Source organism: Eschrichtius robustus, chromosome 12 (genome assembly GCF_028021215.1).
Source record: "Eschrichtius robustus isolate mEscRob2 chromosome 12, mEscRob2.pri, whole genome shotgun sequence".
Classification (NCBI taxonomy): Eukaryota; Metazoa; Chordata; class Mammalia; order Artiodactyla; family Eschrichtiidae; genus Eschrichtius; species Eschrichtius robustus.
In genome coordinates, this window is record NC_090835.1 from 67620458 (window position 1) to 67760720 (window position 140263).

Sequence of the window (140263 nt, forward strand, 5' to 3'; positions counted from 1 at the left end):
TGATGGGCAAGAAATAGTGTGTCATTGTTATTTTAATTTACTTTTAAAAGTTAGGAGTGAAATTAAGTGTATTTCTATTTCAATCAAGTGGTTGAAAAGCCATTTGAATTTCCTTTCCTATAAATAATCTACGTCTTTGCTCATTTTCTATTGGTTGTCAATATTTTTCATATTGACTTGAAAGAGATTTTTATATGTTGGGGAGTGCTGCCTGTTATTTAGAAATAACTTTGGGAAAGTAAAGGCTGGATGTAAAATATACACATACTTTATTTTAAACCCATGCTTTTCAAACTGGTTTACACACGTCCCAGGAAATACTTGTCAGTGTGGCAGGGAACAGAGTAGATGGTGTTTAATAGCATCAGCTCTGGAGCCAGACTGCCGGGTTCATGTTCCAGTTCTGCCTCATGCTAACTAAGTAACTTTGGGCAAATCTTTTAAATTTCATTGACTCAATTAACTATACATAAAGTAGATAATAATCTCTACTTCACAAAGTTGGAGTTAAAGAGCCTATGCCAAGAAAAGATAGTTAGCTTGGAAAACCAAAATAAACAATAATTCTGGTCCTGTTATTTGGCTTTTTAAAAAGAATCATAAGGACACACAAAAAATTAAAGCAAAGGGATAAGAGTATGCCATGCAAATTTTGAACAAGAATCCAGCTGGCACAGATAACTTCTTTTTTTTTTAGAGTTGAAGGAAGAAGCCTCTACTCATTTTTCTTTTTTTAATTAATTAATTAATTAATTTTTATTTTTGGCTGTGTTGGGTCTTCGTTTCTGTGCGAGGGCTTTCTCTAGTTGCGGCAAGCGGGGGCCACTCTTCATCACGGTGCGCGGGCCTGTCACTATCGCGGCCTCTCTTGTTGTGGAGCACAGGCTCCAGACGCACAGGCTCAGTTGTTGTGGCTCACGGGCCTAGTTGCTCTGCGGCATGTGGGATCTTCCCAGACCAGGGCTCGAACCCGTGTCCCCTGCATCGGCAGGCAGATTCTCAACCACTACGCCACCAGGGAAGCCCTGGCACAGATAACTTCTTAACAGACTGTATCAGTTAGCTAATTGCTGTTTTTATTTATTTATTTATTTATTTTTGGTTTTTATTTATTTATTTATGGCTGCGTTGGGTCTTCGTTGCTGTGGGCTTTCTCTAGTTGTGGCGAGCGGGGGCTACTCTTCGTTGGGGTGTAGGCTTCTCATTGCGGTGACTTCTCTTGTTGCAGAGCACGGGATCTAGGCACATGGCCTTCGGTAGTTGTGGCACGTGGATTCAGGAGTTGTGGCACACGGGCTTAGTTGCTCCGTGGCATGTGGGATCTTCCTGGACCAGGGCTTTAACCCGTGTCCCCTACATTGGCAGGCGGATTCTTAACCACTGCACCACAAGGGAAGTCCTAATTGCTGTTTTTAAAACGGAACAACAGGCCCCAAATGGAGTCACTTATGCTAAGCCCCACTAAGACTTAGTACCTAACTTAATTGTAGTTTCAACTTCTCCCAGGAGTGGAATTTTAAACCAATTAGTCTGAAAGTACCTGATCAACCCTAGTGAAGCAATCAGCTTGATAAGACCCCCTGCCTTCCCCTAACGCAAGGGGATCTTCCCTGGAAGATTCACTTAACTTCCTTGTCTCATCCTCCTTCTGCTTATAAAATCTTTCCATCTTGAACATCTCCTCAGAGCACAGTTCTCTTTGTTTTTTGGTGAGTTTTTTTGTTTGCTTGTTTGTTTGTTTTTAAATAAGTTTATTTATTTTATTTATTTATTTTTGGCTGAGTTGGGTCTTCGTTGCTGTGTGCGGGCTTTCTCTAGTTGCGGCGAGCAGGGGCTACTCTTCATTGCGGTGCATGGGCTTCTCATTGCGGTGGCTACTCTTGCTGCAGAGCACGGGCTCTAGAGCGCAGGCTCAGTAGTTGTGGCGCACGGGCTTAGTTGCTCTGCGGCATGTGGGATCTTCCAGGACCAGGGATCGAACCCGTGTCCCCTGCATTGGCAGGCAGGTTCCTAACCAGTGCACCATCAGGGAAGACCCAGTTTCTTGGTGGTTTTTTTTTGGCCCTGCTGCGTGGCTTGTGGGATCCTAGTTCCCTGACCAGGGATCATACCTGGGCCCACATCAGTGAAAGTGCTGAGTCTTAACCACTGGACCACCAGGGAATTCCCTGAGCACACTCCTCTTTGTTAGATAGGATGCTGCCCAATTCATGAATCATTGAATAAAGCCAGTTAGATCTTCAAATTTTCTCTGTTCAGTTTGTTTTTTAACACTGTGTATCTCACTATCCCAATATTTTGTGTCTTAACCATTTAATTAACTCACCCTTCTGTGGGTTGGCAGCATGGGCTGGGCTTCTGTATGGAATTCTTGTAATCTCAGCAAAGCTCACTCATATGTTTGTGATCAGCAGCTGCTCAGTTGGACAGCTCTGCTTCTGAAGGTTGCCTGGGTGTTGCTGTGGTGATAAGAGGTGCCTGGGCCACAGGTCTTGTCATCCAGAGGACTAGCCTGAGGGTGTTGGCTGGCAGGGTTTTGGGATTGAGAGCAGAAGTGTACAGGGCTTTCTGAGGCCTTGGCTGGCACAAGGTTGCTTTCACCTGGTTTTATTGACCAAAGCCAGTCACAAGGCCAATCCAGATTCCAGGAGTGTGGCAACAAGCTCCACCTTTTGATGGAGTAGCTGCCGAGAGCACATTGCAAAGAGCTCAGATAACAGGAAGTGGGGAGAATTGCAGCCAATTCCACACCTAGATAAATTTGAAGTTTGGGATACAGAGTGCAGGTGAGAGATAGCCAGCAATCATGGGGCTATACAAACCCACAAACATCCCACAGAGCAAAAGTCAATCTGAACATCTATCACAGCCAGAGGAAACCAAAACCACTTCCAGTCTGTGCTGGTTAAGTAAAGCATTTCCTCCCCTGCATCTGGCACTGATGGGTATGGTGGGATGCTGCGGGAGTCTGGAAAGAAATTCACAAAGAAGAATCCGGCCACACTGTCTTTGTTCCCCAGCACAACTTTCCAAGTCAAGCCAGTGATAGCTGGCCGAGGGAAGAAACTTAATTTAAAATGAAGTGTGGAGGACTTTTTATAGAGAGATTGAGCAGATTCGCTCTGTGACCTTCCTGAGTATTGTTCAAAGGCAGAGAAAGAACTAGCTCCACAGGGCAGGTTACCAGTGACAATGGGGGAAAAGGATAAAGCTATTATCTGATTACAACCTACAAGCCCACAGACTCAATGTACTGCTACAAAGATAAAAAAATTATAGATTGTAGTAAGTGATATAAAGGAAATAAACAGCGTGAGAGAGAATTAGAGCTATAGAGAGAGGGGAGGCATTGGGTTTCTTGATAGAGTGGCCTGGAAATGACTCCCTGGGGCGACTTGAAGTCGGAGAATGAACTGTCCCAGTCTTTCAGGCAGAGCGACTGGCTAGTGTCAAGTCGCAAGACAGGGAAGACCTTGGCACGTTCTCGGGCAATGACTTGCTTTTTCTTTTTTAACTACAATTTATGGGATAAAAAACATTTTATTACTGCAATCCAGAACACATGCATTCAAAACAAAAATTTCATGAAATTCTCCTACATAAAGTGCTAAAATGCACTCTTGTATTTTCTTTTACTTCAGGTTCATTGAGACATAATTTACATACAGTAAAATCCACCCTTGTTAGGTGTACAGTTCCATGCGTTTTGACAAATGTATGCAGTCGCAGACCTCACCACAATCAAGATATAGAACATTTCCATCCACCTCAAAATTCCCTCAGGCTCCTTTGTAGTCAATCGCCTCCCCCATCATGAAGCCACTAGCAAGCACTGATCTGATTTCTGCTCCTACAGATTTTTAAAAATAGTTTTTCTTAGTGTCTGTCTATAGGTTTATTGATTTTAATGATCTTTTCAAATAACCTGCTTTTGGTATCATTGATTTTTCTCTATTTTTCTGTTCTCAATTTCATTGATTTCTGCTCTAATCTTCCTTATTTCTTACTTTTTCACTTTGAATTTAATTTGCTCTTTTTTTTCTGGCTTCTTAAGATGGAACATAGATTAATAATTTGAAACTTTTTTTGTTTTCTAGTTTAATGTTTAAATTTCCATTTAGGCACCACTTTGGCTGTGTCCCACAAATTTTGATATGTTTCCATTTTTATTCAATTCAAAATGTTTTCTAGTTTCCCTTGTGACTTCCTCTTTGACCCATGGGTAATTTAGAAGTGTGTTGTTTAACCTGCAAATATTTGGGAGATTTTCCAGATACCATTCTAATTTAATTCAGTTGTGGTCAGAGAACATACTTTTTATGATTTCAGTTATTTAAAATTTGTTGAGGCTTGTTTTATGGTCCAGACTGTTATCTATCTTGATGAACGCTCCATGTGCCCTTGGAAAGAATGTTGTTCTTCTGTCGTTGGGTGGAATGTTCTATAAGTGTCAAATAGGCCAAATCTGTTGATAGTGTGTTCAGATCTTTTTACCTTTGCTGATTTTCTGTCTACTTGTTTCATCAATTACTGAGACAGGAGTATTGAAGCCTCCAGCTATAACTGTGGTTTTATCTATTTTGACTTTCAGTTCTATAAGTTTTGCTATATGTATTTTGGAGCTGTGTTCAATGCATGAACATTTAGGACTATTATGTCTTCCTCATGACTTTTTGTTTGTTTTTGAGATTTTTTTAAACTTTTTTTTTATTGGAGTATAATTGCTTTACAATGTTGTGTTAGTTTCTGCTATACAATGAAGTGAATCAGCTATATGTATACATATATCCCTTCCCGCTTGGACTTGCCTCCCATCCCCCCCATCCTGCCCATCTAGGTTATCACAGAGCACCAAGCTGAGCTCCCTGTGCTATTCCACAGGTTCCCACTAGCTATCTATTTTACACATGGTAGTGTATTTGTGTCAAACCTAATTTCCCAATTCATCCCACCCTCCACTTCTGCCCCTGTGTCCATACGTCTGTTCTCTACATCTGCGTCTCTATTCTTGCCCTGGAAATAGGTTCATCTGTACTATTTTTCTAGATTCCACATATATGCATTAATATATGGTATTTGTTTTTCTCTTTCTGACTTACTCCACTCTGTATGACAGACTCTAGGTCCATCCACATCTCTACAAATTACCCAATTTTGTTACTTTTTATGGCTGCATAATATTCCATTATGTATATGTACATCTTCTTTATCCATTCATCTGTTGATAGACATTTAAGTTGTTTCCATGACCTGGCTATTGTAAGTAGTGCTGCAATGAACACTGGGGTACATGTGTCTTTTTGAATTATGGTTTTCTCAGGGTATATGCCCAGTAGTGGGATTGCTGGGTCATATGGTAGTTCTATTTTTAGTTTTTTAAGGAACCTCCATACTGTTATCCACAGTGGCTGTATCAATTTTACATTCCCACCAACAGTGTAAGAGGGTTTTCTTTACTCCAGGATGCTTGGTACAATTTCAATTTTCTTAAATTTTCCGAGGTTTGATTTGTGACCCTAGATGTGATCTATCTTGGAGAATGCTCTGTGTGCACTTGAGAAGAAAGTGTATTCCACTGCTTTCGGGTGGAATGTCCTATAAATATCAATTAAATCTATCTGGTCTATTGTGTCATTTAAAGCTTGTGTTTCCTTATTTATTTTCTGCCTGGATGATCTGTCCATTGGTGTAAATGGGGTGTTAAAGTCCCCCACTGTTACTGTGTTACTGTCTATTTCCCCTTTTATGGATGTTACCATTTGCCTTATGTACTGAGGTGCTCCTATGTTGGGTGCATAAGTCTTTATAATTATGATACCTTCTTCTTGGGTTGATCCCTTGGTCATTATGTAGTGTCCTTCCTTATCTCTTGTAACAGTCTTTATTTTAAAGTCTACTTTATCTGATATGAGTATTGCTACTCCAGCTTTCTTTTGATTTCCATTTGCATGGAATATCTTTTACCATCCCCTCACTTTCAGTCTGTATGTGTCCCTAGGTCTGAAGTGGGTCTCTTGTAGACAGCATATGTACGGGTCTTGTTTTTGTATCCATTCAGCCAGCTTGTGTCTTTTGTTTGGAGCATTTAATCCATTTACATTCAAGGTAATTATTGATATGTATATTCCTATTACCATTTTCTTAACTGTTTTGAGTTTGTTTTTGTGGGTCTTTTTCTTCTCTTGTGTTTCCCACCTAGAGAAGTTCCTCTAGCATTTATTGTAAGGCTGGTTTGGTGGTGCTGAATTCTCCTAGCTTTTGCTTGTCTGTAAAGTTTTTTATTTCTCCAGTGAATCTGAATGAGATCCTTGCTGGGTAGAGTAATCTTGGTTGTAAGTTTTTCCCTTTCATCACTTTAAATATGTCCTGCCACTCCACTCTGCCTGCAGAGTTTCTGCTGAAAAATCAGCTGATAACCTTACGCGGATTCCCTTGCATGTTATTTGCTGCTTTTCCCTTGCTGCTTTTGATATTTTTTTCTTTGAATTTAATTTTTGTTAATTTGATTAATATGTGTCTTGGTGTGTTTCTCCTAGGGTTTATCCTATATGGGACTCTCACTTCCTAGACTTGGGTGGCTATTTCCTTTCCCACGTTAGGGGAGTTTTCTACTATAATCTCTTCAGATATTTTTTCAGACCCTTTCTCTTTCTCTTTCTCTTCTTCTGGGACCTCTATAATTCGAATGTTTGTGCATTTTATATTGTCCCAGAGGTCTCTGAGACTGTCCTCAATTCTTTTCATTCTTTTTTGTTTATTCTGCTCTTCAGCAGTTATTTCCACCATTCTATCTTTGAGGTCACTTATTTGTTCTTCTGCCTCAGTTATTCTGCTATTGATTCCTTCTAGAGTATTTTTCATTTCAGTTATTGTGTTGTTCATCACTGTGTGTTCTTTAGTTCTTCTAGGTCTTTGTTAAACATTTCTTGTATTTTCTCGATCCATGCCTCCATTCTATTTCTGAGATTTTGGATCATCTTTACTATCATTACTCAGCATTCTTTTTCAGGTAGGTTGCCTATTTCCTCTTCATTTATTTGGTCTTGTAAGTTTTTACCTTGCTCCTTCATCTGTAACATATTTTTTAGTCGTCTCATTTTTTTTTGATGGGTGGGGCTGTATTCCTGTCTTACTGGTTGTTTGGCCTGAGGCGTCCAGGACTGGAGTTTGCAGGCAGTTAGGTAGAACCGGGTCTTGGTGCCAAGATGAGGACCTCCGGAAGACCTCACTCCAGTTAATATTCCCTGGGGTCTGAGGTTCTCTGTTAGTCCAGCAGTTTGGACTCGGTGCTCCCACCACAGGAGCTCAAGCCTGACCTCCCAGCCTGGGAGCCAAGATCCTGCAAGCCGTGAGGCACAGCAGGAAAAAAAAAAAAAAAAAAAAAAAGGCAGAACAATAACAAAGAATAAAAAATTTTTTTAAATTAGAAAAATAGGGACTTCCCTGGTGGTGCAGTGGTTAAGAATCCACCTGCCAATGCAGGGGACACGGGTTCGATCCCGGGCAGCTAAGCCCGTGCACCACAACTACTGAGCCTGCGCTCTAGAGCCTGCGAGCCACACTACTGAGCCCGCGTGCCACAATACTGAAGCCCACGTGCTGCAACTACTGAAGCCTGCGTGCCTATAGCCCGTGCTCCACAACAAGAGAAGCCACTGCAAGGAGAAGCCCGCGCACTGCAATGAAGAGTAGCCCCCGATCGCTGCAATTAGAGAAAGCCCACATGCAGCAACGAAGACCCAACGCAGCCAATAAATAAATAAATAAATAAATAAAATTTTTAAAAAGGCTTTAAAAGAAAAGTAAACTGCTGATCTCTACTTTTACCTCCTCTCCTGTTTAGAAGTCCCAACCTTATTTCACTTAGCTATTTATTTTGCTATTAATTTCATACTTTTATTATTTTTTAATCAAAGTTATTCATGCATATAGTCTAAAGATTCACATAGTTGGGAAACAACATCCCTCCTCCCACCCATCTGCCCATTTCTCCAGTCCAACATAGCCCATTTTTTAAACTATTTATTTATTTATTTATTGAATTATAATTGACATGTAATATTATATCAGTTTCAGGCATACAACATAGTGATTTGATATTTTTATACACTATGAAATGATCACCATGATAAGTCTAGTTATCATCTGTCACTATACAGAGTTAGTGCATTATAGCTCATTTTGCTTAGATGGATATTCATCATTAACCTATTATGACTGCACAAACATTACTCACTGGATAAACTCTCATTTTCCCTTGACCTAATAATTGCCCTTTTGTGTATTGTTTCTATGTTCTTACCATTAATTCAACCCCCAAATATCTTCCAGTATGTATTTCTTCTCAATTTGTTCAAACACATCAAGTAGTCTATCACATCTTCTAAATGAAATTCCCTCTCGAAGCCTCTGATCAGCTCCAATGGGAAGTGGCTGCCCTCCAGTCCTGCTGAACAGCTCTGGTGTTTGGCGTCTCCCTTCACTGTCCTCCTAGGAATTTTCCTCCTCCCTTGTGTTTGACCTCCTGTTTAATGCATATCAAGCCTTCTTCTTTTTTGTTTATCTCCTAGTTGTGGTGGAGCACATCCTGTAAAAGTTTCCAGAGCAAAGGTGCACGAGAAGTAAATGCTTTGAGACTTTGTATGTCTGGAAATGTATTTATCCTATTCATACACTGATTAATAGTTTGGTTTGGTATTGAATCTTAGATTGGAAAAAAATTTCCTAAGAAATTTGAAGGCATTGCTCCACTGTGTTCTTGCTTCCAATGGATGGCATTCTTGCTCTTGATCCTCTGTATAGAACCTTTTTTAGGGGACTTCCCTGGTGGTCCAGTGGTTGAGACTCCGCGCTTCCACTGCAGGGGGCGCAGGGTTGATCCCTGTTCGGGGAACTAGGATCCCTCATGCCATGTGGTGCGGCCAAACAAAACAAAACCAAACCTGTTTTATCTTCCTTTAGGAGTTGTTAGGATCGTCTCTTTTTCCTCACTGGTGAAATTTCAAAATGATATAACTCTGGAAAGGGCATATTTTTGTTGAATGTGCTGGGCTTAATTTCATTCTAGAAACTCATCTGCCAGTCCTGGGAAATTTCTTAAATTATTTCTTTGGTTATATCCTTCCAGCTGTTTTCCTTCTTTATATAACTCCCAGAATCAGATACTGGACCTCTTGGACTGATTCTCTAAATTTTTTAATCCTTTTTCCCCCTCAGTTTTCATATTGTTTTCCTTTTGCTCTACTTTCTGGGCGATTTCACCAACATTATCTTTCAAATCTCTATGTTTTTCACTTCTATCATATATTTTTTCATTTTCAAGAGTTCTGTTACATTCTCTGAATACTATTTTTTATAGTATTCTGTTATTGTTTCATGAATGTAATTTCTTTTCTTAACTCTCTTGAAGAAATTAATAATAGATATTTTGGCAAGTTTTCTTCCTCCTTTTTAGTCTCTGTTTCCTATGAGGTATTTTCTTATTTTGATCTTTATATTTCCAGTTAGGGATTTTTCTTAAACTTCTGATGATCCTTGGCTGTCTGCCTATATTTAAGAGTGGTGGGACTTCCCTGGTGGCACAGTGGTTAAGAATCTGCCTGCCAATGCAGGGGACACGGGTTCGATCCCTGGTCTGGGAAGATCCCACATGCTGTGGAGCAACTAAGCCTGGGTGCCACAACTACTGAGCCTGTGCACCTAGAGCCCATGTTCTGCAACAAGAGAAGCCACCACCTGCAGCAACTAGAGAAAGCCCATGCGCAGCAATGAAGACACAATGCAGCCAAAAATAAATAAATTTAAAAAAAAAATGGTGCACTAAAAAGCTCATTAGAAGATCTGTTCACTTTGCATGGGGCTTTTCAACTTTAACATGATAATCTTAGTTTGGATTCTCCCAAAAGAGACCCTAAAGCCATGTATTTGAGTGGAAGTACTTGGTGGAAACATAAGTAGGGGAGTAGGAAAGTGAGACAGGGAAGAGAAAACAGCTGTAAAGCTAACTGTGATTGAGGCTTAATGCTATGGAGTAACTTTGGGAAAATGGCGTAAAACACACACCTCAGAATTATTGCATACAAGGGCAAGAGAGCTGGAGTATTTATACAACAAATTCCGACAGTCATTGGTTGAGAGCTTCTCCTGCGGAGGAAGGTATTAATTCCTTAGAACCTCTGGCCTCTGCCTTGTACCTGGGCAAGGTCGCCTTACCTGGCTTTGGAGAGAGACTCCAGGCAAAGAGGCTCAGATTTTGGCAGCTGGAAGTCAGCAGGAGTACACTGAAGTGGGATTGCCCAGAGGATACGAGTGGGGGCAGTGATGTCTGCTGTAGTGACCTAGCTGGGCTGTTACTTGGGAACTTGCATCTGTATTTTTAGGTCTTTTCTTTTGTCCTTGTCATATTTTCTGGACAATCTCTTGTCTGCAGGGTTACAGTCTGGTTGCCAGGGTCTGTGAGCTAAGTGGGGGGGAAAGATGGGGAATCTCAACTTTCATTGGGAAACTCTAAATTTTCACTTAATCCTCCTATTTCAGGATGACACCCTTGCTCTCTGATGTCCTCCAGTCTAGAGACTCTCTAATTAGTACTGTTGACCTAAAGTAAGTAGACTGCCAGATATTTCTCCAGCAAAGATAGGCTTATTAGGGGTCAGCAGAGAGTTGCAGTTCGGGATCTGCAGTCTGGTGAGGCACGTGCAAGCCCCTACACGACAAGGGAAGGAGAATTCTTTTACAGAGAGGAAAAGGAAGTTGGGAGGGCTATAGCAAACAAAGAATCCATGGCTTTTCACTGGCCGAGTCCTTGCCAGGAAAGAGGAGGAGTCTTTCTTCTTCCTATTGGTCTCTGCTGTTGTCGCAGGGTGTGAGAGCTCCCCCTGCTGGTCTCCTGACTGTATTTAATTGAGGTTTCTATTTATTGATATTACTTTTTTTACATTTCTCCCTTTTGATCAAGATCATTCTCTGAAAGCATTGCAGATCCAGAGACAGGTTTTCTAGTTTCAACGGCTTTTTGTCCCTCTGTATCAGGAAGGATCTTTCTTGGGTTGTAGTGTCTTATGTCAGAGAGAAAATGCACAGATTGAAAACCTATCAAGGTCACATTTGAGCAACAAGGAGGGGCAGGAGGGAGAACTCTCATGTACCTTTTATCTAAAGTCCATATGTTATCAAGATCATAGACACTGGATACCATCTGAAGTTTTTTTTTTTTATATAAATTTTATTTATTTATTTATTTATGGCTACGTTGGGTCTTTGTTGCTGCACACGGGCTTTCTCTAGTTGCGGCGAGCAGGGGCTACTCTTCGTTGAGGTGCGCAGGCTCCTCATTGCGGTGGCTTCTCTTGTTGCAGAGCACAGGCTCCAGGCACGCAGGCTTCAGTAGTTGTGTCACATGGGCTCAGTAGTTGTGGCTTGCGGGCTCTAGAGCACAGGCTCAGCAGCTGTGGAGCACGGGCCTAGTTGCTCCAGGGCATGTGGGATCTTCCCGGACCAGGGCTCGAACCCGTGTCCCCTGCATTGGCAGGCGGATTCTTTTTTTTTTTTTTTTTTTTTAATTTTATTTATTTATTTATGGCTGTGCTGGGTCTTCGTTTCTGTGCGAGGGCTTTCTCTAGTTGCGGCAAGTGGGAGCCACTCTTCATCGCGGTGCGCGGGCCTCTCACTATCGCGGCCTCTCTTGTTGTGGAGCACAGGCTCCAGACGCGCGGGCTCAGTAATTGTGGCTCACGGGCCTAGTTGCTCTGCGGCATGTGGGATCTTCCCAGACCAGGGCTCGAACCCGTGTCCCCTGCATTGGCAGGCAGATTCTCAACCACTGCGCCACCAGGGAAGCCCAGCAGGCGGATTCTTAACCACCATGCCACCAGGGACGTCCTGAAATTTTTGTTTTTTTTTTTTTAATATTTACTTATTTATTTATTTGGCCATGCTGGGCCGTAGTTGCGGCACGTGGGATTTTTTAGGTGCAGCATGTGGGACCTTTAGATGCAGCATGTGAACTCTTAGTTGTGGCATGTTGAATCTAGTTCCCTGACCAGGGATCGAACCCAGGCCCTCTGCCTTGGGAGCGTGGAGTCTTAGCCACTGGACGACCAGGGAAGTCCCTCTCTGAAGTATTATATCATCAAAAAGGTTTGGGGAAAATTTTTCAACAGGCCTGGTCTGGATATCTTGGGAAAGCTGTCTCATCAGATGTCATCTGCTTCAATTCTGGGAATCTTTACTTTCAGGTCACCAAATGATGTGCAGATACACTCAGGGTTCAGTACTTTCTTTAGGTGTGTCAGGTAAATCCAAGAGTCTATTCCTTGGAGTTTGGCAGCACAAGAGTTGGTAGAAGTACCCGATAAGGACTTCCCTGGTGGCGCAGTGGTTAAGAATCCTCCTGCCAATGTAGGGGACACGGGTTCGAGCCCTGGTCCAGGAAGATCCCACATGCCGCGGAACAAGAAAGCCTGTGCGCCACAACTACTGAACCTGCACTCTAGACCCTGCGAGCCACAACTACTGAGCCCATGTACCACAACTACTGAAGCCCACGTGCTCTAGGGCCCGTGCTCCGCAACAAAGAGAAACCACTGCAATGAGAAGCCCGCGCACTGCAACAAAGCATAGCCCCTGCTCGCCACAACTAGAGAAAGACTGTGCGCAGCAGCAAAGACCCGACACATCTAAAAATAAGTAAATAAATAAATAAATTTATAAAAAAAAAAAAAAGAAGTACCCGATAAAAGCCTTTCCAGAGAGGCTGAAGAGAGTCCTTCCAGAGGTTTCTTTTCCAATAGATGATGTCTCCAGTTTGCAAGGTGTGATGCTTAAGGTCTTCCTCTCCTGAGTACGCACTGTGGAAAGATTGCTCTACCAAGGCACGGTTATTTTTAATAGAAGCAATTAGGCCTTTGCAATACTGGAGTGTCTCTCCCTTTATCAGTTGTGAGTCAAAAGAAGCAGAAGCCAAGTGCATTGGGCATCCTGTGACTATCTCAAAGGGTGTTTATGAGTTCCAAAAGGGGTGGATCTGAGACTTAGAAGGACCCATGGCAATGCTTTTGGAGGGTCTCTCCAAGGTAATTGAAGGACCTCTACAAATTTTGCCAGTTAAGTCTTAATGATGCAATTAGTGCATTCGACTAAACCAGAGGATTGAGAGTAGTAAGCACAGTGAAAGCATTGTAAAACTGGCCAAACAGTGCAGACTTGTTGAGGTATCTGGCCAATATAGTGGGTTCCTTGATCACTAATGAAGTTTGAGAGGAGTTTCCCCAGGTAGGGATAATCTTTTCCAAATGGATTTTAGCCACAATAGAGGCAGTAGCTCATCTGCAAGGGAAGGCTTTGGTCCAGAGTGAAAACATACAGACCATGACTAAAACATAAATCCATGAGATGGAGGAAGTTGTTTGAAATCCATTTGCCAGATCTTGAATGGTCCATTAGGCAGTTTAAATGTAGGAGAAGTATGAATAGTCTTCCCTGGGTTATACTTCTGACAAGTGGGACAAGTGAAGTGGGCACTTTTTGTGGCCTTGTTAATGCTTCCTCACCAATATTGATTCGTGAATGCTATCATTTTGTCAGTAGCCCAATGGGTTAATCCATGTACAGTGGTGAGGAGTGGGAACTTTAGAGTCAAAGCAACAACTGTTGAATTCCTAATCTTATTTTTCCTTTTCTGGTGGGCTTCTCTAGCCAGTTTTTCTAAGTTATCATTTGGGAGAAATATCCCTTTGGACTGTGACAGAAGTTTGGCTGCTGGTAGTCCCTTTAAGGGCAGCATTTCTTGTGGCAGTATCAGCAAGGTGATTTCCCTTAGCTTCCAGAGAGTCAAGTTCAGAATGCCCCAGAATCTTACCAATAGTTAAAGTGGCAGGTAAAAGTATCGCACCTAATAATTTCTGAACATAGGGGCCATTTTTAATTTTATTTCCACTGGAAGTAAGGAAGCCACAGTGCTTCCACAACATTCCAAAATCATGAACTACTCTGAAAATATATCTACTATCAGTATAAATACTGGCAGTTTTGTCCTTGGCTGAAGTACAAGCCCATGTAAAAGCATATTATTCAGCCTGTTGGCCATAGGTAAGGATGCTGCCTCAACATCAAAAGGAGTTGTAGTAGCATACCCAGCACAATATTTACTGTTGTCACCTTTTAAATAAGAACCATCAGTAAACCATAAGAAGTCAGAATTACCCAGAGGAATTTCCTCAAGATCATCAAGAGGAATCACAAGGTGGTCCATCAGCATTAAGCAGTTGTGAGGGATTTCACTGGTGAAAAGGGGAGAAGAGTAGCAGGGTTACGATTACTAGAACATAAATGAGTTACTTGAGACCATTTAACAAAAGGACTTCATAGGAGGGGAGGCATCTGGCTGAGAAATGTTCAGTGTAATGAGAATTCAGGGGCGCTTCTACTGCATGAGGTACAAATGGCTAAAGGGGATCCACAACAATTTTCTCAGTGGCTTCAACCTAAAGGGCAGTGACCATAATGGCTCTAAGGCAAGGGGCATAATGGGTCAATGGTGGTCCCTGTGTTTTTGGGTGAATACCCGAAGGACATTCCCTTAGTTTTCATATACAAAAAGGAAAAAGGGAATCTGATAATTGGGATGCCTAATGGCGTGTGGGTTCATCAGACTCTCCTTTAAAGCCTTAAATCTTAGTCCTCCGGTTCTTTCCATAAAATTGGGTTGGGGTTGTTATTGTTGAGTAAAACATACTGAGGTTTGGCCATAAGAGAGAAATTTGGAATCCAATTTTGGCAATAACCAATTATCCAGAGAAAACCTCACAGTTGGCACTTAGTTTTGGGTTTTGGGAAACTTAGGATACCATGAAGTCTAACTGGATCTAGGTGTAGCCCTTGTTCTGATAGCAGATGCCCAGATATCAAATCCGGGTTTGGGTAAACTGCATTTTCTCTTTGGCAACCTCATGTCCCTTTAAGGCTGAAAGCTTTAGCAAACTGGATACTGTCTCCCTGGGAGGAGCCTTGAGAAAGAGAGCAAAGAAGCAAACCATCTAGGTATTGCAACAAAGTAGAACCTCTAGGGAACTTTCTGTCATCCAGATAAGCCTTCAGGATTTGTGATAAATAAGAAGGACTCTCAGTGAAACCCTGAGGCATTACTGTCCCAAGGGAAGGCAAAAAGACATTGGCTAGTTCATCAAGAATGCATTGCATAAACCAATTACAGTAAAGAATTTATTTCCAGTGGGAATGGATGTTAGTGAGATATGAGGGTTAGAAAGCAAAACATCCTTGAGTGGTTTTGAGAACTGTGGGCATTGAAGCAGAATAGAAGAGGAAGAACATGGCAGATGCTTCAAGGTGGCCACAGCTGATGTTTATGAACACATGTAAGGCCTCTTGTGGGCTCATCTAGAAATACCAGGAGAGGGAATTGTTTGCAGGACTGGCCAATGCAGGTTGAGACCTGTGGTGGTCTGTGACATAGGTGATCCCCAGTGGATGCCTCCCAATATTCACAACCTCGTGTAGTCCCCTCTCCTTGAATCTATGCTGGCCCTGTGACCTGATTTAATAGAGCACAGTGGGCGTGACTATGTGCCAGTTCTGAGCCTAAGCCTTCAGAAACCTGATAGTTTCTATTTTTACTCTCTGGGAACTTTGAATCTCCAAGTAAGAAGTCTGTCTACCCTGTTGGAGTGACTGCACTGAGAGGCCACACGGAGAGGGAGAGACCCTGAGATTTCATGACAAAGCACTGAGAACTGAGGCCTCAGAAGTGTGACCACAGTTGAGCAGTTCTAGTCATGCCCTGGCCACTGGGAGCCCTCCGAGCTGAGGCTCTAGACACATGAGTGAAGACATCCTCATGGACCTTCCAGCCCCAGTGGACACTACAGGGCTCAGAGGTGAGCTGTGACCTGCCAGAATTCCTGACCCACTGAATTGTGAGGAACAATAAAATGGTTACTGTTTTAAGACACCATGCTTTGGGGCAGTTTGTTATATATCAACAGATAACCAAAACTGAACCAGAAGAGGAACTTTGAGTTCTCAATGTTTGAGGAACTTCCTCTACAGACCAAGGTCTGACAACATTTAGACTGTACTTGAAAAGAGCCAAACATACAAGGCAGCTAAAAGTATATGCTGGTCTGGAAGAAAACATACATTTTAGAATTTTTAAAAATCTTTAAGAAGAATGAACCATGGGTATTGTTTTCTTCACCCACGGTTATATGCTTCAAAAGCCTAAGTTTAAAGAGAAGAATAGGAAATCCTCCCAAAAGTACCTCCAGACTGGGTGACCTTTGGACTCATCCTAGTCTGAGCTCCTTCTAACACATGGCAAGGGAGCTGGGGCCGCCCTCTCCACTTGTGATTTTTTTTTTTTTTTGCAGTGGCTTAAGTCTGATCCCTTTAGTTTAAAACCAGATTAGGTATACTTACTTTTATGCTTGTTTTAAAAATAAATTTCTACAAAAAAGAAAATACTCACCTTTTAAAAAAATTTTATTTATTTATTTATTTATTTATTTGGTTGCACTGGGTGTTAGTTATGGCAGGCGGGCTCCTTAGTTGTGGCATGTGAACTCTTAGTTGTGGCATGCATATGGGATCTAGTTCCCTGACCAGGGATCGAACCTGGGCCCCCTGCATTGGGAGCGTGGAGTCTTATCCACTGCACCACCAGGGAAGTCCCGAAAATACTCATCTTTATGGAGTCGTCCCCATGTAGTGCCAGCACATTCTCTCAAGAGGCACCTTAATATAGGGAAAGGATGGTGAGGTTAGTAGTCACAGTGGATAAGGTTTGAATCCCACCTCTTTCATGTTTTAGCTGTGAGGCTTTGGAGAAGTTATTCAACCTCTTTCAGGCTCTGCTTCCTCACCATTAAAAAGTAAGAATGATAATACCTACTGAAACCAAGCAGGACCCTGCAGGACCTTCCTGGGGATAGACCTCCCCCCCACCTCCCACTGTGTCCCCTGCCTCTTGTTTGTAAAAAAAGCCTTAGCCTCCTAGGCCTTCCCCAAGTTTCAAAGAGCAAATTTCATCAGAGAAGTAGAAAGAATGCAGAAACAAAGGAAAACAGTCAAGCAAGACAAAGTAATAATACTTTAGCCATAAAACAAACTCAAGGACATTTAGTTCCTCCTCAGGGGCTATAGATCATATCTTGAGCCATATCCTTGAGTTGTTTTGCAGATACTAAAACCTCCACCAGGTGGAAGACGTTAACTGCATTCTGACCACCAGCAGAGACAGTTGGAAGATCCCACATGCCGAGGAGCAACTAAGCCCGTGCGCCACAACTACTGAGCCTGCGCTCTAGAGCCCGTGAGCCACAACTACTGAAGCCCGCATGCCTAGAGCCCGTGCTCCACAACAAGAGAAGCCACCGCAATGAGAAGACCATGTACCACAACGAAGAGTAGTCCCCGCTCACCGCAACTAGAGAAAGCCCGCGCACAGCAACAAAGACCCAATGCAGCCAAAAATAAATAAATAAAATAAATAAATTTATATAAAAAAAGAAACAGTTTTAGAAGAATAATTAAAGAGTTCATTTTTCTCAACACTGTCACACATTCGATACATTCACACACATACATACGCACATATTCACACATGTGTGCATGCACACAAACAGAGGACTAGATAAAAATTCACTAGACTTTGGAGAAGGGAAGTCAGGTAGAAACAGGGAGCTGGAATGAGTAATGTATGGAGAAACTATACATGTGCTTTTCTCTTTGCCCTTAGCAACTAAATGACCTCCTTCTTATTTGGTAGTGGCATCAATCTGCTTGTGAGAAGATTAGGATTGTTTCAGAAGGAATATAAAGAGAAGAAAAGAGCTAATATGCATCTATTGAAATTCAAAATAGGATTGTTCGGGCTTCCCTGGTGGCGAAGTGGTTGAGAATCTGCCTGCCAATGCAGGGGACACGGGTTCGAGCCCTGGTCTGGGAAGATCCCACATACCGCGGAGCAGCTAAGCCCGTGTGCCACAACTACTGAGCTTGCGCGTCTGGAGCCTGTGCTCCGCAACAAGAGAGGCCGTGACAGTGAGAGGCCCGCGCACTGCGATGAAGAGTGGCCCCCGCTCGCAGCAACTAGAGAAAGCCCTCGCACAGAAACGAAGACCCAACACAGCCAAAAATAAATAAATAAATAAATAAATTTATTTAAAAAAAAAATAAGATTGTTCAGCAAGACAATAGGCTTGAAATTGGACTCAGAGAGAAATCATTTTCTTTATTCATTTAGCTCCCATTTAACATAATCAAGATCCAGATCTAGATCCAAATTTCTACCAAAGGAAGAGTTAATTTAATCTCTCGTCTCTGATTGCCTCATCTGTCCATAATGACAATCATAACATTTACCTCAAAGGATTGCTTCCAAAAGGACATCCTGTCTTCTGAAGTGGCGACTAGAGCCAGGAAACCAAGGATATGGTATGAAAGGAATAAAAGAGAAGCCTGCCCCTTCTTGTCTTGGGGACTGAAGAAGAAAGCCGGGAGGTGAAAATGAGATAGACATCAAAGAGGCTTACCTTGGAATTGGGGAAATGGCTTCAAAAACAGCCAGAAAATAGAAGAAATCACTGAAGTTGGTACAAACTTGTGTCCAATATAGATACATGGGCAAACCAGGGTGAACAAGAGGGAGAGAGGGTCTAGTTTTCACTTTTAGTCCTTCCCTAGGTGGGTACTGAGTTGAGAGCCATGGGCGTGGTGTGGAAGGAAGGTGGTGAATGGGCAAAAGAGGTGTGCAGTTTGGACAGCTTGGGTCAGGGGCTATACTGGGGACATGGTAGATATTCAGGGGGTCCACTGGGCTCTCCAGAACCACAGGGAGTTTGAGTCAACCAGGGAGTACCAGTGAGATCAGACCCAGCCATGAGAGACCCTTGAGATACTCTAAGTGCTGACATTAGCCAAAGACCAACAGGGTGAACATGACCAAGTACATATTGACCCAAACACCAGAGGAGCCAAAGGACGCAGTGAGAGCACGAGGACCCTCATTCTCCTCCTACACCTGTCCCCCACAAGAGAATTTAAGCCTCTTCTCTCTCTTCATGCACTCCCAACAGCTACTTGGCAAGAAGCCTGGGAGGAGAGAAGACTTCTGAGATTCTGAGCGTTTTTACCTAGAGAGACTAAGAAGTATCTGAACAGCATGTTTATTCTATGGCATTGTACTGAAACAGCTCCAGCCTTTACTGCTACCCAGTAGATGAGGGTTGTAAGAAAGGCCACATTGCTTATAGATAAACTTCATTTCCTCACACCTCTGAGTTTTGGTGTAAGATAATTGATCCTGATAAAGAGCTTAGACATTGGTAGGGCCCCCAAAATGGCCTGCAATAGTTAGTTTTTGCTGCGTAAACAAACATCTCCAAGATCTCAATGGCTTACCATAACAACCATTTATTTTTATGTTCATAGTGCTGGAAGTTGGCTGTGGTTTGGCTGGTCCAAGTTGGGCTTGATCAGGATGGATAAGACTCCAGGCTTCTGGTTGTGTTTAGTTCTGGTCCAGGGTCTTTATTCTGGGGCCCAAGCTGAAGGGACAGTAGAGGTCTGGATTTTACTTTTCTCTTGTCACATCACAGGAGTGTAAGAGGCCAAGTCAAATTACAAAATTACATCTGCTTATGTCATTTCTTCTGACATTCTGTTGGCCCAAGCAAGTCATGCAGCAAAGGACAGGGATGTATACTTAAATGATAAGGGAACAAATAACTGGGAATAATAATCCGAATCACCACAAGGCCATTGTCCCCTGCCCACCCCCCAAGAAGTAATACTCCCAAACTGATCTGGGAAATACAGGGGCCAAGTTTCCCATGTGCCAAGAGAATCATGGAGTATCACAGGGGTCCCAAAAGCCAGCACACCAAGGGTGATGGAGCAGGATGAGGAGAGCCTAGGTCTTGTTGGATGATATACGTGAGGGGCTTTACCAGCTGCCTACCTCCAGATCTTTTTGTAAAATGAAACAATTTAATGTCTTCATTATTAGCTGAGTTTTCTGTTGCTTACAGCTGAATGCATCCTAACTGAGACAAGACTCTCATTAGCCCTATTTTTCCATGAGGTCCAGAGAAGTAAGTGCTGGAGGTTGAATTTGAACGCAGGATTTGTCTCCAGAGCACATGCTTTTACCTGCTATGATATCCTGCCTTCCAAATCTTGTGTGAGGCCTTCAAGTCTACTCTATAGATCAATATTTCTGAGTCACATGGAAATAGCTCTCTAGGTAGATACCAGAGACTGACCCAACCATGGTCTCCCATACAGGAGGTGTTCAGGCAGGGTTAATTGGATGAATGAACAAACGGTCTAGGAGCAGGGCCTAATGAGCCTCATGGCAAGTCTAAAGGTCCATTTGCCAGTGTACTCAGTTATCGAAGCTCAAGGAGCTAACGGATGCTAGTCAAAGTCACATGAGACAGATAAGCTAGGATACCCGGATATCATGTCTTTCCACTGACTGAATTTCTTGTACCTCTGTACAAGGCACTTACTGGTACTGAGGTGCAGGTGTAGAATAAACATAATAGTTACTGAGCATGAGTCAGTGGGGTCAGGACATGGTGAGGAAGGTTTCTCTAGGGGCCCGCAGAAGCCGTTGAGCCATCTCTGCCTTGAGTAGACTTGGGGATTTTTAAAAATTTTATTTTAGATTTTTTTAATAGAGGTAAGTTTCATGTGTACAACATTATATTTCTACTTCTGTTTACACTAAAACGTGTTCACCGCCATGGACTTGGGAATTTAAAAAATATAACCTAATTTCTGAGGTTTGGATATAATTTGGTCATACAGTACAAAAATATTAAAAAAAGAAACTTTTAAAAAAAGTATTTTTTATTGAAGTATAGTTGATTTACAATGTTGTGTTAGTTTCAGGTATACAGCAAAGTGATTCAGTTACATATTTTTCAGATTCTTTTCCCATATAGGTTATTACAAAATATTGAGTATAGTTCCCTGTGCTATATAATAGGACTTTGTTGTTTACCTATTTTATATATAGTAGTGTTATATGTTACTCCCAAATTCCTAATTTATCCCTTCCCCCCACCTTTCCCCTTTGGTAACCATAAGTTTGTTTTCTTTGTCTGTGAGTGTTTCTGTTTTGTAAACAAGTTCATTTGTATCATTTTTTTTTTAGATTCCACATATAAGTGATATCATATGATATTTGTCTTTGTCTGACTTACTTCACTTGGTATGATAATCTTGAGGTCCATCCACGTTGCTGCAAATGGCATTATTTCATCCTTTTTTATGGCTGAGTAGTATTCCACTGTGTATCACATAGAAGATGTATCACATCTTCTTTATCCATTCATCTGTTGATGGACATTTAGGTTGTTTCCACGTCTTGGCTATTGTAAATAGTGCCGCTATGAACACTGGGGTGCATGTATCTTTTCTAATTATGGTTTTCTCTGGATATATGCCCAGGAGTGGGATTGCAGGATCATTTTTAGTTTTTTAAGGAGCCTCCATACTGTTCTTCATAGTGGCTGTACCAATTTACATTCCCACCAACAGTGTAGGAGGGTTCTGTTTTCTCCACACACTCTTCAGCATTTATTATTTGTAGACTTTTTGATGATGGCCATTCTGACTGGTGTGAGGTGATACCTCATTGTAGTTTTGATTTGCATTTTTCTAATAATTAGCGATGTTGAGCATCTTTTCAAGTGCCTTTTGGTCATCTGTATGTCTTCTTTGGAGAAATGTCTCTTTAGATCATCTGCCCATTTTTTATTGGGTTAAAAAAAAACAAGAAACTTTAACTGATATTTTGGGGGACTCTGCCTGCAGTAATAAGAGAAATCTAACCCTGTCCAAGCGCCTCCCTCTATCTGTCAGAGAATCTCGAGGAATCTCTGCTGTCTTCCCCATGATCCTGCATAGCACTTGGCTCTCAGGTGGCACAATGATCCTCCCAGAATTTCTAAGTGTCCAGGGCCATCTTTGGTAGAACCCTGGGGTTCTAGCAGGCCTCCAGTAATGGTGGGGTCCCTGGTACTGCCATGTCTCTGCCCTCCATCACTGTCTTTTCATACTGAGCTTCTGCACAGAAGGACCTGGATGGTGCCTCCACCTCCTTCCATATTTCTCTGCTCCCACAGCTGGGGCTGCAGTCTTTCTTGGTTCTTATCTTCTCCCTTGTTCTAAAGCAGAAGGTCTTCACAGGCAGCTTAAAATTTCCCATATGCAGGGATAACTTGATTCATGTCCCATTTTGTGGCTGCTTCTTTCACTCATTCATTTAATCAAACAGTCAACATACATTTATTGATGGGTAATGTTGTGCCATCCATGTGCCAAACACTGGCGTAGTGGTGAACAAAAATGAGGTCGCAGGGAATTCCCTGGCAGTCCAGTTAGAACTCCGCACTGTCACCGCCAAGGGCTTGGGTTCAGTCCTTAGTCAGGGAACTAAGATCCCATAAGCCATGTGGTGCGGCCAAAAAAAAAAGAGGTTGCAGCTTCTGGTCCAGCTGAGAATACTAACATTCAGTGAGACATTGCAGTGAAATGTGAAGGGAGTTATGATAGAGGAAATAAAGTGTGCTATGAGAGGCATGGAACACAGACATCTAACCTAGTGTGGGAGGCAGCAAAGAGCTTTCTAAGGATGTGAAGTTCACGATGAGAACCGAAGGGTGAGTAGAAGTGAACCCAGTAAAAGAGTGGGAGGCTGAGGGGCTCACTGTTTTGTAAAAGTTGTTTCTGATGGTAGAAGAACGCTTCATCAGATTATCATTACCTGCATACAGAGTTACAACCAACATTAACAACAACAACAACAACATACACCTTTCCAGAGAAGAGATAAAAGAGTATATACTTTAAAACTATTGGGGGGGGCTTCCCTGGCTTCCCTGGTGGCGCAGTGGTTGAGAATCTGCCTGCCGATGCAGGGGACGCGGGTTCGAGCCCTGGTCTGGGAAGATCCCACATGCTGCGGAGCGGCTGGGCCCGTGAGCCACAATTACTGAGCTTGCGCTTCTAGAGCCTGTGCTCCACAGCAAGAGAGGCCGCGATAGTGAGAGGCCCGCGCACCGCGATGAAGAGTGGCTCCCACTTGCCACAACTAGAGAAAGCCCTCGCACAGAAACGAAGACCCAACGCAGCTATAAATAAATAAATAAATAAATAAAAGTAAAAAAAAAAAAAAAACTATTTGGGGGAATTCCCCTGCGGTCCAGTGGTTAGGACTCGGCGCTTTCACTGCAAAGGGCCTGGGTTCAATCCCTGGTTGGGGAACTGAGATCACACAAGCTGCGTGGCACAGCCAAAAAAACTATTTTATGAAACTCACTGACAAGCATAGTGGGAAAAATCCTAAACAAAAGTTTTGCAAATCAGACCAAGCAGTGTGTGTGTGTGTGTGTATACTATCAATACTAACTTGACAATTAAAAAAAAAACATAAATAATGATTAGTTGTTTATAAGGATTTGATTATCTACATAGAAAACCCAACACATGGACTTCCCTGGTGGCACAGTGGTTAAGAATCCGCCTGCCAGCGCAGGGGACACAGGTTCAAGCCCTGGTCTGGGAAGATCCCACATGCCTCGGAGCAACTAAGTCCCTACGCCACAACTACTGAGCCTGCGCTCTAGAGCCCACGAGCTACAACTACTGAAGCCCGCGCACCCTAGAGCCCATGCTCCGCAGCAAAAGAAGCCACCGCAATGAGAAGCCCGCGCACCGCAATGAAGAGCAGCCCCCGCTCGCAGCAACTAGAGAAAGCCCGTGCACAGCAATGAAGACCCAACGCAGCCAAAAATAAATAAATAAAAAAAATAAAACCCAACAAATAAATAAATAAAAGAAAACACAACGCATTATTAGAATTTATAGGGAAGCTTAGAAACATTACTGAATAGAGGTTAATAAGTAAAACAATTAGTTTCCTTTATAACAGTAGCAGATAGAAAGAAAACATAATTTAATAAAAGCCCTTTACAATACAATAAACATTTTAAGATAACTAGGAATAAATCAAAAAAATTTTCAAGAAATTTCTGAGAAAAATTACCGTATTTTATTGAAGACCTAAATAAACAGACATACGTGTTAATGGATAAAAAGACATAATATAACAATGATGTCAACTGTTCCCAAATTAATCGATAAATCTAAAGCAATTCTAATAAAAATTCTCAGTAATATTTTTTCTGGACTTCATGAGCTGATTCAAAAATTTATATGGATGAACAAAGGGCCAAGAATAACCAAGAAAACAAGTTTGAGGGTTTGCCTTACCATATATTCCCTTGACCCCAGCCTCTAATCTGATCTATATCTATGGATTTGCCTATTCTGTATATACTATATAAAAGTAATGATACAACATGTGACCTTTTGTGTCTGGCTTCTTACACTTACCATAATGTTTTTGAGGTTCATCGAAGTTGTAGAACATATCAGTATTACATTCCATTTTATGGCTGAATAATAGTCCATTCTACGTATAAATCACAATTTGTTTATCCACTTACCAGATGATGGACATTTGGGCTTTTTCCACCTTTTGGCTATCATTAAATGATGCTGCTGTAAACATTCTTGTACAAGTTTCTGTGTGGACATATGTTTTCATTTCTCTTGTGTATATGCCTAGGAATAGAATTGCTGGGTTATTCAAAGATAAAAAATGTTGGACACTAGTTAATATGGTAAGAACATATTGTAGTCAGTAGTATACTAATGCATTAGGGAAAAGAGTCCACCATGAACAGAGCTCAACTTGGATTTGTACAGAGGTAACTGGGCATTTTAAAAGGAGAATGAGGGAATAGAGAGGGGGGTGAGTGGGAGCTCAGTAGAGTCAAGGAAGTGAAAAATTACAAAAAGCAGGAAGTGGGGGTTTGGTCCATGTGAAATCCATTTGGGTTTGTTAACTGGTGCTTATCCAATTTAGACTCCTACCCTCCCACAGAGGGCAGGAGACAGGGGCCCTATCTTCAGGTGTTGACTGGAACAAACAAGATTATTTTGGCAGCTTTGTGTTTTCTCAGGCAGACACTTTAAGGGGGGCAAGAGTCATCCTGGGGATGTGGCCTTGAGCTGTTAGAAATTATGTTCGTGTTTGTTTAAGTCTTTTTTAAAAAAATATTTATTTATGTAGTTGTGCCGGGTCTTATTTGCAGCAGGCGGGCTCCTTAGTTGCACCTTCAGGGCTCCTTAGTTGTGGCATGCATGTAGGATCTAGTTCCCTGACCAGGGATCGAACCCAGGCCCCCTGCATTGGGAGCACAGAGTCTTATCCACTGCACCACCAGGGAAGTCCTCTGTTTAAGTCTTTGCAGGCCAAAGCAGAAAAAGAGCTTAGAGGAACCTGGCTAGAGTTTGGTCAGGGAGAGAATATTTTTCAGTCAACCCTAGTTATCTTTGTGTACCTTTTGGAATACATGCGAATTATTGCTATTCCAAAAATTAAACGAATAATAAAAAGAACATTATAGTAGACATCATATATAGGCATATAACCAAGAAAGAATTACCATCTAGAATTTATGGAGAACTTCCACAAATCATTATGAAAAAGACAATCAACCCAAGAGAAAAATGAAGACAGTATGAAAGACAATTCCTCAAAGAAGAAACAGAAAATGCAATTTAAAATAACAGTGAGGGACTTCCCTGGTGGCCCAGTGGGTAAGACTACGAGCTCCCAATGCAGGGGGAGCTAGATCCCGCATGCATGCTGCAACTGTGTTCACGTGCCGCAACTAAGAGTCTGCACGCCACAACTAAGAAGTCCGCATGCTGCAACTAAAAAAGATCCTGCATGCCACAACAAAGACCCAGAGCAGCCTAAATAAATAAATACTTAAAATAAAATAACAATGAGATAACATTTGACATCAATCATATTGGCAAAGATAAGTCTGGTAATATCAAGTGTTGCTGAGGTTATGGGGAGATAGGGACCCTCTTACATTGTGTAAGAGTGTAAACTGGAAAAACCACCGTGGAGACCATTTGGCAATATTTAGTAGAGTTGACAATATAATTCCACTCATAAACTTATATCCAAATTCTCCCATATTTGCATAAGAAGGCATAGAGAAGTATGTTCATTGAAGCATTTTCTTATATAGCAATAGTTTGGAAATATAATATCCATAAATAAAAGAATGGAAAAATTATTTGTGGTCTATTTATATAATTGCATGTTACAGAGCTGTGCTGTCCAATATGGTAGCCACCAGCCACATGTGCCTATTTAAACTTAAGTTTAAATTAATTAAAAGTAATTCTAGGGGAATTCCCTGGCAGTCCAGTGGTTAGGACTCGGTGCTTTCACTACCCCCCGGCTCGCGGCAACTAGAGAAAGCCTGCGCGCAGCAACGAAGACCCAACGCAGCCAAACATAAAGAAAGAAAGAAAAGAAAGCCCAACACATTATTAGAATTTATAGGGAAGCTTAGAAACATTACTGAATAGAGATTAATAAGTAAAACAATTCGTTTCCTTTATAGCAGTAGCAGACAGCAAGAAAACATAATTTAATTAAAACCCTTTACAATACAATAAACATTTTAAGATAACTAGGAATAAATCAAAAAAAATGTTCAAGATATTTCTGAGAAAAATTACCGTATTTTATTGAAAGATGCTAAAGAAGACCTAAATAAATAGACATACGTGTTAATGGATAAAAAGGCTTAATATAACAATGGCGTCTACTAAAAATATTTTTTAAAAAAAGATAAAATATCAATTTGTGATTATGGTGTTAAAAGACATCTCATTATATATTTTTATTTTATTTATTTTATTTATTTACTTTTGGCTGTGTTGAGTCTTCGTTGCTGCACGCAGCCTTTCTCTAGTTGCAGTGAGCGGGGGCTACTCTTCGTTGCAGTGCGCAGGCTTCTCATTGCGGTGGCTTCTCTTGTTGCAGAGCACGGGCTCTAGGTGTGTGGGCTTCAGTAGTTGCGGCACACGGGCTCAGTGGTTGTGTCATGGGCTCTAGAGCACAGGCTCAGTAGTTGTGGTGCACGGGCTTAGTTGCTCCGCGGCATGTGGGATCTTCCCGGACCAGGGATCGAACCCGAGTCCCCTGGAGTGGCAGGCGGATTCTCAACCACTGCGCCACCAGGGAAGTCCCCAGGAGTTTGCACTTTAGACTTCAGCAATGAGAGGCAATGCTTCTTAATCCAGGGAGTGATGTGATGGTATTTGCACTTTTGAAAGATCACCCTGACTTCAAAGTGGAGAAAGAGTCAGCGGGAATTAGGAGAGGATGGGAGAGGCAGTTGGATGCCGCTGTAGTAGTCCAGGTGAGAGGTGAGAGGTTGGAGATATGGAAGGATGCGCAGCAGGTAGAATCTGCAGGGCTCAGAGGTGGGTGAGTTAGGAGACTCACAGTGATGGTGGAGAGAGGGTAGTTGGAGGGAGAATGTTAGATTTCTGGCAAGACTGGTCAGAAAATGGGAGACAGGCACAAAATGAGGAGCAGTTGCTGCGAGAAGCTGTGTTTGGACATGTCGAGGCAGGGTCGCACCTACGGTGTGTGGGCAAAATCTATAAACAAATTGATTGTAAAATATAGTACAAAGTACATTTTAAAAAAATAAAATATACTACAAAATACATAGGCCCAAGTGAAGTATAGTGATATATTGGTGAAAATTTATATTAATGGGCAAAATAGGTACTTACATATTTCTTTAACTGTCTGATCTGTACATATGAAGATTTTTTGTGGTTTCCAGGCATCGTCTCTTCCCATTCAGGTCCAGGAACCATTGTTTCTTGTTCTTTATTGTTCAATGTACCGTTCCTGGATAATTTCATACCTCACGCCTTGAGGAAATACAATGTCATGGCTCTTTGGAATATGTTTGTATTGGAACAACATAGATCTCTCGCCTTTGAGGTTCCCTCATATTGTTTACTTAATACTGGTACATCATTACCTGGGATGCTGTGTCACGTATGAATCCTGGCTTCTGACAACTCTCTCAACGGTTGTTACATAGCTTCACTGATTATGACCGCAAACGCAAGACTTAGAGTACGCAGGAAAAAGTAAAGGATTTGTTTTCTGGTCATGTTAAACTGATCGCTTGGAATTTGATAATCCACACATACGTCAACCCATGTTTCAACCATATATTCTCTCCGCCTCTCTAGGACACAATCGCTGTCTTCCTGGAATGTGATGGTTTTCAGGATGTGGCACCCCTGCCTTTTACACACAGCCACCGGCAGGGGGCAGCAAGAAGAGCAGTCTCATTTATATGAGGTCCGTCCATCCCTTTGAGCTGCATGACTAGAGACTAACCTCGGACGCCGCCACATCAGCTGAAGAGAAGGGCCGGCCTGCTTGCGGAGCTGAGGTCTTCAAAGTCTGAGGAGGAGGTAGGCAGAGCCACGCCCAGGGGACAACCTGGAGTAAGGTGCAGACTGTAGAGCAGGTGGGTGACTTTCCTGGGGGCCAGTGGAGCTGGTGGAGCGATGCCAACAGCCAGGGACACACACGAGGTTAAGGACACCTTTGACCCCCTTGCACCTTTTCCAGCCTCATCTCCCCAGATTGTTCTGTGCTCCAGCCCTTTTCAGTTCTGCGCACTTGAAGAGTCTGGCTCTGGCCTTCCGTGCCCAGTGATGCAGTAACTCATAGTGTTGTACGTGCTGTGCTAAGTATGTCACGTTCATGATCTCTTAGTTTTTTGTCATTGCCTATCTGCTCATCTGTTTGTACTCCTCACTGGCAAGAACTTCAGAAAAATCAGGGACCATGTCTGTCCCATTCACTGCTGTATTCCTAGCACCCAGCACAGTGTGGCATGTTGGAGGAGCCCCAGGCTCCATGCTACAACTGGCCCAGGATCAAGCGATTTTTACACTGAATTTGAGTCTTGCAAAAAATGAAGCAAGATGTTAACACTGATTTTCTTTAATAACTCAGTTTTTCTGAGGAGCAGTGACCAAACAAAGGAAGATGATTCCCTAGACTTACTTTAAAGGGCGTATCTTGCCTGGACTTTTGACACTGCTTTTTGGAGTGGCTGTCTTCTGGGATGCCTGTCCACGCAGATGGAGGGTATGGCAGTGGTGAGTGATGCCTCCTTGGCAACTGTTTCTGGAGACTGGAGGTGGAGGTCTTCATATCTAAGGCAGGGGTCTCGAGGCAGGAGAGTGTGTGCAGAGACCCCCTGGTTTATTCAACACCTTCCATTTCCCATTAAAGACATGACAGTAGGATATAGAAAACCACATTTCTTTCTTCTAACTAAACTTCTAGCCCACTTAAATGACCACTTATTTCTAAGTCCAGATATGAACATTTCCAGCATAAAAAACTCTCCGGGACCTTCATTCATTACCGTTTGTCATAGTGGAATTTTGTGACACATGGTTAGAAATAAGATTCCCGTGTAGCTTGACATGAAGCACGGATGACACCTGCTTCTGAAGATGCCCTCAAGCCCAGTGCCACACAGCCGTTCTCAGCCACAGTCTTGCTTCCCCTCCTATTCTAGATCTGTGCCTTTCACTGGATTTGGGTAGTTTGGGAGAGCAGGGAGAGGAAGGAAGAGATGGCAAAAGCAACTCCAGCCATCTGTTTGGATTTAATGTCAGGAGCTCTCTTATCTTTCTGAAAACTGGAAAGCCACTGGGGAAATTACCACATGGACTAAATATCTCTATTAGTCTTTGGGTAGAAAAACGCGAACTGAAATTTTCCATCGTCCCCCGTCTGACTTTTGTGTCCTCAAAAACGTAAATTGATATCATTTGGGAGAGGTATCGTCAGTCTCAAGGGAAGCTTTTTTAAAGTAATTTTTTCGTATCTAGGTATGATAACCATGTTACATGACATATGTAAACATGGTGAAAAGTTTAGCATTTTTATTATTTTTCCCCACTCTTTTTCTTATGCATCCTTTTTTTTTTTCCTAAATATAATTTTGGATGTAGTGTATATACAAGATGGTGGTCTTTTTCACTTACATTACATTATAAATGCTTTCCTTTGTGGAAGATCAGATACAGTGATGTCTATAAAACTCTTAGAGGAAAACATAGGCAAAACACTCCATGACATAAATCACAGCAAGATCCTTTTTGACCCACCTCCTACAGAAATGGAAATAAAAACAAAAATAAACAAATGGGACCTAATGAAACTTAAAAGGTTTTGCACAGCAAAGGAAACTATAAACAGGATGAAAAGACAACCCTCAGAATGGGAGAAAATATTTGCAAATGAAGCAACTGACAATGGATTAATCTCCAAAATATACAAGCAGCTCAATATCAAAAAAACAAACAACCCAATCCAAAAATGGGCAAAAGACCTAAACAGACATTTCTCCAAAGAAGATATACAGATTGCCAGGAAACACATGAAAGGATGCTCAATATCACTAATCATTAGAGAAATGCAAATCAAAACTACAATGAGGTATCATCTCACACCAGTCAGAATGGCCATCATCAAAAAATCTAGAAACAGTAAATGCTGGAGAGGGTGTGGAGAAAAGGGAACCCTCTTGCACTGTTGATGGGAATGTAAATTGATACAGCCACTATGGAGAACAGTAAGGAGGTTACTCAAAAAACTAAAAATAGAACTACCATACGACCCAGCAATCCCACTACTGGGCATATACCCTGAGAAAACCATAATTCAAAAAGAGTCATGTACCACAATGTTCATTGCAGCTCTATGTACAACAGCCAGGACATGGAAGTAACCTAAGTGTCCATTGACAGACAAATGGATAAAGAAGATGTGGAACATATAAACAATGGAATACTACTCAGCCATAAAAAGAAACGAAATTGAGTTATTTGTAGCGAGGTGGATGGACCTAGAGACTGTCATACAGAATGAAGTAAGTCAGAACAAGAAAAACAAATACCATATGCTAACACATATATATGGAATTTAAAAAAAAATGGTTCTGAAGAACCTAGGGGCAGGACAGGAATAAAGACGCAGACATAGAGAATGGACTTGAGGACACAGGGAGGGGGAAGTGTAGCTGGGACGAAGTGAGAGACTGGCATGGACATATATACACTACCAAATGTAAAATAGCTAGCTAGTGGGAAGCAGCCGCATAGCACGGGGAGATCAGCTCGGTGCTTTGTGTTCATCTAGAGGGGTGGAATAGGGAGGGTGGGAGGGAGACGCAAGAGGGAGGAGATATGGGGATGTATGTATATGTATAGCTGATTCACTTTGTTATACAGCAGAAACTAACACACCATTGTAAAGCAAGTATACTCCAATAAAGATGTTTAAAAAAAAGATATAGTGATGTGTTTTTTGAAAGCAAATGTGTTATGATATCTTTTTTTTTTTTAACTTATACAACCCACAAGGAGAGAAACTCGAGATTTGGAATCTAACTTGGCAAGATAATACACAGATATGATTTTATTTTAAAATAAATTTATTTATTTTTGGCTGTGTTGGGTCTTCGTTTCTGTGCAAGGGCTTTCTCTAGTTGTGGCGAGCGGGGGCCACTCTTCATCGCGGTGCGCGGGCCTCTCACTGTCGCGGCCTCTCTTGTTGCGGAGCACAGGCTCCAGACGCGCAGGTTCAGTAGTTGTGGCTCACAGGCCTAGTTGCTCCGCGGCATGTGGGATCTTCCCAGACCAGGGCTCGAACCCGTGTCCCCTGCATTGGCAGGCAGATTCTCAACCACTGCGCCACCAGGGAAGCCCCACAGATATGATTAATTATAACAAAATCAGCAAGTTCCTGGCTGGGTTAACAATGGGATAAACAATGGGTTATCAATATAAGGTAGCTATACAAATGTAACTTCATATAACAAATATAACCTTATCTCGAAATGAACAAACATCATTTGCTATAACAAACATTCTGACAAATGCAATTTCCTGTAGCATATAATTAAAGCTTTCAATTTTAGGTTATAATTTCTGGAGTTAGAAGTAGCTTAGCACAGGGCTACCAGACTTTATCCCACTTTTTAAAATGGAATGGTAGTTACCTTTATTAGAGACAGAGCATAGGTAAAATCTTAAAAAACCTTCTTCCCCTTGCCAAATATTGGTTGATTGTGACCTGGAGTCTGCCAGGATACTACTTACACCTGTACCTGTACCAATCCTGCACTGAAAAACCTCATGTCAACAAGTTCTTTTCTTGCAATGTTTCCCATTAGATATCACCGTGACTTGTGTTACTGGTTTGAACCAAGATTGAATGAATTACAGTCTTTTTAAATTTGTAAAAATTTTTATGCCACACCTGTTACTGTCGAGTCTTCAAAATCACAATTTTCAGTGGCTACGTCATGTGCCACGTGTTCTCAAATGCCTTTCTTTCATTGTTCCATCTCGCTTTACAATCGTACACTGAATGATATGGCTCTGTGTTTCATGTCTGTCCTTTCATTTGACTATAAGTTCTCTAAGGGCAGGGCCGTGTCACTTTTTGGGTTTTTTATCTTTTATTGAAGTATGGTTGATTTACAATGTTGTGTTAGTTTCCAGTGTACAGCAAAGTGATTCAGTTTTATATATATATATTTCTTCTATATGGTTTATTACAGGATATTGAATATAGTCCCCTATGCTATACAGTAGGCCCTTGTTGTTTATCTATTTTATATATGGTAGTGTGTATCTGTTACTCCCAAACTCCTAATTTATCCCTCCCTACCCCCTTTCCCCTCCAGTAACCATAAGTTTGTTTTCTATGTCTATAAGTCTGTTTCTGTTTCATAAATAAGTTCATTTGTGTCATATTTTAGATTCCACATATGTGATATCACATGGTATTTGTCTTTCTCTTCTGACTTACTTCATTTAGTATGATAATCTCTAGATCCATCCTTGTTGCTGCACATGGCATTATTTCATTCTTTTTTATGGCTAAGTAGTATTCTATTGCATATATATATGCAATATATCTTCTTTATCCATTCATCTGTTGACAGGCATTTAGGTTGCTTCCATGTCTTGGCTGTTGTAAACAGTGCTGCAATGAACACTGGGGTGCCTGTATCTTTTCAAATTAGAGTTTTCTCCAGATATATGCCCAGGAGTATGAATGCTTGATCTCATAGGGCTGTGTCAGTTTTGGCTCTGGGTTGAATCAACCAACAGCAGCCCACACAGTAGATGTGTTGTCCCTAGTGTGCGTATAGATTGAATTTGTATTATGCAATATAGTTTTATCATCTTCTATTTAAAAATTGTCCATGGGGCTTCCCTGGTGGCGCAGTGGTTGAGAATCTGCCTGCCAATGCAGGGGACACGGGTTCGAGCCCTGGTCTGGGAAGATCCCACATGCCGCGGAGCAACTAGGCCTGTGAGCCACAACTACTGAGCCTACGCGACTGGAGCCTGTGCTCTGCAACAAGAGAGGCCGCGATAGTGAGAGGCCCGCGCACCGCGATGAAGAGTGGCCCCCACTTGCCGCAACTGGAGAAAGCCCTCGCACAGAAACGAAGACCCAACACAGCCATAACTAACTAACTAAATAAATAAAATTTTAAAAAAAAAGCATTAAATGGGGCACAAATTACTTTATTTAAAAAAAAAATTGTCCATTGGTGAAATTTTTGTTTGTTTTTAGTAATTTGCTTTCGTAAATTTTTTTTCTTGAAGTATAGTTGATTTACAATGTTGTGTTAGTTTTACGTGTACAACAAAGTGATTCAGGTATACATATATATATGCTTTCGTAAATTTTTGTGCATATTTCCGATTATTTCCTTAAACTAAACTCTTAAATTAGAATGCTACATTAAGAGGTTTTGGTACTATCAAGTTTCCTGAACTTGTCGGAAAGAAGTACCGATTTATACTCCCAGCAATAATGTATGGGATTATCGATTTGACAGGAAAACATATTTCATTATTCTCATTTTCTTTTCATTCTATTTATCTTATTGTGTAATATATTCACATGGTTCAAAATGCAAAAGTACTGCCCCCTGCCCCGGCACACTTTGAGTTGCCTTGTCATCATGTCATCTTGGTCTTCACTTCCTACTCAGCCTAGAAAATATGGGGGCTTTTTACTCACCCCAAACACTTCTTTCCTTGGGGGATGAAAGGCTGATGGTGCACCTCAGGCCTAATGGTAGTCATGTTCTTCTGCCATGAGCTACTCAAATCATGGTGCCTGGAGAGATCTCCATAACGGTCACTTGTGGATTTGGGGCAAATGATCTGGAGTAGAGCTCCTCCTCTGCTCACTGTGTTTCCAGAAGGTGAGTGTGTGAGGGTTCCTGGAGAGCCCCTCTGTGCCTTTTTCCCTAGAGCCTGCAGACAAGAACCAGGGGGTCACTGCAGCATTGGAATATTCCGGGATGAGCCGGAAGCCTTCCTCTCCAGAATAAATCACAAGGCCCACTCCTCCCTGGGACTGTCTGTGGAAGTGAGTGGGTCTCTCCCTCACAGGAGTGGTATCTACCTATGCCTTGGTTGTGTTATCAAATGGAATTCTGGGATACAGGGAGAACAACTTGGGAGAAATCAACCACCTCTGGCTGGGGACCTCAGCTCCTGGCCTGCACCCACATGTCTCCACCCCTGTGAAATGGAAGCTGCTTTTTCTCTTTACTTTTACTTATCTTGCTGCTCCCAGCTGAGATGAGAACTTCCTCTGGAAATATTTCTCCCACTCCTCACCTCTGAGCAAGGTGATCTGACTCTAGCACCTGTCTTCCTTCTACCATATGGTAACATTTTATTGTCTGTGTCCCCTTCACTCCCAAACTGGAAGCTCTGGGAGGAAAGAGATGTTTATCTCCTTCATCAGTGTAGCCCAAGAGCCTAGCACAATGCATGACAGAGTGGGCACTTAAGAAATGATGAATTGTACTTGAAAAGTGAGTGACATTTTTATAACAATTTTGAGAAATAAAATTCATTCTTTTAAAATGTACAATTCATTGGCTTTTCGTATATTCACAGAGTTGGTCAACCATCACCACTATCTAATTTTGGAACACTTTTCATCAATCCAAAAAGAAACCCGTACCCATTAGCCAATCACCATTCCTCCCTCTCCTGGTCCCTGGAACCACTAATTTACTTTCTGTCTCTATGGATTTGCCTATTCTGGACATTTCAGATAAATGGAATCACACAATATGTGGCCTTTTGTGTCTGGCTTCTTTCATTCAGCATAATGTTTTCAAGATTCATCCATGTTGTAGCATGTATGAGTACTTTCTTTTTATGGTTGAATAATAGTCCATTTTATGGATATACTAAATTCTGTTTATCTAAAGAGTCTTTCACATTTTTTGGTTTGTTTCTCTGTTTGGTTTTTATCTTTGGAATTTCAACTAGGCAACAACAGGTATGGAAAAAAGGTTGCAAGGCAGTACAACAATACAAACAGTGGTTTCCGTGGCTAGCAGAATGATGGATTTGTTTTCCTCTAAATATTTTCGTTTTTCTTTAAATTTTTTTTTTACTTAAGTATAGTTGATTTACAATGTGTTAATTACTGCTGTACAGCAAAGTGATTCAGTTATACATATGTATACATTTTTTAATATATTCTTTTCCATTATGGTTTATCATAAGATATTGAATATATAGTTGCCTATGCTATACAGTAGGACCTTGTTGTTTAGCTATTTTATATATAGTAGTGTGTATATGTTACTCCCAAATTCCTAACTTATCCTTCCCCCGCGACCTTTCCCCTTTGGTAATCATAAGGTAACTTTACTGCACACTTTGCCATCTGTGGAGAGGCCTACAAAGGGCTGGGCAGGGAGAAGGGAATCCGCCAGAGAAACAAGGAAAAGAAGCAGTGGAAGAGGGGACACGGGGTTCAGGAATGTGATTTCCAAGGTAAGAAATCCTCCTCTGCTTGCAGGAGGGGTCTCTGGCGAGGGGGAAAGGACCACCAAGGGCAGTCCCACTCAGCCTGCTTCTGAGATAGGCAGATGAGAGAGACTCTAGCAGGACCAGGCATCATGGACTCTATCATCCCCCTTAGCCCAACACCAAGGCCTTGGAGAGAACTGACATCTTTACAACATCAAGTCTTTCTCTGCAAGTACATAGTATATCTTTTCATTAATTTAGATTTTCTTGAACATCTTCCAGTAAGTTTTATCATTTTCTCCACAAAGGGTTTACATTCCAGTTGTTAAATTTATTCCTAAGTAATTTGTATTTTTATTGCTATTGCAAATGGTATTTTTTTATTAAAATTTTTATTGCAGTATAACATAAAGTGCAAAAATCAAGTGCATAGCTTGACTTTTATATATGTATATAGTTATGTAACCAAATGGTACATTTTAAAAGTTACACTTTCTGACTGATGGCTGCTGATAGAAATGCAATAGATTTTATATATTGATTTTTTTTCTGTATTGACTTCCCACCCAGCAACTTTACTAAACTCACTTATTAATTCCACCTGAATTTTCTTTTGGGGTTGCTACACATGCAAATACTGTATATTTCATCTGCAAATACTGAAATTCTTGTTTCTTTCCAACGTCTATATATTTGCTGTTGTTGTTTATTGGACTGGCTAAAACTTCCATTATTGTATTGACTAGGATTACTGAGAGCAGGTTTCCTTGCCTTGTCTCTCATCTTAAGAGGAAGGCTTTCAGGCTTCCCTGGTGGCGCAGTGGTTGAGAATCTGCCTGCCAATGCAGGGGACACAGGTTCGAGACCTGGTCCAGGAAGATCCCACATGCCATGGAGCAACTAAGCCCGTGTACCACAACTACTGAGCCTGCACTCTAGAGCCAGCGAGCCACAACTACTGAAGCCCGCGCACCTACAGCCCATGCTCCGTGACAAGAGAAGCCACCGCAATGAAAAGCCCGCCCACCGCAATAAATAAAAAGAGGAAGGCTTTCAACACTTCACCATTATTGTGATGTGTGCTGTTGGATTTTTGAAGATGTCCTTTAACAGGCTATGTTCTTTTTTTCTTCAATATCAATGGATGTTGAATATTTTGAGTAGTTTTTCTGCATCGATTAAGATGAATAAACTTTTTCCTCTTTAATGTCCGTATTTCTCCTAGTCTAACATTTCTTTTTTAACTTTGATAAATGTCTTTTGATATACATTTCTTCTCATGTTTCCCTTCTCAGTTCTCTTTACCCATCCAGTGTTGGTCTTTCCCAGTTTCCTCCATCACTACTCATTCTTCAAGCTCCTGCTCCGTGTACTTTCCTAGGATTTCAAAGGTTGGGGGATGATGGCAGGGTTTTTAGACACTGTGTCTCCCCACAGTCTGCTCCCCATCACAAGCACGTTTGAATTCAAGTCAAAGCACTGGATTAGAAGATATGTGGCTTGAGTTCCAATTCGGTCAATCTCCAATTATGCACCAAGACAAATCCCTTAAGTCCCCTGCCTTTCAGTCTCATAAATAAAATCCCTGCCCTGCCTACCCCCAGGATGGTTGGTAACTAAGAGTAGTAGAACAACTCTGCAAATTATTCACAGGTAAGGGGTTGTTGTTTTTATTACTAAGGTTATTAGAAGTAGTGTGAGATAACTGATATAGCTTGGTGGGGTTTTTTGTTTTGTTTTGTTTGGCCACGACTTGCAGCATGTGGGATCTTTGTTCCCCAACCAGGAATCGAACCCGTTCCCCCTGCAGTGGAAGCTCAGAGTCCTAACCACTGGGCCGCCAGGGAAGGCCCATAGCTTAGATTTCGAAGCTAGTGGAATCTAGATCCACTCCCAATCAGCAGTGTGACTTTGTACTTGTTACTTCACCTTTCTGAACCTGGCTCCTTCATCTAGCTTGCAAATAAGAAATGCAAAGCACTTGACACATAGTAAGAGCCCAGTGAATTGAGGGATCATTAAAAGGGATAATGCACGGGTACAGTTAGTCTGAAAAGCATAAAAAATATTCCATAAACGTAGGCAGTAAGGCCTCCATGGACTCTAGACTCGGAAAGACTCAAGCCAGTTCTCCAGCACCAGTAACAGCGCCCAGGTACGTAGGCGGTAAGGCGAGGAGGCTGACTGGAGAGAAAAATCCTCTCCTGGGCCTCGAATTCCACCGTCGGGCTTCCATGGAGCGCCAAGCTGTACTCAAGGTCCTTAAGTTTGGTGAGAAATGCCAAAGAGACCGGGGAATGGGCAGACTCAGCCACTCTGACACCCGCATAAGAGATCCAGCATCAACTTCCGCGATCAGTTCTAAGCATCTGGGAGACGTCGCGCACCATCCGCAATCACATCGATCCTGTCGGGACTAACGAGTGCGCTTCCTACCGCCGCCGCTAGGGGGCGCTGGTCCCGCTCCGCACCCCGCACGGGTTCTGTTTGCGCACGCGTGATTCCTTTCCTCCAGCGTCCCCGCCCCCACACGAGTTACGTTAGGGCGGCGTGTTCCCTGCAATTTGTGACGCAACGAGCGGCGGCCGGGAGCCGAGCGGAAGTTCCGCGCGACTCCAGCTAGAGGAGGGGTGGGGTGAGAAAAGAAACAGTGAGGCCGGAAGTGTGACTAACCCGCCTGCCTCCCTGTGCAGGGGAAGCAGGAACGGGAAGGCGGTGGCCGGGCGGGGTGTGGCCTCGGGAGGTGGAGGGCGTTGCGATTGGCCCTCGGCTGTGGCGGCGGCGACGATTGGCCCCTGAGTGCGGAGCGAGGTGAGCAGGGTAGCGGCCGTTGAAATTCAAAAGTGGCGGGTGTGGCGCCGGGCTGGCAGCGCCGGAGCCCGGAACGCGCGTGCTCTGTGTCGCGAGCGCGCGAGAGAACGCGGGTCCCAGGAGCCCCGGCGCCCTGTCCTCTTCCATTGCGCTTCCCTGGCGTGTGTGGCACGGAGCTGGACATGGAGCCGCAGGTGAGTAGGGGTCGGCGCTGGGACGACAGCTGGCCGCCCCACCCCCCAGTGCTGACGTGCCGGCGGCCTCAGTTCTGCCAGCCTGCAGGGCCAAGGTCGTGCGCCCCCGCACAGTGGAAAGGGATGAGCGGTGGAGAGTGGAGAAGGCAGGGAGCAGCCCCAGGAGTGGGGGGTGGGGGGAGTCTGCCTGCCTTCCCGCAGCTTCAGGGTGTCCCCCACGCCCTTGCTCACTTTCATGTTTCCAGGATTTCCCATTTCGAATTCTCAGGCTTGTCTGAACACGTTCCCACCTGTCCATTCCTACTCACTATTGCAGTGTGAGTTCTGAGATGACCACTAGCTCTAGGGAAGTGGTGTCTGAGGCCAAATCCCTGCTGATGTCCTTTCGTGTCCTCTCTCCTCTTTGCGGCCTCTTCGGGGTGTAGGAAGGGGAGAGAGGGAATGGAGTACTGTGAACTGAAGGACTCCTCATTATCTCTCCTTCCCCAGGTTTTGCAGAGATCTCTGCTCAGTGGGACTGGTTAACTTAATTTCTTCTCTCATCAGTGCCCTGCCGCACCTCACAACCACCTGCAGCCTCCCCTCTCCAGTGGAGAGAGGTGTGTTTGTGACAGTGAGAGTGGGTTGACTTCTGGTGCCAGAAAAGGCCTCCTGCCTGAATCCTCTGTTTACTAGTATTCACATTCAGATTTACCCAAAGTCAGGTTTCAACTTGAAGAGATACTCTTTGTATCCTGCCAGCCAGAGAGCAGAGCAGTGTGATGTGACAATGAAAAAGAATAGAAACCTTCTCATATTTATTCATCACATATTTACTGAGCACCTATTATGTCCTTGGGATGCGGCAGTGAGCAAGCAGAGATCCCAGTCATCATGGAGCTGCCATTTCCATGGGGAGACAGGCAATATGTGATAAGTAAATTATATAATGCTGTTAAGAAGGTGATAAGGGCTATGGAGAAAAGGAAAATTTTGAGCAGATTAAGAGAGGGAAGGGAGGCCAGCTGGCAAGATAGACTGTTAAATTGGGTTGTCTTAGTAAGCTCCATTAAGAAGGTGAGAGTTGAATAAAGACTTGAAAGAGGTGAGGGAAACAGGCAAGTAGTTATTAAGATCATTCCAGGCAGAGGGAATCCGATAGAGCAAAGCCACTAGAGTTGTGTAGCAAACCCGAAATGGAATGAGCAACGGGGAAGGTTGTGGGAAGGGATGTCAGGTAACAGAGAGGGGGGTGTTGAACGCATTGCTCCTCAAAGGGGCCGTTGTGAAGACTTTGATTTTTTTTCTCTGAGTGAGATGGGGAATCACTGGATGGTTTTAAGCAAAGAGAGACAAGATCTCTCTTACAATTTAAGATGACCACTCTGGCAGCTGCATTGAGATTAGACTGTAAGGGAGAAAGGATAGAAACAAGGAGAGCTTTTAGGAATGGGGCAGGTTTTCTCAACTTTCACATTATTGACTTCTTATGGGGGGCAGGGGGGATTGTCCTATAAGTTGTCTGTTGTTTAGCAGCATTCCTGGCTTCTCCCCACTAGATGACAGTAGCAACCCCCACCTAATCATGACAAAGTGTCTCCAGACATTGTCAAACGTCCCCTGGGGAGTAAAGTCATCCCTAGTTGAGAACCATCCCTAGTTGAGAACCAGTAGAGTGTGATAATCCAGGTGACAGATGATGGTAACTTGGATCATGGTAGTAGCAGGGGAGGTGGTAACAAGTGGTCCGATTCTGGATCTATTTGGAAGATAGAGTTGGCCACGTTTGCTGATGTTAGACTTTGTGGTATGTAAGAGAATGAGAGGACTTTGGGTGTATTTGCTTGAGCAGCTGAAAGATGGATTTATATCAACTGAGATGGAGGAAGCTGCAAGAGAGCAAGGTTGAAGGAGGGTTGGATGTCAGGAGGTTAAGATTTGGATGCCTTAAGTTTGATGTGTTTATTAGGCTTCCAAGTGGAGACATTGAGAAGGTTAGTTCCACATGACTTCAGGGTCAAAGTCTGGCTGGAGACAATAGTTTGGGAGTTGTCAGCATATGAATGGTGTTTAAAGCCATAGGAGTGGCCTAGAGTGTAGATAGAGAATAGAAAGACCACTGTTAAAATTTGGGGAGATGAAGAGGATCTACCAGGGAGGTAGGAAAACCAGGAGAGGATGGTCTCCCAGGAGCTAAATGAAGTGAGTGTATTAAGGAAGAGAGAGTGATCAGTTGTATCACACGCTGTTGATGGGTCAAGAAACAAAAAGATAAAGAATTGATTTACCAACACAAGCAGACTTGTGACCTTGAGGGCAGTTTTGGTGGAATGGTGGGAGTGAAAGCCTGACTGGGACAGGGTTAGGAGAGAAAAACTCTTTTTGGTTGGAAGTAATAATAGCATGTATTATATACTGATTGGAATGATCCAGGAGAGAGTGAAAATGATGGTGCAGAGGAGAGAAGGAAGGGTTGCTGGAGTGCTGTTCCTGTGTGGGTGAGGGTGGGAGCGGATGCGCACGTGCAGGAGATTCCTTAGTAGCAGGGCATCCATCTCTGATCCAGGGAAGTGGGTATAGGAGGGGTTCCATGAAAATCTGTTTTTATAGAAGGTTAAGTGCATATGCTTATTGTGGAAAGTTGGGAGTCATCCTGTCTAGCTTTATAGATGGGAGAAAAATAAATGCTGTACTCTTAGGAGTTGGCCTGTATAAACAAACCTTTGAACACATTTTCTGAACCCACACAAATTCCAGGGAGGTAGGTCTTTAGTTGATCCACTGTGGTAGTGTAGGGAGAATGAAGGGCACAGGTAATTTAAAAATTCAGTGTTTGACCTTGAAATACTTAAAAGAAAAATTTAGTTTTCATACTACATTTGATGAAAGTGAATTAAAATCAGCATTCTTTGTGCACATTTCTGCAGGTGGCAGGAAAAGAGAACACCACCTCCTTTTTTTTTCCTTTTTATTTGTATAGGAGCCAATGGTTTGGATGTATTGCAGTTTATTTGAGCATTTCCCTGCTGGTGGACATCTAATTTCATTCCTTGAAAAATGTATTGAGGGAATTCCCTGGCAGTCCGATGGTTAGGACTCCGTGCTTTCACTGCTGAGGGCGCAGGTTCGATCCCTGGTCGGGGAACTAAGATCCCACAAGCTGTTTGGCGCTGCCAAAAATTAAAAAAAAAAAAGTATTGAGTCCTACCATGTAGCAGACATTGTACTGGGCACTCTGGTTCTATAGTTGTGAACAAAACAGGCATGTTCTTGTGATGCTCACAGTCTAATGTAAGGAAAGACAATAAACCAATAAGCTAAAAATTTAAAACCCAGGATATCAAATTGTTTCAGAGTTTTCTCTTTAGTGATGTTCTGTGAACATCCTCAACCTCACTTTCCCAAAGTTGAACTTAGCATCTCTTAAAAATTAGCCCTTCAGGCGCTCTCAGTTCTCTCCATATTATTTCTTACAACTGCATGTGAATCTACAATGGTTTTAAAATGAGAAGTTTAATTAAAAAACAAACAAACCCAGATTTTCCTCCTGTGATCTTGGGAACCAGGGCAGGCTTCTTAGAGTCAGACTGGACTCCATCTCCTTCACTGCCTGACCTCTGGCTACTCCCCCTCCCCACCCACCCCCACGCCAGCTCTGCTTAGCCATCAAACTCTTAGAACATCCCCTCTCAACTGAGTTCCAAGAGAATTAAGATCTAATGCCCTAAGGCATCCTTTGTATCTAATGCATTAACTTCTCTCTGAGGCACCTAGGATGGTAAGAGCTGTTTTTTATATTCTTGGGAGAATTGAGAAAACAGATCATTTTCTGTAGAGCTTAATTCTCTTGTACCCCAGTTTGGAAAGGCTGCCCTAGAAAGTAAGCTCTGGGCAGGCAGGGACTTTACATTCATTACTTTCACCCCAGAGCCTAGAAGAGCAGTCATTCAACAAATCTAGTGCAACAAATCCTTGTTGAATGGATGAATGAAGGAATGACGCCGTCCCTCTGCTGTGATAACCCTCATCTTCTATTTCCGTTCATTCTTTGCATTGCACACAGTTCACTTTTTCAGTAAAGATCGAGTCATACTATTCTCATGTTTAAAAATCATCAGTGTCCCTCTTGTCTTCAGTAGACCCCGGATTCCTTATCACGGCATACCACTGCCACAGTCTTTCCCTTCAACCTCTCTTCTCCTCTCCCCACTTTCTATGCACATCCCTGTGTTCACTTGAACAGAATAATTTGTCATTCCTTACAAGTCCCTCTCCTTGCTTTCTGCTTGGAATGCTCCTCATTGGCCCAAGCCCATCAAGCCAACTCTTCCCCATCTTCAAGGCTTGGCCTAAAAATACTTTGTAGAATTGTGTCTGACACTCTCCCCATCTAAACTGGATGCCCACCCCCTCCTTTGGGATCCTTTTATGATAGCACTTGGTAAAGATTTAATCATCTCTTTAAATGCTTCGCTTGCCTACTGTCCTGTCACAATCTTGAGGGCAGGGACCACGTCTGTTACTCCAGAATCCAGATCATTTCCTGGCATGTAATAGGCACTTTGTAAATATTGAATGAATGAAGTAAACTGAAGGCCAGAGAGAGATTGGCCTTGGAATTAATAGTTACCTATAGTGAAAATCAGAAGTTGATCTATACATTGTGCTTTCCTGATGGTGGGATAGGAGTAGGGTGACCACTTGTCCTGGTTTGCATAGGAATGACCTGGTTTTAGCACTGAAATGCTGTGTCCCAAGAAACCTCTCAGTTCTTGGCAAACCAGAATAGTTGGTCATCCTATGTAGGAGTAACTATAGGGTGGGCATGATCCCCAGGCACTGAACTGGGCTGCTTAGAGGAGAGGATCTTTCTTTCCCACGCCCCTACTTCATACCTGTACTTCGGTGGTCTTCAGACTGGTCATGCCTCTGCTTCCTCGTCTTCCCCATGCAAGTCAGCCTACTTACACCTCATTATTATTAATTTATTTATTTATAAATTTATTTATTTTTTTATTTTTGGCTGCATTGGGTCTTCGTTGCAGCGCGTGGGCTTTCTGTAGTTGTAGTGACCAGGGGCTACTCTTTGTTGCTGTGTGCGGGCTTCTCATTGTGGTGGTTTCTCTTGTTGCAGAGCACAGTCTCTAGGTGCGCGGGCTTCAGTAGTTGTGGCTCGCGGGCTCTAGAGCACAGGCTCAGTAGTTGTGGCTCATGGACTTAGTTGTTCCGCTGCATGTGGGATCTTCCTGGACCAGGGCTCGAACGTGTGTCCCCTGCATTGGCAGGTGGATTCTTAACCAGTGTGCCAACAGGGAAGTCCCTATTATTATTTATAATAGGCTCTTTTGTATGTTTTTCACATGCCTGATCAGAAACTGTATCTGGCTCTCCATATATGCAGGGCTAAAGCCTAAACTCCTTAGCTTGGCATCAATGCCCTATGAGACAGTGTGGTCAAGTGGTTACAAACATGGCCTCCAGAACCAGACTGTCTAGATTCTAACCCTGGCTTTGCTTTTTATTCACTGATGACTTTAGACCAGCTAGTTTACCTCTCAGGCTTCCTTCCCTCATCTGCAAAATGAGGCTAATAATAGCTCCTCCTCAGTGGGCTGGGAGGTTTGAGTCAGTTGATACAGATAAAGCATTTGAAACAGTTCCTAATAAATGTTACCTGCTCCTCCTGCCCAGTTTTCAACCTTATTCTTCCAACTTGCTCCCTTGTTTATGATCTCAGCTTTACCTAAAAGGGCGTAGTGGTTTCCCAGCTGTACCATGTGCAAGCTTAAGGTTTTGCCTTCTGAAAGAAGTGTTCCTTTTCCCTGCTTTTTTAAGTACTGCCCTTAAACTTAGCTGAAATTCAGCATCTGTCCAGCTATTCCCTTAGGGATTGTGTTACGTCCCACCTCTCTCCATGGTTTTTAGACGGCACATCATCTGTGAGCCGCAGTTTGTGGCACAAGAGGTACTCATATAATGCTTGTTGGTGCTGATGAGAATTAGGCTGGGGGGCCATAAACGGGAGTTCTTGGGACATTTGGGCCACAGGGTATTGTCTGAAGGGTCTCTCTCTTCCCAGCAGAGGTCCCCCTTGTTGGAAGTGAAGGGGAACATAGAGCTGAAGAGAGCCCTGGCCAAGGCCCCTTCCCGGCTCCCTCTTCCGGGAAGCAGGCTGAAGAGGGGTCCTGACCAGATGGAGGAGGACTTGGAGCCTGAGAAGGTGAGCTGGGTTTGGAAATCCATGTAGTGTGTGTGTGTGTGTGTGTGTGTGTGTGTGTGTGTGTGTGTGTGTGTGTGTATAAAACCATCAGAGAGGGTAACTATGGACTCCGCCCCCCCATCCTTGTCTTTCCCCAGAAAAGGACACGAGGCCTGGGCACCAAAGTTGCCACGTCCCGCCCCAGAGCAACGGCCCTCACCACTGTGCCACAGACACAAGGCCAGACCGCAGGTGGGCTCCAGGGCACAAAGTCCAGTTCTCTTCAACTCACTTCTTTCTTTTTCTTTTCTTTCAATCTTAGCTTATTTTGAATAGGTAATATGTTTCACTTGTTTCAAAATTCCAAAGGCACAGAAGTTGTTATACAGTGAAAAATCTCCCTCCTGCCCATGTTCCCCAGGCACCCAGTACCCCGCCAGGGGCAACCGTGAGTCCTTCCAGGGATGTTCTGTGGGTTTGCAAGCAAATATGGGCGTGTTCCCCAACATGTTTTACACACATGCTAGCGTACTTTACACCTGGTTCTGCCCCCTTGCTCTTTTTGCTTGTCTTGGTTCAACTTGTTTCTTGGCTTGTTGGTCCTAGGAAGGATATCTCTAGGAGTTGGTCAGATTTAAGGAAAGAAGGAAGTTATCTTATTTCTTCTAATCCTCTGAAAAAGCAGCTCCTCTGCCTTCAGCCCAGCCAGAGTACATGCCACCCTGAGAATCATGACTCTGCTTTTCCTCTCCAATCTCCCGACAGTGCCGAAAGTTCCCAGGAAGACAGGACCCCGATGTTCCACAGCTGTCGCCACAGGTAACAATGCTTAAGAGCTGGGGCCGAGAAGGGATTGGGGGTAAAGGGAGAAGGATGGAGGTGGAGGGACCCTGATGCTATAATTCCTTATGTCACCTCCCCAATTCTCTAGTGCTGAAGAATCAGAAGCCAGGCCCTGCTGTTCCTGCCCAGAAGCCTGGCAGTAGGTGACAAATATAATCCTTGGGTGAGAGGCTGGGATAGGGAAGAGGAGGTGGTGAGTACCCAGAAAATTCCTTTTGGTCTCTTCCCTGTCTGAAGAAGAAGGAGATGGAGGGTCAGGTGTGAGGCCCTAAAGGCTAGGAGGGAGGAGAGAGCGAGACAGAGCCAAGAGTTCCCTGACCTTTGTCTTTTCTGTGCCCATCTTAGCAACAGCTGCTCCTCCTGTGGTGGGAAGGAAGAAACCCAGCAAACGTCCGGCCTGGGACTTAAAGGGTCAGTTATGTGACCTAAACGCAGAGCTGAAATGCTGCCGTGAGAGGACCCAGTTGTTGGACCAGGAGAACCAACAGCTGCGGAACCAGCTCAGGGAGGCCCAGCAACAGGCCACGGAACTGGGGGCAGAGCGCAGGACACTGGAAGAGGAGTTGGCCAGGATGCGTGCGCAGGCTGAGCAGGGCCAACGGGAGCTGGGGAACCTGAGCGCCCGGGTCCTGGAGCTGGAAGAGCGGCTGGGCACGCAGGAGGGCTTAGTGCAAGAGCTCCAGAAAGAACAGCTGGAATTGCAGGAGGAGCGGAGGGGACTGGCTGCCCGGCTGGAGGAGCAGGAGGTAAGGGCCAGCTTCGCGCCAAATGCTGACCCTTCTTTCTAGGTTGCCTGGAAGTCACTTTGGGCTTCGAATCCCTGACCGCCTCTCACTGGCAGTACACCTCCGTTCACTACCCTGCTCCCCCGTCGCCCCCACCCCCCGCCCACTCCTGACTCTGTCTTGCTTTCTGCCCCACTTCACCCTATCCTGACTCTGTTTCCGTATCTCCCCCGGGTCTGTGTCGCCTCTACTTCTCCACCCCCTTTCTTCTTTCTCTCTTTTCCTGATAAAAATTCCCACGCATTCTCTCTCCTTCTTCTCATCCATTTGACTCCTTGGCGAGCACCAACTAGATTGCATTACTTGTAGTCTCTCAAATGACTCGATTCTCAATTCAGGGCATTTTGCATATACACGTCCCTCTTTGTGGAGTATTCTTTCTGCACTCCATCCTTCCCTTGGTCCACTCCCATACTTTTGGGTGTCAGCCTAGATATCATCCTCCTTGTGCCCCTTCTGGATGCTCCCATGGCACTCCCTATTCTAGTACTATGATTCCTATTTCCGTATCTCTTTCTTTACCAGACTGTGAAGTCCTTGGGGGCAGGGCCCAGCCCACCTCCCACCCCCGCATCCCATCATGACTTGTTCTTATTCTTGGTTGCATCTCACCCTCTGTGTCTGCTCTGTTCTGGACAGGGGAGGCTACAGGCATCAGAAGCTGCTCTGTCGGGCAGCCAAGCGGAGGTGGCATCCCTGCGCCAGGAGGCTGCAGCCCAGGCGGCCTTACTGGCTAAGCGGGAAGAACGTCTCCATGGGCTCGAGATGGAGCGCCGGCGGCTACACAACCAGCTGCAGGAACTCAAAGGCAATGTCCGTGTCTTCTGCCGGGTCCGCCCCGTCCTTCCAGGGGAGTCCACCCCACCCTCTGGCTTCCTGCTATTTCCCTCCGGCCCCAGCGGGCCCTCCGACCCTCCAACCCGGCTCAGCCTCTCCCGGTCTGACGAGCGGCGTGGGACCCTGAGTGGGGCGCCAGCCGCCCCCACCCGCCATGACTTCTCCTTTGACCGGGTATTCCCACCAGGGAGTGGACAGGACGAAGTGTTTGAAGAGATTTCCATGCTTGTCCAGTCAGCCCTGGATGGCTACCCAGTATGCATCTTTGCCTACGGCCAGACAGGCAGCGGCAAGACCTTCACCATGGAGGGTGGGCCTGGGGGAGACCCCCAGGTGGAGGGGCTGATCCCTCGGGCCCTGCGGCACCTCTTCTCTGTGGCCCAGGAGCTAAGTGGCCAGGGCTGGACCTACAGCTTTGTGGCAAGTTACGTAGAGATCTACAATGAGACTGTCCGAGACCTGCTGGCCACTGGGACCCGGAAGGGCCATGGGGGTGAGTGTGAGATTCGCCGGGCAGGGCCGGGGAGCGAGGAGCTTACTGTCACCAACGCCCGATATGTTCCTGTCTCCTGTGAGAGAGAGGTAAGCGCTGAGGGGCACTAGGCCTGGACACTGGGGAGGCATGGGCAGGGTGACAAGGATGGAGGTGGACGAGCAGGGGCAGGAGAACGTTGAGGATGAGGAAGGGTGAGTGGTGAGGGTAGGTTGCACATTCAGTTTTGGCTGGTGGGCTATGAGGTGCATCCGCCTTTGTGGAACCAAGGAGTGGAGAGAAGTGATGGGCCTGCTGAAGCAGGTGCCACTGGGCCCTGCCCGTCAATCTCAGGTCTCACCTCTGCCCACTCTTCTTGCTCAGTTCATGACATCCATGCTGGCCTCCTGGCTGTTCCTCAGCCTGCTCGTCACACCCTCAGATCAGGGCCTTTGCACGTGCTGTCTCCTTTGCCAGAACATTCCTGCTCCTCTCCTGGAAGGGCTTGCTCCCTCACTTAAGATTTTAAGGCATTGAGGCCATCCCTGGCCATCCTTTTTTTTTTTCCCTAACTTTTGGCCGCACTGCACAGCTTGTGAGATCTTAGTTCCCCAACCAGGGATTGAACCCGGGCCCCGGCAGTGAAAGCACAGAGTCCTAACCACTAGACCACCAGGGAATTCCCGCTGGCCATCCTTTCTAAAATTGCAACCGTCACCCTCACACACTATTTTTCTGTTTTATTTTACTCCTTAGTACTCTCGGACACACTGTGTATTTTACTTATTCTTTTGCTGGCTAGAAAGAAAGCATCAGGAGGGCAGGTGCTGAGTCTTGCTCATCGCCTTACCTGACCTAGCTATGTACTGACTTCTGCCTGCCTTTGCCTCTTGCTGCTCTCCATCCCCAGGTGGAGGCCCTGCTCCATCTGGCCCGCCAGAACCGGGCTGTGGCCCGCACAGCCCAGAATGAGCGATCATCACGAAGTCACAGCGTGTTCCAGCTGCAGATCTCTGGGGAGCATGCTGGCCGAGGCCTGCAGTGCGCGGCCCCCCTCAGCCTTGTGGACCTGGCTGGGAGTGAGCGGCTAGACCCCGGCTTGGCCCTCGGCCCTGGGGAGCGGGAACGCCTTCGGGAAACGCAGGCCATTAACAGCAGCCTGTCCACGCTGGGGCTGGTCATCATGGCCTTGAGCAACAAGGTAGTAATGGGGGTGGGGCAGGCGGACCCCAGGGAGAGGTTGGGGCTGGCCATGCTGAACCCAGCCCTGTCCTAACCACCTGTCCCCCGCAACCCTCTAGGAGTCCCACGTGCCTTACCGGAACAGCAAGCTGACCTACCTGCTGCAGAACTCTCTGGGCGGCAGCGCTAAGATGTGAGGGGAAGGGGTGGGCTGGGAACCACAATGTTGGGGTCAGGGTGGGGGAGGCAACACCGTGAAGACCTGGTCCAGGCTCTGCCCAGCCCCTGATGCTGGGGCTTGGCCCCCTCTCTCTCCACAGGCTCATGTTTGTGAACATTTCTCCCCTGGAAGAGAACGTCTCCGAGTCCCTCAACTCCCTACGCTTTGCCTCCAAGGTGCGGTCACTACCAGTCCCATCCCTGTCAGGCCTCCTGGGGATTATATAGGCTTCTCCACCCCTACCCTGCTGTCCTTCAGACCAGGGGGCATGGTTCATCCAGAATGGATGTACATTTGCCAGGCATCTGGGGCACTACCTACCTGGATCCTTTTTTTTTTTTTTTTAACTATTGACTTTTGGGGGTTTTTAATTAAGTTTTTAAAAATAGGTAGTTGAAAGGTCAAAACTATATCAATAGAAAGCTATATACAACAAGTGAGATTTAACCACCGCCCCGTCCTCATTCTCCCCACTTGCCCTAGTAATCATTTTCATCATTTATCATTTTACTTATCCTTCCAATGTTTCTTTTTGCAAATACAAGCAACATGCATGGGTTTTACCTCCTTCTTATGTAAGACATCTCTTCTCCCCCTCTCATGTATTATGTTGTCCCATGCTTTTTTTTTTCTTTTTTTGATTAACAAGACAGCCCCAGGATTATTCCCCACCAGCACAGAGATGATCCCATTATTTTTACATCTGCCTAGGACTCCACTGTGTGGATGCACCAAAGTTTATCCACCAGTTCCCTCTACTGGACACTTGGATTGTTTCCACCCTTTTACTATTACAAACAAGGCCATGTTGGCTAACTTTGTACATTATCATTTTATATTTGTTTAGTTACATCTAACTATCTAGGGAGAGATTCCTTGAAATGGAATTCCTGGATCAAAGACGTACAGGTTTTTCAGACTATTCCAAATAGTGTGAATTCAGGCTCCAATCCCCACGAAGATCAGCTGTGTCCATGGCCATGAATTCTCTAGGAGACTTAAGCTCCCTCTACTAGAGTTAAGTCAGGATGTTTCTTTACTGTCTGCCTCCAGAGGGTAATTTTTTCTTCTGGTTACTTGTTTTCCTGAGGGTATATATAGCCCTACGATGTGTTCTGGCTTTATTCGGGGTCTCTGATCATGTGTGCCCTTCTGCACTCTTGCTGCCATGGTAGTAGTCAGCCACCTTAGCACCCTGCCCTGGTCTTCTACTTTAATCAGGATTTCCCTTGCAAGCTTGCAAGTTCAAGTAAAGTTCTTTTTTTTTTTTTTTTAAGTTTATTTATTTTTGGCTGCTTTGGGTCTTCATTGCTGCGCGTGGGCTTTCTCTGGTTGCGGCGAGCGGGGGCTGCGCAGGCTTCTTATTGCGGTGGCTTCTCGTCGTGGGAGCATGGGCTCTAGGCGCACGGGCTTCAGTAGTTGTGGCTCGTGGGCTCTAGGTGCACAGGCTTCAGTAGTTGTGGTGCAGGGGCTTAGTTGCTTTGCGGCAAGTGGGATCTGCCCGGACCAGGGCTCAAACCCGTGTCCCCTGCATTGGCAGGTGGATTTTTAACCTCTGCGCCACCAGGGAAGTCCCCAAGTAAAGTTCTATCAACATCATTAACACCCAACAACATGAACTCTTTAATATCCTCTAATACCCAGTTGATGTTGAATTTCCCGATTGTCTCAGAAATGCCTTTTATACATTAGGTTTGCTCTGTTCAGGATCAAAGCAAGGGCCGCCCATTTCATTTGGTTGAAATTGTCTCGAGTGTCTTTTTAAATTTTTATTTATTTATTTATGGCTGCATTGGGTCTTCGTTGCTGTGCGTGGGCTTTCTCTAGCTGTGGCGAGCCGGGGCTACTCTTCATTGCGGTGCGCGGGCTTCTCACTGTGGTGGCTTCTCTTGTTGCGGAGCACGGGATCTAGGTGCGCGGGCTTCAGTAGTTGTGGCACATGGGCTTAGTTGCTCCACAGCACGTGGGATCTTCCCGGACTAGGGCTTGAACCCGTGTGCCCTGCGTTGGCAGGCGGATTCTTAACCACTGCGCCACCAGGGAAGTCCGAGTTTCTTTTAATCTATAATAATCTCATCCCCTTTTATAGCATTTATTTGTTGAAGAAGTAGGGTCATTTTGTCCTATAGAATATACCATATTCTAGATTTTGGCTGGTTGCTTCCTCTTTCCTTCACAATTTTTGTAGATTTAGAGGCTTGATTTGAATCAGGTTTAAATTTCGTGGGAAAAAAACTTCGATGGTGTGATACACTTTCTATTGCATCATATCAGGAGGCACCTAGTATCTAGTTGTTCCACTTTTTTTCCCCCTCCCCCTAATTGTTCCACTTTTAATGATATAAAAATTGATCATTGGATTTGGGTATTGTCAGCCTGATCTATCCATTTAAACACTCCCTATCAACTTTTTCCCCTAGTGATTTTATCAGTGATGCTATCTAGATCTATTATTAGGGAGTTTTTAAATGGTGATTTTTTTAAAATGGTGATTTTCTAATTTTCTCAGTTGTTCTACATTTATTAATCACAATTCTTCTGTAAATAACTCCCCCTTGCCATCTATTTGGTTATTCTGAAATTCAGTCCATATAGGTAAGATAGGATAAATGCTAGATTCTTTTTTTTTTTTTTTTTTAATTTTTTAATGCTATTCTTGTCTGCTTACATTCTTTTTATTTATGTATGTATGGCTGTGTTGGGTCTTCGTTTCTGTGCGAGGGCTTTCTCTAGTTGTGGCAAGCGGGAGCCACTCTTCATAGCGGTGCGGGGGCCACTCTTCATCGCGGTGCGCGGGCCTCTCACCATCACGGCCTCTCGTTGCCAAGCACAGGCTCCAGACGCGCAGGCTCCAGATGCGCAGGCTCAGCAACCGTGGCTCACGGGCCGAGCTGCTCCGCGGCACGTGGGATCTTCCCAGACCAGGGCTCGAACCCGCGTCCCCTGCATTGGCAGGCAGACTCCCAACCACTGCGCCACCAGGGAAGCCCTAAATGCTAGATTCTTTATCAATTTTCAGTATTATAAGTTGGTATCCTGGCAACTTTCAAAGGTGAACAGTGAGTTTTTATCCAGGAGGTAACATCTTACAGATGCTTGTACTTTTGGTATATATCCTTTGCGGTCATTATTCTTTCTGATGCTCAAATTGCCCATCTTTGGCCAGTGGAAGCTCCACCTTGGCTCCTGTGTCCTTTAGATAGGTCCCCAGTAGTCTTTACTCCAGATCCATCTTGTACATTTCCTCCCCTAGGCTTGGAATCATTAATTTTCCAAATAGCCTTGGTTCCTAAATTTGTGTTGTTCTTGTTTTATCTAGCTTATTAAGCATTAGTGTTGGGAGGGCTTTGGGGGTGTCTAGTCCGAGGTACTGCTAGAAACAAAAGCTCCTCTCTCTGCTCCTGTGTGGGGCTTTTTTCCCTTCTCAGGCCTTTCCTCCTCTTCCAGACCTAGAATACCTCGTGGGCATGGGAGAACTGAGACCAGCCTGAACCTCCTTTCAGAGCCCTTATTTTAGGATTCTCTGAGGGCAGCCCTAATATTGGGGGTTGGGAGGTGATTTGGAGAAAACTGTTCTTTTGGTTACTCTGAAAACTTTATTTTGTTTGTCTAAACCCCCTGCCCGCAGGTGAACCAGTGTGTTATTGGTACTGCCCAGGCCAATAGGAAATGAAGATGGATCTAGATTTTGTGTGTGTGTGTGTGTGAGACACACGGGGAAGGGGGTGCGGTGGGGGGTGCTTTATTGGGAGGGGGGCACTGTGATACCTGGGCCTATGAAATAAAGAAGAGGGTTTTTTGTTTTTTGTTTTTTTTTTAATAAAGGTTTTATTAGCGGTTGCCCAATAAGGGAGATATTTTTCCTACCTGTAAAGATGGAAACTGTGGATCTTCCATTCTGCCAAGCATTTGTGTGTGTTGCGCGGGGTTAGGGCTTCGGCTTTTCTCCCTAACAGACAATCCCCGGAGTGGGGTGGCCTCCAGCTCCCATACCCTGCCCCCGTCGTCCACGCCTAGGAGTTGCCCACTAGGTATCCACAGTCACTAGTTCTGTTTCCCCTTTGCCAAAGGCCACCCCAGCCCGGGGCAGGAACTCCTCTGGCGAGTGTGGGAAGGTAGGAACCCGAGCCCAGGGGCGTGGCTGGCGCTCCCTCCCACAAACTGCTGGCTCTTTCCTCCCGCTCTTTCCCTGCCTTCCCGTTCGAACCGCCGGGGCTGGCCCCGCCCGCTGCCCATTGGCTGGCTCTCGGCGGCGTCACCGCCTCGGTACTAGCCCTCCCGGTCCGTGGGCCCGCCTTAGAAGCGCGGGGCGGGACGCAAGCACCGACTCCCTCGCGCCAACCGCCGAGGGCCACCGCCCCGTAAAGGAGGGGCTGGGTCCTCCCAGGTGCCGCGCGCGCGGGAGGGGTCACGCGTGCGCAGAAGCGCGGCGACGGTGGGCGGGGGGGCAGCTAGGCACAGCGGGGGCGGGGCCGGAGCAAAGGCGGGGGGAGGGCGGGGGCAATGAGAAGGGTGAGTGGAGGGCGGGGTCGTGAACTAGGGCTGGGGGGCTGGGACTTGGAATGACCCTGAAGGTTAAGGGGGCAGTTAACGGATATGGCATGGGGTGAGGGCTCGGCCGGAGGCCGGCGGCCGGGAGGGGGAATTTCCTCCTGCCCCGAGGGCAGGTCTCCCTTTGGAGGATGGGGCTGCGGGGATTCCCTCTCCCGCCGGGTCCGACAGTCCGCCCGCCCCATCCGCGGAGAAGGCGCTGCTTGCTCGGCACCCTCCAGGCCTGTTGGAGGTGAGGGAGGTGGGGTGAGGTGGGGCCCGCCCCCCTACCCCCCGGCTCCTCCTTCCCCCCAGTCCTCCCCTCCCACCACCCTCCCCTTTCCTCCCCTTCCCTTCCCTTCCCTCCCCTCCCCTCTCCTCCCCTCCCCTCCTTCCCCCCGCCGCCTCCTCCTCCTGCTGCTGCCGCTGCTTTGGCTGCTGCGTCATACGCCCCAGAGCCGCCGGGACGGAGGGGCTGGGCCTGGGGACCCCCCGGTCTCTGCCTGCACGCCCCCCGACGCCCAGACGTGCCCTCCCCGCGCGGGGGGTTCGCCTCGGTCTCCCACGTCTGCCTCTGCCCGGCTCCCGGCGGCCCCAGCTGTCACTGGTAAGGAGGCGGCGGGAGGCGCCCGTGGGGGGGGCAGGGAGCCGGGGGTCGGCGCGCAGGGCGCGGGCGGGAGAGCCGCGCCGCCTGGGCATCGGGTCGGGCCGACTCAAGTCCCCTCTCGGACTCGCCGTCATGGGGAGTAGAGACCGAGACTGGGACACGCCCCCCTCCCGGGGCACTCAGGGAAGTTATCTAACCCGGGGGTGGGAGCCCCGAATTTAAGGGTGACCTGACATAACCTGGCATCAAGATGATTGTTCTGAATGAGACACGCGGGCCCGGGAGGCAACCGTTTCCACTCTGGAAAACATCTCCAGAAAAAGCTCCTAAAACACATCTCTGGGAAACAGTACCCCAATTATGATCCTTCTAAACAGCAGTAGAAGGTGGTAGTAGAAATTGAGTGGTAACCTTTGCCTCTGCAACCATTGTTTCTGTTAAAATCTCAAGGCCAGGATATAACATCCCAGGGGAGCTCTGGAAGCTGGGAAACTAGAGAACTAGGTTGGTAGGGGGGGTAGGGAGAAGAGAGCCAGTGGTGACTGTGTTGGGAGAGTTGGAGTCAAGAAGCTCGGGAGGGGGGCCCAGTGGTTTCCTATCCAGGTGTCTCAGGGAAATGGAGACTGGGGGCACACCTGCTTGAGTCCTTGACAGAAAAATAGGCAAAGAAAATGGGGACCAGTTCCTCAGTATTCATAACTTTCTCCTCCCATCCCATTTCTAGCTAGGCCCCCCCAGGATGCAATGGCACAGCCCCCCCGGCTGAGCCGCTCTGGTGCCCCCCCACTTTGGGACCCAGCTTCCCCTGCTCCCACCTCAGGCCCCAGGCCTCGACTTTGGGAGGGTCAAGATGTGCTGGCCAGATGGACAGATGGGCTGCTATACTTGGGGACCATCAAAAAGGTAAGACCTTTGATCTCTGACTTGTCACCTTTTCTCATTTCCCTTATCTAGTTCTGACTTCCATTTGATCTTCTGTGCTCACCCATTCCAGGTGGACAGTGCTCGGGAGGTGTGTCTGGTCCAGTTTGAGGATGATTCCCAGTTTCTGGTTCTATGGAAAGACATCAGCCCTGGTGAGAGGCCTGAGGGTGTGCATCCCGTGGAAAAGAAACCTGGTATGGGGGGCAGAAAGGGCTTAAGGACAGGCCTTCTGACACACTGTTCTTCACAGCTGCCCTCCCTGGGGAGGAACTCCTCTGCTGTGTATGTCGCTCTGAGACTGTGGTCCCTGGGAACCGGCTGGTCAGCTGTGAGAAGTGTCGCCACGGTGAGAGAGCGGGACACCTGAATGGTCCAGCTTGCCCTGGGCCTTCCAGGCTGCCTCTCACTCTTCCCTCTAGCACTGGTCCTTATACCACCTGTCCTGGCCTGAGTCCCCAAGTCACTGCTCTGGCCCGTCTCCTCAATCCTGTAACCTCCCTTCCAGCACAGGGAGCGGCAAACATGGGATGGGACGTGTGAGCTCTGCAGGCAGAAAGTAGTTCAAATACACCCTTTTCTATCCATATGACCTTGGGCAAGTCCCTAAACTTTTAAGAGCCACAGCTGCCTCACCTGCTATTAAAATAAAGGTAACACGCCCACCCCAGCAGGACCACGGTCAAGAATGAAATGAGATGGGTAAGACTTCTCCTGTCCCAACACCTAGTGCAGACAGGTATGCAACGCAATGAGTGGTCTATCAATACTATCGTTATTCAGCTTATCACCAGGACTGCCACGTTCCAAGGGCCCCAGCCCCCGGAGAGGGAGAGGGCACATCCTGGGTCTGCCGCCAGTGCGTCTTTGCCATCGCTACCAAGGTAAAGGCACCTTCCTGTGGGAGCCTCCCACCCCCAGCCTCTCCCGAGTCCTTTCTTCCCCCACCCCTGAGGCCGCCTGCCTGTTCCACCTGCAGAGGGGAGGTGCGCTGAAGAAGGGCCCCTATGCCCGGGCCATGCTGGGCATGAAGCTCTCCCTGCCGTACGGACTAAAGGGGTTGGACTGGGACGCTGGGCATCTGAGCAACCGGCAGCAGAGCTACTGTTACTGTGGTGGCCCTGGGGAGTGAGTAGTGAGGGGCGGGGGTTAGGGAATGAGTTGTGGGGGCGGTGGTGGATGCAGGGAATGAAGGAGAAAGAACGGTGGCTGGCTGGAGTGTTGAAGGTGTGGGAGAAGGTGGTGAGCTGGGTTTGGGGCAGTTAAGGAGGGGTATTTGGGGGTCACTGGTCCCGTGTTTCCCCTCAGGTGGAACCTGAAGATGCTGCAGTGCAGGAGCTGCCTACAGTGGTTCCATGAGGCCTGCACCCAGTGTCTGAGCAAGCCCCTCCTCTACGGGGACAGGTGAGCCTGGCTGGGCTCTCCAAGAGCTCTGCTCCATCACCTCTGTCCCCCACCCTTCCATCCCAGACCTGGTCTCTTCCCAACCTCTGCATCTTTGCTTACCCGTTGGCCCCGTCCTTGCTTGGGAGTCCCCCCCCCCCCCAACAGCATGATGTAGTTTTCCTGTAAAAAGTATTTTTCTCCCTCTTGCCCATGTCCAGGTTCTATGAGTTTGAATGCTGTGTGTGTCAGGGGGGCCCTGAGAAGGTCCGGAGGCTACAGCTTCGCTGGTGAGCTGGATGGGGCATGACCTCAGTGTAACTCCTCCCTCAGCAACCCCAGTTTTTCACCTTACAGGCCCCAGCCCCTCGCCTTGGGACACCCCCTGGCTTTTGTAACCCTTCTACCACCTTGACAAGTTAATGTTTCTCCAGGGTGGACGTGGCTCATCTTGTCCTCTACCACCTCAGCGTTTGCTGTAAGAAAAAATACTTTGATTTTGACCGTGAGATCCTCCCCTTCACCTCTGAGAATTGGGACAGTTTGCTCCTTGGGGAGGTAAGGGGTAGTGCAGCTCTGGGGGTCAGGGTGGACTAGGGAGATGTGGAGAAGAGGGGAAGGGAGAGAATCACTGCTCCCCTGACCCCATTTTCCTTCCCCTCCCCCAGCTCTCAGACACCCCCAAGGGAGAACGTTCTTCCAGGCTCCTCTCTGCTCTCAATAGCCACAAGGACCGGTGAGTTGGAGGGAGGCTCAGAAAGAGATGGAGATATGGTATGGCAGCCTGGGAGGGGAGGGGAGGGGAGGGGCTGCAGCCCACCTGGAAGATCACCTCTGAAAAGGACTGAGTAATGGCACAGGAGGGTCCCTTTTCTACGGCACTGACCTTTTATTATTTCTCTCCTTACCCCAGTTTCATTTCAGGGAGGGAGATTAAGAAGAGGAAATGCTTGTTTGGTCTCCATGCTCGGATCCCTCCCCCTGTGGAGCCCCCTACTGGAGATGGAGCCCCCACCAGGTCACTGGTCCAGGGGGGATGGGGAAGTTCTCAGGGTGTATGTATGGAAACGGGGAGGTCTTGGGGTGTCCGGGAGGGGGCTGGGGGGATAAGGAGGCCTCTTACAGCTTCCCTTCAGGGCAGGGCCCTGGGGGAGGGGTCTCACGTCCCCTGGGGAAGCGCCGGAGGCCGGAGCCAGAGCCCCTGAGGAGGAGGCAGAAGGGGAAAATGGAGGAGCTGGGGCCACCCTCAGCAGTGCGCAACCAGCCCGAGCCCCAGGAGCAGAGGGAGCGGGCTCGTCTGCAGAGGGCACTGCAGGTACAAGGGCAGGGGCACCCTGTGGGGCAAATGGTGGTGTGGGAAGAAATCAAGGATTATCTCTCAGTCCTCTGCTCCTTCTAGGCCTCAGTGTCTCCACCACCCTCCAGCCCTAACCAGAGTTACCAGGGCAGCAGCGGCTACAACTTCCGGCCCACAGATGCCCGCTGCCTGCCCAGGTCAGTGCACCTCCTGCCTCCAGCCAGGTGTACTCCCTTGGAACCTCTCTTCCAGTCGTCTACATCTTCTGGACTTTCTCACCCAGAATTCTTTCCCCTCTCTCCCTTGGCTGCCCACTTCTTTTCCTAGAGAGACCTAGAGCCAATGTCTGCTTCCCAGTATTCTGGGGACAGGGGTTCCTTGAGGGTAGTGTTTGAGCTCTGCCCTCTCAGGGGAGAGGGTCCTGTTCCCCTGCTTCGGGTCCTGACTTTCCCCCTCCCCCAACCCTAGCAGTCCCATCCGGATGTTCGCTTCCTTCCACCCCTCTGCCAGCACCGCAGGGACCTCTGGGGATGGTGAACCCCCAGACAGGTGAGATTCTACTCCTTTACCTGTGATAACCTCTGTGCTCTTCGCCTCTGTGCTCTTAAGTTCCTTGGTCTCTAACCGTTTTTTTTGTTCCTCTAATCCACATACGGTCTCCATTTCTGGTCAGTCCTTAATCTCCGTCTGGACTGACAATTGCCTTCTCTCCCTAGGTCACCCCTGGAACTTCACATTGGTTTCCCCACAGACCTCCCTAAAAGTGCCCCCCACTCGATGACTGCCTCATCTTCCTCAGTCCCAGCCCCCTCCCCAGGTCTTCCCAGACGCTCAGCACCCCCTTCTCCCCTGTGCCGTAGTTTGTCTCCTGGAACTGGGGGAGGAGTCCGAGGTGGGGTCGGCTACCTGTCCCGAGGGGACCCCGTCCGGGTCCTTGCTCGGAGAGTACGGCCTGATGGCTCTGTGCAGTACCTGGTTGAGTGGGGAGGAGGGGGCATCTTCTGAACGGCCTGCCTCTGCCCACTTACTTCCCCATTCACATACACCGGCACTTTCATACCCTGACCTCTGACCTCACCTACAGCTGGGATGTACCTGGGGCGGTAGGGGGTACTTCGCCCTACTGCCCAGGCTGGAATCCAGGTGGGGGGTTGGGGAAGAGGCTCTCTCTTCTCTACTCCCTTCATGATTCCTGACCCTTCCCCCATTCCTCTTCCCATTTCCTTTGATGTTATTTTGTTACAGCTTTTTAAATATTTTTAAAAATTATTTAACCCCTGGGGACGGAGACTGAGGAGGGGAGGATGATAAAGGATCCTGGGCTCTGTATCATTGAAATAAAGATAAATGAACTTAGCAGCTCTGAGTCATTCTGAAAGATGAGAACAAAGGGACTAGAAGCACTTCTGATCTTCCCAACCAAATTCACTTTTTGACAAGGAAAAAGGAAAATGACAGAACTAAAGCTTTATTAAGGGTCCGGTCATCACCTGGAAGGCTGGGGGCACTGAAGTATATGAAGGGAACGTGGCAAAAACAAAGGCTCATCACGGTGGGGCTGTGCCGGACTCAGGAACTGACCCTGTAACCTGGCGCACCCAATGCAGGTACGGGGAGTTCCCCTGTTCCACAGGCAATGCAATCACCTCGGCCACTTCGTAAGGGTGCACAGAACTGGGAAAAAGATGGGGGATCACTCAAAGATTTACCCGAAGGAGCCCACCCCCTCAGACTGCCCAGCAAGTCTCACCCCACAGGACACACCCTCACCTCTACCCATAAAGTCCTCACCGAACAAAATCTGTCAAAGCTGGAACCAAGGAACTTCGGGTCTTAATCATCTAAGGGGGGGAAGACAGTTGAATCAAAGGGTGAAATTGATTTCAGGATCTCAGACGAGGGACGGGGATCAAAGTAAGTGGTCAGGGAATTAAGTTTTTGTTGGGTGAGGGAACGTTTCTCACCATCAGCACTTCACTGTCCTCCTCAATCTTTCCTTTCCACTCATAGCTGAAAAGGTCAGGAAGAGAGCGTTGTGGCAGCAAAGATTTCCCCAAAGGAAAAAAGACTGCCAGTCAGACCCGAAAGGTAGGTTAACCCCCCAACTTCTATGACTCACATGGATGTAATCTGAGGAATGAGGTTGACGCAAGCTGCCAGGTGCTTCTCCACCACAGCCCTGAAGGTGAAGAGACAGCCCCATTTAGAGACCCCGTGACCCGGATTTGTGCACTGGCAGCCCAGAGACAGGCAGGAAGCAGCGGGAGGACACTCTTCTCCCCCACCTCCAACTCTCCCTTCCTAAGCATCCTTCCTCGCTCCACACTGAGGTCCCCACCTGGCGATCTCCTTGGCGACCTTCTCGTTGGGGCAGGTGACAAAGGCTGCAGAGACCGAGCCGGCAACATAGGCGGAGCCCGAGGCCGGCGAGGGCTGGGACGGGGGGCTTCCTGAAGCCATGGACAGCAGGGCTCGGGGTAGCAACAGAAGGCGGTAGACTACAGGCAGCAGGGCCGGCATCCAAAGAAGCGAGAGGAGCAGAGCGGCCTGAGAGCAGGAGATGAATTCTGTGTCTCCCCATAAATACCCCAGGAAATTGCACCCCGGGAACCCTTTGCTTGGATAGACACTCAGGCTCTGCCTTCCCTCTTCTGCACCCCGAAGGAAAAGGTCCCTGAAGCTGAGAGAGAAACTTGGAAAATTAAGACAAAGACTCGGTTTTCACTACCTCCTCCGGGCCAACCTCTGGGATTTGGGGTGCGGGTGGTGGTCGAAGCTTCGAGGACCGGAAGAGGCGGGGCCGGTCACTCACCCCTCCGCCGAGCAGGAATGCGGGAGCCCGCCCCCCCCCTCATGCAGCCTATGCTGGTAGAGGAGAGTTGAATATCAAAGGCCACACGTTACGCCGAGAAAGGGCCCCAAAGCTAGGAAGAGCGGCCTCTTCTTACCTGGGCAGCAGCCACGTGATAAGAAAACAGCGCTGGCCACGTGACAGTAGAAGCCGGACCGCCCTAACCCCCAGAGCCAGCCAATCCTTGCCCTCACGTGGCCCAGTTTGTCCCGCCTCCTAGTGAGGGAGGGGCGAAGAGGGATCCAACCAATCAACAAACGGATCTGCAGACGTGCACGGAAATGGGACACCCGTTTCCGTGTAAACCGGAAACGGCTTATTGCAGGCTGAGGAGAGCTGCAGCGGCGTTCCACTGTCACGTGAGGGGGCTGGTCCCCTCAGGCGGCGGTACCTCAATGAGCTACGCGAAGAGACCAATCGCGGGACAGCCTCGCAGGCCACGTAATGAGAGACCTGGCGCAAGGAAAGGGGGTCTGGGGACCCCGCAGAGTCGATGCGTCAGGTTGTGGAGTGGGGAGTCATCCTTAAACCCCAGAATGTGCCTAGTAACAGCCCCTAAACTGTTCCCGAGGCCTTAAGGAGTGGGAGGGTCTTAGGAGATTGAACCTCAGGGGGTGGAGAGAACGCCCCCTGCCATTTTGGTTAGGAGTGACAGATGCCTGAATTGGGGAATGCACAAGTATAACCTGAGGAACCAGCTGTCCCTGGGTAGGGGGGAGTGATTAGGCAGACACGGCATGGCAAGACCATGCCTAGGTGAGGAAAGATGCATTTTAAAAAAAGGACAGAGTGAGACCCTGTAAATGGGATAGAAGATGATTAAAATGGGGCTGAGGGCGCTCAGCCCTCTTAACTGAAACCCCAAAGCTGGAGACAGACTGGTGAATCGGTATGGGGTGTGGAGGAAGGGCTGCAGGTTGGGGATATGGAGAGGACACCAGGAAGTAGTGATGGTTCTTTTGTCCCTTATCCCCTTGCTGTTTCACTCTCCGGGACAGGTCTACCTCTCAGTCTTGGGTCTCCTTCCCTTAACCCATCCCCCTAGGAGCCAGGACCTGTCCTACATAACCTCCCTGGGGCCCAAGCACATCCTGTGACCCAAAAATGGAGACAGGGGCCAATGAGAGGAGAAATAGGTGGGAGGAGGCAGGGAGAAAAACGCTCTGCGTCACCCCCTACCCAGTATTCCCCCTCCCTCCTAGGTCTGGGGTCTCTGGTCTGCTCTGTGGGTATGACTGGGCATTTCCCAGGCTGAGTTCTCTCATGCCTGCCTCTCTGGGGCTGGGGTCTCCCTGAGATCTCTGTCTTTGGGTTTGGAGTTTGTCTCTGAGATAGATCTCTGTGGGGTCTTTCACTATTTGCATTGGCATCTTTCTCAGGACTGAGTTTCCTTGGTTTTTGTTTAGGGGGTTTCTGGGTCCGCGATCACCCTCTCTCAGAGATCTTAGAAACTCTTCTTTATGAGTCTGGGGTCTCTGAGTTCTGCATCTCCGGGCTAGTTGAGTGTCTCTTCGGGCCCCGCCCGCACCGCCCCCAGGGTCTGGAGTTTCTGTGTCTCTCGAGTTGTCAGTCTCCGAGTCTGCAGTTTCTTTTCTCTGAGATCTAAGTCTGGGGTCTCATATCTCTCTCTGGGTCTGAGTTCTCAAAGACCTAATTCTAGGTCTGGGTTCTTTCTGAATCTGGGTCTCATCTATTTCTTTGAGTCTAGTTCTTAGGTCTCAGTCCCTGAGATCACCGTCTGAGTCTTGAGTCTAAGATTTCTGTGGCTATGGAGAACCTTTTAGAGACTGGATGCTCAGATTTTGACCTTTGACCCATCTCTCAGAGTGGGGGGCGGGGGGGTCTGAGGTCTTTTTTCTGAGACTGGGGTCTCTTTTTCTCTAGACTTTGGGTTTGTGCCTCAGATTATCCCCCGCCCTCCCACCACCCCAGGTGGCAAGGTATCTTTCTCTGTGGGTCTGGGGTCTCCCCATCTCAGGGTCTGGGGTCTGCATCTTTAGAACTGCTCTCTCTCTGGTGTGTTTTTGAGTCAGGGGTCTCTCCCTCTCTGGTTCTCACTGAGTAGGGGTGGGGGCTGCAGAGACTCTCTCCTCCTCCTCCTCCTCCTGCTCTTTCCTCTCTCGCTCGCTCCCCCGCCCCCCCCCTCCCTCTCCCTCTCCCTGCTGCCGCTGCTGCCGTTGGCTCCTATTCTCCTCCTCCTCCTCCTCTCTCCTCCTCTCTGCTCCTCTCTGCTCCTCTCCGCTCCTCTCTCCTCCTCCTCCTCCACCTCCTCCTCCTTCTCCCCCTCTCTCTCCCCCTCTTTCTCTCCTCTCTTTCTCCCCCGGCCCCCCCGCCCCCTCCCCCCCAGGCCTGATGAGCAGGTCTCGCGCCTCCATCCATCGGGGGAGCATCCCCGCGATGTCCTATGCCCCCTTCAGAGGTACGGTGGTGAGGGGAGGGGGAGGGCCAGTTGGGGGGGGAGAAGGGGGGAGGGGCGGGGGGGCTGGGCAGAGCTGGGGCCAGGGAGGGGAGCAGCTGAAATGGAAGGGGAGAGGAGGACCGGGAAGGTGGGGATGGGAGCAATGGGGAAGGAGGGATTGGAGGTCAGAGAATAGGGGTAGATAGGGGCCGGAGGGGCCAAGAAACAGGCCTTGAAGGGGGGCTGAGGGGAAAATGATGAAGGGGAAAGAGATCGCCAGAAAGGGTGGGAAGATAGAAGGACAGGGTTGGGGGAAGAGCTGCAGAAATAATTTGGAGGTGGGAGCTGAGAGATGAGGAAAATATCAAGGAAATAGAAGGACAGAGTTTTAGGAGAGGGGCTAGGAGGGGAAAATGAAGAAAATGAAAACATAGGGGTGAAAACAGAAGCCAAGAAGATGGGGGGTAGAATATGGTGGGGGGCTCAGAGTATGGTAGGGGGTAGAAAAAGACAGGAGACGGAGGGAGAGAAGAAGGGGCCAGATGGAGAGAGAAGGAGGCAGTGGGGGGAGGGGGGAAGAGGAATGGAGGGTCCAGATGGAGGGAAGAGAGGAGAGAGAGAATGGGGAATGGGTTGGGGGAGGAGAGACCAGGGCAGGGGGAGGGCCAAATTCAGTGTGTGTTTGTTGGGGGGGGGGAGGGGGCAATACAAGTAAGACTGAGTGATGGGAGTAGGGGGCGGGTTAGGACCCTGCCCCACACTCTGACCCTCATCAAGTCCCTTGACCGTTGAAATGTAATCCCTGGGGTCTTATCCACTTCCTTTACTTCACCACTTTTACCCCCCTCCCCCACCTCCAATCCTTATTTCCATTCCCCCTCCCTCCTCTGGTGTCCATCACCTATATCTTTCCCCCCATATGGTGTCCGTTCCTTATATGAGTCCCCCTTCTGTCCTTCCCCTATATCAGTCCCTTCTCTGGTGTCCATTCTCTTTCTCCCTCACTTCTATCTGGTAGCTCCCTTATATCTCTACCACCTCTTTGCCCCCTCCTTCTTGACCCCCTTGTCCTAGTACTCCTGTGAGGTCCACCTCATTTCCTCTGCCCCATGTCCATTTGGGCCCTTCTGGTATATTCCCTGTCCCTAAAGATTTACCATCATTCCTGTCTCCTTTTCTCTTAGATCCATCCTTGTTATTTCTTCTCCACCCCGTCCTCTCTTCCCCACCCCATTCCCCATCTTATCACCACTAGTCTGTGCCTACTCACTTTCCCCTAAGACCCCAGCTCTTATCACCCATTCCTCTTTTCTTGGCCCCTCTACTTCCTGGGGTGTTGGAGATTTGGGGAGCAAAGACACAGGTTTTGGTGGTTGGAACAGGACCTACAAGAGATCCCCATCTGAGCCCCGTGGAATTGCTCATCCTAGTAAATCTTTCCCCTTTCTCAACTGTGTTTCTGTCTCTTGCATCTGCTTCCCAGAATCATCCTTACTTAAGTCCAGACAATATTTGTGTGTGTGTATTTCCAGAGTTGCTCCTAAGCTAAGTTCCCCATGTCCTTCCCCGCTCCCGGAATGTGTCCCCTGAAGTCTAACCTGCTTCCCTGTGGCTGCAGCCTGAACCAGTCCCTCCCGTAATGATGATATGTATCAACAGATGTCTCCTCTGGGGGTCCTCAGGGTCTGATTGCAGTGGGCATGTTTCCTGCAGTGTCTGCAGTCCCAGAGCCTGGGTTTTGGTAATCTCTGTATCTAGAGGGTATTGGTTAGAATCTCTGAGGTGGCATTGAGATAGTGAGAGTTTCAAAGTATTGGGGTTTCTAGATACCTGTATTCTTGGGGTTCATCTCTGACTCTGACCTGCAGATTGGGTAAATTTGAAACACGTTTATAGACAGAAAGAGGCTAGATTTTTCAAAACTCCTATTCAGAGCTTTCAGTTGGAATGAAGTTCAAAGACCAGTTCTTTTCCTGCAATATACCCATGATTAATTATCCTGTAAAGGTAACAGGATTTTTCTTCCTCTGAACTCTGACTCTGATTCCTTAAGCCTATTTTCTATCACTTTGATGTCACCAATTTGATTTCTGTCTTCTATAGGGCCTGTCCCCTACGTCCCTGTGATGGTGTGTGGCATTGGGGTTTAAAGGGGAAGCAGTTTGCAGGGATGGCGGCATGGGAAGAAGAACAGCAAAGTTGGGGAAGGGGGACCCTGGGTGGGTGGGGGGGTCTCTGAGCAGGGGTGACCCTTAGTCTACTGTTCTTCTGTTTTAGAAGTTTTGTCCCCAACCCCAGCTTTAGTCTTGGGAGACCCGCTCTAAGTCACATGCCTGGATCTTCCATTCTTCCCTCCCCTCTTTCTTCCTCAAGCTCCTTACCGAGCCTTGGGGAGAGGTTCCTAACTTGTAGAGTTGGCTCCCATCCTGTCCGTGGAGACGCGGCCGGGGAGGGGGGCGGGGGGGAGGGGGTGGCATAGGGGGACAGTATTGAATCTTCGACCTCCGACCTCCGGGCATGGAGTAGGGGAAGACATCAATTCAGTATTCATTCAAACAGCATATTTCCTACCTCCTCACTCCCCATCCCCTCCACAGCCAGATGCCTACAAGACCCATACTCCCCACCACCACTAGCAGAACCAGATCTTTCCCCAAAGGATGAGCAGGGTTGGGCTAGGGGAGGAGGGAGTGGAGGAAAGAGGAGAGGCAGGAGGGGAGGCCCTCTCATGACTCTGACTCTGGGAACAGGTAAGTTCCCTCACTCCCTCTCTCTTCCAGATGTTTAGCTCTCAGAGTCTCATGACCCAAATGTCCCTACATCCCCATGCTTCTTTCCCACAGCTCTGTAGTCTTCCTCTTACTCCCTTGCAGATGGGTGGTGCCACGTCCAAATCCTTGTCTTCTGCAGCTATCTGGATGCCCTCCCTCTTCCCAGACACTTGCCACCAACCTCCCTGTGTTTTTCTTCTGCCAGTTTTGCTGCACCCTCCACCTTTTCATTTTTCTGAAGTGGTTGGAGAGCTCCTTCACCTTTCTCTGCCTCCAAACTTGTACCTTCTCTGTCATGATATAATTCCCGTCTCTGAACCACTCCTCTGTATTTCTTCTGCCAAGTCTCCAGAGCCCCCTGTGATGTGATTCCCCTCACCTCTTTTTCCCCAGATAGAGAAGCTTATCTTCTATTCCTGTAAAGTTACCGAGGGCCTCACCCCCATCTGTGATCTCCTCTAGGCGGGTGGGTTCCCCTTCTGCCCCTTTATGGACTCTCTTCTTGCCATTTTAGACACCTCTGTCTCCCAAATACATAGAGCCTCCCTTACCGTTTCTGTGTGTCTCTGCCCCCTAGATGTACGGGGACCCCCTATGCACCGAACCCAATACGTTCATTCCCCATATGATCGTCCTGGTTGGAACCCTCGGTTCTGCATCATCTCGGGGAACCAGCTTCTCATGCTGGATGAGGACGAGGTGAGCAGGGTGGGAAGGCTGGGAAAAGACCTCTGGGTAGTGTGGGAAAATGTGGAGAGAAGGATGGGGAGAATCCTCATTAGCGAAGGGACGCGAGACACAAAGAAGGCAAAGAGAGAAACACTGGCAAGTGGTGGGAGGAGGGTGGCCACTGAGATTGGGGTTGGGATGTCAGAAGGGGCAGGTGTTCTCTCCCCTTGGCCAGGGGGTCTTTGAGGGCCATGTACAGTGATGGGGAGGAGATATGGTTCTAAAGATTTGTGGGTGCCTCCTGTTTCACCCTGCTCATATTGTGGGATAGGTTAGGCTAGGAAAGGGAAACTAAGGGGCTTGGAGGAGGGGTAAAGACATGGGGATCACTTTGGAGGGATTGTCTCCAAAGCAATCCTCGGGACCCTCTCCTCTCCCCCCACTCAGTAAGCCCCATCACTGACCACTCCCCGTCCTTTCCCTGGCGTGGGGCAGAGTACAGGACTCAGAGAGTGGGGTCTCTGAGTGGGGAAACTGGGAAGGGGCTGCAGGGTACCAGGAGAGATGACAGAGGTCAGTAGGCCTGGGTGTGGTTGGCGGTGAAGATGGGGAAGGCTGAGATCAGGGTTTAGAGAGACACTGGGAGGGCTTTTGCCAGGGACATGGGGAAGGAATATAAGGGAAGAGATGCCTGGGGTGAGGGGAACTGGGAGTATGGGAAGTTGTCTAAAGGAGTAAGAGTGGGATAGGGGCAGGGACTAGCCAGAGTGAAAGATGTGAAATGAACAGAGCATCCTTGTGGGAGGTGGCGGCCATGCAGGGTGATTAGAGTGTGGGTTCTGATTTTGGAGCCGGGTCAGCAGTGGAGGGTCCATCAGAGGAAACAAGATGTGAATATGAAGGGTGGACGCCCAGAGGTGTGATTGGGAGTGGGGGTGATTTGGGGACCAGCTTTAGAGAGTGATAGGGCAGCCTGCAAGACCAGAGGGGTGGTGAGAGATGTGCCCCGAAAGCTGTCAGGGAGGGTGTAGCGAGGCAGGGTTAGAACTGGAGTTGAGGTTAACCAGGGTTTCAAGGGATCTGGGGGGCAAGTGAGTGTGGAGAGATGGCTGGGTAGAGAGCTTCCAAGGCACAGAGTCAAGTCCAAGTGTCCAGGGGAGGACACGGTGACTCAAGGGAGAGGTGGTTTGGGGAGTCAAGTTTTAGGCACTGGGGGGCATTTGAGTGATTCACTAGTGGTCACCGGTCTTGACCAAGGATTTGAGGTCTGTAGGATGAACTGGGGAAACTGGAGACTGTGTGAGGATGAAGAGGGAGGACAGTGGGTGGGGGGATGAAGGAATGACAGAGATGGGGACAGACAGGTCCAGGGGACCAGTGGCCAGAGACTGAAATAGGAAGGGTGCGGAGGGGGGGAGTGGGAAATGACAGAGTGTAGGGCCACAGGGAGCTGGAATTGGCTGAGTTGTGGAGCCTGGGCTGGGGACTAGTGGGGTGGGTGGTTCTTGGAGGGGTGGAGAGGGGGAGGTTAGGAAGGAGGTGGCAAGGGCGAGTTGGGGATGAGGCTTAGGGAGAGGTGATGGCTAAAGGGAAGTGAGAGAGGCTGAGTGGGGGGCGATGGAAGGAGATGAAGGGTGGGGGGAGGTGACCAAGCCCTCTGGGGGGTGGGGACGTTGGGTCCCATTCTGGCCGCAAGCCTGGCCGTGGGAGGGAGACAAGCTGTGGATTCTGATTATAAATGCAGCTTCTGCTACCCCCGTGACAGCCACGGAGGGAGGGAAGGGGGTGAGGGAGGTGGGAGGTTGGGAGGAAAACAGGGAGAATGGAGGAACTGAAGGTCAAGGGGAAAGTGGATTCAGGGAGCAGCGAAGGCCAGAGGGGTTGCGGGAATTCCCTGGAGGGTGTTTCAAAAGAAATGGTGGAAGAAAAGAGGAGGGTGGGACGGGAGGGAATGAGGGAGACAGACTCGGAGGGAGAAGGGAACGAGAAATCGAGAAATCCACTCATCCCGAGACACTTAAAGAGTATAGAGGGGCGGGGGCAGAAGGTGGTCAGGCCTGGTGGAAAGGCAGGCTCATCCTTCCTTGGTGGGGGAGGGAAAGAGGAGGGACGGCCTGGGCCAGGGAGGTCTGACACCCCATCCCCCCCGCATCCCCTAGATACACCCCCTTCTGATCCGGGACCGGAGGAGCGAGTCCAGTCGCAACAAACTGCTGAGACGCACAGTCTCCGTGCCGGTGGAGGGGCGGCCCCACGGCGAGCATGGTACGGCGGCCGAGCAGGCTCGAGCAGGCTCTCGTGCCCCGGACAGTCGCGGGGAGAGGGCTGAAGGTGGACAGGGTTGCAGGGGAGGGGGAGTCCGGGAACCGAGGGAGCTGTCAGGGGCCGGGAGGAGGCGGAGACAAAGTCTCGAATTCTGCGAGTGGGAACCTGGGCGGAGCAGGCGCCCTCCTCTGGGATCTGAGCGGGACGGAGGCTGTGGGTGAGAGGCCCCAGCGATCCTTGCTGTTTCGCTCCCTTTTTCCTCTCCAGCAGCGAAGTTTGACTCTTTCCCCGGTGCTTGCAAAAATAGTCTCCTTAGATCTTTAGCTTCCTGTCCGAGTGTCCCCTGCCCCTCCCAGCCCCAGGTCTGGGATCTTGGAAAGAATGACCTAGTTCCTGCCCGGCCCCCAGACCTCTGCCCCACCCCCACGCTCCTAATTCTTCTTCCAGACCTTCTGGCCTGTGGACCCTCCCTGTTTTCTTTCCCCTTTTCCCCTCTTCTCATCAGCTGTTTCTGTTTTCTGCAATTCTGTCACCTTCTTTCTCTTTCCTCCCCGATTTCTTTATTTTCTCTATCCCTCTTGATTCCTCTGCCTCTCCCCTCTGCTCCCGGTGGATCTCCATCAGACCCCCATCTCATCTCCTTTCTGCCTGTCTATGGAGCTATGTGCTCAGTCTGTCTCTCCAACTCTCCCTCTCTCCATCTGTCTCTTCCCCTCCCTCCCTCTTTCTGCCCCCCCTCCACCCCCCTCTTTAGTCATTTAAAAAAAGATTTTTGTCTTCCTGAGAAGTTCGCTTAAAAGGTTTCCATGGGAACAGTGAGGGGAGATGAAGGCAGAGAACAGAGATCTGCAGCCAAGGTGCAGAGAGACGCCCTCAGCCCCCGGAAGCCCCCTTGTCACTGCCCCCTACCACTCTGTTCCCCTTCCAGGACCAAGGGTCCAGGTCCTTCATCCCCTCAACCCCTTGTGACCCCCTTCTTCCACCAGCTACCCCTCCCCTCAGGGAACCAGGCTTCCAGTTTCTCTTCCTTGGAGAGAGCCAGTGGCCTGTCTCCATCCCTTGGCTCCCTTCAGCCCTCTTCTCATAGGCCCAGGCCTTACTGCCCTTGGGGGACAGCTCTGGGACCCTGGGTGGATGGGTGGCCAGGGGTGTGTGTCATTGTCATGGAAACTTCTGACCATGGGGGTGTGTGGGTAGCACATCTCTGTGAGGCAAAGCCAGGTGGTGGTGGTGGAGTGTGTACAGAGAATGTGTGTGATGTCTGTCACATCTGTGTGTGTGTGTGAGAGAGAGAGAGTCAGTCATGTCCATGTCTGGGAAAGGTTTGTGTACATGTGTGCATACCTGTGTGTCGAGGCCAGAATGGTCACATGCTTGTGGAGCATGTTTATCATATATCCGGTGGTTGGCGTCTCAGCCCACATATTCCCCTTCTTTCTCCTTACCCTCAGTCCTCAGGTCTGGGGTCTCTGGTGTGGGTCTCCTGTGTGTTTAGGGGGAGGGCACCCATGTGTGTTTGGAGTTGGAGGACGGTATGTGGAGGTGTTTGTGTTGGAGGTTCAATAGGGGTTGGGAGGGGGTCCAGGGGTATATATATTTAGGGGGAGGGTTTAGCGAAAGAGTTGATAGCTGGTGAACGTTTGGGGGTCTCAGGTGGACGTGGAATGTGTAAAGGGCATGGAGGATGTGCTGCAGGGAACATAGGAGTCTTTGGGGCCCTGGGGACCTGGGTCTGAGAAGGTCTGTGCAGAGGCTGTGGACTCTTGAGCCCAGGAGAGGTCGCCGGACCTTTGAGGGGCATCGGCATCCAGGGCTCCTCCTCTGCTGGGTGGAGCCGCCGCCCCTCGTTCCCTCCGAGGTTTTGATGGGGGGTCCTGCTCAGGAGGATGGTGGGAGGCCCGGTTGGTTTTGGGGGTCCCCTCGTCCCCCTCCCGCGTCTCTCTCGCGCTGTCTCCGGGCGACGGGGCTCGTGACAGAGGCGGCCACGGCAGCAGCGGTCGCCTAGCAACGGCGGCGGGGCCCGGGCAACGGCGGCAGCGGCGGGAGCGGCGGCGGAGGGAGCCGTTCCCGCGGCCGTCACCGCTCGGCCGTCCCGGCCGTCCCGGGCCCCGCCGCCACCCCCACCGCGCCGGGCGGCGCGAGCCGGGCCGCGCCGCCCCCTCTACCGCTGCACCCCGCCCCTCCCCCGCGCAGGGGCGGGGCCCCTCCCCCACCGGGGACACCCCCCCCACCCCGATCCCCCCGGGGGGCGGTGCGAGGTAAGGGCGGGGCCGGGCGGACGAGGAGCGCTCGCGTGGGGGGGCGCCGCGCTCTTGGGGGCGGGGGCGCGTGTGTGCGTGGGCGCCGGGAGGGGGGTGGGGAGGCCGCGGCGGCGGCGGCGGCGGCGGCGGCGGCGGCGGCAGCTGCTCCCTCCGCATGTTCTCGCTGCATCTTCCGAGTGGGGGGAGTTATGGTAACTGGAGGGGGACAGCGGAGGTCGGGGGGTCGGGGACAGGCCTCGTGGGGCCAGGGTCTCGAGCGCGCGGGGGCGGCCGGTGTGGGGTGGTCTTGGAGACCCTCGGTGGAGGTGGCAGCCCGGGTGTCCGCGTGTGTGTCGCTGTCCAGGCTCGTGTCCCCTGTGTGTTGGTGCCATGTGCACACGGGGGCCCAGTTCCTCGTGCACACATGTGCAGCCAGCGGTTTTCAAGTCTGTCCTGTCGTATCCTGCCTCTGCCGGCTTCTGTGCCCCTCTTGCCTAGGGGGCTGCTGGGCTGACCACTGGCTTGTGGGGCAGCTTTTGGCCATACTGGTACCTGTCACCTCTGACCCTGAGAATGCATGTTCCTTGCTGGGGCTCACCTCCTATCAGCCTCCTGTGTGTGGGGATGTGTGGCTGCATGAGAAGGATTTTCTGTGTCCCTGGTGGCAAGTGTGTGTCTTTGCATGTGTGTTCCATCATTGGCCTGGGTATCTGTGTCAATCCCAGCATGGGTGTCCAGGGCGTGTCTGGATGTGGGTGGTGTGCAAGTGGGGGGAGAGAGTAAGTGTGTGAGTGTGTTCCTTGGAATCCTACCATGTATGAAACACCTTTGGGCTAGCAGGTGTGAGCCCCTGCTCGGTTAGGTAGTGGGGGCAGAAAAGCTGAAAAGGGAAAGAGCGGGGTAAAGAGGAAAAGTGGGGAGTTGGGGAGAGGGGGAATGAGAGAGGCTTGGAGAGGAGAGAGAGCCTGGGAGAGAGCATAGCTGGAGAATAGCTGGGAAGGTGGGAGATAGTGGAGCCAGATTTAGAAGAGAGGAGAGAGGAGAAGAGGTTTTAAGATGGGGAACTGGTTGGAGACAGCAGAGAAGGGGCCTGGAAGCTGGGGAGACAGCTTGTGGGGCAGAGAGAGTCAGGCCTTCGGTAAAGTGATCTCAGAGGAGAAAGGGCAAGACGGGGTTGGGGTTTGTGTAGGCCATGTAGGATCAGGCTTGGTTGGATCAGGGGAGGCCATCATAGAGGCTGGCTCACAGTGAGGCCTGGCACGGCAGGAACTGCTGTTAGAGGTTCCTGTTCCCAGCACAGAGTTTGCCCCTCATTTCTCTGCTCTCTGTCCAACTCTGTTCCTCCACCTGCTTTGGCAGCCTCCCTTTGTGGCTCCCCTTGAGAGCTGCCAGCTGGGTGTGATAGGGAGGAAAGGCCAAAGGGAAGGTTAGGGATTTGGGGGATTGGAGGGCAGGGGGAGATTCTGTGGGTGATGGCAAAATTAGAGAGGTTGGAGAGGCGGGAGTCTAAGCCCTCGCTGTGTGTGTGTGTGTGTGTGAGTGCAATTGTATGTGTATACAGGGTGTGTACATGTGTGGGTGTGTGCACAATGCCTGTGTTACGGGTCTGTGTAGGTGGCTGTTATGCGTGTGCATGCGTGTATACATCGTGCAGGGATGGGACATGGAGACCCAGGATCGTGGTGTATGCTTATCAGGTTTGCTCTGTGTGTGGACATGGGCGTGTGCCTGTTTTCTGCACATGTCACTGCATGCAGCACTAATAACAGGATGTTCTGTGATTCTGTCAGTCCGCCCCTTTCCCCTCTGTGTTTCTGCTCTTCTTTTCACTGTGGCAGTGAGGGTCTTTGTAAGTGTATGTGTATGTGGCCTCCGTGTACCTCTGACTTATATGTGAGTTCATGGATCTTAGTGCTTGGTTGTATGTATAAGGTTATATTACTTCAAGAACCAAGCAAACCAATTAGCAAATCCGTTCTCCTTCTGTTAATTCTTTAGTTCCAAAATGGAATTTTAGTGGATTTGAAGTTAGACTTTCTGCCTTTATTACAGGAGCTTGCATATGAAAATAGTGGCTTGAGCTACATTGCATGGCATGAGACAGGCAGCTAGACCTGAGAAAGGCAAAGACTAGGAAGGAGATATTCTGAACCCTTAGATGCATTGTTGAGTGTGTAACAGAAGGGTAATTAACACGTTTGCTCCTTGGTCTGTCTGTATTCTGGTAGCAACCACGGATTCATGTGTTGGAGTCAGGGAAGGGCTGGGGGAGAAGAAGGGGTTGTCCTGAGACAGTGGTTGTGGTTGTACTTTTCATGTGAATGAAGGATATTTGTGCTTTGGGGATACGGGGATACCTTGATGTGGTCAGGATCATGGTATACTCAAACATGTGTTTTAGAGGTTAAAGTGGCTTCCCCTGTGTGGGGGCCCTGTGTGTGTCTCTGGGTTAAATGTCCCCTTCTGTAACGTGCTGCCCACATGACTGCCCAAGGGACTCGGGCCCCACATCCACACTAGCAGCTCTCATGTGAGTGTCTGGGTCCAAGTATGTACTCCCCTGTTGCAGTGCTCACATATGTCTAAGCATGTATCCTGTGGGGTATGTGGGCCCCAGGGTCTCAGAATGTGGACCCGTGGCACCCCCCATGCTCACAGTTGCCTGTATGTCTCATAAGCACCTAGATCCCTTTTTATTTTTTGTATCATGGGTCTTATGTGCACGTACCCCCCACAGCTCGGTGCATGTTTTTGTGCTTTACACATGTGTTCCTGAGGGACTGACAAGGGTTCCTGTGTCATGGGAGCCACATTTTTGTGTGCACATCTCCTAACACCCAGGCTTTAGAGGCCTAGGGAAGCTGGAGACTGATTCTAGGGCAATTTGTAGGATATTTGCAATTCAGGAAGCCGACAGTGAATGTGTAGCTGTGGCCCTCCCTTGTTTTGGAAACTAGAGGGTTAACAGGCAGCTCTTCCGGTCCAGCCCCCCCAGCATGTAGCTTCTTGTTGCCATGGAGATGGTAGCCCCGCCCCTGATGCAGCACCTGCCCCCCCATTGGCTGCAGTGGTGACTGTGGGGCTGAGGGGGGAGCCCAGGCCTGGGCAGCCATTCTGGAGCTGGAGCCCGAGCTTGGCATCCCCCCACTTTCATTCTCCTCTAGCCACTTGGCCCCTCTAAATTCCCTGGCAGCAGAGCCTCAGCTTCCCTCCTCCCAGCTGCCACCCTTTTTGACTCTGAGCAGTCTGAGCTTCATCGGCATTCATCTCCCCTCCTCCTCCTCTCCCTGCCCTCACTTGGGAGTCCCCCGAGTCCCCACTGCCCATCTTCCCCACTCCCTGCCCGTTCCCCTGCATTCTTCTCTTTTCCCCTTCCCCCCTTCACTTCTGAGTCCCTGCCACTGCAGTGCACGTGGAACCAGCCCCTTCTCCCCTCCCCCCCACCCCTTCCTTGAATTTTCTGTCCCCAGGCATTTTCCGCTTCCACTCCTCACAGGTCCCTTCCAAGACTTCCCCCTCCAGTCCAGGGAGGGGGTCATGGGAGGTAGCTCTGGCCCTCCAGACAAACAGGGGTTCCAGGAGTGGGGGCCAGGTGGAAGATGTGCCCAGCTGAGGGAGGAGGAAGGCCTGTCTCTGGTCAATGACCTTTAACCCAACTTCCCCCACCAGCTCGCCCCTTCCTGGTGGGGTGGGCACCAAGGACCTAGGTTCTGTGGATCTTCGGTGTCCTTTATTCCTGGAGTTTTACTGACCCTCTCAGCCATGCCCCTTTGCTGACTGCCAGGCCCAGCCCCAGTCATGGGCCTAAGGCCTCCCACCCCGTCCCCCTCCGGGGGCTCCGGCTCGGGTTCCTTGCCCCCTCCTTCCCGCCGCCAGCTTCTCAGCCGCCGCTGCTCTTCCTGCTGCTTTCCGGGGGGTAGGTGAGGCTGGAGCTAAGGGGCAGAGGGAGGTGGGCGAGTGTGCTGGGGCCAGGGGTGGAAACCTGGGCTAACGGCGACCCCCTCCCCAACTTCCGTTATGGCCCTTTTCTCCCCTCCAGAATACCACTTGGGTCGCTCGAGGAGGAAGAGCGTCCCAGGGGGGAAGCAATACAGCATGGAGGCCGCCCCCGCTGCACCCTTTCGGCCCTCGGTGAGTGAAGGCGCCTGCCAGATGTGGCTCAGCTGGGTCCCCTCCCCTCCAGCCCCAGCTGGAGCCTGAGGATTATGAGAAAGGGGGAAGGAGGGGAGAGAGAGAAAGAGAGTATGTGTGTGTGTGCCCCCACCTCTTTGGTTTCCCCCTTCTTGGCTCTGCCCCCCTGCTTCTCAGACCAGCCCTCCCACCTTCTCCAGGCTGGGGTGTGTGTGTGTGTGTTTGTGTGTACACTCGCATCCGTGAGAGCACAGGAAGACAAACTGGTAGCAGGGCTCCTATCCCCCTTTCCTCGCCTCTAGAGATTTCCCTTTTCCCCCCCATCCCACCTTCATCCAGGGACTCTTTACCAGCTGAGCGGTGAGGAGGTAGAACTGACCCTACCCCAAACCACACCTATCCCCATTTCCCCCCCACCCAGCAAGGCTTCCTGAGCCGGAGGCTAAAAAGCTCCATCAAACGTACGAAGTCACAACCCAAACTTGACCGGACCAGCAGCTTTCGCCAGATACTGCCTCGCTTCCGAAGTGCTGACCATGACCGGTACAGGGCCTGGAGTGGTGGGCTAGAGCGGGGTGGGATGAGTTGGATGCAGTGTAGGGGCCTCCAGAGTGAGGTTGGAGGGGTGGGGGTTCTCAGAGTGTAGAGCTTGATGGCTTCAGATTGATTGAGAGGTGTGGTGGGGCAGGAGTCAGAACAGAGGAGCAGCAGGAGAGGGGCGGGGTGCAGGGTGCCCGGAGAGGGTGAGCAGCGGGGCAGGAAAGGGGGTGAAGGTGAAGCCAAGGAGGGATGGACTCTTCTGACCAACAGAAGGATGGGCTTCAGCCCAGGATGGAAGGAGCTGTACAGAAGGACAGAGAAGGAGTGACAGAGCCTGGGAGGAACATTTAAGGAATCCAGGGAAGGGGTGGTGGGCTGGTTGGTAGGAGGGGAGAGTGTGATCCAAGTAGAGGGTATGAGGGAAGGGTGGCAGGGTGGGGTGGGGCTGGCAGGTATTATGGAGGAGAGAAGGTGCAGCGTAGAGCGTGACAGAGAAGGGGAGGTGGCATGGGTATGCAGGTCAACAGACTGTGGAGGGGAGGTTGGAGGGTTAATCCATGGACTGAAGCCTGAGGAAGAAGCCCGCAGAGAAGTCCAGAGGGCACTGTCTCCGAGGCTGGGCTTGAAGGAAATCTTGTTTGCTCCTGTGGTCTGCTCTTTGGGGTCCCTCTTTGGGTTTCCCCCTCCCCCCCGCCCCAGGGAGAACCCTGTCCTTCCTTTCCCCCACGTCTGGCCGCCCCCGGGATGGGGCAGGTAGGGGAGGTTGGGATAGGTGAGTCACACCTTCCCCTCCCCCCTCCCATGTCACCGGAGCTGGATTTGGGGAGGGGGGGTGTGAGGGCCTGGTATTCCTGGCCGCGGGGGCGGGGGGGCCGGGGGAGCGTCGTGCTGACGGCAACAGAGCCCAAGATGACGGGGCTGCTATAAATAGCTCCATGGAGGCTCCCACACCCGAGCTCCCCCTCCCGCTTCCCTACTGCTCTCTACTCTTCATCCCCTAGCTGGCTCTGAGCAAACTGTCCTGTGGTCCCGGCCTCCACTCCCCTCAGTGCCTTTCACCTTCTGCCCTCCCGCACTGATTTTCCCAAGTTCATCCCCACCCCCACCCCCACCCCGTCCCCCACCTCTGTTCCCACGTCCAGCTCCCACCCCCACCCCGTACCCCACCTCTGTTCCCACGTCCAGCTCTCCAGTGGCCTCTCCTCATCTTCTCCCATCCTGTCTTTCTGCACACACCTTTTCCTCCTCCTTTCTCCTTCTCACCCTATCTGTTCTTCCCCAGTCCCCACTTTCAGTCCCTTATCTCCATTGTCACTCTTCTGCCCAAAATCCTTCTTCTATTTCTTATGATTTTCCCTCACTCTTTCCCCCGATTCTGCTAAAACTTGTCCTCTTAGCTCGTTCATTTTTGGATTTATTAAGTGCTTTTTAGTCACTACCTGTGTGCCAAGGCCCAGACCAACATCTTTGAACTTCTGCTTCTTTCTTTTTTAAATTTATTTATTTTATTTATTTATTTTTGGCTGCACTGGGTCGCTGTTGCAGTGCGCGGGCTTTCTCTAGTTGCGTAGAGTGGGGGCTGCTCTTCATTGCGGTGTGCCGGCTTCTCATTGTGGTGGCTTCTCTTGTTGCAGAGCACAGGCTCTAGAGCGCAGACTCAGTAGTTGTGGCACATGGGCTCAGTAGTTGTGGCTCACGGGCTTAGTTGCTCCGCAGCATGTGGGATCTTCCCAGAGCAGGGCTCGAACCCGTGTCCCCTGCATTGGCAGGCGGATTCTTAACCACTGCACCACCAGGGAAGCCCCTGTATTTCTGGTTCTTTACTCCCACCTTTTCCCCCTTATATTGAAGCTGTGGTTTTGGCGGGGGAGGTGTCATATAGAACTCCCACCTAGAAGTGTCCAAGGCCCACCTGTTCTTTTTTTTTTTCTTCCATGGTCCCTTTCTGGGTTGAGATATTTCTACGTGTCCCAAGTCCTCACAACCCCTTAGGTGGTGGACTGAGGGGAGGGAATTTCTTAAAGGGTTCTCATGTCTCTCACATCATTCATGTCCTTCCCCGGGGATAGGCTGGGTTTCTTTCTGTCTGTGTCTGTGTACATGTGGGAAGTGGGTTTAGGAGCCCCTTTCCCCAGGTCTCCATCCTAGAGCCAGGTTGGCGATGCAGGCCTCTGGGTGTGTAAGCAGAGTGGGGAGCTGATTCTCCCTCCTGGACCCCCGCCTGCCAGGGCCCGGCTGATGCAGAGCTTTAAGGAGTCACACTCTCACGAGTCCTTGCTGAGTCCTAGCAGTGCGGCCGAGGCCTTGGAGCTCAACTTGGATGAAGATTCCATTATCAAGCCAGTGCACAGCTCCATCCTGGGCCAGGAGTTCTGTTTTGAGGTACTGGGTGTAGGGGGCTGGGGAGGGCCAAAGGGCAGGGGTCATGGAGGGGGAGGGCAGAGAGTCCTGGAGAAAGCGGCAGAGGTGGGGACGTCAAGGAAACAGAAGCCTCTGGGGCTGGGAGAAAGGAGGATAGGCCGGGGAGGAAGAGATGGTGGTGGACTCTCAGTCCTTGGGAGTCATCACCCCTCTAGAGCCCCAACTGACCTCCACACCCCTCTCTAGGTAACAACATCATCAGGAACAAAATGTTTTGCCTGTCGTTCTGCGGCCGAAAGGGACAAATGGATCGAGAATCTACAGCGGGCGGTAAAACCCAACAAGGTATTGGGAGTACAGGGTACACAGACAGCATGGGCAAGGCAAAGGTCAAGCTGCAGGGGAAACTGGGGGCCTAGGGGAGAAGGGGACCGAGGAGGAGGGGACCCCCATTTTCCTCTGAGTCCCCCATTTCTTTTTCCTTTCTTTCTACCTTATGATGTTTCCCTACCATAGAAATCATAGACTTACGGAACTGATGGGGCTCTGGAAGTCCTCTGGTGCATCTTCCCTGCAAGCAGGGATGTCCCACTAATACCTGACAGGTGGGCGCCTGGCCCCCGCTTGCAGTGTTTCTGCAGGACACATAGATTTGTCAGGTAGATGAGTCTTTAGACCTTGGTTTCCTCTCTGTACGACTGGTAGGAATGGTGTTGAACTACATAATCTCTAAGGTCCCTTTGGCTCAAAAATTCTATGAGTTTGTGTTCTTCCCAGGAGAAATGCTCCCAGTTCCGTGAGCTGTTCTTTGTTTCCCAGTTTCCAGTGAGCTCACAGTCCTCTTGGCCTCCTCTGTGGAAACCCTTGTTTGTCAATGTCCTTCTTAAAAACTAGACCCAAGATGCTGGATGTGATCTGCCCCATGCAGAGTACAAACACCAGGCTCTTTTCACACTGTAGCATCACCTGAGCCTCACTGGTCAATTGTCATCCTCCAGGCCCTTTTCACACTAACTATATAGTCTCACCTTCTGCATTTATGCATTTTTTGCAATTACCTTCCGATTGTCTTTGAAGGACTCCTCAGTTCTCCTGTTCAAATTCCACCTTAATATTTTGGGTTTATTATTCTAGCTTTTAAAATCTTTTCTCAATACGAATTCTGTCATCTGATGTATGAGCTCCCTCTGTATCAGTTTCCTGTGGCTGCTGTAACAAATTACCACTCTCTGGACTGCTTAACACAACAGAAATTTATTCTCTGACAGTTCGGGAGATCGGAAGTCAAAAATCAAGGTGTCAGCAGGGCCTTGCTCCCTCGGAAACTCTAGGAAGAATCCTCCCTTGTCCCTTCATACCTTCTGGTGGTTGCCGGCAGTCTCTGGCATCCCTCGACTTCTTGCTGCATCTGTGCACTTTCTGCCTCCATCTTCATGTGGTCATCTCCCCTCTGTGTGTCTCTGGTCTCCAAATCTCCCTCTCCATATAGACCCCAGTCATTGGATTTAGGGGCCACCCTTGTCCAGTACGACCACGTCTTAAGTGACTATAGTCACTTAATATGACTATAAGATATGAATTCCAGGGTGACACGGTTTAATCCCGCACACGCCTTCTCAGCCCTGTGATTGCTGGTGTCGGAGACTGTCTGGCTTTTTCACCATCTCTCCTCTTTTGGTGTCTCTGTCTCTCTGTCCCTTCCCCTTCATCTGCCGTGCCCGCCCTACCCTGCCAGGACAACAGCCGCCGGGTGGACAACGTGTTGAAGCTGTGGATCATAGAGGCGCGGGAACTGCCCCCCAAGAAGCGGTACTATTGCGAGCTCTGCCTGGATGATATGCTGTATGCACGCACCACCTCCAAGCCCCGCTCGGCCTCGGGGGACACCGTCTTCTGGGGCGAGCACTTCGAGTTCAACAACCTGCCAGCCGTCCGGGCCCTGCGGCTGCACCTGTACCGTGACTCAGACAAAAAGCGCAAGAAGGACAAGGCGGGCTATGTCGGCCTGGTGACTGTGCCTGTGGCCACCCTGGCTGGGCGCCACTTCACAGAGCAGTGGTACCCCGTGACCCTGCCGACAGGCAGTGGGGGCTCCGGGGGCATGGGGGGCTCGGGAGGGGGAGGGGGCTCAGGGGGTGGCTCAGGGGGCAAGGGCAAAGGAGGTTGCCCGGCTGTGCGGCTGAAAGCGCGTTACCAGACAATGAGCATCCTGCCCATGGAGCTATATAAAGAGTTTGCAGAGTATGTCACCAACCATTATCGGATGCTGTGTGCGGTGTTGGAGCCCGCCCTGAATGTCAAGGGCAAGGAGGAGGTCGCCAGCGCGCTGGTTCACATCCTGCAGAGTACGGGCAAGGCCAAGGTGAGTACTGGGCCCTCAGGACAAGGTGACCTGGGAGTGCGCACTCGCGGGGATAGTAAGGGTAGGGCACGTCTGTCTTCATCAGCTTGGGTTGGACAGAGGCTGACCCTTGCCTTTTCCTGGCCCCCAGGACTTCCTTTCAGACATGGCCATGTCCGAGGTGGACCGGTTCATGGAACGGGAGCACCTCATATTCCGCGAGAACACGCTCGCCACTAAAGCCATAGAAGAGTACATGAGACTGATTGGTCAGAAATACCTCAAGGATGCCATCGGTATGGCCCACCCACAGGTGTTCTTCCCAAACCCGCCAGATGCCCACCCCAGCCCTAAATGTAGCTACTCCAGACTCCAAGTCCACCCTGCCTCAGCTTGATGCTTCTGGGCCCAGAGTCCCCTCCAACCTGATTCCGAGATTCCCCAAACCCTGGCAGCCCCTGTCCCTGCCCTTTGAAAGTGTGACCGCCCTCCGCTGTGCCCCCACCTCCGCAGGGGAATTCATCCGTGCTCTGTATGAATCTGAGGAGAACTGTGAGGTGGACCCCATCAAGTGCACGGCGTCCAGTCTGGCAGAGCACCAGGCCAACCTGCGGATGTGCTGTGAGTTGGCCCTGTGCAAGGTGGTCAACTCCCATTGGTGAGACTGGGAACCCTGGGTTGGGGGGCCAGGGCTGGGGGAGTCGTGTGTTCATCTGTTCATCCATCTGTCCATCTTCAAAGAGGACTGAGAACCAGTTATGGGCAAAGCATTGTGCTTGGTGCCATAGAGCAGACAGAGAGCCATGAGGCTTGGCCCCTGCCCTCAGAGGACCTGTACCAGAATGAGTAGGGACAGATTAGATACGCAGAAAGCCACAGAACGGTACAGTATGTGTTAAGTTCCAAGTGAGGGTACCCTCCCCCACGCCTCCACAATGCAACATAAGGTCAGAGAAGGCAGATCTTTGATTGAGATAAGCAGGGAAGGCTTCGTGGAGGAGGTGCCAGGGCTGCGCTTGGAAGACTGGGTCAGGTTCTGATGTATAGATATGGTGGGCTGAGAAGACGTTTCGGGAGAAGGCTGTGGAACAGGCCCACGCGTGAAGGTGAGAGGTCCTGGGACAGCAGGCAGAGGTAGTTTAGTGGAGCGTGTGGCTCACAGTGGAGAGTGGTGGGAGACGTGTCCGGACAGGGCGAGGAGAGTTAGAATCTGAAGGCCTCCGCTGCCAGGTAAAGGAGTTGGAGCTCATTGGTAGGTCGTGGGATGCCAAGCAGTATCATGATTGAGAAGATTAATTCTTAAGTGGAGGTGGGTGTGGCGGGTGGCTGGAGTAGGGAGAATGAAGTCCAGGCTAGCTGGGGACTGTTGTTAATGGGTCAGGCATGGAAATCATAGCCTGAGTCAGGATGGTAGCAGGAAAAGTAGAAAGGGGCTACTGTAAGGACCCTCTGTGGAAAGGATCAACAGGAGTCATTGGCTAATTGGAAAGGAGGGGGCATGTCTGTGGGGAGCAAGGACGACTCCCAAGGCCATGAGGCTGGTGGTTGGGAGACCGGTGGCCTCACTGACAGAACTGGGGAGTCAGGAGGGAGAGCCCAGTGGAGGTTGGAGGTGTGGGGGGGCGATGCTGAGCTCCACTTTACACCAGTTAGAGTTTAAGGTGTCAATGGGACATTGAAGAGGAAGACCAGGGAGGTGGGGAGAGTGAGCTCTGAGCCATTCCAGGGACTGGGGATCATGCCTGGGACACCTCCATCCCCATTTCCCTGGAATCCAGAAGAGTTGGGGGGTCCGAGCTCCCTGTACCTCGAGTGACCCTCCATCTCTCTCCCATCTCTGTCTCTCCCTGGTGTCTTTCTTCTCCTCCTCTCCTTGTCTCTCTCACTTGCCCCTGTCTCTCTCCCGCGTGTTCCTCTTCCCTCACCTCCTCTCCCCTCCATTCTCTCTCCCTACCCTGTCTGTCCCCTCTGTCCCCTCTGCCATAGCCCTCTTCCTCCAGCAGCCTCCTGTCCTCCTCCTGCGCTCCCTCCCTCCCTCCCTGTCGCTCTCACCTCTGTGAGGGTTCCACACCCTCACCTCCTTCCACCCCCCTCAGCATGTTCCCTGGAAGCTGAGGGTCTCTGGGGCTCAGTCCCGGTCTCTCTCTTTCTCTCTCTCTCTCTCTGTCTCCCCACCCCGTCCCCTCAGCGTGTTCCCGAGGGAGCTGAAGGAGGTGTTTGCGTCTTGGCGGCTGCGCTGCGCAGAGAGGGGCCGGGAGGACATCGCAGACCGGCTGATCAGCGCCTCGCTCTTCCTGCGCTTCCTCTGCCCGGCCATCATGTCACCCAGTCTCTTTGGGCTCATGCAGGAGTACCCAGATGAGCAGACCTCGCGAACCCTCACCCTCATCGCCAAGGTCATCCAGAACCTGGCCAACTTTTCCAAGTGAGGGAAGCCTCAGGCTGGGTGTCAGACGGGGCTGGAGTGGGCAGGAAGGGTCTCCTGAGTCCCTAGAGACAGGCGTGGGTTGGAGGCCTTCTGGGTGTGACCTGTACCTTCTGGATGCTTTGGCCAGGTTTACCTCAAAGGAGGACTTTCTGGGCTTCATGAATGAGTTTCTGGAGCTGGAGTGGGGTTCCATGCAGCAGTTCCTGTACGAGATCTCCAACCTGGACACACTGACCAATAGCAGTAGCTTTGAGGGTTACATCGACCTGGGCCGAGAGCTCTCCACGCTGCATGCCCTGCTCTGGGAGGTGCTGCCCCAGCTCAGCAAGGTGAGCATAGGCCCCTTGGCCCGTCCTCAGGTCTCCAGAGGCTCCTGTAGCCCGGAGACCACCCCCTGCGCAGATTCTTCCCCCCTCCTGTTCCCAGACATGTCACTGCCACTTCCAATGCCACTTCCCCAGCTCAGACTCCTTCTACCTGAACTCTCTGAGGCCCCCTTAAAGCTGGGCTGTTAGCCCCCGGGTAATAGCCTCCCCATTCCAGGAAGCCCTCCTGAAGCTGGGCCCACTGCCCCGGCTCCTCAACGACATCAGCACAGCTCTGAGGAACCCCAACATCCAACGGCAGCCGAGCCGTCAGAGCGAGCGGCCCCGGCCTCAGCCTGTGGTGCTGCGGGGCCCTTCGGCCGAGATGCAGGGCTACGTGATGCGGGACCTCAACAGGTGAGCACCCAGGGCCCCAAGCCTGTGCCCTAGGCGCCCTTATGCTTCTGTCCTGGATACACTCCGCTGGGCCCCATGTGCCTTTCTCGAGGGCTTGAAAGAAAGGAAAGAGAAGCGTTTTCTCAGAGAAGGCGGTAAGGAGACAGGTCCAGTCAGTAGTTAGCTGCAAGCCAGAGGGAGCAAGGAATGTAGAGCCCCCCCCAAAACATGCTGAGATTCCGCCAGCTCCAGCCTGGCGTAAGCCTAGGAGGTCCCTCTCCCTGCTCAGAGCTTGGGTTCAGCCTGTACACTTGGACCAGCCACCTGGTGTCAGAACATTCAGATAGCTCTGTATTAGTTGGTAAAGCAGCACCATCCCCAGCCCCACCACCAGGACCCCTCAGACCTTGACCCGATTCAGCACTAGAGCAGTAGCCCCTGGACCCCACCCCGCAGAGCCTCCCCACCACAGCAGCCTCCAGGCTGGGAGGCGCACAGAGCCGCAGCTGCTGCTCGTTGTTTTGATGACCATCCTGCTCGTTCCTCTGCCCGCATCTCTCCCTCCATGATGCCATACCCATCCCACCATCCCCGCCTCTCCTTCCACACATCCCCAACTTCCACCTGCCTCTCTCCTTCTCTCTGTCTGTGCTCGTCCCTCTTCCCATCTCTCTCCAGCTCCATCGACCTTCAGTCCTTCATGGCTCGAGGCCTCAACAGGTGAGGGGCTCTCCCCTCCCCCGCCCTCCTCTCCTCTCCTGTCTGCTCCCCCCGCAACCCCGACTCCAGTGGCCATCACCTCCCTCCACTCCTCTTCTCCTCCATGCACCCTCATCTCCTCCACATCTGCCCAGACCTGCCCCTCATGCCTCCTCCTTGCTGCCCCATCTCCCCTTCTCCAGGCCTCCCTCCCTTCCCGGAGGGGCCCTGTCCCATCCTATTTCCTTCGCATCCCCTCCCATCCCCCCAGCCTGCCTGCCCTCTCCCGAGCTGCAGACATCAGCTCTCAGCCCTTCCCTGCGGGTCCCACTCTTCACCCCAGGCCTGTGCTGGACCACAGAGGCTCTACTGCCAGTAGTCTGGGTCTTACCTCCCACTCGTGTGCCTGCTTCCCTTCCTGCAGCTCTATGGACATGGCTCGCCTCCCCTCCCCAACCAAGGAAAAGCCCCCCCCACCACCGCCTGGTGGGGGGAAAGACCTGTTCTATGTCAGCCGCCCACCCCTGGCCCGGTCCTCACCCGCGTACTGCACGAGCAGCTCGGACATCACAGAACCGGAGCAGAAGATGCTGAGTGTCAACAAGAGCGTCTCCATGCTGGACCTGCAGGGTGATGGGCCCGGTGGCCGCCTCAACAGCAGCAGTGTGTCCAACCTGGCAGCCGTCGGGGACCTGCTGCACTCGAGCCAGGCCTCCCTGACTGCGGCCTTGGGGCTGCGGCCCGCGCCTGCAGGCCGCCTCTCCCAGGGGAGCGGCTCATCCATCACGGCGGCCGGCATGCGTCTCAGCCAGATGGGCGTCACCACGGACGGTATCCCTGCCCAGCAACTGCGCATACCCCTCTCCTTCCAGAATCCTCTCTTCCACATGGCTGCTGATGGGCCAGGCCCCCCAGGGGGCCACGGAGGGGGCGGAGGCCACGGTCCACCCTCCTCCCATCACCACCATCACCACCATCACCACCACCGAGGTGGAGAGCCCCCAGGGGACACCTTCGCCCCATTCCATGGCTATAGCAAGAGCGAGGACCTCTCCTCAGGGGTCCCCAAGCCCCCCGCTGCTTCCATCCTCCACAGCCACAGCTACAGTGATGAGTTTGGACCCTCTGGCACTGACTTCACCCGTCGGCAGCTCTCACTCCAGGACAACCTGCAGCACATGCTGTCTCCTCCCCAGATCACCATTGGTCCCCAGAGGCCCGCTCCCCCAGGGCCTGGAGGTGGGAGCGGCGGTGGGGGCAGCGGCGGGGGTGGCGGGGGCCAGCCGCCTCCGTTGCAGAGAGGCAAGTCTCAGCAGTTGACAGTCAGCGCTGCCCAGAAACCCCGGCCGTCCAGCGGGAACCTGTTGCAGTCACCGGAGCCAAGTTATGGCCCTGCCCGTCCGCGGCAACAGAGCCTCAGCAAAGAGGGCAGCATTGGGGGCAGCGGGGGCAGCGGCGGCGGAGGGGGTGGGGGGCTCAAGCCCTCCATCACCAAGCAGGTAGGTGGGGGTGGGAGGAAGACCGGAGGGGTGAAGAGCAGGGAGGGAAGAAGGAAACGGGTTGGGGGGGTGGTAAAACAGAGTCTGTGGTTTGAAGTTACAATTTTCTCACTTCCTTTCATTCATTAAACAAATGTTTGTAAAGGGCTTGCTTTGCGCCACGTGCTGTTCTAGGCACTGTGCACTTGGCAGTGAACGACAGACAAAACTCCCTGCCCTCATGGGGCTCCTGAGGGGAGATATGATGAATAACTAATACAGCATTCATGAGGCGAGTGCTAGCGCAGGGGACAGTCTGGGGACTCTGATCTAGTGCGGGGGATAGGAAGGGGACTCTCGTCTCTTTGGGCAGTGCTCCCTCCCTCTAAAAGCACTCCGCCTCCTCCCACCTTCCCTCTCTCCTTCTGCCCCCACCTCGCCCTGCCCCAGCATTCTCAGACGCCATCCACGCTGAACCCCACGATGCCAGCCTCCGAGCGGACGGTGGCCTGGGTCTCCAACATGCCTCATCTGTCAGCTGACATCGAGAGCGCCCACATCGAGCGGGAAGAGTACAAGCTCAAGGAATACTCGAAGTCCATGGACGAGAGCCGGCTGGATAGGGTACGCAGGGCCCTCCCTGCCCCAAGCCCCGTCTTACCCTTTACCCACAGGGCAGGCTTCTAGTCCCTTCCAAGGGCAACATCTGTGGTCAGGTAGTTACGATAAAAAAAAAAGGACAAAGACCCGATGTCTTCTCCTGAGAAGCCCTCAGTCTGTCAGGGGAGGCCAGATACAGTCCGTTGGAAAACCCATTCCAACTCTGTTATTTTGGGTTACACACATCATAGACTGTCTGGGGAAAAGCATGCTCTATATTAGGCTGCCTCTGTGTTCTTCCCTGGGGAGAACATGTTGAAGCCCTGGCTCCTGTGACTTCTCAGGAAAGAGGAAGTTACTTCACTAGCAGTGGGAGCTGTACATTGGGCGAGGGGCAGAGTGGTTGTACCAGGACCCACGCACGGCTTACCAGTCACTGTCCCGTGGGCATCGGTGACAGAGGGTTGGTGGTCGGGGGGAGGGTGGTGTGTATTGGCCCACGTGTGGAAAGACTGTCCAGACTTTCAGCTGGTGGTGGTCCCGAGCAAAAGTCAGCAGGAGCTCTGGCCTTCACACACTTAGCAGAAAGTTCCTTGGGAGCCGTTTCTGCGAGGACCCTGAAGAAGAGGGTAGCTGCAGGGTTAGATTATATATACAGAATACATGACTGCAACTTGGGGGAGCAGAGAGGCTTTTGGGGAGAAGTGGTCTCTGAGCAAAGGAAAATGTTGGGATTGATGTAGATGGACTTGAGCTAAGAGACTATCTTCAGGCCTTATAATAAATTATTTCCAGCACCATTTAACAAGCTGAGGCCAAAATGCATTCCACGCATTGTGTCTGTGAGTCTGTCCAGGCTCCTGTGTGGGTCCTCCCGTGTCCAGATGCACATGTGAGGGCATGTGTGTACCTCTAGGGTGGGGGAGTCCACCATTTTGCTCCATCTTGAGGGAGCCTCAGCCACACGTTAGGGCCTTCTTAAAGGCCAGTTGTGTGTGTGTGTATGACCAACGGGCAGAGAAGGGCTGGAGGAAGCTGGTGGGGTGTCCCTCACCACACAGCGGCTGTGCTTGGCAGGCAGGGGTAGAGGCTGGGTGGTGGGGTCAGGCACAGCCCCCCTCACAGTGCGGGGTCGTGTGCCCGGCGGGCAGGTGAAGGAGTATGAGGAGGAGATCCACTCGCTGAAGGAGCGGCTGCACATGTCCAACCGGAAGCTGGAAGAGTATGAGCGGAGGCTGCTGTCCCAGGAAGAACAGACCAGCAAAATCCTGATGCAGTATCAGGCCCGGCTGGAACAGAGCGAGAAGAGGCTAAGGCAGCAGCAGGCAGAGAAGGACTCACAGATCAAGAGCATCATTGGCAGGTGAGGGGCGGCCCGGGGAGGAGTGGCAAGGGAGAGCCTGAGGCTGAAGAGGGCCAGCGAGCTCCCCCCAGCCCCCAACCACCATCCCCCATCCCCCAACGCAGGACACCAGGAGGAAAGCCCACCACCCTCCTCCCAGGGATGCCACCCACTCCGTCATCACCAGATGGAGAGAAACCTCCCGCTTAGTGCATTAAATGTCCCTTTACTAAACCCTGATCTCTCTCCTAGTAGAGTAACTTCTGAAGCCCTTGGAAAATGTACCTCTTACTGTCCAACCATCTCTCTGTGTCTGGACCTGGCCTAGCCTGGGACTCCCCACTGGTTATTCTCAACCCAGCCTGTGATGTTCACCCCAAATCTAAGCAGGGGTCCCTTGGCCATAGTAGCCCCTGACCATCCCATCCTGGGCCCACCCTCCTCTGCAGCCGTGGAAAGGTATTCCATCAGAAAGTAAATGACGCTTGTTTTAGCCTGTGCTCTGTCAAGCCCTGGACTCCAAAGAGGTGTCTCAACAAGGGGATCAGTTAGCTAGAGAACTGGGTAGGACCCCCACTCCAACCAGAGCCAGATCCATTTCCACCCATTCTAAATGTATTTTTGAGTAAGATTAATTAGAAGAAAAAGGTTTGACTGGAAACCTTTTTGAAAACCACTGCTTTGATATCCTTTATGAGAAGTCACCTTGAGAATCTTCACAGAAGGCAGGGAGAGTCCGGGAATGATGATTGTAGAGATCCCTCTTGGGCGAGGGGTGTCTAGGGGCTGCCCTGGAGATGGCCTAGTTTCGGTGAGGTGGGGTGGGGGATGGAGAAGCCAGGTCTTCAGCCACAGGGTCTGATGGACGGCACAGTCCTAAGTGGGAGCACGGAGGGCCGGGGTGCCTGGTGGTAGGTAGGGGATCTCTGAGGCACAGAAACCCGTCCTTAGCAGGGAGATGCGAGCGTCCCTGAAAGGAAGGTGAATGACAGGGCGTCTTTTGGAGTCAGAACAATGGAGGGATTCTGACCACAGGGGAGAAGGATGCCCAAGGCTTTTCCATAGAGTGGTGGGGTTCCCCGGGATCGTGAGCTCCCCAGGCAGGCTTCGCGCCCGTGCCCGCCACTAACCCCACTGAAGCCCGTCCCTTCAGGCTGATGCTGGTGGAGGAGGAGCTGCGCCGGGAGCACCCCGCCATGGCTGAGCCGCTGCCTGAACCCAAGAAGAGGCTGCTCGACGCTCAGGTGGAAATTACAATGTCATTTATCTTCTCCGTGTCCCATCCCCATCCATCCCACTGTCCTTCGTGCAGTCACTGCACCAGCCACCCCAGCCCCATCGCCATCCGTCTCTCCCATTGTTCTCCGTTTGTCCACTGGCTGCTCCTGGCAGCCCCCAAGCGACCCCATTTTCATCCCATCGTCTGTGCCTTTGTCACTCCCAGCAGTGTCAGCCCCCCTCCCCTGCCGTGCCTCCCCACCCTGCCTTTCCCACTTCTGTTTGCGTTTCAGGACCTCTTACCAGAACCTCAGACCCCACCAAGTTCCTGGACCCCTGCCCCTGCTGGGCCTGCCCCTGTGTGAGTCAGGGAGTTTGGCCTCCTCTGAGCTCCTCTCGGGACGGGAGGGCCAGAGGCTGCAGTTTGCTAGAACAGAGCCCAGGGCAGTAGGAGTGCTAGTGTCCCCAGGCTCCGGCTGGTGCCCTGGGGACGTGGGGTACTCGTCACTGCTGTTCTCTGGGCCCCCCAGTCCCCATCACTCCTTGACAGCCACCGCTGGGCCTCCTCTTCCCGACTCCTCAGATCCTGAAAGCCCCCTGCCCTGTAAGCTCTCCCTTCCTTCCCTCGGTGTTGAAGGCTTAGCCGCCTTCTTTGGCCTGCCTCTCCCTGTGGTCCTCACTCCTGACTGGCCTCTCCAGCTCCCGGCTGCTCTCCCTCTCTCTCACCAGCCAACCTTTAGGACCTCCCTCCTGCCCCCTTAACCCCTTGTTCTCCCCCAGTTCTGCTCACTTCCCACCCATGCTCCTCTTTCCTCTGCTCTGACCTCCAGGCTTCCCCCCCAGCACCACCAAGGCTCCTGACCCCATGACCCCACTCTCTCCCCCTGCAGCTCCTCATCAGGTAATTCTCCTGGTTCCGCTTTGACCACGGGCGGAGGACACAGGGGGAGGTGACTCCGGACCACTGCAGGTTGGTCGTGAAGCCCACTCCCCTCTGACTCTCCGCAGCCTCTCCCCCGCTCACTGCTGCCCCCACACCCGAGGACCTCTACAGACCCGACCCTCCGGACACCTCCTGCACAGACCTGTCTCCCCAGGCATTGTCCCAAGAGCACTTCCTGCCGCCTCCCAGAACTGTTCAGCGACACCTGACCAGTACCAAGCACCTTACCCTAGATGGCCTGCACATCCCCAGATCACACTCCCCTTCCTACACACACGCGGCCTCCTCCTGACTCTCAGTCCTCCTCCTCTACCTCTCCAGTGTATGTCTGTCACCCCCCATTTCACCAAAGCGTCCTTGGGGGTTGGGATGTTGGGGTCAGGGTTTGTTAAAGGGGTGGTGGTGATGCTGGGTTGGGGGCCTCTGGCTAAAGGGGCTGTGCTGGCTGCAGCAGGTAGGCTGGGGTTTCCTCTTCCTTCTCCCACACCTTGGTTCTGTAGAGAGCCCTCCTTCCTCCCACCCCTCACCTGTTTCTCTCTCTTCCTTACATCTGTGAGGTAGAAGGCATCTGGGGCTCCTATTCAGCCCCACTGGGTGGGAATTAAGAGTGGGTAATTAATTAAGGGAGACTTTGGGGTGCCGGGAAAGGATGCTGTTCAGATGTCAGGACAGGAAGGGTGAGTGGAGCAAGGAGAAGGAGCGAGAAAGAACCTTGACAGATGTTAGGATGTGGACTGGTGCATGTGGCATTGGGAGTTGGAAGTGGGGGGAGGTGTCCTCCTAAGTAAGATCGTGGGCTTTGTAGCCATGTTGATTCAAGGCAGAGATGCCAGAACCAGCAGATTAAATAACCTCTCAGTCGGTGCTCACAGCCCTGGGCTGCTAATGCCACTCACTCCCCCTCTCCCGCCACCCAGTGGCCTTGCCGGACACAGAATCCTACCTGAAAGGCCAGTAAATGGGAACCAGTCAGCCACTGACATCACTTCTGAGATGCTTTATTTTCTGCGGGATTGATCTGCAGTGGGCAGTGTCTCCTCACACTGTAATTTTAACTCTCTGCCTGCCCGGCCTCTCTCAAAGTAGTTGGTGAGTTAAAAAACAGATGCTGCAAGGCACCAGGGGACCTCACCATTTAAAGGACTCCTGTGGTGAATTCTTTTGTAAAATGAATAATGGCACCCTAATTTATCTCCTTTCTAAATTTGGGTCCATGGGGGTGTTGGGGGCATGCCTGTGTGCCGTTGCCAGCAGACAAGCAGAGGGAAGGGAATCTGAGGTTTCCTTCCCCTGCTCTCCTGCCACACTCAGGATACCCTACCAGACAGGATTTCCTCTCTCACTGGCTGTGCAAAGTGTGGGAGAGGCAAGCTAAGAGGGTGGCTTTGCTTAAATCTTGGGTTTGGGTGACCTTCTGAGAGATGAGGAGAGGTGACCTGGGAGCCTCTGCTTGGAGTTTTTATATCTTTTAGAGATTCTGTCAGACACAGCCAGGTTGCCAGGATTCAATGCCCTATGGTCCAGGAAATAATTTGGACACTTTCTCTAAACCCCTTTCAAGTATTGGTCCCTCTGCAACTCAGCCATTAACATAAAAATTAATTATGTACCTGTATTTTTAAAAGCCTAAGCAAGCAACCCAAAGTGTAGAACACATGGCTTTCTTCTCTCCCAGCAGAGGAACAGAAGCCAGAGCTGAGGGGAGGAGCCAGGAGTTGGTCCAGGAGGGGTAGGAAGGGGTAGAATAGGACCAGGGGTGGGAGTAGGGTTTGGTACCCCTCACCCTCTAACTGGAAGCCCAGGGTGAGGGAATGAAAGGAGCGTGGGGGTGGAAAGGAATGAAGCCCTTCTGTTTCCTGGGGATGCAGAGCTTGGGGCATGCTGCGTCTCTGCAGAAGCTCCTAGTCCTTTCCTTCCTGCCGTTATTGTGAGCGAGAGGCGGCCCCTCCCACAGTGTTTTCTCCTTCCCACATCACTTCCCTGAATCCCCTTCCTTTCCCCCCAGTACAGTTAAACCTCTCTAATTTGGAATGTTATATTTGAGAAGCTGGCCACTCTGAATAAGTGACAAAACTGAATGACAGTGTCTATTTAATGAAATGCATGTCTTCATACTATATACAGTAAGTAGAACTCGATGAACGAGGCTTTCCCACTCGAGGCCCTCAGGGAGCATGTGTTAATGAGTAGATAGGATTGAAAAGTCTGTTTTCTGGTATAGGTTAAATATTCCCTCCCACAGACACGTTCCCACTATTAATTTTGCTTAGCACACCCTTTCTTCACAGATAAAGGAAAACTCAAGCCCAGTTTTTGTTCAAATTATGAAAAAAATCCCCAATCCATGGGAGTTTGGATTAATGAGGTTTTGCTGTACTGCTTCCCCTTGTTCCCTCTACACAAAGTTCCCACCTCTGATTGGGGGTGGCCTGGGAGGGGGGCACTGGGAAGGGGAAGATGCAAGGGTTAGGTTGGGGGTGAGATAGGAAACTTACTTCTTTTGAACTGGGTTCCTGATGTGACTCCCTGGGTTGAAGGCCCCTGTTAGGAGTCAGGGGTGAGATTCTCTTCTCCCTGATCCCAGAAGATGTAACTTCTCCTACAGGTGAGAAACAAAGGAGGAGGATGCGGGTGGGGGTGTCCTGGGGGAAGGGGGTGGGACGTGGTTTGTGGAGTGGGCCAGCTCTGGGGGAGGCCACTGCTAGGGGGCTGGCACCCAGGCCCCCGCGAAGCGTCTCAATAAGTCCGCGCTCTCCTCTTTGGTGTCTTGCAGGAGAGGCAGCTTCCCCCCTTGGGTCCAACAAACCCGCGTGTGACGCTGGCCCCACCTTGGAACGGCCTGGCCCCCCCAGCCCCACCTCCCCCACCCCGGCTGCAGATCACCGAGAACGGCGAGTTCCGAAACACCGCAGACCACTAGCCCACCCTGCATCACAGACCTCCTTCTCCCTCCCTGTGCACCCCACCTTGGAACGGCACCAACCACCAGGACTGGACGTCGCCGAGGGACAGCGGGATTGCCTCCCTGAATGCCTCCCTGGGGGGCACCAGTCCCCCACCCCCACTGCACCATTTCCAGGAGGGAGAGCAGGGACCCTCAGTTGCTCCCTTTTCCTTCCTGTTGGGGTGCTTCCCCCTGTGACCCCCAGGAACCCTTGCCCCAGGACACCACCTACCCCACACAGACCCCTTCACTCCGGGGTGCTATCCCCATCCTCTGCCTCATCGTTCCCCTGAGCACTGGGGGACAGACCCTCACCCCACCGTGGGGGTGCGGCACCTCCAAACTTTCAACTTCAGGGTGATTTTTTAGCAGTAACCAGAGCTGACAATCTAACTCCCCTCCACCGCCCCATTTTGGCCTCCCCTGTCCCCCTTGTTATGGGGAGGGGACCCCAGGTGAGGGGGCCCTATTACCCCTTGATTTCTCAGGAGCGTCTGGGGGGGCTCAGCACGCACAAACTCCTTCTCCTCCTACCACTCTTAAATTTACTCCCTCCCCACCCAGAACCCAGATGGGGTGGAGGGGCCACCGGGGCAGGGAGGGGGCGGCAAGGGGGGAATGGGAGTTGTCTCCCCTTCTTCCCATACCTGATCTGCTCTTGGCTGGTCCCAGAGCGGGGTGAGGGGGCTTGTGCCCCCCCCTCCCCCAGTGTGTTGGGTGGGGCGGAATTGAGGTTTGGGGGAGGGGTTAGGGTTTAGGAGCGGGTGTATGTTGGGGAGGACAGACTAGTTGATCTGCCCTACCCTGACACACACAGCCCCGCTGCCCCTCCCCTCTCTTTTCTTGTTCTCTACTCCCAGGGGGAGGGGGGAACTTACTCTAGGAAAAGCCATGTCTCTCTCCCCCAGGGTGGGGGGACCTGTGTTGGAGGAGGGGTGTTGGGGGCCCCCTTCCATGACTCTGTCCCCCGGGGGAGGTAGGACAGGGCTGGGCTTCCCTCTCATCCTCCCCCCCCTCCCCAATCTCCCTCCACCTTCCTCCCTCCCGCCAGGTCCACAATTTTTCGGTGTTTCTCTGTACATAGCTCTCTGGCGGGATAGGGGAGGTAGGATGGATGGGGTTTGGTGTGGGTAGGTCACAGGAGGGGAGAAGCCCCTCCTTGGCACCCCCTCTTCCCTGACTGCTGTCCCCTACCCAGCCTTGCCCCCTCATCCCTTCTTGCGTTTGGTATTGAGACTCTTCCCAGACTCCACCCTTCTTTCTTTTGTATGGACAGTTCCCCTTCAGTCCCATCCCACTATACACATACACCCAGCCGGGGCCAAATTTATACTTATATAAAAGTTGTAAATATGTGAAATTTTATCCCTGTGCCCTTTCCTTGCTTTCCCAACCTCAGACCCTACCCCTGGACTCCCTTTCCTCTTCTCTTCTTTGGCTGTTGTAATTATCTGGGGTTTGTACTGTACATATCCGGGGTGTGTGTGTGGGGGCTGGGGGCAACCCCTCTGTACAGAGCTTCCTGGCCCCCTCCCCCCCATGTTTCCCTCCCCCGGCCACCACCTTAAGGGTAGGGAGATGTTCTTCCTACCTATTTTATTTTGTTTTCAACGTTCTCCCTCCCCACCCTACCCCACTCCCAGCCTACTCTATCCCCAGCCACTGTCCCTTTTTCTCCACTCCCAGCCCCATTTCCTTTTTTTCTGGAGTGTGTGGTGAAACAGAAAAATCATGTTTAATAAACGGAGATTGTTCTTTTATCGCTGTGCTGACTTTCCTAGGCTGGGACCTCCAGGAGGACCAGCAGGGTGACGAGCTGCTTTTTGAGAGGAAGCTGACAGCCTAGGAGGAACTGTATATCCTTGTGTGGTGCCGTAGTCTTCACCCTAGAATATCGCTGTCCCGACCAGCGAGGAGATTTATTGTTTTAGAGTAGGGGTTTTGCACTGGCCAAATTTCCTCCGTCTGTCTCTCCCCTCACCACCGCACTACTTAACCCGAAGGAGTAAAGAGATCAAGGAACAGCAGCATTAAATAAATAAAACATTAAAAAAAAAAAAAAAGGAACAGCAGCATTCTCTGATAAAAGATTCCAAGTATACATCTACGTGTACCTTAAAAATAATTACCTAACTGGTAAAACTACATTTGTGAAACATCATCTGGTGAAATTGAGAAGCATGTAGCTACCTTGGGTGTTGAGGTCTATTCCCTTGTGTTCCATACCAACAGAGGACCTATTAAGTTCAATGTATGGGATACAGCTGGTCAGGAGAAACTTGGTGGACTGAGAGATGGCTATTATATCCAAGCTCTGTGCCATTATAATGTTTGATGTAATATCGAGAGTTACAAGATCGTGCGTAACTGGCATAGAGATCTGGTATGAGTGTGTGAGAACATACCCATCGTGTTGTGTGGCAACAAAGTGGATATTAAGGACCGAAAGGTTAAGGCAAAGTCAACTGTCTTCCACCGAAAGAAGAATCTTCAGTACTATGACATTTCTGCCAAAAGTAACTACAACTTTGAAAAGCCCTTCCTCTGGCTTGCTAGAAAACTGATCGGAGACCCTAACTTGGAGTTCGTCGCCATTCCTGCTCTCGCCCCACCAGAGGTGGTCATGGACCCAGCGTTGGCAGCACAGTACGAGCACGATCTAGAGGCTGCTCAGACAACTGCCCTCCCGGATGAACATGATGACCTGTGAGAAAGTGAAGCTGAAGCCCACAGTCAGAAGTCTAGTTTTATAGGCAACTGTCCTGTGATGTCGGTGGTGCAGGGTGTTTGCCACTTTATTATATAGCTAAGCAGAACATGTGCTTAATCTTTGGGATGCTGAAGGAGATGAATGGGCTTCGGAGTGAATGTGGCAGTTAAAAAAAAAAAAAACCTTCATTTTTTTGGACCTGCATATTTGTGTTTTGGAACACAGTTGTTTCCTCCTTAAGTTTCAAATATAAGACTGCTACAGTCACAGCACAATATTCAGTGATGGAATCTTGTTTGTTACTGTCATTCCCATTCCTTTTCGTTTAGAATCAGAATAAAGTTGTATTTCAAATATCTAAAAAACAAAAAAATTACCTAGAAATGAAGTTTATTTAATTGCTAGTTAGAGGAAAAATAAAAATTAGTTAAAATGCTCCCGTGCGGAATGGAGGAAAGAACATGGTGCCTCATTGATGTGGGGTCCAGCCCCAGGGCCACCACTTGCCAGCCTCGGTTTCCCCCGAGGAAACGGGATGGAAACACCTACCTCGCTGGTGGCGGAGCCCGAGGGATACAAGGTGATGCGGTCAATACGTAGCCCATACAGTAAGTGCCCGCTTAATCTCGCCCTCTCAGCACCTACCAGAGGCGGGGGCTGTTTAATCACCGGAGGGCACTCCCACCCCTTCTGCAGCCCCGCTGGGGCCAGAGGCTTCTCGCCAGCACCGCCTTCTCACCCGCGCAACCAATCAACATGAGGCTTGTAGGCCGGCGTCCCCCGATTGGCTGCCTCCCTGGCACCGCCCAGCGCCCCGGCGTCCGCGTCCGGCGGGGAGGCGGCGGCTTCCGGCCGGGGCGGTACGGTTGCTGCAGAGGCGCCTTGGACGCCGGGCCGCGTGTGTACTCTCGGGGGCGTGGCGGCGGGAAGAGCCGGGCGGCAGGCGCTGGCGGTCTCCGGGTGGCCGCGCCTCCCCTGGAGCCGGGCTCTGCGGGCACGTGAGTGGGAGCGGAGCGGCGGGGAGAAGCCGACCCGGCCGACGAGGTCCGGCTCGCGGCTGAAGGACCTCCTCATCTCCACAGGCCCTGGATGTTCAAGCCTCGGTTGGTGTTTTGTTGTGGTTTGTTTTCGTTTTCTCGGCGGGGGAGTGCGTGGGACTGATCTGCCCGAACCGTCGCCGACTGAAAAGTTTCCACACGTTGGGGGGCAGGGGAGGCGGGCGTTTGAGGAGACACGGTTCCCCTTATCCAGAGCTTCTGTGACCCCGTCCCTTTCCTTCACAACCTTCTTCTCGCGCGGGATCTACCCCGCCCCTCACCTCCTGTACTCGACCCCTCTGGGGTTTCTCTCTTCCCCAGGAGGCCATGGATACCTCGACGCCTTTGCCTCACGTAGCCCCCTCCCCGGCCTGCAACCCAGCCCCACGGACGATCCAGATCGAGTTCCCTCAGCATAGCTCGTTACTCCTGGAGGCCCTCAACCGCCACAGGCTGGAGGGAAAGTTCTGTGACGTGTCCCTCCTGGTGCAGGGCCGCGAACTTAGGGCCCACAAAGCGGTGTTGGCTGCCGCCTCTCCTTACTTCCACGACAAACTTCTTCTGGGGGATGCACCACGTCTCACCCTGCCCAGCGTCATCGAAGCCGACGCCTTCGAGGGGCTGCTCCAGCTCATTTATTCCGGACACCTCCGTCTGCCACTGGATGCTCTCCCTGCCCACCTCCTTGTGGCCAGTGGTCTCCAGATGTGGCAAGTGGTAGATCAGTGCTCAGAGATCCTTAGAGAACTAGAAAACTCAGGTGGTGGGATTTCAACTCGGGGAGCGACCCCTTTCCACACACTTCTTTCCACCACATCCTCTCCAGGAGGCTGGTGCATCCGCTCTTCCCCTTTCCAGACTGTGGCGCAGTCTTCTGCTTCTACCCAGAGCCCCGTTGGAGGGGAGGGGAGTGAACTGGGAGATATGTTACAGCTTCAAGTTGAAGAAGAGGAGGAAGAGGAGGAGGAGGAAGAAGATGAGGAGGACCAGGGGTCAACAGCACCCCCTCAGACGCCTCAGCCTCAGAGAGGGTCAGGGGGTTTTCCCCGCCCTCCTGCATCCCACACCCTGCCCACATCCACTACTCCTTGCAGGCTTCCAGAGGGCGAGAGTGCTCCACCTGAGCCTCCTGCCCCTCATACTGCACTGCCTCCCAAAATCTTCTACATTAAGCAGGAACCCTTTGAGCCCAAGGAGGAGATATCAGGAGGCGGAACTCAGTCTGGAGGAACAAAGGAGGAGACCAAAGTGTTTCTAGGAGGGGACACTGAAGAGAATGGAGAGCTAGGGTTCTTGCTGCCCTCAGGAGCAGGGCCAACATCTGGAGGAGGTGGTCCATCCTGGAAACCAGTGGATCTTCATGGGAATGAAATTCTGTCAGGGGGTGGGGGACCTGGGGGAGCAGGGCAAGCTGTGCATGGGCCTGTGAAGCTAGGCGGGGCACCCCCTGCAGATGGAAAACGCTTTGGTTGTTTGTGTGGGAAGCGGTTTGCAGTGAAGCCAAAGCGTGACCGGCACATCATGCTGACTTTCAGCCTTCGGCCCTTTGGCTGTGGCATCTGCAACAAGCGCTTCAAGCTGAAGCACCATCTAACAGAGCATATGAAGACCCACGCTGGAGCCCTGCATGCCTGTCCTCACTGTGGCCGCCGGTTCCGAGTCCATGCCTGTTTCCTTCGCCACCGGGACCTGTGCAAGGGCCAGGGCTGGGCCACTGCTCACTGGACTTACAAGTGACTACTGAGGCCATACACTAACTTCCAGGACAAGGGAGCCACTGCTGCTGTTGGATACTTACCCCTCACTACCATGGCACCCGAATCCTGTATCTTGTTAATTATGCCAAGAGGATAGCTATATTATGGACCTCTTGTTTTTGGGTGTGGGCTTCAACCTGACTGATTTGGAAACTCTGATTTCTCATCTCACTCCAGGTTTTGGCTAACTACCCTACAGGAAAGTGGTTTACAGGCCATATATAAATCGATCAGTTGCCCATAATAGATATTCTTTTCATACAGGAAACTGGAATTCAGATTAGAAGTTTATTTGATGAGAGAGGAGTTAGCAAGAAAAATTATGATAAATATTTCATTCAGTCTCTGTGAGTAGTTAAGGGAGCTGGTCTCCATCTAGAGATATGTTTGATTCAGAGTTCTAGTAATCTGGAGACTAAGCTCTAAGCTTTACTCTCCCTCATCATTGCTGAAATTATGTGAGTAGAGGTCTTCTTATATACTTTTGTTAAAATTTTCCAGAATCCCTTCAGATTATAAATTGCTTTCTCACTAGTAGGTAATTTTGCAACACCTTTTTTTTGTATGTTGTAGTTGAGCACTTTAACAGATTGAGCATTCCATGTGTCACTTAGACTTAGACCCCTCTTTAATAGAGGATCTTAGTTCCCAGACCAGGGGTCTAACCTACGCCCCCTGCAGTGGAAGCACGGAGTCTTAACCACTGGACTGCCCGGGAAGTCTCTCTTGTCTACCTTTGACCACCACTGATCATCCATATTGATCACACTGACTGGAATGTGACCAGTGAACTCAGGAGATGGCCACTGACCTAAAATACGCTCAGGGTAGCACCACCGCTCTGAAGAAGTGGCTATGGTCAGAGGGACTAAGGGCTGAGACGGCACATGCTGAAAACTAGAGAAATAACTGCACAGTGGGACCTCACCCCCTCCCTTTCCATCCCTACCCACACTTGGCAGCCCCTGGTCGACACATAGAAGGATAGATGTTGGAATGGGGAGATTGTCATAAGTTTCTTAATTTCTTCAAATAAACTTTGCCGTGAAAGCTAAGCTGACAGTGGACTGAATTGAGTCATTTATATGGGAGAGACGATGTGAGAACAGAGTTGCAAAGACTTGGACATATTCCTTATGCGGCTGGGTTATGTTGATGGGGGAAGAATCAGATAGTCTCATACTGCTGCAGAGAACACTGTCCTGGATGTCAGTGGGCCAGATTCTCAGCCCTGACCTGCCCCTGAATAACTTCTGGTAAGTTGCCTTATTTTTCAGAGTCCGAACTGTTTTGTTTATTTTATTTTTTATTTAAAAATTTTTTTTTGGTGGGGTGGGTGGTATGTACCTCCTAGCTGGTTCTCTGTCTTCTTTTTTTTAAGGGGTTGTTCACATGATCTTTACCTATAATATTCCCTGACTTCATGTATTAATGTTTATTGTTTGGTTTGTTCTACATTTATTGCAAAGCACTGTACTAGACCCTGACTTATACTCTACCCTCAGAGAGTTCACAGCTACTACCAAAGCTAGACATAATGACAATGTGGTATGGTAAGTCCATGATGGGAGACAGTACAAGCTACTGTAGTGGCACAAAGGAAGCTGAGTAAAGACCTATGATGGGTCACCAGAGGTTTCACAAAGAACTCCATTGCCAGAGTGTGGCAGTGGGTGTGGGTGGCTGAATTGATGTGGAAATGGTGAACATGAGTTGAAGTCACAACTATAGAGCCAGGAGTGACAGCCTTTGCCAAAGCACGTTCCTCAAAAGTTAATAGGTATGGAACCTAAAGGGGCTAAGAAATATGACTTTATGGCTGAGAAGGTGAGTTGTAGCTGGGATCTGTCAGCCTTTCTAAAGAGCCTTGCCATGATACCATCCCCACTGTAAGGACTGTGACCACATTGGATAAGGGGTCAGGGATGGAGGCTGCCAACCTTGGATCTACTACCATCCCACCCACCTGTCATTCTTTTGGCACACGTTCTGTAGCTGACTATATCTGTTGGCCAGGATCCTTGGGTTGCAAGCAATGGAAACTGGCTCTGACTAACCTTATCAACACAGGAATCTGAAGGATGTGGGGTGGCTCCTGGAATGGAAGGAAGGGCTAAAAGACCAGCCTTTGGAAGGACAAGACCTGGGTCAGCTCCAGGGGTTCAGGGAGCAGGAACTGGGGAATTTTTCTGGTCATGTGTTTTGGGATGATGACCCAGTCAATCTTATTTCTTCTGTCACTCATCTCAAGATAAAATTTCCCAGGAGAGAACTCTGGGCCTCAGGGCCATCCTCTGACCAGAGCACCTTGATCATATGTTCCATTGAGGCAACAAATCCTGGAATCCTCAAGGGAAATTGAAGTTCTGGGACAGAAGAGTGGGGAATGGGTGCTGGCCAGCCCACAAGAACAGAGGCCCACCCCTACAATCTCCATATGTTGCCCATCTTGGGATCCGTAAAGCCTCAGATATACTTGGCACTGAATAGGTGTCCAAACTTAGGGCAGAATTGCTTCCTCCCTCTCCTTAATCCCCATAGCACTTTACTACTTCTGTAAAGCCAATTAAGACACCATGTTAGAAGTTTGGGTTTTCTTTCCAAGTTATAGGATTATAGGGAGATTGAGTTCCATGATGAAAGATTTTGGTTTAAGCAAACTTAAACGTGCACCTCTCTGCTTCTGTCCTTTCCTCCTTATAGTGGAAGAGATGTCCCTTCTACTGTCCAAGGCTAGACCCCTTCCCAGAGCCTTTGCTCTTTTAATTATCCTTTCTGTGCTATATCTTCACTCTCTGTCTCTGTAGTTTCTCATTAGCATTTATTATGTTCATAGGGTTGTGAGAATTAATACATGTAAAATGCTTAGAACAGTGCCTTGCACTCAGTAAACTCGATAAATGTCAACTGTTATTATGAGTGAGAACAGTAGTTCCCCACACCTTTACAGGGATCGGTTCTCTCAGGGAAGGGTCACATACATAAAGGGAAAATATTTTCAACTAAAAGGGAAGTGAAGCATACAGCACTCAGTTAAGGATTAGATGTTATTGTTTTAATTATTACCTTTCTCATAAATGCTAGAGTTTTTCAGGGCCCTTTCCCCCATCTTCTAACTTGATACACTCCTGGGTGATTTTTATCCACTCTTCTGAGTTAAAGCATTTATTTATTTATTTATTTATTTACTTACTTACTTACTTACGGCTGTGTTGGGTCTTCGTTGCTGTGCACAGGCTTTCTCTAGTTGCGGTGAGCGGGGGCTACTCTTCGTTGCGGTGCGCAGGCTTCTCATTGCGGTGGCTTCTCTTTGTTGCAGAGCACAGGCTCCAGGCATGCGGGCTGCAGTAGTTGTGGCACATGGGCTCAGTAGTTGTGGCTCGTGGGCTCTAGAGCGCAGGCTCAGTAGTTGTGGCGCACAGGCTTAGTTGCTCTGCGGCATGTGGGATCTTCCCGGACCAGGGCTTGAACCCGTGTCCCCTGCATTGGCAGGAGGATTCTTAACCACTGCACCACCAGGGAAGTCCCCTGAGTTAAAGCATTTAAATACTGATGACCCTTAGTTTTTTATCTCCAGTTTTCCGTGACCCCCAGACCCACTTAGATTTCTTCCCTCTTTCCTGCCTTCCTTCAGCAATAAGTGTCTGCTGTGTACCAGGCACTGATGAAAAAAGCAGAAGGTATCACAGGGGATTGGGCCCTGGATTGTCACTTTAAGAGACAGATGTTTAAACCAGCTATGTAGGTATTTCATAGATATATCAAAAAGGAAAGGAAATAAAACAGGCAATAAGGTGGAGAGTAACAGAAAAGGAAGGCATACTGTACACATTTATCTAGTATCCAAAGGAAAAGAAAGACCCAGACATGCAAAACAGGGCAAGGAAAGTGGTTCTAGTAAAGTGTTCAGTAGATGTAAAGGCCAAGGAAGAGAAAGGGAGGTATATTTGATGAGACCAGTGGACCTGGAGAGGAATGAGATGTTGTCTTAGTCCATTCCAGCATCTGTAACAGAATACCACAGACCGGGTGGCTTATAAACAATGGAAGTTTATTTCTCACAGTTCTGGAGGCTGGGAAGTCCAAGATCAAGCACCAGAAGATTCAGTGTCATGAAGACCTGCTGCCTGGCTCATAGACAGTCATCTTGCTGTATCTTCACATAGTGCAAAGAGAAAGGGAGCTCTCTGGAGTCTCTTTATAAGGGCACTAATCCCATTCATGAGGTCTTCACCTTCCTGACCTAATCACCCCAAAGCCCCACCTCCCAGTAACATCACATCAGGGATTAGGATTTTAACATAATTTTGAGGGACATAAGCATTCAGTTCATTGCAGATGTGATTGAAGAGGTGGGCTGGGCTATACAGAGCCTTGCACATCGTGATGAGGAATGCGGATTTTATTCTAACTGCAATGAGAAGGCGATAAAGAGTTTAAAGTAGGGGAGTAATGATCTTTTCACATTTTAAAGAGATTCCTATAGCTATAGAGCGAATATTGGATCATTAAAGGGCAAGATTCTTGGAAGAAAAAAAAAAGGGGGGGGGGTGCCAAGAGTGGGAGCAGGGAAACAAATTAGACTATTTCATTAGTGCAGACAAGAGGTGAGTAAATGCAGCAGATATGGAGAGAAGGAGATGGATTAAAGCTGTTATTATATTTTGAGGTAGGGCTGACAACGTTTTAACAGATTAATATAGAGATTGTGGGAAAGTAAAAAATCAGGTATGACTTCTAGAGTTTTGGCTTGAGCAGTTGAATTGGAGGCCATTTAATGAGTGGGAAACAGGAATAGAACTTGGGAGTGGATCAAGGGCAGATGCATGTATTGACCAGGGTTCTTCTAGACCAGGGGTTGGCAAACTTATTCTATAAAGGATAAGATAGTAAATATTAAGCTTTGCATGCTAAGAAGCAAAATCAAGGATATTATATAGGTACATAGAAATTAAGGAAAACAAACTCCCATGATTCCTTTGAATTTATTGACAAAATTCAAATTATAATAATTGAGCACAAATTTTTGTCGTACGGGTCTGCTGCTTAATTGGGGTTCAGACTTAGTGTTTCCTATCATTAAAATCAATTGCAAATGTTCATCTGTTAGTGCTGATCTATAATAAAATTTTATGTATTTCATCTTTGAAAATGTCTTCACACAGGTAGTACTGCCAAATATTGGTATCAATCCCAAGAGCATATGATTTTAACTGAGCATGTTCATCACTTGAAAGGCATTTATAGAATTCTGTAATTTATATTCTCTTCATACTTGCCTCTTATCACATCATTACATTGTAGATCAAGCACATCCAATTGAAGGTTAGGTGGAAGTGCCACAATTGCACAGTTAAATGAAATATAGAAATTTCCTTTGCACTTGCACTGAGGTCTGAAAAACATTGCTGGAACTGTAGTTTGAGCTCAGAATATGTATCTGTTGAAAATTTGTGTAGGAATGGAGATCTTGCTTCTTGTTCTTGACTCTACATGCAATTAAAACAACTTTAATGATTTTGCTGTGATGTATGTTTCCATATAAGCTCTGTTTTGCCTTGTAGTTTTTTGGCTTGTAAGAAACGGTACCACATCTGTAGCATGTCCACTGGCCGATGTATGGATGAACAAAGTGTGGTATTTATATACGATGGAATGTTACTCAACCTTAAAAAGGAAAGAAATTCTGACACATGCTCCAACATAGGTGAACCTTGAAGACATTATGCTAAGTGAAATAAGCCAGGTACAAAAGGAAAAATACTGTATGATTCTGCTTATATGAGGGACTTAGAGCAGTCAAGTTCATAGAGACAAAGTATAATGGTGGTTGCCTAGGGGCTGGGGAGAGCAGGAAATGGGGAGTTATTGTTTAATAGGTACAGAGTTTCAGTGTGGAAAGATGAAAAAAGTTCTGCAGATGGATGGTGGTGATGGTTGCACAACAACATGAATTACTTAGTGCCACTGAACTGTACACTTAAAAATGGTTTAAAACATGCTTTAAATTGTAAATTTTGTTATGTATATTTAACCACAATAAAAAAATAAATGAACCACTAATGAGCTAATGGATCTAGGCGTTGAGCATCAGTGGCTGCTAATAGCACAAAAAAGAAACAAACAGACTTTATGTGCTTCTTATGGAAAACACCACCACTACCTATTAATTAGTCTGGCCAAAAATACTGAACTTGAATGTGATCAAGCCTCAAGATATAACTACCAATTCACAGAAGATGCAGAAGGCAGGGAAACATGTTAAACCATACCACAGTGATGCAATCAGCAAAACTGAGACTGTAAGAAATTCTGGGGAATAAATAACCAGTTTTCTTCAAAAAGAAAATTGCAAGGGGAAAAAAGCGATGGAAGGTAATCTGTAGTTTAAAAGATTTTAAAGGACATTAACCAATCACAATGCGTGGACCTTACTTGGATAAAGTTTTTAAAAGATTTTTTTTTAATTTTATGACCTTTATGAGACAACTGACTGGACATCTGATGATATCAGGAGTTATTGTTAAAAATTTTAGCTGTGATAATGGTATTGTGAGTTAAGTTTAAAAAGAGGGGGAGCCCTTGTGTTTTGATGGCATTGGTTATTTATGGATAGATATATTTATGCATAGTTGTGGACTGAATAAAAATGCCAACTACATGTATGAGCTCTAGAGAATTGTGTTAATTATAATTTGCATATATATATATAGTCACTTTTTTAAAAGATTGAGAAATAAATTTGGAAATAGTTATATACAGTAAGAACATCTAATCAGAAATTTTATATTAAACATTCTGGTTTGTGTTCTAGTCCAAGTTAATAAAACTTTCTACTTGAATCTTGAAAACAAAATAATCAATTGCTCTCTGTATTGATTTAGAAAGATCTCCAGCATATATATTTTTAAAATTTATTTATTTTATTTATTTTTGGCTGCCTTGGGTCTCCGTTGCTGCATGGGGGCTTTCTCTAGTTGCGGCGAGCGGAGGCTACTCTTTGTTGTGGTGTGCGGGCTTCTCATTGCAGTGGCTTCTCGTTGCGGAGCACGGGCCCTAGGTGCGCGAGCTTCAGTAGTTGTGGCTCGCGGCCTCTAGATCACAGGCTTAGTAGTTGTGACACACGGGCTTAGTTGCTCCGCGGCATGTGGGATCTTCCTGGACCAGGGATCGAACCCGTGTCCCCTGCATTGGCAGGCAGATTCTTAACCACTGCGCCACCAGGGAAGTCCTCCAGCATATATTGTTGAGTGAAAAAAGCAAAGTGCAGAACGATATATATAACATATAACATGCTTTGTTTTGTATGAGAGACAGTAAGAGTAGGGAGGAAATAAGAAAAGTATATTTGCAAAAAGAAGCACTACTGGGATAAACAAGAAACCAATAACAACGGGAAAAGAAGTTGAGCTAAGGACAGAAACAAGACTGTGTGCTTTAAGACTCCTTTATGTGTACTTTGAATTATGTAATTCCACTAACTAAGCATGGCTTCTTGGAGAAATTGCTGATTCCATGTCTAGAAGCAGACATTTTTCAAAGTGCACCTGGAATACCTTTTCATGTTAAGAAGCAAGAAAGCTTTAGAAGATAATGTCATGTCAAAAGGACCTAGGAGCCCATATGAAAGTGTCCCCGCTGAACAAAGTTGTCACAATCTTAGCAACTAAAAGAATAATGATTGAATTTAACACTGATTCAGTGAAATTCATTATTTTATGATGATACTCAAAATGAGAGTAAATCAAGAAGTCTCAATGGTTACTTTTGTTACCAATTTTAAAACATTTACTTTGAAAATTGGTAATTAAAGGGAAAATATTAAGCGTTATTTTGCTCTTCCAGTAAAAATTTATTTTAGGATAACCAAATAGTCCTAGTTAATGAAGAAGCCTTCACAGACTTCTTGTAAACAATGTGAAAGAAACAAAATAATTAGAAAAACATAGTTTCACAAACTCCAATGAAATTATTGATTCAGGCAAGGGTTATCAACTGGTGTTAAAACCAATAGATGAGGGACTTCCCTGGTGGCGCAGTGGATAAGAATCCGCTTGCCAATGCAGGGAACACGGGTTTGATCCCTGGTCCAGGAAGATCCCACATGCCATGGAGCAACTAAGCCCGTGCGCCACAACTACTGAGCCTGCCCTCTAGAGCCCGCGAGCCACAACTACTGAAGCTGGCGGCCCAGAGCTGGTGCTCCGCAACAAGAGAAGCCACCGCAAGGAGAAGCCCACACCTCACGATAAGGGCTAGCCCCTGCTCGCCACAACTAGAGAAAGCCCGCGCGCAGCAACGAAGACCCAACACAGCCAAAAATAAATAAAATTAAAAAAAAAAACCCAATAGATGATTGATTGTTGTAAACATTCATATAGAGCCAAAGTAACACCACACAGATTACTTTCCAATCTGAAGAGGGAAAGCGTTAACTGTAAATTGAGTGATCAATTTTAGCATCACTAGTGGTTGATCATATGTGTCCTTTAATGAAATGTAATATTCACAACAATATAATAACGATATGACTTTATTCTTTCTAGTACCTCACATTCTAGTTCAGGCATCCCTCAGAGGATTTAATCCATTCGTAAAAACATGTTGGATAGTGAATTTTTAGGTAGTGGGAGTCTGTGCCTCATTATTTTAAGTAGAAAAAAATAATATATTCCCAGCACGTCTAAAAGCCCCAACCAATTTCCTTCAGTACTTGAAACACTCTAAAATATATATATACACACACATATATAAAACAATCAACGAGGTTTTTCTGCCTAAGATAAAGCCTTTAGAAGAACACCAGCTATCTAATTGTTTAACACTTAATTAACTCACTAATGACTTTATTTGTGCAGTAACCCTATAAGGTACAAATCGTGTCTTCCTTTTAACTGTAACAAACGTGTACTGTAATGTAAATGAACAGTGAAATAATATGTTAAAGACACGTAATGAAGGCAAATAACACTTACCAATAATAAACAAGGCAAATTTTTAAACATGATTACTGAAGATTGCAGTGCTTCCTGAGTGAGGTTTGGAGATGAGAAGGGAGATATGGAGGCTGTAGTCACTGTTGGTGTCTAGGGGTGGATGAAGGTGACGAAGAATGAGCTTCGGAAGAAATGAGTGAAACAGTAAATGTCCGAGGTTCATCCATTGTCAGATCCAAGAAGCTGGTGGATAGTCTGCTTTCCTTGGCAATGGAGTCGTCAGAAGTGGATGATTGTGAATCAGCTTCTGAAAGTATTGACAAAGCATGACCAGAAACTCAAAATGTACAGGTGTTACATTCCCTTTGCTTGTGTTATGCAGCTTCTGATAACCCTAGACTGTGCTGGAAATTGCATTTTTGAATGTGATTTTTCTGTTCTTGTCATGATCATGATCTCTTGTAATCAACAGCAACCATTCTGTCTACATGATCTAAACTTTCCTTTAAAGATTTATTGTCAAGTATTAGTGGCTCTTTGTATTAGTCTTCTAGGGCTGCCATGACAAAATACCACAGGCTGTTGGCTTAAACAAGAGATATTTATTTTCTCATGGTTCTGGAGACTAAGTTCAAGATTAAGATGCCAGCAGGGGGCTTCCCTGGTGGCACAGTGGTTAAGAATCCGCCTGCCAACGCAGGGGACACGGGTTCGAGCCCTGGTCCAGGAAGATCCCACGTGCTGCAGAACAACTAAGCCCGTGCGCCACAACTACTGAGCCTGCACTCTAGAGCCCGCGAGCCACAACTACTGAGCCCCCGTGCCTCAACTACTGAAGCCCGCGTGCCTAGAGCCCATGCTCTGCAACAAGAGAATCCACTACAGTGAGAAGCCCGCGCACCACAACGAAGAGTAGTCCCCGCTCGCCACAACTAGAGAAAGCCCGCGTGCAGCAACGAAGACCCAATGCAGCCAAAAATAATAAATAAATAAAATAAATACATTTATTTAAAAAAAAAAAAAAAAGATGCCAGCAGGTTTGGTTTCTCCTGAGGCCTCTCTCCTTAGCTTGCAGACTGCTGCCTTCTCACTGGGTCCTCACATGACCTTTCTCTTTGCACATGCACTCCTGGTGTCTCTATTCTTGCAAAGACACCCCTCATACTGAATTGGGGCTCCACCCTTAGGACCTCATTTAGCCTTAATTACTTCTTTAAAGGCTTTATCTCCAAATACAGTCACATTGAGCATTAGAGTTTCAACATATGAATGGAGGAGGGCACAATTCAGTCCATAACACTCTTCTTCCTCCAACTTAGTTCCTTCCAGCATTATTCCTTCCAATTGAATATGTTTCTTGGAAGGAACATGGTAAAGTTTTCCAAATCAACATTTTTAATAATTTGTCTTTATTTTCTCACACACAGGAAATAGGATATTCATAGTAAATGGAAAGGTATGTATGGCCATATATCCTTTTATGCTTTCACCTCTTAATATACTTTATCACTCCCAATATACATACTTCTAAGGGTTTTATAGTTTTAGCTTTCACTTTTAGGTCTTCGATCCATTTTGAGTTAATTTTTGTATATTATGTGGGGTAAGGCTCCACAATCATCATTTTGCATGTAGATTGTCTAATGTCCTTTCATTTCAGCCTGAAGGGCTCCCTTAGCACTTCTTATAGAGCAGGTCTCCTAGCAGTTAACTCCGTCAGCTTTTGTTTATCTGGGAATGTCTTAATTTCTTCTATATTCTTGAAGGATAGTTTTGCAGGATATAGAATTCTTGGTTGACAGGTTTCCTCCACCCCCACCCCAGCACTTTATTTATTTATTTGGCCACACTGCTCCCCCACCAGGGATTGAACCCGGGCCCACAGCAGTGAAACACTGAGTCCTAACCACTGGACCACCAGGGAACCCCCATTTTTTTTTCACCCCAGCACTTTAGTTATGTCATCCCACTGCCTTTTGGCCTCCGCGGTTTCTGATTAAAAATAGGTTGTTAATACTTATTGGTAATCTCTTGCACATTATGATTCACTTCTCTCTTACTGCTTTCAAGATTCTCTTTATTTTCGGCTTTCAGCAGTTTGATTATATGTCTCAATGTGGATCCCTTTGAGTTTTTCCTACTGGAAGTCCATTGAGCTTCTTGGGTGTATATATTCATGTCTTTTATCAAATTGGTGTGGGGGTGGGGGTTAGCCATTAATTCTTCAAATATTTTTCCTGCCCCTTTCTCCCTCTCCTCTCCTTCTTGGGACTCACATTATGCATATGTTGGTATGTCTGATGGTGTCTCACAGATCTCTTAGGCTCTGTTCATTTTTCTTCATCCTTTTTTTTTTTCTTCCTGCTCTTCAGACTGGATACTTTCAGTTGGCCTATTTTCAAGTTCACAGATCTTTCCTCTGTCTGCTCAAATCAGCTTTTGAAACCTTCTAGTGAATTTTTCATTTCAGTTATTGTACTTTTCAACTCCAGAATTTCTGTTTGGTTTGTTTTATCATTTATATCTCTTTATTGATATTCTTTTTTCCCCCATGAATGGGCCATACTTTCTTGTTTCTTTGCATGCTTCATAATTTTTTGTTGAAAACCGGATATCTTGAATATTATGGGGGGAAAAACAAAAGAAAGAAAAGGAAAGGAAAATTACTCTCTAGGTCTTTCCAGATTGGCTCTGGGTTGGGAAAACTCCTTCAGTGCTTAACCAGGCCATTTACAACTCTTTCTTAGCCTGCACTTCCTACATCTGCGGCAGATGCCTTGTAAGTGATACCTGCCCTCTTCAAGATTTGCCCCCGAATTCCTCCGTGACTTCTAGGCTAATAATTTGGATCTTTTATTATGGCCCAACTGGGGAAATACTGACTACTTTGGGAGAAAATAAATTATTCACCAAAAGACTTGCAGAATCTGGTTAATATGTACCAGTAGTAACTGGGAGAGTGTACCAGGGGATGGGGATCTTGAGGGTGCTGGAACAAGGGGACTGGAATATAAGACCAGATAAGGAAGACATAGTAATATAAGGACACTCTTTTGTGATATAGGATTTAATATCCTGGCAAAGACACCTGGAACTGATCCTAGTACATCACTGAGAAAGCTCCTTAAAGCTTGGGAAAACAATACCCCATAGTGAGAGAGGTGGAGGTGCTGGAACTGCCTTGGAAAAGTTAAAATGTAGACATGCTAGGGACTTCCCTGGTGGTCCAGTGGTTAAGACTCTGCACTTCCAATGCAGGGGGCCTAGGTTCGATCCCTGGTCAGGGAACTAGATCCCACATGCAGCAACTAAGAGCCTGCATGCTGCAACTAAAAGATCCTGCATGCTGCAACTAAAAGATCCTGCATGCTGCAACTAAAAGATCCTGCATGCCGCAACTAAAGATCCCACATGCCACAATGAAGATACCTCATGCCTCAACTAAAGATCCTGCATGCTGCAGTGAAGATTCCCTGTGCCACAACTAAGGCCCAATGCAGCCAAATAAATAAATAAATAAATTTTTTTTTTAAAAAAAGGAATAGAAGGAATTGTCTTTAAAAAAAAAAATGTAGACGTGCTAGAATAAATTTACCTTAAAATCAAAGAACTCGTCAGTTGACTGTTTTCCCTGGGAGGCCAGAGGACACTCCCCTCAATAAAGCGATAAGAAATCTGCTAGAGATGAGCACTGACATTGTTGAGAATATCAGTAGTAGCTGTTCTATGAAAGCTAGGATTCATCATAGAGGAGGCTGATATGGAACTGGAGTCCGTAGTGTCAGTGGAGATGATAGGATTTTGAAAGAGTAGAGGCCCTGACTTACTTGTCAGGGGCAAGGCAGACATAATTACCATAATAGGCAACAAAGCAAGAATGGCAACTAGAGGGAAGAGACGGAGATCTGTGGCAATGGCTAATAGGCCAAAGTATTCCTAGTGCAAGGTAGATAGAAAGCCAGGTAGGATATTAACTCAACCTATATAATCAAAAAGAAACAAGAGTGAATGAGCCAAAGGCTGATGTTTGCTACTGAAAAGAAGAATCTTACCCCTCACTCAATTGCTAGACCAGAACAAGTTCTCAGACCCAGAGAAGACTGAATTATCTTGAGGAAGGACTCTGTGACAGCACGGTAGAAGTTCCTCTAATCCTAAAGGGACCTGTTGTACTTTAATAAGGGGACTGTACACAGGAAAAAAGAGGAACCACAAGATCTTTTGTGAGATGTGGATTTTAGAATCCGGAATGACACTGGTATCAGGATACAAAAAGCGACATCATGGCCCCCCTATTAAATGGTATAGGGCAGGTGGGTGATAAATGGAGTTCTGACCCAAGATTTTTTCACAGTAGGTCGTATGGGTCTGTGGAACAATCCTCTGGTAATATCCCTAATTCCCAAAAGCACAGTAAGAATGGATCTATTTAGACTCTGATAGAACCCTCCTAGTAGTTCCCTGATCTATGGAGTAAGAGCCACAATGGTAGGAAAAGACAAGTAAAAGCCCCCAAAACAGTCTCTCCTACCTCCACCAAGCCAAGATCAATTAGAAGTAGTTTTGCATCCTACATGGAATGGCAGAGATTAACATCATCCTCAAATACTTAATGCAGTTGTTATATTTCCTTTTTTTTTTTTTTTTTTTTATATTTCCTTTTTTTTTTCTTCACTACTGTGGCTCCTGTAAAAACCAGATTGATTATGGTGGATGGTGGTGGACTATTTGATAATCCAACATAGCCTCTGGCTCTTGGCATATGGCTTTTGATCTGGTAATTGTATTCTTTTCTATCTCTATCAGGAAGGAAGTTCAGAAACAGTTCACACTCACACGGAATAGACACCAGTGTACAGTCATGGTTTTTCCCAGGACTACTCCCTTGCACCCTCTCTTGCTGTCTGTCACAATATAGGCTAACATGACCTTGATCACCTGGATAGTCTCCAGAGTATTATACTGATCCACTATATTGAAAACATCTTAGACCAGGGAGCGGGAAGTAGCAAGTACCCTGGATGCTCCCATAAGACACAGGTATACCACAAGGTAAGAGTTAAACTATACACAGATTCAGGGGTATCTCATATTGGTGCAGAATTAGGAGTCCAATGATGTTGGACATGATGCACCTTATTGTTGATGTGGATAAAGTTTTTGTGGTCTCAATAGATCAAACCAGCTATAACATTCCCTTAAACCAAAGCCTAATCCACAGCAAGGCCCTAACTCTCTTCAATTCTATGAAGGCTGAGAGAGATGAGGAAGCTGCAGAAGAAAGTTTGAAGCTAGCGGAAGTTGGTTCATGCAGTTTAAGAAAAGAAGCCATCTCCATGACACAAAAGTGCAAGGTGAAGCAGCAAGTGCTGATGTAGAAGCTGCAGGAAGTTAGCCACAAGATCTAGCTAATTCATAAAAGTGGCTATGCTAAACAACACATTTTCAATGCAGATTAAAAAGCCTTACACTGGAAGAAGATGCCATCTAGGACTTTCATAGCTAGAGAGAAGTCAGTGTCTGGCTTCAAAGCTTCAAAGGACAGGCTGACTCTCTTGTTAGGGGCTGATGCAGCTGGTGACTTTAAGTTGAAGCCAGTGCTCATTTGCCCTTCCAAAAGCCCTAGGGCCCTTAAGAATTATGCTAAATCTACTCTGCCTGTGCTCTGTAAATGGAATAACAAAGCCTGGATGACAGCACTTTTGTTTACAGCATGGTAAAGACAAATACTGTATGATATCACTTAAATGTGGAATCTGAAAAATAGTGATTATAACAAAAAACGAAACAGACTCACAAATATAGAGAAAAAACTAGTGGTTACCAGTGGGGAGAGGGAAGGGGGTAGGGTCAAGATAGAGGTAGGGGATTAAGAGGTACAAATTACTATTTATAAAATAAATAAGCTACAGAGATACATAGTACAACACAAGGAGTATAGCCAATATTTTATAATAACTGTAAACGGAATATAACCTTTAAAAATTGGGAATCAGGGACTTCACTGGTGGTCCAGCGGTTAAGACTCCATGCTCCCAATGCAGGGGGCCCGGGTTCCATCCCTGGTCAGGGAACTAGATCCCGCATTCCACAACTAAAAAAAAAAGATCCTGGATCCCGCAACGAAGATCCCACCTGCCACAACTAAGACCCGGCAGCAGCCAAATAAGTAAATAAATAAATAAATAAATAAAATATTTTTTAAAAAAATTGTGAATCACTATGTTGTATACCCAAGACATGTAATATTGTACATCAACTATATACTTCAAAAAAAAAAAAAACTATAGTATAGTGTAAACATAACTTTTTTTTCCTTTTTTTTTTTTTTGGCCACACCCTGCGCAGCCCCTTAGTTCCCCAACCAGGGATCAAACCCGTGCCCTCGAAGATGGTTATTTTGAGACTGTAGTCTGCCATCTTCTTGGTCTGCTGGCTTTCTGAATAAAGTCGTACTCCTTGCCTCAAAAACAACAACAACAAAAAACCCCATGCCCTCTGCATTGGGAGTATGAAGTCAAACTGGACCACCAGGGAAGTCCCTGTAAACATAACTTTTATATGCACTGGAAAAACAAAAAATTTGTGTGACTTGCTCTATTGCAGTATGTGCTTTTTTGAGGTGGTCTGGAAACAAACCTGCAATATTTCCGAGGTATGCCTGTATTAGCGGAGGGATCACCCACACCCTTGAAAAGTTCTGTGGTTGCTGTCCATTGTAGGCCAGTTATGCATGTAGGAGATGCCTGATTTCAATGAAGATGATGATATTCCATTGTAGCAGAGGCCAAGTGTAAGCACTTAACCATCACCCGTAAAGGGCATCACGGGTATTTCAGTAATCAGAACATTCTGGTCTGCAGAGATCTTTAGTGATACCTAATTGATCATGGTGTCCCTAGGAACAAAATTGATAATCAGCCTACTAGAATATTGCTTGATCTATATAACAGGAAAAACTCTAGGTCTGGTAGCCCAAAAACTTAACTTGAGTCACCATAGTGGAGAATGATGCCCTCTCGCCCAGTCTGAGGCTTAAGTCAGTTTACAGACCCAGAGCCTTTTGAAAAGGCCAGGTTCCCTTGAGGAAGGACCTTGCACTGCTGCCACAAATAAACACCTTAATCTTCCTCCAAGCATTTCCCAAAGGGACCTATAGCCATTTACTAGATGACTGTACACTGGGGAAAAAGAAATATCCAGACCTGTGGTTATTTCCCTGGTTACTGGAAGTATAATTGGATTAGATATATTTGGCAGCTGGATGAATCCCCACATTGCCTCTGCCCTATGGGATCATTATGGGGTCACTGTGGTAGGGAGGGCTAAGTGGAAGTCTCTGGAACTTCCACCCCTTGCCAAGATAGTGAACCAGAAGCAGTACTGCATCCCTGGGGGAAATGCAGAGATTGATGCTCCCATTAAAGACTTGAAGGAAGCAGAGGTCGTGATTCCTAACCCTCCCCACTTAATTCACAGTTTGGCCTCTACAAAAGCCAGGTGGATCTTAGGAAAATTACTGTGGATGACCATAAACTTAATCTGGTGGTTATTCTGACTGCAGCTACTGTCCATGTATAATCTCTTTACTGTAGTATCTTTTACTGGACCTGTGACTCATCTAGAAATTGTGTGTCTGTATTTCAAAATTATAAAAATATGGAGCTTTAAAAGTATCTTTTAAAAAATAGGTTTCTAGCTTAGTTGCTTTGTGGTCTAAGCATATGGTCTTATATGATAATAACCTTGCAATTTGTTAAGACTTATTTTGTGTCCTAATACATAGTGAATTTTTGCCGTTTTTGTAAATGTCCCATGTGTACTTGACAGGAATGTAAATTCTCTAATTGTATGCAAGTTTGCTAATCTATGGTGTGCTAATATATTTCTTACTTTGCTTGATCTAGAAATTTCTGAGAGATATGTTAAAAATCTCCCATTGTTAGAAATTATAAATGTCTCCTTATAATTCTGTAAGTTTTTGCTTTTTATATCTGTAGACTATATGATTTTGTGCATACAAATTAAGAATTATTAATTTCTCCGTATGAATTTTATCATCTGTGATTATGTAGAGATTCCCCTTCATTTCTAATAATGCTTTTTCTTTTGATTAATTTTTGTCTGGTATGTCTTATTCCATCAATTTATTTTCAACGTTTCTGTGTGTGTCTCTCTCTCTCTTTTTTTTTAGTGTTTATTTATTTATTTATTTGGCTGTGCCAGGTCTTAGTTGCGACATGCGGGGTGTTCGTTGCCACGTGCGGGATCTTTGTTGCATAGATCTTTGTTGCATACGGGATCTTTAGTTGCGGCATGTGGGATCTTTAGTTGTGGCATGCAAACTCTTAGTTGCAGCATGTGGGATGTAGTTCCCTGACCAGGGATTGAACCCAGGCCCCCTGCATTGGGGCGCAGAGTCTTAGCTACTGGGCCACCAGGAAAATCCCACTGTGTCTCTTTATTATTTATTTATTTATTTATTTTTAATAAATTTATTTATTTTTAATAAATTTATTTATTTTTGGCTGCGTTGGGTCTTCGTTGCTGCGTGCAGGCTTTCTCTAGTTGCGGCGAGCGGGGGCTACTCTTTGTTGCGGTGTGCGGGCTTCTCATTGCGGTGGCTTCTCTTTGTTGCTGAACACGGACTCTAGGCACACGGGCTTCAGTAATTGTGGTATGTGGGCTCAGTAGTTGTGGCTCGCGGGCTCTAGAGCGCAGGCTCAGTAGTTGGGGCACACGGGCTTAGTTCCTCCACGGCATGTGGGATCTTCCCGGACCAGGGGTCAAACCCGTGTCCCCTGCATTGGCAGGCGGATTCTTTTTTTTTTTTTTTAATCAGTCATCAATTTTGTACACATCAGTGTATACATGTCAATCCCAATCGCCCAATTCAGCACACCACCATCCCCACCCCACCGTGGTTTTCCCCCCTTGGTGTCCATACGTTTGTTCTCTACATCTGTGTCTCAACTTCTGCCCTGCAAACCGGTTCATCTGTACCATTTTTCTAGGTTCCACATACATGCGTTAATATACGATATTTGTTTTTCTCTTTCTGACTTACTTCACTCTGTATGACAGTCTCTAGATCCATCCACGTCTCAACAAATGACTCAATTTCATTCCTTTTTATGGCTGAGTAATATTCCATTGTATATATATACCACAACATCTTTATCCATTCGTCTGTCGATGGGCATTTAGGTTGCTTCCATGACCTGGCTATTGTAAATAGTGCTGCAATGAACATTGGGGTGCATGTGTCTTTTTGAATTACGGTTTTCTCTGGGTATATGCCCAGTAGTGGGATTGCTGGGTCATATGGTAATTCTATTTTTAGTTTTTTAAGGAACCTCCATATTGTTCTCCAAAGTGGCTGTATCAATTTACATTCCCACCAACAGTGCAAGAGGGTTCCCTTTCCTCCACACCCTCTCCAGCATTTGTTGTTTGTAGATTTTCTGATGATGCCCATTCTAACTGGTGTGAGGTGATACCTCATTGTAGTTTTGATTTGCATTTCTCTAATAATTAGTGATGTTGAGCATCTTTTCATGTGCTTCTTGGCCATCTGTATATCTTCTTTGGGGAAATGTCTATTTAGGTCTTCGGCCCATTTTTGGATTGGGGTGTTTGTTTCTTTAATATTGAGCTGAATGAGCTGTTTATATATTTTGGAGATTAATCCTTTGTCCGTTAATTTGTTTGCAAATATTTTCTCCCATTCTGAGGGCTGTCTTTTCGTCTTGTTTATGGTTTCCTTTGCTGTGCAAAAGCTTTGAAGTTTCATTAGGTCCCATTTGTTTATTTTTGTTTTTATTTCCATTACTCTAGGAGGTGGATCAAAAAAGATCTTGCTGTGATTTATGTCAAAGAGTGTTCTTCCTATGTTTTCCTCTAAGAGTTTTATAGTGTCTGGTCTTACATTGAGGTCTCAAATCCATTTTGAGTTTATTTTTGTGTATGGTGTTAGGGAGTATTCTAATTTCATTCTTTTACATGTAGCTGTCCAGTTTTCCCAGCACCACTTATTGAAGAGACTGTCTTTTCTCCATTGTATATCTTTGCCTCCTTTGTCATAGATTAGTTGACCATAGGTGCGTGGGTTAATCTCTGGGCTTTCTATCGTGTTCCATTGATCTATGTTTCTGTTTTTGTGCCAGTACCATATTGTCTTGATTACTGTAGCTTTGTAGTATAGTCTGAAGTCAGGGAGTCTGATTCCTCCAGCTCGGTTTTTTTCCCTCAAGACTGCTTTGGCTATTTGGGGTCTTCTGTGTCTCCATACAAATTTTAAGATGATTTGTTCTAGTTCTGTAAAAAAATGCCATTGGTAATTTGATAGGGATTGCATTGAATCTGTAGATTGCTTTGGGTAGTATAGTCATTTTCACAATGTTGATTCTTTCAATCCAAGAACATGGTATATCTCTCCATCTGTTGGTATCATCTTTAATTTCTTTCATCAGTGTCTTACACTTTTCTGCATACAGGTCTTTTGTCTCCCTAGGTAGGTTTATTCCTAGGTATTTTATTCTTTTTGTTGCAATGGTAAATGGGAGTGTTTCCATAATTTCTCTTTCAGATTTTTCATCATTAGTGTATAGGAATGCAAGAGATTTCTGTGCATTAATTTTGTATCCTGCAACTTTACCAAATTCATTGATTAGCTCTAGTAGTTTTCTGGTGACATTTTTAGGATTCTCTATGCATAGTATTATGTCATCTGCAAACAGTGACAGTTTTACTTCTTCTTTTGCAATTTGTATTCCTTTTATTTCTTTTTCTTCTCTGATTGCCATGGCTAGGACTTCCAAAACTATGTTGAATAATAGTGGTGAGAGTGGACATCCTTGTCTCGTTCCTGATCTTAGAGGAAATGCTTTCAGTTTTTCACCGTTGAGAATGATGTTTGCTGTGGGTTTGTCGTATATGGCCTTTATTATGTTGAGGTAGGTTCCCTCTATGCCCACTTTCTGGAGAGTTTTTATCATAAATGGGTGTTGAATTTTGTCAAAAGCTTTTTCTGCATCTATTGAGGTGCTCATATGGTTTTTATTCTTCAGTTTGTTAATATGGTGTATCACATTGATTGATTTGCATATATTGAAGAATCCTTGCATCCCTGGGATAAATCCCACTTGATCGTGGTGTATGATCCTTTTAATGTGTTGTTGGATTCTGTTTGCTAGTATTTTGTTGAAGATTTTTGCATCTATATTCATCAGTGATATTGGTCTGTAATTTTCTTTTTTTGTAGCATCTTTTTCTGGTTTTGGTATCAGGGTGATGGTGGCCTCATAGAATGAGTTTGGGAGTGTTCCTTCCTCTGCAATTTTTTGGAAGAGTTTGAGAAGGATGGGTATTAGCTCGTCTCTAAATGTTTGATAGAATTCACCTGTGAAGCCATCTGGTCCTGGACTTTTGTTTCTTGGAAGATTTTTAATCACAGTTTCAATGTCATTACTTGTGATTGGTCTGTTCATATTTTCTGTTTCTTCCTGGTTCAGTCTTGGAAGGTTATACCTTTCTAAGAATTTGTCCATTTCTTCCAGGTTGTCCATTTTATTGGCATAGAGTTGCTTGTAGTAGTCTCTTAGGATGCTTTGTATTTCTGCGGTGTCTGTTGTAACTTCTCCTTTTTCATTTCTAATTTTATTGATTTGAGTCCTCTCCCTCTTCTTCTTGATGAGTCTGGCTAGTGGCTTATCAATTTTGTTTATCTTCTCAAAGAACCAGCTTTTAGTTTTATTGATCTTTGCTATTGTTTTCTTTGTTTCTATTTCATTTATTTCTGCTCTGATCTTTATGATTTCTTTCCTTCTGGCAGGCGGATTCTTAACCACTGCGTCATCAGGGAAGTCCCTGCATTAGTTTCTTTATTGTGTCCCTTAAGCCCCTTCTAATTTTGAACAGTCCCTTTTTTCATGACACTGATTAGCTGAATAGACAAGGCTGGTTGTCCTGTGGAATAGCCCACCTTCTGGTCTGATTGCTTCCATGTGGTGGTGTTTAGCATGTTTCTCTTTCCTCTAGATATCCTTTAAACTGCAAGTTAGATCCAAAGGCTTGATTAGATTTAAATCAAACTTTATTGGCTAGATCACATCACAGGTGATGCAATATTCATATCAGAAGACAGTAATATCTTACTGATCCACCTGTTATATAGTATTCTTGTACAAAGTTATATGCTAAGATTGTGTCCTTTGTTAATAGTTTGCTTCAGATTTTTTCTAGGCAGAACTTCTGTTGATAGATTCCAGTGAGGATACAATGAAAAAGAGACTGGGAAGAGTGTTGGAAAAACGCATGCTGAAGATGGTGGACATATACATTTAACTTCTAACTAGGGACTTCCCTGGTGGTCCAGTGGGTAAGACTCCGCACTCCCAATGCAGGGGGCCTGGGTTCTGTCCCTGGTCGGGGAACTAGATCCCACACGCATACCACAACTAAGAAGTCTGCATGCTGCAACTAAAGTCTGCATGTTGCACATGCTGCAACCTAAAAAACATGCTACAACGAAGATCCCAAGTGCTGCAACTAAGACTCAGCAGAGCCTAAATAAATAAATAAATAAAACAAAAAAACCTTCGAACTAGCATGAGTTGGGACCACTTGGAATATGCATCTGCACAGGTAGGAGAATTTTTCTAGGATATAAATCTAAAGAGTAGCACTGCTGGGTAGGAGGCAATTTCATCTTCAGCTTTTCCAAATTACTTGATACCAAATTACTCTCCAATTTTCCTATTTACACCTCCACCAGCATCAGGTAGATATTTCTTTTTCCCAATGCTTGGTATTTTCAGATTTTTTTTTTTACTTTCGCCAATATCATTATATGAAATAATATCTCATTGTGGTTTTTTAAAAGTTATTACACACATCATGACATTTTGCCCCTAAATTCTTGAGTATTCATCTTATGAAAATAAGGACATTTCTTACTTAACCACAATATCACTATCACTAATAACATAATAATTCCTTACACCATCTAATACTAAGTCTATATTCATATTTCTCCAGCTGTCTAAAAAATCAGTAAGAATTTAGGTAAACCTGAACAGGAGTAGACTGTATACTGGGGGTTTGTTCAAGTCACCTTCATTCTCGAATGATGGTTTAGCTTAGTCTAACGGTCTAAGTTGCCAGATATTTCCTCCAAGACCTATGAAGATAGTAGTGCCCTGTCTTTTGGTTTCTGTAGTTGCTGTTGAGAAATTTGCTATTTGTCTGGGCTTCACTGCTTTGTGGAAAACATATGTTTTCTTTCTGCTTTATTTTCAAATATTCCCCCAGTCTTTGAGTTCTTCAGTTTCTTTCTGATGTATCTGGGTGAGGATTTAGTGTATCTTGGGACTCATTTCCTGACACTGAGAATTCTTGTCCAAAATCAGTTCTGGATGATGATCAACCATGATCTGTTCTCATCATGTCATTATCTGTTTTAAGAGCCTAAAATAGTGCCTGACATACATTAGGTGCTTATAAATAGTTGTTGAATGAATCTGTAAATAAATGAGCCTTTTTCTCCACTCCCCCTCGTTTTCTCTATTCTCTCCTGCTCAAAATTTTTTCAGGCATTTGTTAGAACATTTCATTCTATCCACCATGCCTCTTCCTCTCTTTTACACATTTTTTATCTCTTTATCTTTCTGGTCTACATTTTAGATACTTTTGTCAGATTTATCTTTCAATGCCCAATTCTAACTTCAGCTACTTCTAATCTTCTGTTTAACCCATCCATTGAGTTTATATTAGTCATTTGTAATCATTGATACCTGGCTAATCTTTTTTTTTTTTTCTTTTAAAGGGGGCCTTTTTTTAAAAAATTTATTTATTTTTGGCTGAGTTGGGTCTTTGTTTCTGTGTGAGGGCTTTCTCTAGTTGCGGCGAGCGGGGGCCACTCTTCATCGCGGTGCGCGGGCCTCTCACTATCGTGGCCTCTCTTGTTGTGGAGCACAGGCTCTAGATGCGTGGGCTTCAGTACCTGTGGCGCATGGGCTCAGTAGTTGTGGCTCGTGGCCTTAGTTGCTCCACGGCATGTCGGATCTTCCCGGACCAGGGCTCGAACCTGTGTCCCCTGCATTGGCAGGTGGATTCTTAACCACTGCGCCACCAGGGAAGCACGATTCTGTGTTTTATGACTAATCATTTTTAATCATACTTATAGCTTGAATCTTGTAATTCCATTGTCTGAAGTGTTTGAGGGTCTAATCCTGCTGTTTGTTATGTAGGCAAACTCTCATTCATTGTGGATTATTTCCTTGTGGGTTTTCTGATTTTGGGTTGTGAGCTCATGTTGATGGCCTTGAGACAGACCTTCATAGGCTATTGTGAAGATCAGATAAATTAACTCATATGATGGTGTGTCTCAAGACCAGGTGAGAATAAAATCACATTGAAAAGAATACATAAAAGGGCCAGAATGATCCACCAGGTCATGCCGTGTAAAAATAAACAAACAAAACAAAAAACCCAACAGAGTGACATGCTTAAGCCATCAAACCCTGGGAAGAATCACACAAGGGAATAATATCAAAAACTCTCTTCCATGCACCAAGCACTTTACTCATATTATCTTTAACCTTTATAACAACTGCAAGGAAGGTAATATTCTCATTTTATGGAGCAGAAACTGCAACAGGGTCATTAATTTATAGCTAATTGGGGAACCCCAGTTAAAACCCAGGTCTGGATGATTGTAAAGTTCATGTTCTTTCAGATTCACTCCATTATCCCTCAAAACTATTATTAGAAGAAAAGAATTATCATTTGAACTACATATGTATTTTTTCCCAGTTTCAATTTTTCTTTTTTTTTTAAAGACACCAATTGTACTTGAACATTTGTTACTATTTATTTATTTATTTATTTATTTATTTATTTATTTATTTATGGCTGAGTTGGGTCTTTGTTTCTGTGCGAGGGCTTTCTCTAGTTGTGGCAAGCGGGGACCACTCTTCATCGCGGTGCACGGGCCTCTCACTATCGCGGCCTCTTCTGTTGCGGAGCACAGGCTCCAGACGCGCAGGCTCAGTAGTTGTGGCTCACGGGCCTAGTTGCTCCGCGGCATGTGGGATCTTCCCAGACCAGGGCTCGAACCCGTGTCCCCTGCATTAGCAGGCAGATTCTCAACCACTGCGCCACCAGGGAAGCCCCCCCCACCCAGTTTCAATTTTAATTCAGGCCAGTTACCCCCATGGATCATAAAAATGTGTTAAATAATTAATGAAAAGGGAAAAAGAATGCATAAAACTACAAAAGAATTGCATTTTAAGTAGAGAAATTTTAGTTTTCATTTTTCCAATTTGGGATTTTATGTACAAAAAAGGCAATTAACTTACTTATGAGAAACCCTTAGAGCTCCCAGAAATCAAATAAAAATGTATCTGAGATGAGCATTCCAAATCCAACAAAGCAAACAAGTGTAAATTTAATTCCTTAATAAGGAATTTGCAGATGTAGCCTCAACATAGACAATTTTACATCAATAAACCGGGAACCATTAAAGCCAATTGGTAGCAATAAGTTTCAGTGTTTGCTACCCAGGCCCAGACAGGCTGATGGGATGGGCCCACTAGGAACATTAGGTTCTGGGCCCACCCCTCTTGCCTGTCAAGCTCTTCTGAAGGTCATCTTCCAGGGAAGAGCCAGGGATGTTCAGGAATTACCAACTGTTTTAAATATTGTCAACATAAATTGCACCCAGCATTTGGAGTTAGGGAATCTGATTTTGATAAGGTAGGCCCAATTCACTATTTAAAATATATAGCATGAGTTTATTTAAGGTACAGGTCTGGGTCTCTTGATTTAATCAACAGTCCACCAAAAGTTGGTACTTGTCATTTGATGTAAATTTAATATACAATCTTCATATCCCAGATTTGGCTGTAGGTTACATTTTATTATACGGACTTTAAAAAGTTTAATGCTGTTAAATAATTAACTAAATAAAGTTAATCAACTTTGCAAATGTATCCACAGAAAATGGAAAGATGATTTTGTTAATGTATTTAGCAAAAATAGATGATGCAAATAACTGGAGTCACTGGGAGATTAACTCTCTCCAACTAATTGGTCAGATTTGCATTTTGGCTGTTTATTTTTGCCAGACTCTGTGAGAAGACCAACCACCATTACAAAAAAATACTGACATTATAAAACTATTTTATTTTTCTAAAACAGCCATGCCATATAATCTGGATTATTTCTTCTATGACAAATGTGTGCTGACTTTAACAAAACAAATTAGATGATTTTAATACTATGCCAGCAATACAAATAAAATATTTTAAAACTGAAATTTGTAATCGTCTCAACTAAAAAAATCACCTTGGCTTCTATTGAGTTAGAGCCCCTTAAAGATAAGCCTTCTTCCTTTTTCAGTTTCCACAGGCTACAGAGTGAATTATCCCAAATGAAAACCTTCTTCCCACATCTGCCTTAATAAAACCACTGCCAGCTGCATGAGGGCCGTCATCCCAGCTGCTTGCAGCCCGTGCGAGGCTGGGATGGCGGCCCTCATAATTGTCTCTGCACGGGCCTGTGCAAGGGTTTCTCTGAGCTCTGACCCTAAGGTCAGGACTGTTAGGTGACAGGGGGTACACATGCCACTGCACAAAAGCACTATAGGTGCCTCTCTAGAAGGTAGTACTCTATACATATCCGCAAGCATTGCCCAAGGATCCCAGCTCCCTGAATCCTGCCCAATGTTGAGTATTTCCCTCCTAACTTTTCTCTCTCTGATTGGTATAGTGGTTATCTCACTGACATGAGTTTCTCATCACTTATTGCATTTATCATTTCTAGAAGTTCAATTTGGTTCTTTTTCAAACCTGCCATATTACTTTTTCTAGTTTCCTGTTTCCTGCAGATATATTCAACCTATTTCTTTAAGATCATACACCTCGTTATTTTATAGTCTGTATCAGATAGTTTCAATATCTAAAGTCTTTACATGGGGCTGCCCCTAGGCCATAGGACACCTTTAAGCGAATTAGAAAAAGTGGCCCTCTTCAAGCATATTTTTGGAAAAGTTAGAAGATTATCAGAAAACCTGACCAGCTCTGCCAGGGAGACAACTTTCCAGCACTCTGGAGGCATACACATGCACCCACACTGTCACCCCCTCACACAGTCCCTGGGTGCTGGACACACAGCTGCTGATGGCCATATACTCTGTGCCACCCCTGCCACCAGGTGTCAGATTTGGAGTCTAGCAGCCACAGAAATTGGGCTTCTAGGGCAGTGGGCTGGAGCCTAATTTCCTTGTGCCCCAAGTTATCTTTGACTGTATGCTGGTCATTATATTTGAAAAATCGTTTGTAGGGATAATTTGAGGGCGAGGATGAAGGTGATTTCCTCCATAGAGAATTTGTTTTGCTTCTTCCAGGAGCCTGGGTACATTGTCAGTACTGAGCTACCCAAAGTCAAGTCTTGGGATACCCTGGCAACCCAGGCAAACAGAACCAGGCTGTCATTCTGGCAGGTTGGTCCACTTCTAGTTTACCCTCATCCTGGCTTACTGGAGGGAAGGCGTCTCCTGTTTGACTTCCCACCAGGGCAGGTCCTGGGCTGTGATGGATACCCATTCATCTCAAGACGCCATCAAAAGGAAAGTTCAACCCTCCCCTAGTGGGCAAAGGTCCTTCCATCAAAAGGAAAGTTCAACCCTCCCCTAGTGGGCAAAGGTCCTTCCATCAAAAGGAAAGTTCAACCCTCCCCTAGTGGGCAAAGGTCCTTCCATCAAAAGGAAAGTTCAACCCTCCCCTAGTGGGCAAAGTTCCTTCCTTAGCGGGAGACCAGCCTCTGGGCTCCTCCCTCTTTGGTTCTGGTGACCTACAGAGTGATGCTGTCCCATCTTGTCAGTTCTTTACAGAGGATGTTTTCAACATTTTATCCAGCTTACTTAGTTGTTTTCAGCAGGAGGGTGGCTGGAGAGAGCTACCCTGCTATTACCTGAAAGAGAAGTCCTGTTGTTTTCATCTGCATTTCTTTGATTAGTTGTGAATCCCAGTATCTCTTCTGACACTGGTAGCAGTTCAAGTTTCCTTTTCTGTGAAATGCCCTCTTTTCTCACGGCCTCCTGCCTTTCTCTTGTTGATTTGCACGTGTTCCTTAAACACTGTAGGTATTAATTCCGTGCTCGTTTAATATCTTTTCCCAGTCTGCTCTCTATCCTGTCAGTACCTTGATGGTGTCCCTTATTAACAGAAATCCTGGATTTTGATGTGGGCAAATTTACTGTACTGTCCTCCTCTAGAAGGCTAGCAATGTGTCATTATCATCCTTCATGACTGTTGCTCAGACAGAGCCAGTTCTCCCAGCCTCCTTTGACCTGAACCAAGTAAAAGGGCGCTGCCCCAAGCTTGCATTTTCACAGGCTAAGTCTGCAGTGTCGGCGACCTCACCACGTTGCTGCTTCATTTGTTAGCTTCCCATAAAAACCCCAATCCCTCACATGTGTTCCTGTTAAACCAGATACCCCCTCATCCTGTGCTTATGAAGTTAAGTTTTAGACCTTCAGGCAGAATACAGATCTCTATTATTTTTCATCCTGATTCAGCCCACCATTCCAGGCTGCTAGGTTATTTTTGGAGCCTGATTCTGTCATCCGGTTCTTTGGCTGTCCCAGTTTTGTGCCACCTGAAACTTTGATAAATATGTCATCCATTCCCATGTCCAAGTAACTGGTAAGAATGTGGAACATGAGGGGACTTAGGCCAGAGCCCTGGACCATGTCCCTGGAGGTCTCTTTCGGGCAGATATTGATCAATTAATGATCACATTCCACCAAGAGTGACTGAGGAGCATTTAAATGCCTGAGCCTGGGCTAAGCGCTGGGAGTACAGAGGTGGCAAATGAAATAAGTTCTCCACCCTCAGAGGGTTCACATTCTAGTGGAGGAGACAGATGCAATTAAATATGATATAGGGACTTCCCTGGTGGCCCAGTGGTTAAGACTCTGCGCTTCCAATGCAGAGGGTGTGGTTCGATCCCTGGTTGGGGAACAAAGATCCCACATGCCATGCGGCCAAAAATAAAATAAAATAAATAAAGCCATTAAAAAAAAAAAAGATATAAATTCTAAAACACTTGTTCACTGCTTTTGTTTTTACAAAGAACTCCCTCATGGACTATCTCTTTTGAGCCCTGTTTGGGATAGGCAGCCAACCGGGAGTAAATTAATTTAACCAAAAACCATCCTACATTTCCCAAGTTCTCCATAAGGCTGTTAGGAAATTAGTCCAACGCTTTGCTGAAGTTCAGGTGTATACAGTACTAGTAGAAGTATTCCCACCAGGACAGAGACCTGTTCCTTGTGAATGCATGCAGTGCCCCTTTATAACTGCTTATTATTTGTTCATAATCCACTGCCAGTTTCCTCTGTGGCACTTCCTCAAAGGCCTCCAAGGCAAGTTCCCTCATTCTGCTGGGATGTAATTCATCAGGGCCAGGAGATTCAAGACGACCTTACAGTCCTCACATCCTCACTGTTTATCTGAAGAGGGTATTTACCCTTCAGGCCAGCAATTCAAGGGAGCCTGGTAAAGCCCTCTTCAGGGTCCACTCCAGCCCCTCTGCTGCTGGGAGGTGGTAGCACAGTGTTTCTCCAGCTGGGGGGTGGGGGTGGGGGGGGCTGTCCCTTTAGTGAATTATGAAATGCATTAAACGGGTCTGGACCAGCATTTCCTTTTAAATAAAATGGAATGAATAGAATAGAAAGAATCAAGGGTACACATTTCGTGAAATTTTCCTTTCAGTTGTATATTATATGTATGTGCTCTGGATCTAAAATACATCCCTGGGCTTCCCTGGTGGCGCAGTGGTTGAGAATCTGCCTGCCAATGCAGGGAACACGGGTTCGAGCCCTGGTCTGGGAAGATCCCACATGCCGCGGAACAGCTGGGCCCGTGAGCCACAATTACTGAGCCTGCACATCTGGAGCCTGTGCTCCGCAACAAGAGAGGCCGCGATAGTGAGAGGCCCGCGCACCGCGATGAAGAGTGGCCCCCGCTTGCCACAACTAGAGAAAGCCCTCGCACAGAAACGAAGACCCAACACAGCCATAAATAAATAAAATAAATAAATAAATAAAGCATGACACAAATTAAGCAATGTGAATACCATCAAGCTTTAAAAAATAAATAAAATAAAATAAAATAAAATACATCCCTTACTGTGGATCTTAGTCCAAAAAGTTTGAAAGTTACTGGCATAGTATTAAACTGGTCCTGTTGAGTCAGCAATGTGACTTTGGGCAAGTTAACCTAAGAGAATTTCCTCATTGATTAAACAAGGTTGTAACCCCTATCTCCTTGGGTTGTTGTGAGGATTAAATGACATAAGAAGTGCAAATTGCTTAGGTCAGCACCCGGAATGTAATGTGTCCAGAAGATGCTTTAAGGATACGCGTGCATGGCCTCATTCCTTTCTCATCCCCAGCGCTATTAATTTCACTTCCTACTTTTTATTTTCGGCAGTTTGGAGAAGAAAATCTGTGGCTTTCTAGCAATCCTGGATTTTATAGATATTATCTCTCTCATCTCAGAGGGTTTCAGGGCTCATAAACCTGCTTCTCCCGCGGCTCGAGGCCGGCGCCGTCTGCAGTTTGTGCACGGATCTGCTGGCCCCATACCACACTCTGCCGTCGAAGATCGGCCTCCCGGGCCCCTCTGGTTACGTGGGTGGGGGTGGGGATGAGGGTTTTGTTTTCAAAAGCAGGCTCTCTCCTTCCTTTCCCCTGCCTTGTCCTCCCAGCCTTGTAAGCTTTCTCACGTCCCGGGTTCGAGGTGATTCTCCTCTTCCTTGCACCCCGGCTTCTTGGCCGGGGACCGAGGTGCGCTCACCCATCGCCCCGCCTCATTCTGGCGTCGCCCCCGCCGTTCTCGGGCCGAGGGGGCTGGGGCCATCTGCCTGCCTGAGTCTGGGGGGCCGCCCAGATGGTAACCCCGTCTCTGGGCCCGGGTCCAAGGGGCGGGACGGGCAGACTGTGGAGCCCACCTCCTCCCAGGAGCAGGCACCTGGTTGGCTGCTTTATGGCCACGTGAAAGCACGGCAGGCCTGGCTCAATTCTGTCCTCATTCCATCAGGCCTTCACGTCAAGTGCTGAGGATATGGAGATGCTCAAGTATCGGTCCCTGCTTTCAAAAAGCTCAGTCTAGTCCTATGTCTTTAATGCCACCCCTCAAAAAAATTCTGTATCAAGCAGCAGGTGTGGTGGGGAGAAACTCTAAGAAGATTCTAACAGTGGAAATTAACCTATCTTAATAATAAAATTTAAAATCAAATATGTAATGAGTTTATAAAGTAAGGAACAGAATCAGGATCAAGGAAATTTGAGGGATGAAGCAAAGTTTGATTTTAAAAAAGACTGTTCCCATTTCAAGGGTTTTCCTCTTAAATTGTCTATAAAACAGGAACCATCCTCGTTTTTATTTTCAGATTACATATTTGGTGCCATGTGTCGAGAGGGTAGCAAGATACTGGGACATCACTTTGAGGCCGTGCTGAATGCAGCATCACACCAACAAAACCCTGGGTTATAAAGATGTCCACTCCACTTGTGGAGACAGGTCCCTAAGTGACTGTGGGACATTCCCCTCTCTCCACAACTAGCAAAGAAACATCACTTAGAAAAAACTTTGCAATTGGTACATCAGTAGGCAATGAAATGGATACTTCTCAAATGTTCCAAGGTTATACACCCTTTTCAGCAATCCCATTAGAACTAGGCTTTAATCTTTATTTTAAAAAATTAATTAATTAATTAATTTTTGGCTGTGTTGGGTCTTTGTTACTGCGTGTGAGCTTTCTCTAGTTGCAGCAAGCAGGGGCTACTCGTTGCAGTGCGGGCTTCTCATTGCGGTGACTTCTCTTGCTGCGGAGCACGGGCTCTAGGCGTGCGGGCTTCAGTAGTTGTGGCAAGTGGGCTCAGTAGTTGTGGCTCGTGGGCTCTAGAGCACAGGCTCAGTAGTTGTGGCGCACGGGCTTAGTTGCTCCGCAGCATGTGGGATCTTCCCAGACCAGGGCTCGAACCCGTGTTCCCTGCATTGGCAGGCGGATTCTTAACCACTGTGCCACCAGGGAAGTCCCTTTAATTTTTAAAAATGACTATTTGATTAGATAGAAACTATTTTTCTACAAACCTCCTTTAGCCAAAAATAGGTTATAAATTTTTTTAAACCTGTGCTTTACAAACCATGTGGACTTTGTGTGTCAAATTCAATTCCAAAAGAAATTGATGTTAAAAAAAAAAAAAGAAATTGGTGTTATGGGAAGATCAGTTGAGCAGAGCCCTAATCCTGAAAACATTACAGTTGAGTGTCCGGCCCATCTTATCCGCAGTGAGAAGTGTATGCAAAACAAGCAGAAATGTTTGCTTCCATCATATGGTTTGAAGTACATCTGACAATGGGAGGATGGGAGGAGATATGGGGCTCCTGCTGGTGTTGGGGGTGACACTGCCAGCCCCCGCAGCATTTCTTCAGCTAGGGTTGGCTGAAAGAGACAGAAGGGAAAACGGGGTGGGGGGTGAGGTGACTCAACACTTCGAAACACTTCGATTTGGCATTCCTCAGTCTGGGAATGAGGACAGAGAAGGGGAAGAGCTGGGAGGTGGTGAGCAATTGCTGGGGTGACGATAGAGGCCAGCGAGGCAAACCTATGGAGGGAGGGTTGCATGCAGTCCAGCCTCAGTGAGTCCAGGAGAAGGCCAGGCACCCTCCCTCTGCACCCCTCCCCCACCCAGTGCTGTGCAGGGGGCAGAGCTCAGGGAACAGCTCCTGCAGGTAGCAGGCAGCAGTGGTCCTCCTAGACATCACCTAGCAACTGCTCAGAACGAAGGTGCAGGAGAAAGCTGATTATTTCTCCCTCCCCTTCACCTCCAGTTCATTTCATCAGCTGCATTAGACAGGATGCTAGCTAGTCCCTGCCATTGTGGAGCTACCTTCGTAAGCTGATGACCCTGAACAAGTGAGTTGAAAGAACAGGGCACCCAACTTCTTTAGGGTGCCTTGGAAAACCTTTTTGAAAAAGTTATGTTTCAACTAACCTGAAATACATCCTGCCCCCCAAGTCATCTTCCTCCAGGTGCTATCCCTTTCCAGTGAGTCATTTCATCCCGACATCACCATCTTTTGTCTGCACATCAAAATCTGGCCTACTCTGGCCAAGGCCCCTTCTCTTTTGTTCAAGACTGAGATTGCCTCACCCTACCATTCCGCAGAGCACACCACTGTTTGTGTCCCTGTCTAAGCAATCCTATTGGAAAGAGCTGGGGCGGACTTTTGCCATTCATTGGAGATCTGGGCGCTGGCCTTAATGCCAAGCGTAATGTAGGTGTCCTGCATGTAAGACCGCTTCTTTCTCCTGGAAGCTGGGGGATTGGATTTAGTCTGTGAGGACAAGTCTCTCATGGCTTCAGGAGGACATGCAATTTATTTTATGGATGGCTGCCTCAGTACCAAAGGTAGCCCTGTCTCTGAAAGCCTTCAGCGTAGCCTTCAGGGCTTCCAGAGGTGCCCACAGGAACTCGGGCCATTATAAATTTGTTCTCTTCTAGCTCCTGCCCACCTGCCTTGGCAATGCTGTCCCCCCAACCCCCAGTCAAGCTTGTGTTGCTTCCAGGCATCTAGAGACCTGACGCCCACTGCAGTGGCTGATTCCAGAAAGGCCATGGCTGTGTAACAGGAATGCTGTGATACAACTCCTTCCCCGCCTCCTCCATCTCCTCCTCCTGAGAACGTGTGTGTGGGGGCGCAGCATCCGACACGGAGAGTTGGGTATAACAGGATCCTTGCTTTCATCAGGCAAGTGTGACTCAGTCTTACCCTCTAGCTCTACACATGCTTGCCGTCTGCACTCCCTCTGCCCCCGTTCTCTCCAGAACCGGCTCACATGCTTCCTTACCGTCCCTCCACCGACTAAACCTGTAGTGAGTGGGTTGAATGGTGCCCCACAAAAGATATGTCCACATCCCAACCCCAGGAACCTATGAACGTTAACTGATTTAGAAAAAAAGGTGTTTGCAGATGTAATTAAGAATCTTGAGATCGTCCTGGATTATCGGGCGATCCCTAAATCCAATGGCAAGTGTCCTGAGAGACACATAAGGAGAGATACAGACAGAATAGAGGGCCTTGTGACGAAGGAGGCAGAGAATGGAGCGCTACAGCCACAAACCAAGGAACATCTGGAGCCTCCAGGTGCTGGAGGAGGCAAAGGGTGATCCCCTAGAGCCCTTGGAAGGAGCCCAGCCCTGCTGGTACCTTGGTTTTAGACATCTGGCCTCCTGAATTGTGAGGATAAATTCCTATTGTTTTAAGCCACCAGCTGGTTGTCATTTGTCATGGTGGCCCCAGGGGACTAATACACCACCCTTGGACAAACCCAGTGTCCCATTCCGAGTCCCGCTCTTGAAACAGAACAGGACCCTATGGTCTATGCCCCCCATGTCCTCAGCCTGCCTTTTGTTCGTGGAAAAACTTTTGCCAAAGAATAAGTTTAATCAGAGAAGTGAGACAATGCAGAAACAAAGGAAAACAGTCAAAGGAGACCAAATAATAATAGTTTAGTCATTAAGCATAGTCAAGGACTTTTAGTTCCTTCTTAAGGGCTACAGATAATATTCTGAGCCATATCCTGTGAGCTCTCTTACAGATACTGAAACCCCCACCAGGCTGAAGAAGTTTGGCTGCGTTGGGTCTTCGTTGCTGCGCACGGGCTTTCTCTAGTTGCGGCTCGCGGGGGCTACTCTTCATTGCGGTGCGCGGGCTTCTCATTGCGGTGGCTTCTCTTGTTGCGGAGCATGGGCTCTAGGGTGCATGGCCTTCAGTATTTGCAGCGCATGGGCTCAATAGTTGTGGCACACGGGCTTAGTTGCTCTGCGGCATGTGGGATCTTCCCGGACCAGGGATCGAACCCGTGTCCCCTGCATTGGCAGGAGGATTCTTAACCACTGAGCCACCAGGGAAGTCCATGGGTGGACTCCCTGATGGACCCTGAGAGTCCACTTTTGGCTGAAGGCTTTCCCACACAGTTCTTAAGCCTTCTTCACAGTATAAATACGCTGATGGACAGTGACATGGGGCCGATCCCTGAAGGCTTTTCCACACTTGCCACACATGCAAGGCTTTCCCCAGAGTGCCTACTCAGAAGAACCAAGTGTTGGGAGCTTTTGTACCCATGGGGCTTCTCTCCGGTGTGAACTCTGCAGTGAACAGAGGTTAGTGTGATATACATGACAGCTCTTCCACACTTGTCGTGTGCACATGGCCTACTTGGGATGTGAACTCTGGTGTGTAATAAGGTGTGACCTGTCTCTGAAATCTCTCCTGTATTCTTTACGTTCTATACAGCTTCTCTCCAGTGTGGACTGTTTGACCAACAATAACAGTGGCCTCCTGGGGACTTCCCTGGCCGTCCAGTGGTTAAGACTTCGCCTTCCAATGCAGGCGGTGCAGGTTTGATCCCTGATCGGGGAGCTAAGATTCCACATGCCTCACTGCCAAAAAACACAACATAAAACAGAAGCAATATTGTAACACATTCGATAAAGACTTTAAAAATGGTCCACATCAAAAAAATCTTTGAAAAAACAAACAGACAGTAACAGTGGCCTCCTGAGGAAAGGCCTCTCTGCACTCCTTACAGATGTATTCCTTCCCATTCTGTATGCTCATCGATGGAAAGAAAGGGCCTCACATCTCAGAAAGTTCTTCCATGCTTGTGACACCCATGGAGCTTTCTCTATTATGAAGCACTGATGAGCTTGAGTGGTGATTCTGATCCTTTCTTCACACCCTTGGCACTCAGACTTCTCCCCACGTGGTGTAAGCTGGGGACTAGGGCTATGATTCTGCCACATTGCTCACACTCTTGGGCCTTCTCTCCGCAGGGGACGGTCACAGCACTAGACTCGAAGAATTCCCCATACTCGCTGCGAGTGTGGGGTTTCCCTCTGGCGTGAGCGCCCTGATGTATGAGAACATGTGTCTGTTTCTCAGCGCTTTCTCACACACCTTACATCTACGAGATTCTTTGCCAGTGGAAGTCCTCCAGGCTGCAGGAACAGGTAAGAGCAAACCTTTCTCCAGCGAGGATTCTCTGCCAGGCAGCACGTTGTGACTTCCTGGTGGATCCCTTACTGCACGCACTATACTTGCAGGATCCTTTCTTCTAAGATCTTTTGTGGTTTCTTGGGATCCACGAGATTCTACAAAATTAGATCTCTGGAGCCTAGCCTTTGGGAGTCCTCACAATGCCTTCTCTCCATACTTCATATCCTCAGAAAGGCCCTGCCTTATAGAGTTGATTCCTGGTTCTGCTCTCACCATCTGACAAATAACACATGACTTGATCCGCATCTTGAGCAAAAATTAACCTGAGAAGAACAGAATAATCAAGTGCAACAAAGAGAGAATGGCAGCATCCAGCACTTATCTCCACAACCCTGAACAGTAAGGACTGGGAAGGGGACCAAAACAGAAACCTCCAAGAGCCAGCAGACAAAGAGTGTACTGGTGCTACGTGGAGAATAAAAGGAAGGGAACAAAAGACAGGACAAAACACTGGGGAAGAAACAGGGACGTAGGGCCCCAGCCGGAAAGGGGTGAGAAAACAAAGCAGCAGGTAAAGGGGAACGGCTGAGGGCCGAAGGTCCTTGGCATCTTCACCACACACAGACTGACCAGGCGTTGGGCCACTGTCCCCTCTGTGCAGGCGGCTCACCCAGACGAGGGGAATGCACGGCGAGGTGTTAATGTGGAGGTGTCCATCAGATTCTCACCTAGTGGCTTAGAGACCAAGCGAAGACGAGGACTCATCTGAGTCAGCGCTCCACCTCGGGTTCTTCAACATTGTAAATGGCGCAAGGGAAGGAGCTGTAACAAGGCGGGGGGTGGGGGGCTAGTGGACTCACCCCCTCACCTGTGAGTGAGTCTTCTGTCCTCATCTGCCTGCAGGGGTAGTACCCAGGATGCTTCCCTTGTTCCAGGAGGATGATCAGATTAGGTTGGAAGAGTGAAATTCTGTTCATAGCACCGAAAACAGGAAAGGGGAGATAATAGATCAAAACCAGCCTTAGCCCTTCTGTCAGTGGGAACCAGATATGGCTGGAGACACAACTGGAGAGCTTGCTGGGAAGTGCAGACAGGCAGGACGACCATCTCAGGACAGAAGTAAAACTCCCACAGGCAGGGCCTTCAATGCAAAGGCAGATGACCCAGGTGCCAGGGAGGTGAGGGTAGACTCAGAGCACAGGAAAGCTGCCCATTTCCAGTGAGGAAAACATCAGAACTGATTATTAAGGAGAAGCAGAAATAGCCCATTTTTCATCAAAAGGGACCATACAGCTTGCAAGGAGTCAGAAACTAAAACCAACTAAATGGAAACCTTCAGACCACATCACTAACACATGGGTGGCAGCAATGACTTGGTTAGCAAGGAATGAACTGAGTCAGATCACGTTCCCCAAATTCCCCATCACATCCTAATGGAGATTCCTCTCGGAAGGGTCAACGCCTGTCCCCATGGGTGAAGGGTATGGTCACAGCGTCACTCATCCTCAAAGGTGATCCTGAAGCACGTGATTTCTACCTCATCAGGAGAATAATCCCTGAGGGGCACAGACAGATTCAGCAGGGTAAGTGGGAGGCTTTGAGTCTTGTGTTTATGTCTGATGAGCAAGAAGAGCTCTCCAACAAGAGGCCGGGGGTCAAGTCTAGGGAAACTCTTCAGCAGGGAAGGGCGTGGTCATGTCTGTGTGGTCAGCAAATGTCTGAGCAAAGGAAGTGCAAGAGGAAAATTCCACTTTCCTCCTCTACTCTCAATACTTCTGGTCACCAAGTGCGTTTAGGGGAGGGGGCGTGGTGGGGGGAGGATTGGGTGGAGTAGGGTGTTCCTACACCAAGCAATTCTCACCCCACAATTTACTTCATTTCAGACACTCTCTACCTGGAGTGTTGGACCCCACAGGTCAAGGGTTCGGTCCCAGAAGACCGCCCCCACAATCTCAAGTCCAGGTTGTCTGTCATCTGGTTGTCTGACTGACCAGCTTTAAACCAGAGGTTTCCACGACCCCCTCTCAGGTTGGGTTAATTTGCTAGAGTGGTTCTCAGAACTCAGGAAAACAGTGTACTCACTCCGGCCAGTTTATGACAAAGGATATTAAAGGATACGAGTAAACAGCCAGATGAAGAGCGCTTCTGCCCTGTGTGGACCTAGGCTGTGCCACCCTCCTGGCATGTGGGCGCATTCTTTTTATTTATTTATTTATTTATTTATTTATTTTTTGGCTGCCTTGGGTCTTCGTTCCTTGGGCTTTCTCTAGTTGCGGCGAGCTCCCAAGAGCGGGGGCTACTCTTCGACGGGTTTCTCATTGCAGTGGCTTCTCTTGTTGCAGAGCATGGGCTCTAGGTGCATGGGCTTCAGTAGTTGTGGCTCGCGGGCTCTAGAGTGCAGGCTCAGTAGTTGTGGCACACAGGCTTAGCTGCTCCGCGGCTTGTGGGTTCTTCCCGGACCAGGGCTTGAACCTGTGTCCCCTGCATTGGCAGGCAGATTCTTAACCACTGTGCCACCAGGGAAGCCCTGGGTGCATTCCTGTTCACCAGCCCCGAAGAGCTCATCAAATCTCATTGTCCAAGAGTTTTTTAATAGAGCCTAAAATCCAGCACCACCCCCTTCCCAGAGGTCGGAAGGTGGGACTGAAAGTTCCAGTCCTCCAATCACTTGGTCTTTCTGGTGTCCAGCCCCATCCTGAGGCCATCTAGGGCCCCACCCTAAGTCACCTCATTAGCATAAACTCCAGTGTGCTCAAAAGGGGCTCCTTACGGCTAACAAAAGACACTGCTATCATTCAGGGAATTCCAGGGGTTTTGGGAACTATGTGCCAGGAACTGGGGACAAAGACCAAATATATTTATTATACCACAGGAAGGAATGCAAACCTTGTCTGAGTGGCAAGGCAAGGTCTTGGGAAAGAAGCAAACGGAAGCAGGCTTACCAGACCCAAGTGCTAGGGCTGGAGTGGCCATGACCAGAGGGTGGATACTTTGGGGTCACAACTGGCAGAAGCTAGAGCAAAAGTTTGAATTTGGACCAAAAAAAAAAAAAAGGCAGTCCCCCAGCTTTGTGCCCTGACCAACTCCCATGACCAGGAAGGGGCCACACACACAAGGCAGGAATATTTACAAAGGGAGGAGTGTGCACAGCCCTGCAGTTCTGAACCTGCACCCAAATCCACTTCAGAAACCAGACTCTAAGGGTAATAATGCATCCCACCTCTCTCAAGTGGGAGAGTAAGCCAGGTAGGCTTCACTTTTAAGAATTTTAAAATCTACCCATACGTACCCTAACCATTTTTTTTTTTTTTTTTTTGGCTGCACCGGGTCTTAGTTGCGGCACACGGGATCTTTAGCTGAGGCATGTGGGAATCTAGTTCCCTGACCAGGGATTGAACCTGGACCCCCTGCATTGGGAGCGTGGCGTCTTAACCACTGGACCACCAGGGAAGTCCACCCTAACCATCTTAACTTGGGCTGCTAAACAAGTAAACAATTAAAAGTATCATAAATGATAAATATCCATTGGCCAAAAAGATAACGGCATATCTATTGTACATAGTGAAATACCACGCACTGTAAAGTAGATCTATATAGAAAGACTTGGAGATGTCTTCATGATGCAGGAAGTTGCTGTAAGTGGAACAAGGTTCAGCTTGATCCTTTTTAAAACATATATTCATACATAAAATCTGGACAAATTTATTCTAAACTCTTGAAAGAAAGGATTGAGAGAGGTATTCGCTTTCCACATTTTTTTTAACATAAAGAACCTGTATTACTTTCATAATCAAAAAAAGTTTTCTTTCAAAAATTTTTATTATGGTAAAATATAAACATAAAGTGTATTCATTTTTTAAACAATAGCAGAGATTGATTTGTCACTCATGCTACATGAGGGCTGTAATTGGCTATGGCTTTGCTCCAATGCATCCAGGCCAAAAGAACAATCCCGAACAAGACTTTCTCATGGATGAACCCAACCAGCAATCACTCTTTTTAAAAAAGTTGTGGCAAAATGTGTGTAACATAAAATATACCACTTTAATAATTTTTAAGTGTACAGTTCAGTGGCATTAGGTAAATGCACCCTGCTAGGGAGCCATCACCACCATCCTGCTAGGGAGCCATCACCACCATCCTGCTAGGGAGCCATCACCACCATCCTGCTAGGGAGCCATCACCACCATCCTGCTAGGGAGCCATCACCACCATCCTGCTAGGGAGCCATCACCACCATCCTGCTAGGGAGCCATCACCACCATCCTGCTAGGGAGCCATCACCACCATCCTGCTAGGGAGCCATCACCACCATCCTGCTAGGGAGCCATCACCACCATCCTGCTAGGGAGCCATCACCACCATCCTGCTAGGGAACCATCACCACCATCCTGCTAGGGAGCCATCACCACCATCCTGCTAGGGAGCCATCACCACCATCCTGCTAGGGAACCATCACCACCATCCTGCTAGGGAGCCATCACCACCATCCTGCTAGGGAGCCATCACCACCATCCTGCTAGGGAGCCATCACCACCATCCTGCTAGGGAACCATCACCACCATCCTGCTAGGGAGCCATCACCACCATCCTGCTAGGGAGCCATCACCACCATCCTGCTAGGGAACCATCACCACCATCCTGCTAGGGAGCCATCACCACCATCCTGCTAGGGAGCCATCACCACCATCCTGCTAGGGAGCCATCACCACCATCCTGCTAGGGAGCCATCACCACCATCCTGCTAGGGAGCCATCACCACCATCCTGCTAGGGAGCCATCACCACCATCCATCTCTTGTAGAACTTGCTCCATCTTCCCAAACTGAAACTCCATATTCATTAAACTTAACTCCTCATCCCTCTTTCCTCATAGGCCCTGGCAACCACCATTCTACTTTCTGTCTCTAAAAACTTGATTCCTCTAGGTACCTCATATAAGTGGAATCAAGCAGAATTTGTCCTTTTGTGATTGTCTCATTTCATGAGCATAATGTCCTCAAAGTTCATCCATGTTGTAGCATGTGGCAGAATTTCCTTCATTTTAAGCCCAAGTAACTTTCCATTGTGTGTGTATATATATATATATATGTACAGTATATATATATATATATATATATATATATATATATATATATATATATGTATACACACACACAATGTGATATCTATATATATATCACAATATACATATATCGATATATACCACATTGTTTATCCAGTCATCCACTGAATACCTGGGTTGCTTCCACCTTTTGGCCATTGTGAATAATGCTGCTATGAATATGGGTGTGTAAATATCTACTGAAGTTTTCAGTTCTTTTGGGTATATACCAAGAAGTGGAATTGCTGGATCATATGGTAGTTCTATCTTTAATTTTTTAGAGGAACTGCCATAACATTTTCCATAGCAGCTGCACCAGCAGTGCACAAGGTTCCAATTTCTCCATAGCCTCACCAACACTTGTTATTTTCTGTTTTTTTCATAATTAGCCATCCTAATGGATGTTAAGCGGTATCTCATTGTGGTTTTTTTTTTTTTTTAAAGTATTCGAACTGTGATTTTTCTTTTATTTTTATTAATTTATTTTTGGCTGTGTTGGGTCTTCATTTCTGTGCGAGGGCTTTCTCTAGTTGTGGCAAGTGGGGGCCACTCTTCATCGCGGTGCGCGGGCCTCTCACTATCGCGGCCTCTCTTCTTGCGGGGCACAGGCTCCAGACGCACAGCCTCAGTAGTTGTGGCTCACGGGCCTAGTCGCTCCGCGGCATGTGCGATCTTCCCAGACCAGGGCTCGAACCCGTGTCCCCTGCATTAGCAGGCAGACTCTCAACCACTGCGCCGCCAGGGAAGCCCCTCATTGTGGTTTTGATTTGCATTCCCCTAATGATTAGTGATGTTGAGCTTCTTTTCATGTGCTTATTAGTTATTTGCGTAACTTCTTTTAGAGAAATGTCTATTCAAGTCCTTTGCCCATTTTTTAATGGAGTTTTTTGCTGTTGTTGAATTGTAGGAGTACTTTATATGTTCTGGATATCTTTCAATTTTTAAAAACTTTCTTAAAAAGCTTTTTGCATGGAAAATTTTTAAGATTCACGAAAGTAGAAAGAGTAAACTGCAGCCATAAACATTCTGCCATTCTTGTTTCACCTGCTAGATCTGATGACCCAGAATATCTCAAAAATATTTCATACAGTTGGATCAGGATCTTGGGGATTTTTTAGCTCTTTATTTTGACATAGTGATAGATCTACAGGATATTAGATCTTTGTATCTGGAGTTAAAAACAGCACACAGGCTGAATGCAAAAGGTGAGTACTTTATAAGCAAAGGCATGCAGGAGAGCCGGTGTCTCTGAGCTCATCTCAGCCCTTCCCAAAAACCACTTATTTCACAAATCAGAATGGGAAACTATAGGAGAGAGAATTTGTAGCCAGGAAGAATGACAAGGTCCATCACTTCATAATATTACAGTTATTTTGGTTTCACAGAAAACATCCTTGGGAAAACATTTCTATACAGGGTAGGCTGTGGAAATCACACTTCTACCAAAAATGAACTGTAACTATTAATGGGACAGATTTTTTAAAAAGTTTCCAATGTGATCAGAGTCACCTACTAACACCATTCTCTTCTTTCCTACTAACAGAGACACATTGTATTCAGGGTGACAAAGTGCTCAGCTAAAAAGACCATGTCTCCCAGCCTTTCCTGCACCAGGGCTGGTTCCAGGATACAG

The 140263-nt window shown here is 47.8% G+C and overlaps 5 protein-coding genes, 1 non-coding gene and 1 pseudogene across 23 annotated transcripts; 6 read left to right on the top strand and 1 right to left on the bottom strand.

Annotated features, from left to right (window-relative positions):
- Positions 1–38672: 38672 nt before the first annotated feature.
- KIFC1 (kinesin family member C1) lies at positions 38673–53079 on the top strand. 2 transcript variants are annotated; one of them, XM_068558848.1, is made up of 11 exons: positions 38673–38837; positions 44896–45036; positions 45174–45267; positions 45781–45834; positions 45947–45997; positions 46204–46604; positions 47283–48062; positions 48863–49153; positions 49254–49327; positions 49455–49530; positions 52983–53079. In XM_068558848.1, exons 1-11 carry the CDS (start codon positions 38826–38828, stop codon positions 53025–53027), a joined length of 2019 nt encoding a protein of 672 aa, XP_068414949.1. In that variant the 5' UTR covers positions 38673–38825; the 3' UTR covers positions 53028–53079. The 2 variants fall into 2 exon arrangements, with proteins under 2 accessions (XP_068414949.1, XP_068414950.1); XM_068558849.1 differs by having other exon boundaries at positions 44899–45036.
- Positions 53080–53918: 839 nt separating this feature from the next.
- PHF1 (PHD finger protein 1) lies at positions 53919–59448 on the top strand. 6 transcript variants are annotated; one of them, XR_011075705.1, is made up of 15 exons: positions 53919–54491; positions 55216–55394; positions 55486–55567; positions 55666–55761; positions 56196–56296; positions 56392–56540; positions 56721–56816; positions 57017–57085; positions 57230–57353; positions 57464–57531; positions 57709–57813; positions 57932–58110; positions 58195–58289; positions 58561–58641; positions 58809–58835. XR_011075705.1 is itself a non-coding variant. In XM_068558448.1 (15 exons), the coding sequence occupies exons 1-15, from the start codon at positions 53951–53953 to the stop codon at positions 59095–59097; spliced, it is 2265 nt and encodes a 754-aa protein (XP_068414549.1). In that variant the 5' UTR covers positions 53919–53950; the 3' UTR covers positions 59098–59448. The 6 variants fall into 6 exon arrangements, 3 of the variants coding, with proteins under 3 accessions (XP_068414549.1, XP_068414550.1, XP_068414551.1); XM_068558448.1 differs by having other exon boundaries at positions 57921–58110; positions 58809–59448; XM_068558449.1 differs by having other exon boundaries at positions 57921–58110; positions 58564–58641; positions 58809–59448.
- A 96-nt stretch (positions 59449–59544) lies between these two features.
- Positions 59545–61137, bottom strand: CUTA (cutA divalent cation tolerance homolog). Of its 2 annotated transcripts, none has more exons than XM_068557711.1 (6): positions 61041–61137; positions 60431–60639; positions 60212–60271; positions 60057–60102; positions 59884–59933; positions 59545–59766 (listed from the first exon to the last, which is right to left on the bottom strand). In XM_068557711.1, exons 2-6 carry the CDS (start codon positions 60610–60612, stop codon positions 59640–59642), a joined length of 465 nt encoding a protein of 154 aa, XP_068413812.1. In that variant the 5' UTR covers positions 60613–60639; positions 61041–61137; the 3' UTR covers positions 59545–59639. The 2 variants fall into 2 exon arrangements, with proteins under 2 accessions (XP_068413812.1, XP_068413811.1); XM_068557710.1 differs by lacking the exon at positions 61041–61137 and adding an exon at positions 60821–61010.
- A 2147-nt stretch (positions 61138–63284) lies between these two features.
- Positions 63285–94753, top strand: SYNGAP1 (synaptic Ras GTPase activating protein 1). Of its 11 annotated transcripts, none has more exons than XR_011075690.1 (19): positions 63285–63362; positions 66690–66811; positions 68941–69046; positions 75326–75417; positions 75839–75960; positions 78186–78339; positions 78565–78663; positions 80054–80680; positions 80811–80955; positions 81173–81317; positions 82848–83084; positions 83215–83416; positions 83631–83809; positions 84912–85986; positions 86416–86589; positions 87717–87928; positions 89048–89151; positions 90016–90095; positions 92842–92919. XR_011075690.1 is itself a non-coding variant. In XM_068558229.1 (19 exons), the coding sequence occupies exons 1-19, from the start codon at positions 63296–63298 to the stop codon at positions 92986–92988; spliced, it is 4038 nt and encodes a 1345-aa protein (XP_068414330.1). In that variant the 5' UTR covers positions 63285–63295; the 3' UTR covers positions 92989–94753. The 11 variants fall into 11 exon arrangements, 9 of the variants coding, with proteins under 9 accessions (XP_068414330.1, XP_068414322.1, XP_068414325.1 ...); XR_011075689.1 differs by having other exon boundaries at positions 89061–89151; XM_068558229.1 differs by lacking the exon at positions 90016–90095 and adding an exon at positions 84467–84508 and having other exon boundaries at positions 89061–89151; positions 92842–94753.
- A 586-nt stretch (positions 94754–95339) lies between these two features.
- Positions 95340–95722, top strand: LOC137773593 (GTP-binding nuclear protein Ran-like; annotated as a pseudogene).
- Positions 95723–96583: 861 nt separating this feature from the next.
- ZBTB9 (zinc finger and BTB domain containing 9) lies at positions 96584–102603 on the top strand. Its single transcript, XM_068557918.1, has 3 exons — positions 96584–96825; positions 97081–99772; positions 102581–102603. Exon 2 carries the CDS (start codon positions 97087–97089, stop codon positions 98494–98496), a length of 1410 nt encoding a protein of 469 aa, XP_068414019.1. The 5' UTR covers positions 96584–96825; positions 97081–97086; the 3' UTR covers positions 98497–99772; positions 102581–102603.
- An 8064-nt stretch (positions 102604–110667) lies between these two features.
- On the top strand, positions 110668–110740 carry TRNAG-UCC (transfer RNA glycine (anticodon UCC)). The gene has a single exon. It is a non-coding gene; the product is annotated as a tRNA-Gly (tRNA).
- Positions 110741–140263: the final 29523 nt, after the last annotated feature.

Bases quoted from the DNA above. Each gene is read 5' to 3' on its own strand.
- KIFC1 (XM_068558848.1), top strand. The intron at 45,835-45,946 runs GTAACAATGCTT...CCAATTCTCTAG, and splicing joins TTCCACAGCTGTCGCCACAG to TGCTGAAGAATCAGAAGCCA. The intron at 49,154-49,253 runs GTAGTAATGGGG...GCAACCCTCTAG, and splicing joins TCATGGCCTTGAGCAACAAG to GAGTCCCACGTGCCTTACCG.
- PHF1 (XM_068558448.1), top strand. From the start codon at position 53,951: ATGGCATGGGGTGAGGGCTCGGCCGGAGGCCGGCGGCCGGGAGGGGGA. The intron at 55,762-56,195 runs GTGAGAGAGCGG...ATCGTTATTCAG, and splicing joins CTGTGAGAAGTGTCGCCACG to CTTATCACCAGGACTGCCAC. The intron at 57,532-57,708 runs GTGAGTTGGAGG...TCCTTACCCCAG, and splicing joins CTCAATAGCCACAAGGACCG to TTTCATTTCAGGGAGGGAGA.
- CUTA (XM_068557711.1), bottom strand. From the start codon at position 60,612: ATGCCGGCCCTGCTGCCTGTAGTCTACCGCCTTCTGTTGCTACCCCGA. The intron at 60,272-60,430 runs GTGGGGACCTCA...CTTCACCTTCAG, and splicing joins GTCGCCAAGGAGATCGCCAG to GGCTGTGGTGGAGAAGCACC. The intron at 59,934-60,056 runs GTGAGAAACGTT...TCCCCCCCTTAG, and splicing joins AGGACAGTGAAGTGCTGATG to ATGATTAAGACCCGAAGTTC.
- SYNGAP1 (XM_068558220.1), top strand. From the start codon at position 63,296: ATGAGCAGGTCTCGCGCCTCCATCCATCGGGGGAGCATCCCCGCGATG. The intron at 69,047-75,325 runs GTACGGCGGCCG...TCTCCCCTCCAG, and splicing joins GCGGCCCCACGGCGAGCATG to AATACCACTTGGGTCGCTCG. The intron at 78,340-78,564 runs GTACTGGGTGTA...ACCCCTCTCTAG, and splicing joins GCCAGGAGTTCTGTTTTGAG to GTAACAACATCATCAGGAAC.
- ZBTB9 (XM_068557918.1), top strand. From the start codon at position 97,087: ATGGATACCTCGACGCCTTTGCCTCACGTAGCCCCCTCCCCGGCCTGC.